At 44.3% G+C, this 143,121-nt stretch overlaps 3 protein-coding genes, 1 non-coding gene and 2 pseudogenes across 7 annotated transcripts; 4 read left to right on the forward strand and 2 right to left on the reverse strand.

The window, feature by feature from the left end:
* Positions 1-12,327: 12,327 nt before the first annotated feature.
* On the forward strand, positions 12,328-90,805 carry Paqr5 (progestin and adipoQ receptor family member 5). 3 transcript variants are annotated; one of them, XM_027925957.3, is made up of 8 exons: positions 12,335-12,412; positions 53,538-53,680; positions 71,818-71,945; positions 74,526-74,731; positions 78,886-79,012; positions 85,306-85,402; positions 87,262-87,403; positions 90,261-90,805. In XM_027925957.3, the coding sequence occupies exons 2-8, from the start codon at positions 53,630-53,632 to the stop codon at positions 90,500-90,502; spliced, it is 993 nt and encodes a 330-aa protein (XP_027781758.1). In that variant the 5' UTR covers positions 12,335-12,412; positions 53,538-53,629; the 3' UTR covers positions 90,503-90,805. The 3 variants fall into 3 exon arrangements, with proteins under 3 accessions (XP_034492986.1, XP_027781758.1, XP_027781757.1); XM_027925956.3 differs by lacking the exon at positions 12,335-12,412 and adding an exon at positions 24,051-24,125; XM_034637095.2 differs by lacking the exon at positions 53,538-53,680 and having other exon boundaries at positions 12,328-12,412.
* An 8,070-nt stretch (positions 90,806-98,875) lies between these two features.
* On the forward strand, positions 98,876-126,919 carry Kif23 (kinesin family member 23). Of its 2 annotated transcripts, XM_027925984.3 has the most exons (23): positions 98,876-99,002; positions 101,649-101,718; positions 103,042-103,170; positions 108,192-108,297; positions 108,517-108,653; positions 108,870-108,979; positions 109,727-109,897; positions 112,174-112,286; positions 112,426-112,547; positions 113,959-114,061; positions 114,896-114,975; positions 115,063-115,182; positions 115,401-115,527; positions 115,952-116,110; positions 117,580-117,737; positions 118,712-118,885; positions 119,098-119,277; positions 119,545-119,856; positions 123,104-123,334; positions 124,185-124,267; positions 124,458-124,539; positions 125,510-125,580; positions 126,297-126,919. In XM_027925984.3, exons 1-23 carry the CDS (start codon positions 98,992-98,994, stop codon positions 126,310-126,312), a joined length of 2,865 nt encoding a protein of 954 aa, XP_027781785.2. In that variant the 5' UTR covers positions 98,876-98,991; the 3' UTR covers positions 126,313-126,919. The 2 variants fall into 2 exon arrangements, with proteins under 2 accessions (XP_027781785.2, XP_071463437.1); XM_071607336.1 differs by lacking the exon at positions 119,545-119,856.
* LOC114085133 (U1 spliceosomal RNA) lies at positions 121,854-121,992 on the forward strand (annotated as a pseudogene).
* A 5,483-nt stretch (positions 126,920-132,402) lies between the features above and the next one.
* Positions 132,403-134,501, forward strand: Rplp1 (ribosomal protein lateral stalk subunit P1). The gene is made up of 3 exons (XM_027925767.3): positions 132,403-132,595; positions 133,273-133,347; positions 134,261-134,501. The coding sequence occupies exons 1-3, from the start codon at positions 132,524-132,526 to the stop codon at positions 134,456-134,458; spliced, it is 345 nt and encodes a 114-aa protein (XP_027781568.1). The 5' UTR covers positions 132,403-132,523; the 3' UTR covers positions 134,459-134,501.
* A 1,542-nt stretch (positions 134,502-136,043) lies between these two features.
* On the reverse strand, positions 136,044-136,845 carry LOC114084998 (N-alpha-acetyltransferase 20-like; annotated as a pseudogene).
* A 1,644-nt stretch (positions 136,846-138,489) lies between these two features.
* On the reverse strand, positions 138,490-138,597 carry LOC114085148 (U6 spliceosomal RNA). Its single transcript, XR_003581431.1, has one exon. It is a non-coding gene; the product is annotated as a U6 spliceosomal RNA (small nuclear RNA).
* Positions 138,598-143,121: the final 4,524 nt, after the last annotated feature.

Genomic DNA, 143,121 nt, shown 5'->3' on the forward strand with positions numbered 1-143,121 from the left:
ATCTAGATATTCAGAAATTAGGGATTAGTTAAATAACTCAGGATGCATTCGTGCAAAAATATATATCCACCCTTCAAAAATTACATTTGATACTTCAGAATAACATGAAAAACACTTATGTAAAACTAAGTAAATAAAATGTATTAAGTAAAAGAAAGAGGATTTAATGATGAAGAGTATTACCCAAAATTTGAAGGGAAATTGCATATATATGTTATACATATGTATTAAATAAACACTGAATTACATTAAAACATAAACAGGGCTCATTTCAGGCAAGGGGGGTAGCTCAGTGGTAGGGTGCTTTTGTAGCATGTGATGCTCTGAGTCTCATCCCTAGGGAAACTCCCCCCACATACACACACAGAAAGTCCATTTTAGGTATGGCAATTACAGAAATTTCAATTTTCTTTACACTTATGAAGCTTTTCCTAAATACTTTCAAACTTACACATACTACTTTTACAAAGTATTTAATTAAGTCAGAAGAGGTAGAAAGTGGCTGTGTGTCTGAGCCTCCTTATCATTCAGTCCTTCACAGAGGAGTTGCCACCAAGAGCTCCCAGCAAGGGGTATTACATGTTTAAGTTGTCCTCCTGAAGCGCTCAGCTCTTGGTCAGCTGACTGTCCTTCCTCTGGAACACCCTCTTTCCCTGGGTGTCCCCTGGCTCTCCATCTCTTCCTTTGTTGACACTCCTGCTGACCCTCTCCTATGGTGGAGGACCTTGAGGACTCCTTTTGCCCCCTTTTCCTTCCTAATCCTCACTGTCCCTGTGAGGTATCATTCATTTCTGTGGTATCAGCTAGGTACCCCCAATGCACCCATCACTGTCTGGCTTCAACCTCCGCACAAGCTCCCCAGCCTTGCTCACACACCCATTCATGCCACAGAAGTTTATTGGGTTTCTGTGGCCAGCCACCGCTCCAGGGCCCAGAGACCCAGCAGGAACTATGACCACAAAGGACCTGCTTTCAGGTCCTTTCTAACAGAGGAGTCCAGCATAAATAGACAGGTTAACTTCAGAACCTACATTTTAACAAAATCCCTGTGACAGCTGAATGCACGTTAATGTTGAGACCTGCTCCACCCCAGTGTCTCCAACCAGAGGCTCAGCACCTCTTAGGAGCTTATTACAAGTGCAACTTCTCAGCCCCAACTCAGACTTATTGAATCAAAAACTCCATGTGTGGGGACCAGCATCTCTGTTTAACAAGCCCTCCAGGGGATTCTGCTATTGTCCTGAAAAGGGCTTCTCAAGGTTAAGGACCACAGCTCATTTAATTTGATATTTGTGTTCATTTCCTATTGTAGCTATCACAAAATACCACAAACTTAGTGACTTATGACAACACATTCTCTTACAGTTCTGAAGGCTGGACATTCGAAATCTGTTTCGCTAGGCTAAATCTGTGGATCTGCTGCACTACGTTCCTTTTGAGGCTCCAGGGAAGGGTGTTCGTTGGCCTTCCCCAACCCCCAGAGGCTGCTCACCTCCCCTGGCTGGTGGCTGCATCCCCCTCATCTCTGTTTCTGTCATCACATTTCTTGCTCTGACTCTGACCCTCCTGCCCTCTTAAGAACAAGGATTCTTATCATTACATGGGACCTATCCTGATAATCCAATACAGTTTGCCCATCTCAAGATCCTTAACTTAATCTCATCTGCAACATCTTCTTTTTTGGGGGGGGGGGAGGTATCTGGGATTGAATGCAGGGGCACTCAACCACTGAGCCACATCCCCAGCTCTATTTTGTATTTTATTTAGAGACAGGGTCTCACTGAGTTGTTTAGTGCCTCTCTTTTGCTGAGGCTAGCTTTGAACTCGTGATCCTCTTGCCTCAGCCTCCCAAACATGCAACATCTTTTTTACTGCATAAGATAATATGTTCATTCACGGGATCTGGGGAACAGGATGTGAACATCCACAGGGGTGTCATTATATATCCTACTCACAGTATTTATGATAGGGCTATGTCCTGATAAACCCATCATAAGTTGAAAATATAAGACAAAGTTACATTTGATACACTTCACCTCTAAGTGTAGTGTGCTTTTGACATGATTAGCCACACAGCACACTGTAGAGCAGCTGTAATTTCTCCTTATGGTGCATGGTAGCATAGCTTTCTGGGAACTGCAGCTCCTTGCCTCCGTCCAGCATTTCCCAAAGGTATGTTCTGTAGATCACTAGCCTGGGAAAAAATCAAAAGTCAAGATGTGAAGCACAGTTTATATTGAATGGACATCACTTCTGCACTATTGTCAAAAAATTGTAAGTTGAACCATCATAAATCCAGGACATCTGTGTTCCCAGCTCTTAGCATGGTGACTTTCACAGAGCAGATGCTCAAGAAGGATCTGCAGAAAGAATGAGTGAGGGAAGAAATGAAGAAGGAGATTAGGGGCCAGATGAAGCTTTGCTTTCCTGGGATCTCTGGGCCACCTGTGACATGTGACCTGGTGTGGAGGTCATGAGACCTCCAAGCTTCCCCAGCCCTCTGCTCCTTGGATTTAACTGCATCAGTGCAGCATGCAGCGGGCAGATGAGGCTCAAAACTGAGGCTCTGCCAGCCAGAATCAGGCTCTCACCAGGCACTGGGGCAGCCAGGCTAGCAATCTCAAGGTCAAGGTCAGTGGCAAAAGGAATGCTGAGCTGCCAGCTGGTGAGCTTGGTATCTCAGGTCACGGAGAGAACATGGATATCGGGCTCAAGTCCAAACAGCCATCTTACAAGTACATGAGCTTGAACAAGCTACTTAAGCACTGAGCCTCCTGCCTCACCAGGTTGCATGGGAATAAGCATGAAGTTCCTGGCCCTGGCCTGGTGAGGAGGGCAGAGAGGCTCCCACTGGTGGAGAGGGCTAAGTGGGGAGCTGGCAGGGGCAGGGAGGGTGCTGACTTAGGCCCTGGGCTCCCTCCCCATCAGCCCCTGCCCTGCCCGCTGACCCCCAACCCTGACAGGCCTGGCTGTGAATTCGGCTTTAGGATTTCAGTGTCCCTTCTCTGTATAATTTGCTGGCTTCCTTACTCCTCCATTGCAGGGGACTGAGCTCTCAGAAGACAGGAGTTATTTGGGACCTTCCTGTAGACCTGGGGGGTGGGGGTAAAAATGCTTAGGATATTGGTGAGGAAACTTGGGCTCTGGCATTTCCAGCCTCTATGGCCCTTTGAGACCGTATTTCCCATCCACAGGCAGGAATATGAAATCTATAACTCTGTGTGATTGGCCTTTGGTGTCCAGGACATGCCAGGGAGGTGAAGGTTTGTGCAGGTGGGGGAGGCGGGGGTAATACAGCATGAGAATGGCAGAGGTTCTGGTTGGAGTCTTCTGATTCAGAGGTTTTGATGTGAACCTGAGATAGCGCTGTTTGTCGTTAGTTAGACTCTGGAATAGTATGATAAAGATATTAATGTTCTGTAATTAAGTATACCAGCTTGGGGCTAAATTAAATATTTACACAGCCCTTGATTATCTTTTCTCTGTCTTTAGCAACTCCCTGCCCATGTTAAAATATTTAGCAGGGATTTCAGAAGTATTCTCAAACCTGGCTGTGGCTGAGAAAGTTACTGAATACCGAGGAAGTTCAGGGCCACTGCTCCTAGCCAGTCCCATCGGCAGCTGCTTTATTTGGAGGCCAGGATAATCCACGCGGCTTGATCGGATCAGCATCTTAGAAGGAAGGTGTAACACTTGGATTTCTCTCTCTCTCCCTCTCTCTTTTATTTTTGGTCCTACTGGGATTTAACCCAGGGCTTTGCACATACTAGATAAGTGCTCCACCTCGTAGCTACATCCCCAGCCCTGAACTTGGCTCTTTAAAAGGGAAACAAACTGTGCAGGGAGGTATGAGACAGGCGGGACTCAAAGGAATTTTCTAGTGTAAGTGTCAGAAACTGTCTCCAAAATAGCTGCACAAAAATTTTTGAGGAGGAAGAAACCCCAGCAGGGCAGGTGGCAGCCGAGGCGAACTTGGCCTTTAATTCATGGAGTGACCACAGGCAAGTCACTTGCCCTTTTAGGATCTTGGCGTTCCTAGAATAGCTAATGCGTTTTTATGGTCCCTCCTGGTTTAATGTATTCTTATATATGAAATGCACTAGAAGGACTCAGCATTTGCCAAAATAAAACTGGGCAAAACGCCTGCTCCTTACACTATTTAAATAATCATCGTTTTTATGTTAAGGCTACCTGTGGAAGCCTCCAGATTGATTGGGTAGGGAGAATAGGAGTCCTGCTGTGAACGTTAGCTATAGGATATATGATGTTGCCATAAACCTCAGAGTAGACATGTTCCAAGAAAAAGTGTACATAAATTTGATTTTTTAAAAAACTCTATATATCTGTTAATGACTGAGAGACTCAGTGCAGCCCCAAATTCGACAGCACAAACTTTAGACCATCCTGATTTGAGGACTTTATACAAGTCATGGGCTCAGCTTCCCAGTCTGTGAAATGGGATCATGGTGGATGTGGGGCTGGGTGAGCGCTCAGTGAGAGCTGAGCCTGTGAAGCTCCCAGCAGCTGCAGTAGGGGCCTGGGAACTCTGGCTGGTCTTACTTCAAAACTCTTGTTACAGTGAAGCCTCCTCTCCACGAACGTGTGCAGCTGGACTTCCGTGGCTGGGCAGACTGAGCTTGTCACAGGGTTCCTGGGCCACCCCCAGCTGCCCCGTGGCTAGGCAGGCCAGGCCTCAGGAAGACAGCGCAGTGGAACACTGCCAGCTTCTGATGGCTCCAGAGAGCATGGGGACAGAATGCAGTAAGGCCCCCAGGGGCCTTTCCTGAGAACACAGCTTTAAAAGGTCCACACCCAGACGGGGAGAGAGCTGCAGGCCTAGTGCCAACTGCCTCCTCTGTGAGTCCAGAACCTGTCCAGTCCTATTTCTAGAAGCATCCATGCCCATCCAGCCTGCTCCTGAGGAGGCTCTGAAAACACTGGGTCCTCTCTCTTCCCCCCCTCAGGGGGAAGATGCAGGAACAGCAGGGAGAAGGCCCCTGCCCCTGCTGAGAGCACCGGGGGCCCTGCGCTGAGCTCAGCCTTATCCTCAGGGCACTGGCTACCTCTGGGAGTGTCCCCATCTGACCCTGCAGACATTCTTACTTTAGAATAAAATCATGTCTGGAGAACATGAGGCTCAGAGCCCAGGTTACCTGCAAGCTCTTCACCAATATCGTCAGAGTCCTCTGTGCCCCACAAGAAGCACACACTTGGCTAAGAGGACCAGTGGTGCACGAGGGGCTGTGTGCAGAGGGGTCATCTACTGTGATGGTTTCAGGGCCCATCCTGCCTGTAAAATTGTTCTGTCCTTTGGGCCTGAAGCTTTGACTTCTTTCAAAAACCACAGAGAGCCAGCCCTGTGAGCACCTGTGCCCACCTGAGAGGTGCCTTAAAGGGCCTTCCCTGGACACTGGACTAATAACACATTATTATTATTATTATTATTATTATTATTATTATTATTATTATTATCCCATATGGAAATTTATTGCACAAATGATATTACAAGAAAACCAGAAATAAAAAAAAATACCTATCTGAAATCTATTAAGTGGGCATTTTGATTTTCTTTTTCCTTTCCCTTATTTTCCCCTGATTTCCTCCTAGCTCACGTACATGCACAGATACAACTTTTTCCCAGCTGGGCTCTGATCCAATGCAATTTTTCAGTCAACACCATATCATCAGCGCTTCTCCATGTGCCAGCAGTCTTCATAATTGGCTTTTAAAATGGGCGTGCTGTTGTTTACCAATGCTGGAGAGAGCAGGACGTTTAAGTTGCTTCAAGTTTCCAGCTATTAGATACACTTCTGGCTTTTCCTTTTTTGAGGATTATTTCCTAAGGCTATGTTCTCAGGTGTAGCACTGCAGGGTGAGAGGTGGTGAATACTCTCCCAGTTCTTGAAAGACAGCTGAGCGTAGAGGTTTGCCTGAGGCTTGGAAACAGCGGGTACCTGAGGGCTGAGAGCGAGCTGGGGGTTCAAGAGAGGAGTCTCTGGGTTTACTTGGGCCACTTGAAGTGCAGCAGTCCTGAAAGGTCTTTAGTCCTAAAGGGAAGGCAGTGGCTTCCCTCTGGGGGAAGGTAGGAGAAGCAGCCCGGAGAGAGCTGCTGCCTCAGTCTTCCCCAGCTGCTCCCAGGATTGACTCAAGCCTCAGCATCTACAGTGACCACAGCTCAGGGACTGGAGAAGACACCCAGAGGAGTGGCAAGCAACCGGCCATTCAGATGTAATTCAGACAGTAAGTGCAATTGCTATTGCTGCTGGGAAAAATCCACCCACCATCACCGTGGTCTGGAGCCAGCAGAGGCGCCACGCGCTCTGCACTGTGTGTGTGTGTGTGTGTGTGTGTGTGTGTGTGTGTGTGCTGGGCCCAACCCAGAGCACCATGGGGGAAAGATGATGAGGTGGCAGCCAGGCTCCTGGCTGTCCAGGTGCCCCAAGAATCAAGCAGGCTGAGGTAGACTACCTAGGGGGGCGGTGTCTCCACCCTGGATGCACACCTGAATTCCCCCCGGAGCTTTAGGGAATTTGGGGAGCTCCAGGGATTTGATACTAGTATCTAGCTGGGGCTGGGAACCACTGGACTGGATGGCATACTTTCTTGTTAGGGAATCCTATGGTTGGACTGTGTGTTGGAAGCTGGGTCCTCACTAGAAGTGTGGGGAGGTGGTGGTGTCTACAGAAGGTGGAGTCTAGTGCAAGATAATTAGGTTGCTGCCCTCTGAAGGGATTAATGTACTTTTCCTGGGAGCCTGGCTAGTTCCAAAAACTGTTGTTATAAAAGACTGTGCTTGAGCCTTGAACTGCTTTCTGGCTTCTTGCCTTGCTGCGTGGTCTCTAGCCTGTGCTCCCGCCATTGTGATGCCATCTACCATGAAGCACACACCAGGGGCTGAACCCACAGAGCTTCCCAGCGTTAGACTTTCAGCCTCCAAAACTGTGAGCTAAGAAAACCTGGGTCCGATCCTCAGCGCCACATAAAAATAAATAAGTGAAATAAAGGTATTGTGTCCAACTACAACTAAAATAAGTAAATAAATATTTTTTAAAAAAGAAAACCTTTTTTTTTTCATAAAGTATCCAGCCTCTAGCAGTTTGTTAGAGGAATGAAAAAAAACCAAAAAGCTATTTCAGGGTGTCTTTGGATACAGGGACAGGGGCCCTCTTAGGCTATTAAGAGAAAACAGAGGTCACTGTGCAGATTGCAGGGGAGAGTAGATTAAACCCCCTTCGTAATCTCTATAAACACTTACCCCCAAGCCACACAAATGAACCTTCCACCTAAATAAAACAGGGTGCTTCTGGGCTTCTGTTACATTAGTAGCTTTCAGCCCAGGACCCTGTGTCTCCCTTGCAGGCAGGAGGCTTCCCAAGAGGAACTAGGGGCCACTGGTTGCTGTAAACACTGCCTGACCTGGGGAGCTGGGCCCCCAGATGGAGGCAGCCCTGAGCATCACAAGGCTACTGGTCCCTCTCATGACACTCGGCCTCTCTGAAGCATCTTTACTCCTTCAGTCAGATGGCCCTGAAAACCCTTCTGGATGCTTGATGGATACTGGCCCAGAGGAGCCCCCATGGCACAGAGGAGGCCTGGGGCTTCCTGAGATGATGGGTGCTTGGTTGTCACCCTGGGAGGTAAGGGCCTGGTCCCTGGCCAAGGGGGTCACCTCTCTCCACTTCAGTTTCCTCCCCGCCACACACACTCCTTAAAGGGCCAGCCTTCCACGCTCCACCTCCCTCAGTAGTTCTGCTCGGGAAGGATCTATGCCCGGAGAGGGGTGCCAGACTGGTGTCCCCACCACAGGGGTTGGCCTTAGAGTATGTGCTCTCTGAATGGAAGTGACGCTCATCTCTCCCTGACAAGGGGCTGGGCATCATAAGAGGGTCAGGGCACACGGATGAGAGAGAATGGTCACTTCCTCTGAGCCCATCCTTCACAGGGACCTGGTGACAGAAAGATGTTAGTGGAAGAGGCACAGAGGGTGCTGTTGAAACAGCTGTGGTCGGACAACAAGGTGGACGAAAGGAAGTCCAAAGAGGGGAGTCCCCAGTTCAGTCCCCAGCAAGGTCCCCAAGTGGCTTTTGTCTTTTTTCTCCTGCATAACACAACCAGAGGGAGAAGATGTCGGCAGAGGCTCCATCCAGGCAGCCCAGGCAACGATGTGAGAAACTGGGTGAATGAAAGGAGTCTGGCCCTGCAGGACCACTAGGTGCCACCAGTAGGACGGAAGACATGGCAGGGATTGAATCAGGTCCCCCAAAGGAAATGTCACGTCCTAACTCCATGACTTGCGACTGTGGCCTAATTGGGAAAAAGCCGTCTTTGCAGATCTCATGCATTTGAGGATCTTGAGAAGCGATTTCCTGAACCCAAAGACTAGTGTCCTTACCTGAAGAGGAGAGGACATGGAATCACACGGAGACAGCCGAGTGAAGACAGGGGCAGGGATTAGAGAGATGCCCCCACAGCCTAGAGATGCCCAGAGGGGAGGAAGGGCTCTCCCTGCAAGCCTCAGAGGGAGCGGGCCCCAAGGACATTTTGACTGGGGACTTCTGGCCTCCAGGACTGTGAGAGAGTAATAGGAGGGAAACTCTCTGAGAAGCTCCCATAAACCATGGCCTCTCCCTTAATGGCTATTTCTTTCTCTGTAAGAAAAGGCTTAAATGAAGGAATGGATAAAGAAAATGTGGTATACATACCAATGGAATATTACTCAGCCTTAAAAAAGAATGGACTATGGCATTTGCTGGTAAATGGATAGAACTGGAGGCTAACATGCTAAGTGAAATAAGCCAATCCTCCAAAGTGAAAGGCCAAATGTTCTCTTTGATTTGTGGATGCTAACTCAAAAGAAGGGAGGCTGGGGAGGGGAATAAGAGAAATCCCTTGGATTAGACAAAGGGAAATGAAGGGAAGGGAATGGAGAGGGGAATAGGAAAGACAGTAGAATTAACTGGCCATAACTTTCCTACCCTTGTATTTGTATACACCACCAGGGTAACTCCACGTCATGAGCGACCATAGAGTGGGAACTGAAATAGAATCCGTTGTACTCTATGTATGTCTATTCTGCCAAAATACATTCTACTTTCGTGTATAACTAAAAAAAAAGAAGAAGAAGAGGCAGGCTGACATCTGCAGCCTAGTGAGGCAATGGGGCAATGGCACTGTCAGCGGGCAGCCTGTGAGTCCAGTTGCCTGGTTGTGTAGGTCTGATGCTGCGGGGCAAGACCCAGCGAGTCCCGGCACCTCTCCTGGCCTCAGTGTTCTTACCTGGAAAGCAGGACCCTGCTCTGATGGCCTCATTGCAGAGGAGGAGAGAGGAGGAAGTAGACTTGGGGTTGGGTGCAAGAGGCTGAGAACACCATGAGGAACCCAGGTGTTGGCATGGAGCCAGGACGGTGGTCTCTTCTGCACTGTCCCTGCTGTCAGATGAGGCCTTTGGAACAAGCACAGAAGGAGAGGCCATCTGGGCCCACCCGAGGAGCTGCTCAACCCATCAAAGAGTAGGTGTGGGTTGGGCCTTGAAGAACATGTACAAAGAACTTCTGAGGTGGTGCCTCCTGAACGCACAGGCAAAGAGGGGATGGGAGACGCCTAGCCACCTGGATGGGAGGGGGCATTGTCCCCCAAAATGGTTTTTCTGAGTTCTGTTGTAAAGATGTCAGGGAGACTGACATGCATGACTGGCGCTCTCCTTCCTTCCCACCCTCCCTGGGCCTCTCTGACCATTGCAGATCCACCCCTCCCCCAGCCCCATGTGATGGCTATTGCCACAGTGAGACACAAGTGCCCAGTCCAGCATGGGTCAGTTCGACAAGCACCCACTGAGGCTACTGGAGAACAGCACAATTCTACATGTTACATTCACTCTGCCCACTGCCGTTGACACAGCACTTCCAAATGTGTTCTGTGGTCATCACGGTGACCCTAAAAGGGAAGAAGTTATGACCCCCCAGGCCATAGATAAAGAAACTAAGGGTCAGAGAAGAGAAATAACTTGGCCAAGGCCATCTACATACAGGTTGTCTGACTCCTGGTGCTCTTCCGCTGTCACCTAACTGCCTTCCTGACAGGTCACCTGCTGTCTCATTAGGTGTTTGGGGACCTGTGTGTCTCTCCAGGGATGTCTTATGCTGGAATCTCCCTAACTGGTGTGGGCTCAATACACTCCTAAGAATACAGCTCTGGCCTGGCTTCCAGGTCTGTGTGGCTCCCTCCTTCCAGATGCTGCACGTCATGTCACTGCAGCAACTTCCTCTGCTGCACAAGGTTCCCAATGCTGCACCTCAGTTCAGTCTCTTCTTCCTGCTAGAAGCTTCCCTACCCACTCATCCCTGTCCCCCTACTTCTTAGGGCTCAGACCTCCTTGGACAGCACAGGAGCCTCAAAGCCAGCACAGTTCTGAGGTCCTCAAATCAAGTTCCAACTCTGCCACAAATGGGCAGGTCACATGTCCACTCTGGGCCTCTGCTTCCTCACTATGACGTGGGGTAAATTAAGCCCAGCACTCTCCAAATTCCTCTCCAAGTGGTCTCAGTCCCTTTCCCTGGTCTCTCACTCCCACTGCTCCTCTCTGATCTTCCTGAGCCATCCGCAGCACCCTGTCCCAGCTCCATGTCACGTTTAATCATTCAGCTAGACTCTAAGCTGAGAGCAGAGATGGCATCTGTGGTACCCACCCATGGAGTACTCAGCCAGCACATGCTGATGAATGGTTAGTCAGCCGCTGGCCACCTCCACTGGAGTTGGGAGTCTCTTTGTCTCCCCTTTTGAGTTTCCCCAAGGTGCACACAAAGGTGCACCAGCAGTGGAAGATCTCCAGGTGAGGCACTGGGCGACGCTTACCGTGGCTACCGGTGGGGTGCATGCCTGCACCTGTGCACCTCACATCTTCTGCAGGAAGGGCGATGAGGTCAGGGAAAGGCTTTGCCTCCCAGAAGACACCTCATGCCTTTGTCCAGGGCATCAAAGATGGTGTCAAAAAGTATACACCCCCTTGCGTTCTCCCTTCAAAGGGCTTCCTATATCATGTCTCACTGAGTTTCCCAACAGCCTTGGGAAGACAAGTCAGGGATTATGCATCTCCATTTTGTAGACGGTCACACCTAATTCAGCATAGTGCTGAACTCCACTCTCCCTGGGCCCAGTCATCCACGTGGAGCAGCTGGTCCCTATAGCCTCAGTCGCTCTTCCTTTAAGAACCCAGAGGACCAACATGCCGCCTAGCACATACGCTTTGTACAGCCACAGCAAACCTAGTAAAGCAAGTTGCCCAATGCCATGATTCAGGATCCATTAACAGGGCCTCAGAGATAATACACTGCAGCCCACTCACTGTGAATGAGGAAACAGAGCCAGAGACTAGCCCAAGGTCACAGAGTTGAATGGAGGCCAGAGACCAGGTATCTGGACTCCCAGTCCTATGCTCTTGCCTCTGGCTGCACACTCTGCAAACAGTGCAGGGCAGAGTGCCCAAGGGCTTCCCTTCCGAAATGGGCAGGACCAAGTGACTGATCCCTCACCTGGAGTCTGGAAATTTTGTCGTGGGGTGGGTTTTCTGAGTTCTTTGGGCAGGGTGGGCCGGCAGAAAGCAGCTGCAACCTGTTCCTTCAGCACCTGCACATAATCAGAGTCTGAGCCCCGGGCCTAATGTTTCTTCTTTGTCCTCTGCGTCCCTTCATTTCTTATCGCTGTGACCACTGGCTGGCAGAGGGCCAGCCCCAGCACCTTCCAGTTTGGGAGCTTGTGACCTGGGACACAGAGCCCCAGGGAGAAAGGCTGAGGACTGGCAAGGACCGCCCGCTCTGGGCACTCCAGAGAGAGCAGGGAAGAACTGACGGCAGGTGTCTAGTCTGGAGCACCCAGGAGCCTCTCCCACCAGGGGAGAGGACTTTGTGGGGTGGGGCTGCGGTTGCTTTCTGACCTTCCCTGTGCTTCGTCCACCCCGTGCATTTTTCTGAGGGGCAGGTTCCGAGGCCCTGCTCTTCCTCTGGACTCCCAGCCCTCAGCCATTGGGACGGGAGTGGGCGTGGAGTATGGCCCACAGGGTTCCAGGGTGCCAGAGGGCCTTTGCGACCCCCGCGTGCCTCTGCAGCAGTTTTGGTAGCACTTGAAACTCGGGCAAGGAGAACTTTAGAAGGTGACCGAGGCCAGGGGTCGGTGGCACGCAGCTAGGCGCAGACCAGGCGTCCGGAGAGTGCCCCGCGCCGCCCTCGGCTCCTCCCCGGGGGCCGCCCTGCCCGCGCCCGAGGAGCTGGGGCGGGGACCGCGCTGGGAGGCGCCCGCCAGGTGCACTTCCCACTAGTCCCGGGGCCGCGGCGGCCCGGGAGGACTGCCCCACCTCCCGCTTGCCTGAGCCGCGTCCCTGCACCCTGTCTACTGGACGCCCGTGACCCTCAGGACTCAGGTAACCCAGGGCTGGATGCCCGGCCAGTGCCGCCCCCGGGTCCCCCGCCGCGCGCGGCCTCCGAGTTCAAGTGCACTCTCTCTCCCTGCTCCGGGAGCGCCCCGGAGCGGGCGGCAACCGTGAGGTCGGCTTGGAAAGTTTGGTCGTGCGAGGGTGGCGCAGCCGCGCAGCCACTTCCACCCGCTCACCCCGAGCGCGTGTGAAGGCGGCGGCCGCTGCCCCTGCGGAAGGCTCGCCGCGGACATTGGTTGGTTTTGGTCTTCTCACTTTTGCTCTCTCGGAGGACTGCCAGGTGGGCGATTCCTTTCAGGGATGTTTGTTTTGGTGCTTCCCAACTCCTCCAGAGGTGAGACCGGGCTGAGTGAGATGGGGTGCGAGGAAGGGGCGGCCCTGTGCGCCCTATTCAAGTGGACGCCCATCACCGGGAAATCCTGCCTTTGGTCCTCTGCCTTCCCCTGGCTGCAGTCAGGACTGGGCATCATTGACCCCCCGCAGCGCTTCCCAAGCCCCTGTAAGGTGAGGCCAGGAGAGGGGATGGGCCTCAGTCGGGCTGACGCAGTGTGTGAGCCCCTGACTCCCGTGGGTATGAGCGAGCGGCTCTGCTTGGGAAGGGGGAAGAATGCCACTTCCACCAGAGCCAGACACGGATGCGAGACCGTCCTTATTTCTATTTACCCCCACAGCAAACTAGTGAGGTGGTAGGTGTTGGCCCATTGGCAGATGAGGGGAAAAGGAGACTCAAAGAGGCCAAGTTATTTGCTCAGGAAAAGAGGTGGACCACAGCCTTCTAGAGCCAGATGGTCGCTTCTGCATTTTTGCGGTTTGTTTCTCCCTCACTCCCTTAAGGTTCTTCCTGTGGACAAAGAGAGGGCACCTCCAAACAGAAACTCCAAGAGCGAGCCTGCTCCTTGTTAAGTTCTGGGAACTGCACGAGGTGGGAGACCCACTTTGTTCCCGTGGAGCCATAGCACCGCACAGCTGAAGGTGCTCTACTAGAATGGCCTGAGTTAACCTGAAAGGGAATTCTTTTCCAAGCTGACATACCTCTCTGCCCTTGGTAAGCGGAAAGGACACTGCAGAGTTGAACCAGGAAGGTGCTCACCAGCACCCTGAGGTCCCTTGACATCCTCCCCCACTTGGAACAACTTCTTTTTTTAACTAGTGAACATATCCATAACACCTTGTGCTTTTCCAGATAGAAAATGGGTTTTTCCTTTCCTCTTGGTCCACTTCTTGTCAGGCTAAGAAGAGTGGGGGGCAGTGTGCAGGGTTAAATGCCCAGCACGAGGGTGCCCTGGGTTGGAGGCAGAGGCACTCTGTCCTGTCTAGTGGAATTCTTATCTATCCCTTCTGGATATTCAATTTGGAAACATTAATCTTTATTGTCTCCTTTCTCTCTTGACTCCCCCATGGGGCAGCCATGGTTTAGGGAAGAATTCGTTTTTCTTGCCTCAATTTCCTCTTGGGCAAAATGGGGACAATAGAATCTGCATGGTTTTATGAAAGAGTGAGTTGTCCAAAAGGCTCTGTATATTGCAAAGCACACCTCCGAGATGACTCTTCTTTTCTCTCTGTGTGTGTGTGTGTGTGGGGGGGTGTGGGTGTGTATGTGTTAGCCTGGCTCCAAATTGGCCTGTATATTTCCTGTAAGCAGTAGCCATGCATCTAGCCGTCCCTCAGAGAGCAAGCCTTACTCTGAGTGCACACTAGGTTTGTAAGAAGTATTTATTGGTCAAAATCTCTATGAGAAAGAAATTGCTAAAAATCCAGAGAAAAGGGTAGTTTGGCTTCTTCCTCTCTCCTTCCCAATGTCAGAGAGAGACACCCTTCCATACAGGGGATGGTCCAAGGGACAGAAGGGAGGGGTTGAAGAACCCCTGCGGGTGGAGGAGGTCCATGTCTTCTTCAACCAAGGAGAGTGGGGAAGGAAGGCAGAGGGAAGGTTGTAGAAGACCCTCGATGGCAGTGCCCAGAAGTTGCCACCCTGCTCTAGAAGAAATCCTCCACTCACACAGGACCTTTGAGTCCCTGCCTGGGATTCTGGGACTCTTGGACTGGGACCTTGGGAGATCTACACTGCTGAGCAGGCCTGTTGTCTGCCTGTGGCCTAAGGAAAGGCCAGAACACCCAGTGCTAGTCAGTTTTGTTCTCTGTAGGAGGCTGTGGAGAAAGGGTCTGGGCTGAAGTCCCTGCTTGGGCTTCCCCCCACCACCTGAGAGAGGTTCCTGCAGTTGATGGGCCCTGCCCAGCTTCCTACTGCTGGCTCTCGGATCTCAACAAGGACCCAGAAGAATGAGAGCTTTAGACCCAGCGTGTCCAGGCCCCGCGGTCACGTCCCTTCATGCCCCTCTGCTTTATTTTCCACAGCATATCTCACATTCTGTGTATCTCACTTTTATCTTGGGTTTCATCTGCTCTGCCTGTTAGAGCACCAGCTCATGCGGGCATGGCTGCTTGTCTGTTTTGTTCCCTGCTCTGTCCCTGGGGTCGGGGCAGCGCCTGGTGTGTGTGGTAGGTGTTCATTTATCACATGTTGAATAAATGGGTACTTCCCATTCTCCTTCCTCAGAGTCCACACAGGGAGAGGGAGGCCCAGGGGTGAGGGTGCCTGATGGAGGCAGGGCTGGAGTTGTTCCTAACTGGACTTGAGTTCATTCAGAGCTGGGTCCCCGTCCCCTGCTCCAGGTTGTTAGGGTTATAAGAGTCTCCTGGGCAGTTGCCTCTAGAGTTACCTGGAAGGGAACCTCTAGACTGAGCAGATGGCCACCGCAGAGGGCCCTTGGAGTTCCAGGGAGAAGTGGTCCCCAAAAGACTTCCGTCCTCACAAGAATTCTACTCTCCAAAGGGAGCCCACCCCTCTGTGAGTGAGCCAGCCCTTGGGGGAAAAGAGTGTCCCAACCAGGAAGCTTGTTCAGATTCCCTAGGGCGCTGAGAACCAGAGGGACCAAAGCCAGACTCTGGTGCCCTGGGGAGGGTGGCGGTTCAGATGGGCTGGGCTAGGGATGACACCAGTGTGAGAAGTGCAGAGGCCAGGGAAAGGCCCTGAGGCCTCACCTAGGAAAGGGGTAAGAGAACCTGGATGCCAGGGAGACACACAAGCAGCTGTCATGCAGTCCCTTATGTTAGAACGTGGCCAGTGTGGGCTTTTTGCTCTAGTCCTGCCATTAACCCAAATATTTTTTCCCATTGCCCTTCATGCTTTGCCAAAATAATAGTTGGAATGTTCTTGCAGAGTCTTGGAGTTGGGAGAGAGACTCCAGAGTTGGACCTTAAAGGATGTATAGGAGCTTTCCAATTTGTCGGGAAAATTAGGGAGGAGGAGGTTGGGGCAGGCAAGGAAGCAGTGATAAGATTAAGAAGAAATGGCTCTGTAGTGGTGCCTTCTTCTCTGGACCACACCTCTCCACCATCCTTGCCCCCAGCCACCTTCCATGGAGTCCCTTCTCCTGGAGGAAGTGAGGCTGGACCTGAGAGCATAGCTTCATGCATTCCTGCACCCTGCCTTCTCCTTATCACCATTGTTACTACTGTTGGATGGCTTTCAGCCTCAGTGAATGGAAAAGTACGCCTGTTGCGACATGATGTGAGTCAGTCATTCATAAATAATGGGGCTGCACGGCCAGCCCTGATGCCTGAGGTCTAGCCCATAGTAGGAGTCACGGTGTTAAGACACGGCAAACTCTAGAAATTATTAGGAAATCATGCAGGATGGCAGTGAGGAGCCATCAGATGCAAGAGAAATACCTTCTGTTTTGTTTTGGTACCAGGGATCAAACTCAGGGACATTTAACCGCAGAGCCACACCCAGCCCTTTCGTATTTTATTTAGAGACAGGGTTTCACTGAGTTCCTTTGGGCCTCACTAAGTTGCTGAGGCTGGCTTTGAACTTGCCATCCTCCTGCCACAGCCTTCCAAGCTGCTGGGATTACAGGCATGTGCCACTGTGTCTGGCCAAGAAATATCACCTTTGACATCTGGGAGAAAAGATAGTGGCCCCCTAAAGCAATGATCCAAGTCTTAATTCCCACCATTCCCTGTTCTCCAAGCTGGGTATTACCTTAGAGAGTTTCCCTCTCTTCTGACCTTAAGCCACAGGACCATCCAGTGAGGTCCCCTCCACCCCAGGTGAGTTTTGCCTATCTCTATCAGGGGCACTTTGCACGGACATACCATGGCTCCTTAAAACACCCCTCCCCTTTGATTAATTGGGAACCTCCTGGCCAAAGTGACCTTGATGGGACAAGGCACAGGGCCTCTGTGGCTTCTAGATCCCAGGGTCCCCAATTCAGCCACACCCCCAGCCGGCCTTGGGCTTGGAGTTGGTCAGTGTACTCCTGGGAGCTGAGGTTGGTGTGGCTGCCAGCAGGTCTGGATCCTAACTCCGACCCTATTCAACTCACAGTGGGACTTTGGTGTTGTCACTTCCTGAGCCTCAGTTTCCTCATCTGTAAGAGCTTAGCCAGGTGTGGTGGCACACATCTGTAATCCTAGTGTCTCAAGAGGCTGAGGCAGGAGATTGCAAATTCAAGGCCAGCCTGGGCAGCTTCATGAGACCTTATTTCAAAAGAGAAAAACAAAAAGAGCTGCTGTGTAGCTCAGTGGTAAAGCACCCCTGGGTTCAGTCCCTGGTACTTCCCCCCAACAAAGCCAGCTCTGGTTCAGTCGGAGTCCTCCACCTCAGCATTATTGTCATGGTGGACAGATAATTCTTAAGGAGGGCAGGGGGAAGTGGGGACCATCCTGTGCCTTTTTGACAGGGCATGTTGAGCAGAGATGTTTAGCAGAGTCCTTGGCCTCTACCCACCAGTGCCAGAGCATCACTGCCCTTTTCCTCCTTGACAGCCAATGTCCTCTGGGGGCAGCATCATATCTGGCTGAGACCCACTGGATTAGATGATCCCTGAGGAGCCTCCCGACATCACCCCCAAGACAGAGGGGACAATTTTCCTTTCCAGTTTTGGGAGTTGGACTGTTCAGTGGGTGGGGGTCTGAGGACTTACAGATGGAAATGAGTGGAGAGGAGGGACATGCTGGGCCTGGGGGACCTCATACTGGGAGCCAAGGCCAAGTTCTCCTTGCCTTCCAGGCTTTGGGTTACATAAGAAGGTGGGGGTGGGGGGGTCAGGCCTGGGGTCTGGGCCCTCCCAATGAGGTCAGGGCAGTGTAGTGACCAATCGTGTATTCACAGCCAGGACTCAGCTGCTCCCCAGCTTGCCCCTCTCTCCTTGCCCTGGGAGGGGACACAGGAAGTGACTCAGCCCACCAGCTGATAAAGGCAGGAGAGGTTGGAGCCTGGCGTTAGAAACAAGGGCACCCAGCCTGCACTGAGCTACCCCTGGTTTTATTTTGTTTATGCCTCCCAAGCTAGCTGTTTATTAACTTGGTCCACAGATTCCCCCTTCTGACCTTGTTGCTTAATGGAAGGGCAGATCTGGCTTGGGAGAAGTTGGGGGGATGGGGTGCTGATGAATCTAAGCAGTCACTGCTCTGGTCTGGGATGGTATCCGCCCAGAAATGATGGGTTTGGGCTGTTCATTCTTACAGCCCCCGTGGAAGAACCTCTGCTCTAGGCTGTGGGCTAGAAGTTGGGAAGGGACCATGAATGAGACCATGTCCCTGGCTGTGCACAGGCCAGGATGTCGGTCTGTGCTCAGAGGAGGGTGGGCAGCCCCATGGTGTGCTTGTGCTTGTAGGGGGTGGGGGTGGGGGTGGGGCACGCACAGATCAGCGGAAGGGGTGAGGAGGGGTACTGGGCAGATTCACAAGATGGAGGGGTGGGGGTTCATGTTTTGCTTTGTTTGCCTTTTTGTTATCACAGTAAAATACATGGGACATACAAATATGTTGTTTCCACCATTGTAACAGGTATAGTTCGTTGCCATTAAGCTCACTTAATCCTTCTCCAGGTATCACACCGACCTTCTCATCATTTCCCACTTGAAACTTTGTACCCAGCAAACACTAATTCCCCTTCTCGGCCCCAGCCCTTGGAAGCCGCTATTCTACTCTCTTTCTCTGACTTTGAGTCCTTGAGGTACTTTGCAGTGATCTGTTTTCTGTTGCTGACACCACAATGCCAGGGACTGGGTACATTTAATGAAAAGAGGTAAGTTGGCCCAGTGTTGGAGGCCCAAGGTGGAGGTGATGGTCCAGGGATGGCCTCTGGCTGCAGAGTCTCAGGCAGTGCAGAGCGTCACATGGGAGCACGAGGGCGTACAGACATTGCTTTCAGTCTCCCGCCCTTCCCTTACACAGCCACCAGGATTCAGCCTTGGGGGCTGCTCCCTAATGACTTCTATGATCTGATTCCAAAGGCTCCACCTCCACGTGCCTTAGTTGTTTCCACCCTCTTAACAGCCCCCAATGGGGATTCCATTTCAAGATATGAAGTCTTGGGGAACATATTCAATCACATCCAAACCAGAGTAGACCTCCCTTAAATTGGATCCTATAGTATTTGCCTTTTTTGTGACTGTCATATGTCACTTAGCATAATGTCCTTGAGGTTCACCCAAGTTACAGCAAGTAACAGAATTTCCTCTCCCACCCTTACCTAGTGCTGGGGATTGAACCCAGGGTCTTGTGCATGCTAGGTAAGTACCCCACCACCGAGCTATACCCCCAGCCCTCCTTGATTTTTTTAAAAAAATTGTTATTTCTTCTGTTTAGTTTTATACATGACAATAGAATGTATTTTGACAAATTATACATACATGGAACACAAGTTCTTCCTTGTTTAAGGCAGAATTACATTCCGTGGTATGTGTGGACCACATTTTGTGTATCTGTTCATCTGCCCGGGGACACCTGGGTTGCTTCCACCCATTGGCTACTGTGAATAATGCTGCGATGCTCTTGGGAGTGAGGATATCTACTTGAGTTTCTGCTTTCGGTCCACTGGGTATATGCCCGGTAGTGGGATTCCTGGATCATGTAAAAGTTCTTTGGTTTTTTTGAGTGCCTTCATAGTTTGGGGTAGAGGTGTCTGGCCTTGGTTTTAAGGACAATTATGAGCTCTGGGCATCTAAGAGGAAAGACAAGAGGAGAGGGAAGGGAAGATCTGCACCATGGCATGAAATGAGTGGGGCAGAGGTTTTGTGCCTGGGCTGCAGAGGCTTGCTGGGGATGAGGCCACAGCAGGTGCCAAGGTTGAAGAACCCACCTACTCGGGCTGGGGGACTTGGGCTCTGCTCCGTGGACAAGAAGAAACATGGACAGAGACTTTGAGCAGGAATCGATACAGGCTGATTGTCTTCTTAGAAGGCTGAGCCAGGAGTGATGTGCCAGGTGGAATGGGAGGGCAGGACGCTGGAGGCAAGAAGGCCGGGGGGGAGAGAATGGACAACTCTGGAGCCCATCACTGGGCAGTGGAGGGAGCGGGTCTGAGAGGCTGGTGAGCTACACGAGGGTACCCGGCATCTGGTTTGACAATGGCTAGATGTGGAGCCTCTGGGAGGCACAGCAGTCTGAGAAGATGGGGAGGGGATCAGCGTGGGCAAGGTGACTTTTAGGGGCACTTGGAGTCTGAGTGGAGATGAACTGAGATAGGATGTATCTGATGTGCAAGGGCTGGTTTGTCCAATGAGCCAGGGTCGAGGCCCGGGAAAGGACTGCCATTGGGTGGCACATGGGGCCCAGCTAAGTTGGAGGCTAGGATGTGGTGGCCTCTGCTGGATGTGACTCAGTCCCTGCCCAGGGCATGTCACGCCCATCCACATAGTTTCATTGTCAGGCTTGAGGCCGTCTGCTTGGGCTGGGCACTGGGGGTACAGGTACTGAGATGAACCTGGGTGGTGACTTTAATTCATGTTTTCATTGCATAAACCTCGGAGAATGGGGCTTTTCCAGTTTCTTTGCACAGTTAAAGATCCGATTGTGATAGGTGGTGTGTGGAGAAATGGAGTATGTTGTGAGTGGGTCATGGGGTGTGACCGTCGGAGGCAAGGTTTCCCAACCTTGGCTCTAGTGACATTTGGGGCAAGATAGTTCTTTGTTGTAGGGGACATTCCTGTGCATTGTAGGGTGTTTGGCAGCATTCACACACACATTCCCTACTCCCCAAAGTGTCTCCAGACATTGTCCCCTAGGGAGCAAAATTGCCCCCAGTTGAGGTCCATCGGTCTAAGGGACCAGGACAGCCTCCCGTGAGGAAGTCATGTTAATCTGAGCGCCAGAAGACAGATAAGGGTTGATCAAAGAAAAGCAGAGTTTTTGAGTCCTTTGCCTCCTCAAAGGATGTCCCAGAGGATCACCCTGTACGGAGCCATTTACAAACGGAGGTGGGTTTATGTGAGATGCAGTCCCAGAGGCAGAGCTGCTGGGTCAGAGGGGATGTGTGTGAGTGTGCTGGAGGCTGACGGCCATTTGATGCAAACAGATTTTGCCAGAAGGCACCAGAAAAACAAGGCCACTGACTCTCCACCCCTCCAACACGGAGTGTGTCAGACTCACTGGCGTCCACCAACCTGGGAGACAAAAAAGAGTTTCTTGATATAATTTTAACTTGCATTTTTTTTTTTACCATAATAAGATGTGTCAGAGCTACAGAACTGTTTGTCTTTGCTTTTCTGTGAAGCAGTCTATTCATGTTTTTCCCATTTTCTGTTGATGACACCTCTCTCTCTCTCTCTCTTGCCCCCTCTCTTTCTCTCTCTCTCTCTCTCTCTCTCTCTCTCTCTCTCTCTCTCACACACACACACACACACACACACACACACACACTCAGTACAGAGAATTAAATTAAACTCAGGGCTTCTGCACGTGCTAGGCCTGTGCTCTACCACCAAACTACATCCACAGCTCTCTGAGGATCTTCCTGATGGGATCCCACGTGGATGCCCCCTGCCCAGCTTGATGTTTTTCTTATTGAATTGAAAGAAATCTTTAGGCATCAGGAAAACTAGTTTTTTGTCTGGAATCTAAATGGCACATCCCCCAAGCCCCATTTGGTCAAGGAGTTCTTTTTGCTATTACTGCTAATTTTTAAGAATTATTAATGCGGATGGGAGGGGAGGGGTCTCTGACACAGAGGTTCCTGGGAGGTAGTGGGGTAAGTCGCAGAACAGGAGCAGGGGTGTTCTGTGGGCAGGAGGGCAGATACCTTGGCAGAAAGGAGGAAGGAGGGTACCCTGGCCAGGAGTTTGGTGGCTGCGGTTGAGGGATCCAATGAGGTAGCTGAGGGAACCCAGGTATGTTAATGAGGTATGGAGTGTCAGGGGCGGGGACTTGACCATGTCAGCAGGAGAGGGCTTGATTGGCGGGCCCTGGAGTTGGAGCTGGAAGAGGGGAAGTGGGGAGGCACTCCTGTCCCTGTGATTGCCAGCCCAGGCTGGGAACCAGCTCATCTTTCCTTCATATTCCATCCAATATTTCCTGGCTCTTCTTCAGCCAGGCCCACAAACCAAGCACCCAGGACAGTCTCTATGCCCAAAGCCCGCTGGCTTTAACTAACCAATCCTGAACCATTTCCCGGCCCTGCCTGGCCTTTCCCATGGAGGCCCTCACCAGGCGCTGGCCCAGGCCTTCCCCTTGCTCCTGCTTCCACCTCTGACCATGGAGGAGCTTGCTCTCATGGTGTTGGGGAGTGAACCCAGGGCCCCACACAAGGAAGACGTTCTTCTTTCAGTGGCCTTGCCACTCTTTGTGGTACCTCAGATTAATTCCTAAGTCACAGTCCTGGGGGTACAACAGTTGAGTCCCTGGAGGACCCTGGGACGGGGAAGCGTGAGGGTCAGTGCTGCGGGTGGTCAGTGCCAGCGGGAATGGGCTCTGAAGAATGGAAACGAGGAGAGGCCTGGCAGGGGTCGGCCAGAGCAGACGGGAGGCCCCGGGAGTGTGTGTGCACTGTGTGCGTGGACGTGCGTGTGTGTTGTGCGTTGGGTGTAGCACAGTGGTCAGAACTGGGAGGACAGAGAAAATATATAGTGAGGACATTAATCTGATGGCCTGTGAGGCCTGCAGGAGTGAGAGGCCAAACTCACAGGGCGCCCCGTGAATACTCTGTGAAGGAATAAGTTGACTTTGTGTTGACTCCCGCTGGGGACGCAGGGTGGGGCCGGGCTGCCACGCTCATGCTACAGGACTGAAGGTTGACAGGTGGGCTAACCTCTGATGGGGCCAACCCATTCCTGTGAGTACAGTCCCCCCCTTGTCTTCTCCCTTGCTGGTACCATCCACAGTGTCCCTTCCTGGATGCTCTCAACCACCGTCGTCACTTCCTCAACCCTGCGTGCTGGCACCCCCCTCCCTCCCTTCCATCTGGCTCAATGGCGCAGGTGTTTCCCCTCCTGTCTGAAGTGTGCCTCTGTCATCTTGGCCTCTACCTCCCCTTGAAGGTCCCTTGTCCCTCCACAGACCTCCCTTTGCCTGAATCAGGGTCCATACCTGTCCACTGGTTCAGATCTTTCAAGGACATTCAACCTGAGAAGAGAATTCTTAAAGACCAAAATGTCTTCAAAACTTGAAGAACTGAGGAATAACGGTGCAGGGATTGGTCGTGGCACTGCTATTGGGGGCTTGGTCCACACTCCTCACATCACACCAGATCTTTGTGTGTGGAGGCTCCTACTGTAATAAGGCTGACCTAGGTCACAGTCCTATGCTCTGCAAGACCCTAAAACCACTGGAGTCTGCAAATGCATGCACCCATTTGACAATTGCTTATGTTACCTGGTGATCACCCAAAGGGTCATTTACCTTCTTGAGAGGGGATGTGTGAGGAGATAGTCTCCATTCCGCAGGCACTTACCTAGGTCTCAGGAAGAGTGACTGGACCCTGTGCTGGGGGTCACAGGGTCCCATCCTCGGGGATGTTTGTTTTATGTCCTTCAGAGACACACATAGCAATTCACTGCTGTGCCACACAATCCCAGCTGTCAGTGCAGAGACTAAAGGGAACCCAGATGGGCTGTGGTTGGTGAGGACTTCTGGAAAGAAGAAGTGGCTCTGGGGAAGGTGGCGAAGCAGGAGGAAGAGAAAAGGAAGTCCAGGGGGAGGCCCCTGTGCCTGGCATTCTGCACCCCAGGTGTGCCCTGGGGAGGTCGAGCATCAGACCTCAGGGGTGGCCATGGCACGGTGATTGGTCACCTCAGGGGCAACAGGGGAGCCTTCTGGGAGGGAGGGAACAGGTGGCACCAGCCTGGGAGCCTGGGTGAGCTGAACTCGGGGATCTACATTTCTGTGAAGGACAGGTTCATTCACAGCTGCTCGTTCCCCAAGTCTCCCTTTATCCCCCAGCCCCCCCCCCAACAGGGACCAACTGTTATTCCCAGCTAGGAGCTCAGTGATGTCTGTCACCTGGTCTCTTTCTTGGTGAAAGGTAGCAACAGGAAAGAGTGGGCTTTGAAGAAGGGTGCCAACAGGAGAAGGCTTCAGTTGCTGACACGGGGGACATCAGTAGTTCATTTCTTAAATGTTTTTGTCCACGTCCTCTCTAGAACCTGGCTAATCTTTTTTGTTTGTTTGTTTTTAATTGTAAATGAGAAAAAAAGTATATGTGTGTGCGTGTATGTGTGTGTGTGTGCGTGTGTGTGTGAGAAGGAGGGTGGAGCATCCATCTGGCTTACCCAGGCCATCTTCACCTTCGTCCCCAGGACGGTTGCTGGAACTCGGTTGCTGGAGTACCACTGAACAGAACTGGGACTTTCTAGATTTATCATATGACCCCCTTGTGTTTGATCCCAGGCCAAGGATCTCACAGCAGACTGGTCACAGGGTAAGTCCAGAGACTCCAGGGTGTTAGGCTACAACCTAGAAGCAGTGTTCCAGCAACTTCTCTTCTGGAAGCACCACCTTTGCCTTTCATGTGTGCAGACCAATCTTCCTCTATGACCCGTCTTGGCTCACATCCCCAGGATTTCCTTGAGGACCCACAAAGAGCAGAGGAGGTGCCCAAGCTGCGGGTCCAGTGGCCAGGCTCCTGTTGCTGGCTGGACAAGGGCTGGGAAGGGGAGGGACACAGTCCCTGGCTGGGCTCCAGCAGCCTGGTGCTGTGAACACCCTCCATTGTCCCAAGGCCTCAGACTTGACTTTCAAAGGGAAAACACCTGATAGGGCGGCTCTGCTCCACTCCTGGGTTTGTGGTCGCAGTGGCCTACTGGGGGGAGGAGGACAGTGCTGACCAGGTCTCCAGGGGTTGAATGATACCTGCCCTAGGTGAACACCTGGAGGGTGCCCATTCCCCTCCAGCATTGCTCAACCAGAGCCTGCCAATGCTGGCGCTCTTTTTTTTTATTTGATATTTTATTTCATTTTTTATTAACATGTGTTAATAGCACACATCAGTGGGGTTCAGGGTGGTATTTCCAACAGGCACAGGGTGTACTCATCAAATCCAGCCTCCCTTTATCCCCCAACTCCGCTGCCCAGCCTCCAGTGATGGCTATTCTATATTCGGATCACTACTCTACGTGTTTAGCTTCCACACTCGGCTCAGCACGCCGTGTTTGTCTTTCTGCATCTGGCTTATTTCACTTAATGTGGTTAAGGTCCATGCATGTCACAAATGACGGGATTTCATTCTTCTTCACAGCTGAATGTGCAGATATGCCATTGTGTATGTACATCCCATTGTCTTTATCCCCTCACCCATTGATGGCACCTCAGTTGGCGCCATAGCCACTGTGAATAGAGGGCCCATTATTGGCAGGTGCTCTTGGGCCACCAAGGAAGAGCAGAGCAGCATCACCGTCTGCATTTGCTCAGGATGAGGAGACGGAGGTGCACGAAGGTCAGCTCGCACAGTGTCCCTTTGGGCTTCCCAAGGATGGCTCCACTCAGACTTGAACCAGGTCTTTGGGCTCCTTGCCCAGTGCTCTTTGCCTGTTGATGATGAGCCTAACACAAATGACTTCTCTGCCCCTCACTCCTCCCTTCCTGCTCTAATTTGTCCCCCTGAAACTCGAGCTGCTGACAGTTATTGGGTAAATGAATTCCCTTTGTCCAGGAATGACGGGTTGGGCCTCTGTAAGAGTTTTAGCCAGGCACAGCGGTGCACGTCTGTAACCCCAGCAACTCCAGAGGCTGAGGACGAAAGATCGCAAGTTCAAGGCCAGCTCAGACAACTTATTAAGACCTGTCTCAAAAGAAAAGAATTAGGGCTGGGGCTGTAGCTCAGAGGTAGAGTGCCTGCCTTTCATGTGTGAGGATCGAAATCCTCAGCACCACATAAAAATAAATAAAGGTACTGTGTCCATCTACAACTAAAAAAAAAATTTTTTTAAAAAGAAAAAATAAATAAATGGGTTAAGAATGTAGCTCAGTGGTAGTATGCCCCTGCACTCAATTCCTAGTGTCAAAAAAGTGAGAGTTTTCTCTAATAATCTCACATCATCATCACAACACCTTCCCTCTTCCCAAGTATTAGCATGTTCCTTGGGCCCTTCCTTAAAGACCCAAAGAAATGAATCTCTAATGGTGAAATCTCTAGTCTTGGTATCTAGAAGGCAGTCCTTGACTCAGGCTACAGGAGGGACAACTTTTCTGCCTCCTTACCCAGATACCTGCCCAGGATGACATTCCAGAGTCAAGAAATGCGAGGTCCTATCACCAAGTTTGTTTCCACCTTGACAGTACCCCCTACTTCACGTACCCACAGCATCTGTGTGGCACCATCTATTTGGAGAAAAAAATCATGGAAGTGATTTTTTTTTTTCTTGTCACTTTTCATCTAGAGGCCCAGCTTCCCCCCATTGAACAAAGTGAATTATTTTCCACAGTAGGTGGTGACAGTTGGGGCTTTGAGGTCAGGAAGGAACAGCTTGGGTTTAGGGACAGTTACAGTGAGAAACCTCTTCACCCACTTGAGTGTCACTACTCACAGCTTCCGCTTCCTGTTGGGCCCTCTTGGGTTTGGGCCAGCCTCTCTCATCACAGCGTGTGTGTGTGTGTGTGTGTGTGTGTGTGTGTGCATGCACGCACACGTATACACACACACACACACACACACACAGCCGGCCTGGAGCCTTGGAGGTGGTCCTGGCTACAGAGGACCAGGGAAGGCAGGAGGAACTGTTTGCATCTTCCTGAGTCTGCGGTACGTTCTTGAGGGCTGATTTAGAGGGATCCGTGATTCCCATTCTCCCTGAGTTTTTGAGTGATTCATTTTGCCTCAGCCTTAAAAAAAAAGAAAAGAAAGAGAAAAAAAAAGTGCTTAATAATGGTCGAATTATGACCTTGTGTCACATTTCTGCCACCGGGGCTCTTCATCCACTGTTGCATTCAAATATTGTGAGATGTTTACTTTACTTATGACATTGGGTTAGCAGGAAAAATACCATCTGTCCTGGTGAGGAGGAAGGAGAATAAATCTTGTGGTCTATCTGGTAGCCAGGGGCAGGGCAGAGAAGGCAGGGGCTCAGTCATAGAACAGTTAGAGCAGCAGTTGCTCCTTTTGAACACCTACTGTGCACCAAGTGCTTATTGAATACCTGCTGTGCACCAAGACTTCCGTGATGTTCTGACCAGTGTGCAGACACATCAAAGAGGCAGTTACTCCTGGGATTATGAAAGTGTCCATCCAGAGGGACGTTGGGGAAATTAAATGGCATGTAAAGTGCCCACAGGGCTTAGGTAGATGAAGTGCTGAATAACTGTGATTTCCAACCAACATCATCATTTCCATTTTATAGAGGAGGAGAGAGGGACACAGGGAGGCTTCAGGACACAAATGCCACATCACCCATGAAAATGATGTATGTCGTGGGCAGAGTAGATGCATCTGCCAGGGCTCCCCAACCTAAGCTCCTCATGGGCTGTGGAGCCACTTGCAATAATGGATCCCTCTAAATCATGCCTTTCCCATCTGGCCAGGTCCTTCTCTGATCCCCTCTAGTCTCAGCTGAGGCCCTGAGCACCTGTCAGTACCCCTCCCCCAGTTTATGTGACTCCTTCCTTCTTGCCAGTCCACACCTCCCTGGCTCCTTGGCTGCCTGACCGTTTCCCCCTCCCCTGTGAGATGTGCTCTTTGGGTAATAATTATGTGGAATGGTTTACCACCAATTTATTGGTTAACAACCCCCCACCCCCGGTGGTGTTAATGATTGTTGAGGAAAGTGTCTCAGGAAGGCAAATCACTGGAGAAGGGAGGTGCAGCCACTTCTTGGGCCTCCCTCAGGAGCCTTTGCTCTGGAGTTGGAATGTCCCTAGGGCGGCTGCTTCCTGGCCTGTCTTTGCACACTTCCCACCCCCATCCCAGTGCGTGCATACACACACCACACACAAGCACGTACACATGCTGTGCTGTACTCCCTTTTCTTGTCTCTGAACCCAGGGCCAGTAGGTCTCCGCTTGATGGTTGCCTGTCAGCTCCTCCTCACTCTGGTCCTTGACTGTCCTCACTCTGGTCCTTGACAGCTCCCTTTTCTGCTAAAGCAAGTCCTCACTGTCTTTTGGGACCCCTGGGTGGCCTCTTGATCACCCCACCTCCTTGCTCTGAGCCTTCCTTCTCTGAAAGCCCTGAGCCCCTGGGCAGGTCTTCTCCTAGCACACCCGAGTGCTGGGCTCTGTACTCGACTTAAAGGACCCAGCAGTGAATGAGACAGAAGCCCTGCCACCCAGGAGGGGACAGACCTGCTCCAGGAGCACCACCCAGCCTGAGATGCAGCAGAGGTCAGAGGAGGGGAGAGGTCTGGAGGCTGATGAAGGGGGAAGGGAGCTTTTCCAGGCGGGGGAGGAGGTGGGCAGCTGGGGCAGTGTGGGCAGGTCAAGGTCTGTGGTCAGATGACCCCTGTGGATTTATATAGAGTGTCACCCGAGGAATGTCCAGCTGGCTGTGCAAAGAGACAGTCACCCCTTGAAGTCTCTCTCTCCTGCTCTGGCTGCTCCCACAGTTTAAAGGTGTGCCTATCTCCTCTGCAAGAAGGGACTCTGCGAGGGCAGCCAGGACTGCTGCACCCTTTCCAACAGGGACCCTGCACGGGGCATGAGCTCACTAAGGGGCCGCAGAGGTGAGTGTGAGGCACACCTCCTTCAGGACCTGCCATCCGCTGGGCCACCTGCTTGCCCCTTGTTCATCTAGTACCATCCTGAGCTCCTTGAATTTCTGCCCTTTTTGTCTCCCAATAGATTCAAGGCCTGGTGAAGTGAGTGAGCCCAGAGGCTCAGGATTCTGTGTCCCCTTGGCCACAAGTAGAATCACCACTGGGGCTTGATAACAGGCTGCTGCAGGAACCCCGATCTAGAAGGCCTGAGACAGAAGATAGACCAGCTAGGGAAGGACCTGGGTCATTAGGCTGCACGGTTGGGGCTGTCGGCCAGGGTGGGTTTCCAGGCCCAGTCTGCACTCTAACTGCAGCCTTCCTTACCCCTCTGCCCCAGGCCAGGATCTGAACCTCAGACTGCACCTGGGGAGCTCAGAGCCCAAGGAGCAGGGATGGTGCTGGAGCTGGAGGCTGTCTCCCAAAGGCTCCTGTCTGGGGTCTCTGTTCCAGCCAGAGGGGCCTCTGTGCTCCCAGCTCACTGCCTCTGGACATGTGAAGGCACCAGCCTGCCCCCAAGTCTCCTTCTCTTCCCCCTCCCTTCCTTCCACTGTGTCCTGGGCTGGCTCCTGCAGGCTGCTGCCTTATCTCTGTCTAAGTTTCTGATCAGATTAGCTGCTTGAGAAGAAATGGAGGGAGCCTGTGTTTTCCCCAGGGGCCTGAGGGGACGTCAGCCACAGTCACCTTCCTTGGCTCTTTCCCAGACTCAGGGGAGGAGTCAGCCTGCTGCACCTGCCCCCAGAGGCCAACTGAGCAGGTAGCTAGAGCCCTAAAGAGGCCACCCAGGCTGGCACTGGGCACCAAGTTCTATCTATAGGGTCAGGCAGTCCAGCTCTGGGGGGCTCCACTTCTCTTACTTTGGACCAACAATCACAGTGGTCCTAACTCTAACTGCTGCGTCATCACCTGGGCCCACCTCCGCTCACCAGATGCTCTGAGATAGTTACCTGAGCTGGGCAGGGCCGGGCATCAGCATTTAAAAACATTCCCTGAGTGCTCCTGATGCACATCCAGAGCTGAGATTCCCGGCACCCACCCTTCCAGCTGGGAGGATGGGTGCAAGTAGTTGTTTCCCACCCACTGCAGTGAAAAAAACCAGAGCTGTTCGCGTGCCTGTCACATAACGCCTTAATAAATATTTGTGTTTTACAAAAAGGTATTTTCGAAATGAAAGACAACAGACCCAAATATTTGATCATTTGAAATACAAAACATTTTAGAACACTAAGTAAATGTAAACTTACAAAAATATACATTATTATTCTAGTCTGTTTGTTAGTGGATAAAACAAACGAAAAGGAAGTCTCCAAAACCCAAATCTACACACTTCACAAACACAAAATTTCGTCATAAAATCTTGAAGGGGAGATATTATTTGATGCTTCTTGAAACAGAAGAATGTTGGCAGTATACTTATGTCACAAGTATGATTTTTTTTTTCCTAGAAAAATTTCCAGAAAAATCTTTTCCTGACTCTACCCTAGTTGGGGCATGGCGAGAAAATATCTGTATGTGATATCTTCCGATATTTCCCACTGATGAGGCCTTGGCTTTTCTTGGGGGACTGCTGTCTTTAATTTACAAGGAGCCATCATCACTCTTATTTCCAAAGGATTTCTGTTTTGTCTTTAAGTTCTTCAGTTTTATCTTGTTCAGATGGAGATTCTGATGCAACGTTTCCTGTGTTAGTTTCAAAACTGTCATGTTGATATTCCGCATGCCAGGAAAGTGTGTGACTAATAACTACGTTTGCTATAGTCTTCGTCTGCTGCCACAGGGCCTCCCAGCAGGCCCCAGGACACCTTTCCCATTTCAGGTTTTATTTTATTTTATTTTTTGCATCATTAGTCTCCCCTTTCCAAAACATATACACACCTTAAGAGATGAGGATAATGAACTTCCAAGCCTGGCTTCACCAATGACCTGCTCTTGGCCCATCTGGTCTCATCTCCAACCCTTACTCAGGCCCCTGGATCACAGTGAGATTCGGCTGCAGCCCATCCACGGCATCCTGTCAACTCATCTGCAGTTACTTCAGTAAGCATCTCTAAATGCAGAGGGTCCTGTCAAACATGTAACCACAATCCTGTGGCTGCATCTTAACAACTGATCCTTCCCATCAGAAAATATCCAGTGTCTGAATTTTCACAATTGTCTCATACATTTTTCCCTCTTTTTTTGTTATTGGTACGTTATAGTTGTACATAATGGTGGGATTTGTTCTCACATTTTTGTACATGCACACAATGTAACAATATAATTTGAGCAATATCATTCCCCAGAATTTCCCCCTTTCCTTTCCCATCTCCCTCCCTTTCCTGTACTCTGCAGATCTACCTTTGATTTTCATGAGCCACCCCCCCCCCTTTCCTTTTTCCTCTCTAGCTTTCACATATGAGAGAAAATATGTGATAAACGGTGCTGGGGAAACTGTGTATAATATTTTTAGAAGAATGAAATTAGACCCTTGTCTCGCCCCCTACACAAAAATCAACTCAAAATGGATGAAAGGCCTAGGGATTAGACCAGAAGCTATGCCACTCCTAGAAGAAAACATAGGGTCAACAGTCCAGCTTTTAGGCACAGGCAGTGACTTTCTCAATAAGACCCCTAGAGCTCAGGAAATAATGCCAAGAGTTAATAAATGGGATGGCACCAAATTAAAAAGCTGCTGCACAGCAAATGAAACCATTAAGAATGTGAAAAGAGGCTTCCAGAATGGGAGAAAATCTTTGCTAGCTACTTTTCTGACAGAGGATTAATATCCAGAATACATTAAAAACTCATACTTTTTAAATACTTGAATTGTTTGAAATTTCAAATTTTTTTAGGGGCTTGAATCTAAAAGTGCTTCATCATGGAGCCACGTCCCTGTCCTTTTATTTCTTATTTTGAGACAGAGTCTTACTGAGTTGCTGAGGTTTTCACCAAGTGGCTGAGACTGGCCTCAAACTTTAGATCCTCCTGCTTCAGCCTTCCTAGTTGCTGAGATTGTATGTATATTGTCACCAGGCCCAGCTGATATTTCAGATGTTTAACAATTCTGAAATGAAAACTTCAGAGCAAAGCGTACAGTTTTGGCACTGAAATGTAGTATTCATGAAGGCAATATGGGAAGCACTGGGTGGAAGGGGCTAGACAGTGTGGTCAGACCTTGTTCTAGGCTTCTGACTACAGTGGGCAGCAGAAGCCATTTGATGGCTCAGCAAACATTCACTGAACAGTAACTGTGCCCAGCCCTGGCCTGGGCACCACAGACAGCAATGAATGACAGACTTGGTCTATTTTGACTGAGGGAAACCAGGAGCCTGACATGGCATATACCCTTCCCATAGAACCCACAGAAGAGAGTGGAAGCTAATTTCACTGTATTTTATCCCATGATCATTGCAGATTTTATGCCGAATGTTTTTGAAAAAAAAAATGGGGTGCAGCCATTATGTGAAGCAGTTTTGTTTTTAAATTATGCCAGTATTACTTAAAAATAATTTATTACTAACCTGTCTTTAGTGCAAAATTAGAATGCATGGAATATTTGTGAGTATGTGTTAAAATTGAATAGTCCAAATCAATGCACTTCATTTCTTCCTGACAGTTTAGCAAACATTTTTCTGGTCTGAAAAATAAAAGTTAAACATTAGTTGTTATTGATTTGTGCATTATAGATTGAAATGTTCACTTGATAAAATTTACTACAGTGTTGTGAAGTAGGGACATACAAATTTAATTTAATCAGGTTAATTGACCCTGAAGAATTAAAGTCATCTTACTCTAGTGATACCTGCATACCCATGTGTAGAGCAGCACAATTCACAATAGCCAAACTATGGAACCAGCCTAGGTGTTCATCAATAGATGAATGGATAAAGAAAATGTGGTATATATACACAATGGAGTTTTATTCAGCCATAAAGAAAAATGAAATTATGGCATTTGCTGGAAAATGGATGGAACTAGAGACCATCATGTTAAGCAAAATAAGTCACATTCAGAAGGTTAAGGGTCCTAGGTTTTCTCTTGAGTAGAAGCTAGAGAGGAAAAAGGAAAACAAAGATGGGGGCAGATCTCCTAAAAATGAAGGGAGATCAGTAGAGAAAAGGGACCAAGGTGGGGGAAGGGGACACAAAGAAGGAAGAGGGAAGTGTTGGGGAGTGATACTGACCAAATAATATTGTTATATTGTGTGCATGTATGAATATGCAACAGCAAATCCCATCAATATGTACAGCCATAATGCACCAATTAAAAAAATATAGAAAAAAATTCAATCTTCTATGTCTGAAGATTCTGCACCACTATCATTGGTTTCATCCTCAGCACCACACATATAAAATGTGTTTGCCATTCACACTGCAGTGCTCTAAACAAACCATGCAAGACGATTTTTGGAAATATGCTGACAATGCGCATGTACTGAGAATTCTAGACTCTGCTCCCTCGCTGTGCATGAAAAGACAAACACGCCTCCTGTTGAATATATTGCTACTGTTAACCTTTGTAGCTGTATGAGGAACAGAATTACACAACAAAAGGTTATAAACTAATTTTTGGACTAAAAAAAACTGTGATGGTTATGCAGTAAAAAAAAAGAGTATTCTACAAAGCATTGTGGAATGGGTAGAATTTCATTCTTGGGAAAAGGTGAAAGAAGAGATTCTCAGCCAAATAGCAGGCACAGAAGCCTGGAGGTGGAAAGCTCCTGCTGTGTCTGGGACAGAGATGAGGGACAGAGTGTAGGTATAATGGCAAGACCAGTAGGAGGTAAGGCTGGGGCTCAGTGCACTTTGGAGGGCCTGAGAATATGCCAAGGAGTGGGGTCCTCCAGGACAACTGGAGGGGACTACATAATTTTCTCAAAAGAGTATGAAGTGTGGACCACGAGAAAGGAGAGAACCTTCAGGAACAATGAGGGCTTGCATTTTCAAGCCCTTCCTGGAGCCCTGCATCCACTAGATCATGGATCCCAGGGGTTGGACCCATGTCTGCCTTGGATCTCCAGGGATGACACAGTGGCTGGAACACAGAAAATTGCTCCATATAGTCCATGGTCCTGTCCAGCATGTGCCTCTCCTGACCTCCTCCACCTCCACTTATGGTGATGACTGAGGGCGACCTTGAGGCTTTCAGCTCTAGGAAATGGGGTGACTTTTCCAAGTGCATGACACTAGGCTTTAGGACTCAGGCCCTATCTGACCAGATGCCCCTGGGCCAGCAGGCACGATGAGCACACATGACCTTCTCAGTGGGGGGGTATGAGGGCATGCCGACCTTTGCTGTCCCTGGGTTGGCTGACATGGTTGAGTCTTCCAAGACTGGCTAAGCATGAAGGACTCATTCATTTATTTCCTTTTAGCAGCATTGTTGCTTTGGAAAATAATCACCACCACCACGAATCCATGGTGGGCCAATTCTGGTGTTGGAGGACAGTGGAAAAAAGGGAGTAGAACAAACCCCTAGATTTGCTGGCTTCACTCTGTCTGGAGAGAACCACAGTGAACGCTTTGGGAAACAGCCTTCCCAACATTGTTTCTGTCCATAAATATGAGCAGTTAAGCGTAGCACAGTTTTGCACGGATGGTACTACAAGATTTATGCTGTTCCCCAACCTGTTCTTTTTTTTTAATTTAATAACTTGTCATGACAAGTTTCCTGTCAGTTACCCAGATCTATAACATTTTTAGTAGCCACACAGTACACGTTTGCATGGATGGACCATACTTACCCAGCCAGCTTTGGATTGTTTCCAGTTTTTCTCTGCAGTGTGCCAAGGAATCATTCAGCGTTTTCGAGATGTGCAATAATCACCTAGCAGTAAATATTTAAAATAGCTGAAATAGCTAGCAAAAAAGAAAGAAAGAAAAAGAAAAGAAAGAGAAAGGAAAGTAGGTTTAGTTCCCTCCCTAAGTCCTAAAGCCCAGCTGGGAGGTCACCATGGCAACCTCCTGGCAGCCTCTTTCATAGAGCGCCACCCTTTGAGTCTCCACACCAGGCAGGGAGGTGGCTGGGAGCCGGGGAAGCAGCCTGTTTTCAGGCAGTTTTATGAACCCAGGGCTAAAGCGCAGCAGAGAGCATTACCGTGGGCTGGGATGGCTTAGGGTGCAATGGTGACGAGAGCCACCTTTCATCAACTGCTTGTTATCTGGCAGATACCATGGTTTTTTATCTCCACAGGAGATATAGATACTTTCATTATCCTCTTTCAAGTAATGAGGAAATCAGGGATTAGGTTGCTGTCTGAGAGCACACAGTAAATGATGGAGTCAGTGTGTCAAGTTGGCTTGCATTCACTCCTCAGAATTCTCCTAAACGCCTGACCTGGGGTCACCAGTGTCTCTCCCACTGCCTGTGGGAAAACTTGTCTGGTCAACCAGGCTCCCTAAGGGCATCTGTTCCCACTGCGATTGTTTGGGACACCTACTGTCTGCCTCTGGCCTCTGGCCTTCAGGCTCCATCTGGCCAGCTGCTGCTGCATACCCTACACTACCTCCACACTGAACTGCAGAGAATTCTCCAAATTGTATACAGTAGTCTCCACTCATCCACGGGGGATGTGTTCCAAGACCCCCAGCAGATGCCTGGAACTGTGGACGGTACCAAACCTATACAAACTTTTTTTCTGGTATATACATACCTATGATAAAGTTTAATTTCTAAATTAGGCACAGTAAGAGATCGACAATGACAACTAATACTAAAACAGAATAATTATAACAATATCCTGTAATAAACGTTATGTGAATGTGGTCTCTTTCTATCAAAAGATCCAAGATGAATATTGATCTTTTCAGACCAATATTGGCTATGGGTTACCCAGACTGCAGATACTCTCCCTTAACCCTGGGGCCTTTTCTCTTGCCGTACCCTCAGATCCCCTCCTGGGGCTGCTGCACCTACTCAAGAGGTCTTTCCTGACTTCCGAGTGTGATGCTCCTCCTCTGTGTTCCCTAGAAGCATCTGGTTCTAGCTTCTACTTGCCATTAGCTATGCCATGTGGCAGTTGTTAGTGCCGATCTGCATTAGCCTGGGAGCTCTTAGGGGATGGAGCTGTGGTATCCCCTTCTTCATCCCGGTATCCTGCCAAAGCCTTGGGCAGATAGTAGACATTCAGTGGCTGAGTGCTGAATGAATAAGTGATTGCACATATTCCCATCAAAGAAAGGGAAGGGCAGGGACTGAGTTAACCTCAGCCCATCAGGAGCCACACCTGTACGTTCCCAGGCATTGCCCACAACACCTGTGCCCAGCCTCCGTCTGCTTTAAGCCAGCCTGCTCCCTCCAACCCCCCACAGTTCCTGCTCATGCCAAGCCAGGGAAATGGAGGTCCTCGGTGAAGCCTGTGTCCTCCCCCCCACCCCAGCTTTGTGATGCCCCACTGGGTCCATGAACTTGACTTTTTCTCAGCCCTTGGGTCCTCCTCTCTGTGTTCCTCTCTCTGGGGGAAATCTGAGTACACCCTGGGTTTTGAAAGTCACTTGTCTCTATCTCCCAAATTTGTCTGAAGTCTCAACTTAAGTGTCATCCCATTTAATTTTTTAATTAATTCATTTATTTATTTATTCATACAAGGATTGAACCCAAGGGCACACAACATGGAGCCACATCCCCAGCCCTTTTTATGTTTTATTTAGGGACAGGGTATTGCTAAATTGCTTAGGGTCTCAGTGAGTTGCTGAAGCTGGCTTTGAACTCTTGATCCTCCTGCCTCAGCCTCCTGAGCTGCTGGGATTTCAGGCATGTGCCACTGAACTGGGTAGTCCCATATTTTAAAACTGCAGATCAGTGCAAATGGAACTCATCTTGTCTGGAAGCTGCCTGGGTCCTTCTCATCTCCTACATTGGTACCCTTTCCCCACCTGTGGGGAATGTAGTCTGGATCCAGTGTGTTCTGGGTGCCTGGCTGGGTTGCCAAATCTCTCTCCTTGTGATCAGACACTTGACTTTTATCACCAGGGTCCCAAGCATGAGCTCCAGGCCAAACCTGGTGGGAGTGGTGAGGGAGTGGGGGGCTCAACAGACCCCGGTGTGAGGAAGCAGAAGCTGTAGATCTTCAGGTTTGTCAAAAGAATTGGGAGTCCAGGTTTCTATGTGAGGCCCCTTGATTTTTAAAGGTAGACCCAGGGTGTTTTGTATGTTTTTCTCTCTTTTCTTTTTTTTTTTTTTTTGTGTGTGTGTGTGGTGCCAGGGATTTTGTTCTATTTTTCCCTAACAGATTTGATTTTTATAGAGCAGTTTTAAGTTTACAGAAAAATTGCATCGTGGCTACAGAATTTCCACATGCTCCTCCTCTCTCCTTCCCCAGCTCCCTCCATGATTAACATTCTGTGTTAGTGTGGTATGTTTGTTAAAATAGATGAATCAATCCTGATACATTATTGACTAATATTCACTGTTCACATTGGGGTTCACTCTGTGTTGTGCCTTCTATGAGCTTTGACAAATGCATAACGTCACGTAGCCACCCTTACAGTACAGTGCTAATAACTTAAAACACGTTAGGAGCCAGGAGTCTCTGCTGTCCACTCTTTCATCTCACCGTGCCCCTCCTTCTCACTATTATCTACCCCACTCTTGGTTCAGCTCCTTTCCTCTCTCTCTAATCCTAACAGTTTCCCACCCCTGCAAATGGCCAGTGTCCTGTCTCACCTCCCTGCCAGCCTCCAGCCTCCCGGAGGCACCCGGAGGTGGGACTGACACATCTGTCTCCCTAGCACCTACATAGGGCTGCTGCTGCTTTTGAGAGTCCCTGCATCTGTTGGGACTGGGGCTCTGGGGAAAATGTTTTGGGTGCAGTTGACAGGGTGCGTGTGGCAAGGGCCAATCTCAAGGGTCAGTGGTGGCAGGGAGGAGGGGGTTCAGTTTTCAAGCTGAGGACAACCCAGCTCTGGATGTAAGGATGTTTGAATTCTTAGGAGGAGTTGGGGGCAGGGTTCTTCAGGGACAAAGGGAGGAGCCGCCCATAGACCACAAGTGCTGGATCTCAGAGTCCCCTGGCCCAGGCCCTTCCCTCCCCCATGAGGACACTTAGGCCTCAGTGCCAGGAGCAGGACCCACTGTGGCAGAACAAGATTCAAAACCCAGGGTTCTCCTGCAACCTGTTCAGGAGACAGCCCTGCCGTCACCCGCCTTCCTGATGAATGGCCTGTAATGGGGAGTGCCTAGTGTGGGACCTGAGCCTAGCACCCTCAGCAGAGCGCAGAGAGGGCCCGGGGTGAGTCTGGCAGCCTATGTGCAGACTGGCCTGGGGCTTGCAGGACAGGATGGGGGTGCTCTTTCTGAAAGGGGAAGCATCTGAGAAGGAAAAATCAACTCGAAACTCCTTCCTGGTGGAGCTGCTCCCCTGCTTCTCCCAACATGAAAGTGCCCCATCAGATGCCTGCACCCGACTCTGTCCCTGCCCACAGAGCATCTGACCGCTGGTTCACTGCCTAGTGTCTCCATTGTTCTACAGGGAGCTTGCTAGGGCCAGAGCTGTCGTTGTACCCTTTGTCCCCAGCTATGAGCACAGTGCCTGGCACAGGGCGGCTCACCCCATGGATGAGTGGGTGAATGGATGGACAAATGAATGAAGAGCCTTGAATAGAACAGTCAATGAGTTTTTATTGAGTCTCTTATATAAAAATAGACCTAGATCCTGTCTTCAAGTAATCTAAATTGTGGCTACAAAAAGGACCAACCTAAAAGACTCGGAGAATCATAAAGGGCCAAGCCAGTAATAATAATCCCCAACTCCGAGTGGCTTGCTGCAGGCCACACTCTAGGCAGAGAACTGTGCGTTCATTGTTTCAGTCAGTCCTCGTGGTGCTGGTGTGGTGGGGATGGAGACCCAGACCGAGAAAGTGAAGCAGCATGCTCAAGGGCTCCAGCTGGTGAGTGAGAAGCTGAGCCTGGAAGCAGAGCTCTGTGCCACCGAAGCCTGCCCCCACCTGCCCCACTGCAGCTGGTGGGCTTCAGGGGAGAAAGGAAAGGCATCCCTCCTGGAGGAGGTCGGCTGGAGCTGGGCCTGGGTGGGTGCCAGAGAAAAGGACATTTGAAGCTTGGGGACAGGTCCAAAGCCTGGCCGAGTGGAAACACTCCCAGAGAGCTGCAGGGAGAGGTTGTGGGTGGCCATTGCCTCAGCCTCGGCTCCCCTTGGGAGGCTCAGAGAGAGCTGGGGACTACAGTGAGAATAAGCCCAGGGCTTCCTGGTGTGGACATTCCTGTAGTAGAGGACAAGGCTGGCACAGCTTGCAGAGCAGGTCTCTCCCTGGAAGAGAGAACCCCACCCAGCTAGCTGGTGGGGCCAGTTTCCAGGGTGGGGCAGGGCAGGAACAGGTTTCTGGTAGGGAACCCTGCCCTCATTTACTGCCTGGTACTGACTGCTGGAACCAGTGACTCCTGCCCTGGTTGGGGATTCTTCTGGGTGCCAAGGTACCTGGGGGTGGCTTAATCCTGTTCACCAGGTACTGCATGGGGTTAGGGGTCCTGAGCTCTCTCCTTGGCTCACAGGTACCACTCAAAATTTGATGAAAGTCTCTTTGACACACACATTCACATGTGTGCAGGCACATAATTTTACCTATAATTGGCTGGACTTCTGAGGCCCATTCATGGATTTTCATGGACCTCAGGTCACACACCTCCATTCTAGGAGCTGCTGCAGCTGATGGCCCCTTTCCCTGAATGTACCCCATTGGTGCCAGCAGCGGCCCGAGCAGTAGTAGTGGTGAATGCGACCGGCACTGCTGAAGCATGTTGTAGGTAACATGTTCACATCTGGCATCTCATTTTAGCTTCCCACAGACCCGACCAAGTAGGTACTCTTGTCCCACCCACCTCACTGATGACAAAGATGAAAGTCAGGTGGAGTTACTCAGCCCAGGAGATGGCAGAGAGAAGCCTGACCTTGACTACCCTGGGTCTCCAGCCACAGGTGCTTCCCTCCTGTCCCACTGCTGTAGAACGTTCTCCAAGCTCAGGTCATCCAGGATGCTTGTTAGAATACACCAAGGAAAGGGCTGGGGTGGTGGCTCAGCAGTAGAGCGCTCGCCACGTGCGGGGCCCTGGGTTCCATCCTCAGCCCACATAAAAATAAATAAATAAAATAAAGGCATTGTGTCCAACTACAACGAAAAAATAAATATTTAAAATAAAAAAGGGATAGACCAAGGAAAGAACAATAGACCAAGGAAAATTAAGAGGAGTTTCTTATGCAGCCATTCATTTGCTGGGATCTGGCAGCCCCTGCCCCCAAAACTTTTAGACATACCGTGGTGAGTGTGACTCTAGATGGAAAAAAAGTCATTGGCTCTCCATAATCAGTATAATAACCTGTGACATGATCACACCTCTTCAAACATTTTGGACTGAGATTTTCCATAAGAAATACCTTTGGTCATAACACATAATACGTATAACATACATCCTGATATCACAGAGGGAAACTTTTCTTGATGTTACATGTGATATTTTCTGTTCTTCTATTTTCCATACTATTCTATTTTTAAATGCCAGCCAAGGCTCAGTAAATTGATTTTGTGATCTATTGACAGAGCCTGACCTGCAGTTTGGAAAGCAATCTGTGAAGAGACAATAATTGTGGTTTTAGTGAATAGTTGTTTGTATGTTTGCTGAGGTGGGCGTTGGACCCTAGCCGCAGCAGGCTGGAGGTCAGGGGTGGACCCTGGCTGCCCCCAGCTCACTGTCCTGTGAGCTGTTTCTTTTCTGTCTTTGGTGGAGTCTGGTATTGGCTTGGGCAGGGTGGGGTTGCTGGTCTTTCAGGCGCTACATCTGTGCATGTTCCTGTTGTTAGTTACAGACTTCTTTAATCTTGACTTTGCCGGCCCCTTACTGAGTGACTCAGACAAGTCATTTCCTATCTGGAATCTTCATCGATAAAATAGGAAGAAGGGAAGATTAAACTAGTCTGTGTTTCCTGACGTGGGAAGGTTTTGGCAACAGCAGAGTGTAGATGGTATATATTTTTTTTTTCTTGGAAGATCTGGAGAAAATAAATTCTTGTATTAAAACAATCATAGCTAAATTTTGGAGCAGACTACAAAATTTACATGCTTTTTTTTTTTAAAAAAAAAGATACTTTTTCTTATTGTGGTAAAATTTTCCATGTAACCATTTGGAAGAGTGCATTCAGCAGTGCTAAATACACTTACTGTTGCTGAGTGCAGTGGCAAATGCCTATAATCCCAGGGGCTCCGGAAGCTGATGCAAGAAGATAGCAAGTTCAAAGCCAGCCTCAATAACTTAGTGAGGCCCTAAGAAACTCAGCAAATCCCTGTCTCTAAATAAAATATACAAAAGGGCTGGGGCTATGGCTCAGTGGTTAAGCACCTCTGGGTTCAATCCCCAGTACCAAAATAAATAAATAAATAAATAAAAACACACTCAGTATTGTGTGGTCATTGTGTTTTCAAGGTTCACCCCAGTTGTAGCATTTGTCAGAATTTTGTTCCTTTTTTAAAAAGCTGAGTGATACTCTATGGATTCTACACCACTTATTTATCCATCTGTCTGCTGATGGACACTTGGGTCCACTTTGGGTTATTGTGACTGGTGCTGCTATGGTATCAGTTGGCAAATATCAGTGTGAACCTCCTCACTTCTTCTGGGTGTACATGTAGAGGTGATGTTGCTAGATTACTTGGTAATTCTAAGTTCAACTTTTTGATAACCTGCCTATTTTCTATGGTCACATCATTTTACATTCCCACCAGCAGCGCATTGACATTTTAATTTCTCTGCATCCTTGCCAAGACATATCCTTCATGTTTCTTGTTTTTTAACAGCCATCCTAATGGGTATGGACTGCTCTCTCCACTTGGTTTTGAATTGCGTTTCCCTGATGTCTAGTAATGTGAGCATCTTATCATGTGCTTATTGGCCCTTTGCATATCTTTGGGGAAATAGCTGTTCATTGTTTTTTGTTCCTTTTATGGTTGTTGTTTTTTGCTGTTGAGATGGGGTTGCCCAGGTTGGTCTCCATCCAGTGGACCTAAGTGATCCTCCTGCTTCAGACTTCCACGTAGGCAGGCCTGCAAGCACAGGCCACTGCATCTGGCTTTTCTGCTTATTTTTGGATTGGGTTGTTTGGGTTTGTTTGATTTTTTAATTTTCTTTTTGGCTGACTTGTAGGAATTCTTTATATATTCTGATATTAATCTCTTATCAGACATACAATTTGCAAATCTCCCGTTGTATGGATTTTCTTCACTCTTCTCTTTTGGTATTGGGGATTGAATCCAGAGGTAATTTACCAATGAGTTACTCCCCAGTCCTTTTTTAAATTCTATTTTGAGACGGGGTTTTGCTAAGTTGCTGAGGCTGGCCTCAAACTTGCAATTCTCCTGCCTCAGCCTCCCAAGTTCCTGGGTGTCTTTTCACTCTCTTGATGGTGACATTTGATATACAAGTTTTAAATGTTGATCGTATGTATTTTTAAGGCAAACAGGAATCTGCAGGCAGCTTGGGACTCTGTTCCTGCATTTTGTCCCTGTAGTCCTGCCCAGGGTACAGTGCAGCCCTGTGGGGTGTTGAGCACCATGTAAGCATTCTTTTGAATGGGATGGGATGGAATCAGCCTCCTCTACTATCTGCACTCTGTGCTGTTTTCTGTCAACATGAAGGAGAACTAGACAGGAAGAGGGAGAGGGCTAGTAAGTGAGCCAGAGCCTGCCTGAATGAGGCCAACTCTTCTCTTCCCACTTACTCTTCTCCTGGAGCCACTATGCTAAGCCTCATCAGCTGAGTCTGAAGAAGCTGGCCTCCTCCTTCCACACCCTGGAGGCTGGGCCCTACTGGGACCAGACAGCCTGCAGCACTTTCTAGTGCCCTCCCAGGCTAAGAGTGGCCTCCGAGTCTGCAGAGAAGAGGTGAGGGCTCCCATCTCCAGACATCCCCAGGACCCTGCCTTCCTTCAGAAACTGAAGTCTCTGTTACATTGCTTCTCTGGATCAAATGTGTCACCTCTGGTCTGAAAGACTCCACAACAAAAAATCAGGTATCTAGCAGCGCTTTGGCCTGGACGGCCTCTCAGGAGCTTTCTGATCTTACATTCCTATTATTCTAAAAGCAGGCACAGTGCAATCCCTGTGAAACAGCAGCCTTTGCCTTTATGATGTTGTACTACGAAAGAATTTTGTTTTCCAACATAATATTTTTCAGAAAAGAGGAAGTGGTGTTACAGTGAAGTCCTCCGGGGTTTGCATGTTCAGGTCACTGTCTTTTTATTTTGAATAGTGGGCTGTTTGGGGAAGATGTTATGACAACCTGATACTTTCCCAGCCAACTGTTCTTGGGCTCCTTTTGGAATCCTTTCAGAAGGCTCCTGACACAATCCCGGGGGGGGGGGGGGGGCAGAATCTCAGATACACACTTATTCCCAGGAATGTGATCCTCTAGTTGCAGGTGTCAGTTTTGCCATGAAGGAGACTTCGATGACCCCTTTAAAGAGCAAGTAGTAAGTGCGGAGAGTCACACTGTGTGCCAACCTAAGCCACTCACTCATCTCAAGCACTACGTCATCTATCAGAACATGCACTTTTTTTTCCCTAACATTTTTAACAACTCTGAAATCAGGACTAATGTGCAATCAGTGGTATCTCATGATTATAATTGGCAGTACTTTTTTCTGTGTTTGTGGTACACAGAAGTGGCAAAGAAGACACTGCTGGTAGTGTCTAAAGTTCATTGAAATACCATCTTGGGCTCAGTCAGTATTTGGAGGTGCATGAATGAGAGGACCCCCAATCTCGGCACCCATGGCACAGCACAATGAGACGCCATGGCTGGGCTTCTGCTGGCCACATCTACACTAGCGAGCAGGCACAACCTGATATAATGGCCAATCCAGCAGCCAGGAAAGCTACCTGCCCTTTCAAAGACTCTCACACGCACCTTGCTTGATAGCTCCCAAGGCTGAGTCAACAGTTGTCAGCTTTGGTTGAGCTTCTAGTTGGATTCAGGCCACTGAATCCTCCCTAGAGGGCTCAGTCGAGCTCATTCACAGGAGCAGCCTCATCCTGTAGCTGTCCCTGCTCACACACAGGGACAGCACCTGGACAGCTGCTCACTAATTCACATTTCTCTAATGCCTCTCGTTTCTCCAGTGAAACTGCATTCTCAGTGCTCAGAAGCACACCCTATGGTGTAGACCAAAAATAGCCCCAACAGATCCAAAGCTGTGCTCTCCACAGTGTGAACGGCATAATGGCTCCTCTTTCAAATACTAACTAACCACCACCCCAGGGCTGCAGGTTGAAGCTAACATCTTCCATCAGACCCTCCATGTGAAGTATATAAAAGCAAATTGCAGCCAATATAATAATAGCAAATGAATAGTTGTGATTTGGAATATATTTTTTAGCAGCAAGCATTCAGTACAGTTTCAAATCATGCGTTTTTCAAACAACTGCAGAGGTGGAAGGTGGGACCCCTTTCTTCACCCATCAAAAGGATCATAGTCAATATATCCTGGAGCAAAATACAGGTTAGCACAAGAAACCATTAACAAATTTGTTTAATCCAAGTTTTGAGTGATATAGGAGCCTTCAGAAACGAAGACCCAAAGACCTCTTGCTATCCTTGCTTGCCCTTGAATCTAAACCCAGGGAAAACTGTGGGGTTTTTTTTGTTTGTTGTTTGTTTTTGGTACTAGAGATAATACCAGGGAAACTTAACCACTGAGCTATATCCCCAGCCCTTTTTTTGTATTTTATTTAGAGACAGGGTCTCACTGAGTTGCTTAGGGCTTCACTAAATTGCTGAGGTTGGCCTTTGAACTCACAATCCTCTTGCCTCAGCCTCCTGAGATGCTGGGATTACAGGCAGCAAAACTGTGTTTTTATGCTTAGATTTGGTGAAGAACAGACAGTTGTGCAGAAATGTTATTGGACATAGGAGTCAATAGTAATATGAGGTGGGGGAGGGGGTACCCAGTAAGGCCAGTCTGTTCAGATTCTTCTAGATGTCTCTGTGAAGCCAGGCTTCCTCTCGGATGTGAGGCAGGATCCTTCTGGAATGGGTCTTAAAAGGAGAAGAGATCATTTTTCTAGGTTATACATCTTTTTTTAGAAGAGAGGGGCTCTAGTTTATACGACCCACCTCCAGGAAGAAGAAGTCTGCTTTCCCCGACTTGCTTTAGTGACAGACAGGAGGGCAGGAGCAGGTCAGAGAGCCCTTGCTTCAGAGGCCTCCCAGCCTCCAGTTCAAAGGACTCAGGGGCAGCGAGGTGCCAGGCTTTCAAGTATTGTTTCCTGAGCCTCAGCACAATGTAGAAGGAAGTGAGAATATTTTGCCCTTGACCTGTAATACAAAAAAATGCCTGTAGTTAAAAAGAAGATATTCTTATTGAAGGTGCATGTGAAGACTTGGAATACACTTATTTCTGTGAAATATGACTAGAAAACCTTTAAATTAGTAAATTGCATTTATAGTTAGAGATTCTTATATTTGTGCCTAACTGAATGAATAAATTAATGTTATAAAGAGACAATTTGATAGTTTATTTGCATTCCTAGAAGTTACACATTTTTTTGGACCCTGTCATTGGGAAAATAGCCCATCAGGTTATATTAGTCCACCTTATATGTCAACATATTTGGTATGTTATAAGGTCTTCCAAGTGTGTCCTTTTGAGTTTGCACCAGGTTAAAGTTTCCTGAGGGAGGGACTGCAAGGAATGAGAGGAATGAGGCAGCCAAGTATGAATTCTACCTCTTACTAACTTTGCTTGCCCTTTAATCTACGAATGCTAACTTGACACTTCCTCCTCGTGGTGATTTTGTTATGATTGCTTTCTTTTTAAATATTTTTCAGATGGACCTTTATTTTATTTATTTATTTTTATGTGGTACTGAGGATGGAACCCAGTGCCTCACACGTGCTAGGCAAGTGCTCTACTATGAAGCCACAATCCCAGCCCTGCTTTTTTTTTTTTTTTTTTTTTAAAAAAAGGTTATTTCACTATTTTCTATTTGCTGATAATATGATTCTATACTGGAAGACCCTAAAAGTTCCACCAGAAAACTTCTAAAACTAGTAAATGAATTCAGCAATGTAGCAGGATATAAAATCTACACCCATAAATCAAAGTCATTTCTGTTTATCAGTGACAAATCCTCAGAAAGGGAAATGAGGAAAACTACCCCATTCTCAACAGCATAAAAAAAATAAAATAAAATACTTGGGAATCAATCAACTTAACAAAAGAGGTGAAAGATCTATATAATGAAAATTACAGAACTCTAAAGAAAGAAATCAAAGAAGACCTTAGAAGATGGAAATATCTACCTTGCTCTTGGATAGGCAGAATTAATATTATCAAAATGACGATACTTCCAAAAGCACTATACAGATTTAATGCAATTCTGATTAAAATTCCAATGGCATTCCTCATAGAAATAGAAAAAGCAATCATGAAATTCATCTGGAAAAATAAGAGACCCAGAATAACTAAAGCAATCCTTAGCAGGAAGAGGAAGCAGGTGGCATCACTATACCAGACCTTAAACTATACTAACAGAGCAATAGTAGCAAAAATAGCATGGTATTGGCAACAAAACAAACTGGCAGACCAATGATACAGAATAGAGGACACAGAGACTAACACAAAAAACAACAATTATCTTATATTAGACAAAGGTGCCAATAACATGCATTGGAGAAAAGATAGCCTCTTCAACAAATGGTACTGGGAAAACTGGAAATCTATATGCAACAAAATGAAATTAAATCCCTATCTCTTACCGTGCACAAAACTCAACTCAAAATGGATCAAGAACTTAGTAATACAACCAGAGAAACTGCGTTTAATAGAAGAAAAAGTAGGCCCTAATCTCCATCATGTGGGATTAGGCCCCAACTTCCTTAATAAGACTCCTGTGGCACAAGAATTAAAATCAAGAATCAATAAATGGGATGGACTCAAACTAAAAAGTTTCTTCTCAGCAAAAGAAACAATCTGTGAGGTAAATAGAGAGCCTATATCTTGGGAGCAAATCTTTACCCCTCACACATCAGATAGAGCACTAATCTCTAGGGTATATAAAGAACTCAAAAAGCTAAATACCAAAAAAAATAAACAACCCAATCAATAAATGGGCCAAGGACCTGAAGAGACACTTCTAAGAAGATGATGTACAATCAGTCAACAAACACATGAAAAAATGTTCATCATCACTAGCAATTACAGAAATGCAAATCAAAACCACTCTAAGATTTCATCTCACTTCAGTTAGAATAGCAGCTATTATGCATACAAACAACAATAAATGTTGGCAAGGATGTGGGGGAAAAGGTACACTCATACACTGCTGGTGGGACTGCAAATTGGTACAGCCAATATGGAAATCATTATGGAGATTTCTTGAAAAATTGGGAATGGAACCACCATTTGACCCAGCTATCCCTCACCTTGGATACCCAGAGGACTTAAAAACAGCATACTACAGGGACACAGCCATATCAATGTTTATAGCAGCGTGATTCACAACAGCTAAACTATGGAACCAACCTAGATGCCCTTCAATGGATGAATGGATTAAAAAAAAGTGGCATATATACACAATGGAATACTTCTCAGCAATAAAAGAGAATAAAATCATGGCATTTGCAGGGAAATGGATGGAATTAGAGAAGATAATTAGAGAAGATAATGCTAAGCGAAGTTAGCCAATCCCAAAAAAACAAAGTTGAATTTGTCTTTGATATAAGGAGGCTAATTCATAGTGGGATAGAGAGGGGAATCATGGGAGGAATAGACGAACTCTAGATAGGGCAGAGGGGTGGGAGGGGAAGGGAGGGGGCATGAGGTAATTAATGATGATTGAATATGATGATCAATTATTATACAAAGTATATGTATGAGGACATGAAGTCCTGTGTGAGTATACTATGTATACAACCAGAGATATGAAAAATTGAGCTCTATATATGAAATAAGAGTTGTATATTTTATATATATATATATATATATATATGAATGAATCAAACAGAAAATAAAATAAAAAGGTTATTTCAGGGGCTGTGGCTGTGGCTCAGTGGTAGCTCACTTGCCTGGTATGTGTGAGACACTGGGTTGGATTCTCAGCACTACGTATAAATAAATAAAATAAAGGTCTATCGACAACTAAAAAACAAAAAGATTATTTCAGGAGAATTCAGCATGTCCTCGTGAGTATCCTACAATACCAACCCCCACTTTGTTTTTAGCAATTTGAAAACATTGCAAAGTTTGGAATCCTCTTTTAAATGAAGTCTTATGTGGAATCCCAACATACTGCTGAAATATTAGCTGATCTTTCCATTGCATTTTGATCTCATCTTAGAAGCCCCTGGTTTTATTCAAGCTTGTTTCTTGGCCTCTGCTGAAGAGACCACAAACCACGCTGGTGTGGTCAATGGTGGAAATTACACTCTGCATTTTATAGTGGGGAGGAATGAAGAGCCTGGCTCCTGATGGAGGAGGCTGAAAAGGCCAGTGAGTGCACTCTGTGTTTCCTGACACCTGAAAGGTTTGCAGTAGGCCCAGCAGGTGAACCAGGGGCCATGGCGCAACTTGCCATGATGAGCCATGGGTGTCACACGATTCTGGCAACATAAAGGTTTACATTGTAGATGCCAAAGAGCAACCTATTAGTAGGAGAGGCCTCATTTATTCAAATGGTAGAAGAACAATACAAAAAATTCCCCCACTTTTGAAAGAGAAAGGTCTAGTCTGATCTTACCTGAGCGTTTGTCTTACTCTAATTGGCACAGAGGCTCATTGCTCAGAGCCTAGATGATAAACAGCACTGTTAACCTTCTGTGTTTTCCATTTTCTCTCAGTAGCAGGGAGAAATCAAGTCTTAGTGTCTAGTGCTACAACTTAATGCCCTTTGATCAAAGCCAATTCTCTTCTTAAAAGGAAATGTATGACTCTTAACATTGTCTTTCTCAACAGGAGGGTTTATGTTACTGATTTCACTACAATCCAGAAAGCAAGTGGATATCTTCTGGTTATAGTAGGGACAGCAGTGACCTTTCTCTTTCTCCTAGCCACCAAAAGTGTCCCCTGGGTGTCTTAGTCTGTTTAGGCTGCTAAAACAAAATACCATAGACTAGGTGGCTTATAAACCGCAGAAATTTACTTCTCACAATTCTGGAGGCTGGGAAGACCAACATCAAGACTCTGGCAGTTTCTGTGTCTGGTGAAGGCCACTCTGGTTCCTAGACTGTGTCTTCTCACAGTATCCTCACATGGCAGTAGGACACACGACCTCTCGGGGACCTTTTTGGAAGGATTCATACATCCCATTCATGGGGGTTCTGCCGTCATGGCCTGGTTGCACCCTGAAGCCCCACTTCCGAATATCATCACATGGGGATTAGGTTTCCACATATGAATCCTGGAGGGAATATAAATGTTCATTCTATAATACAGGGCATAACTAAGGCCTGCAGAAAATTTCAAAGTCTCTCGAATCTCTGCAATTTATCGTGCTCAGTGCAAATGGCACAATTCAAGGAAGCTTCCACATCTCTCCACCCCCAGACTCCCTCCTCAGACCTTCAGGTGAACCAGAGATCAAATCCCAGCTTTACCACCTGTCAGCTCTGTGATCTGGGAAAATCCCCTGAACTTTCAATGCTTCATAATTAATTTTATGAAATTAATTCTCATGTCTGAAAATTAATATGAATGACTGGTGCTTGTTGAACCCTTTCTTTATGGCAGCTCTTTACATGGCTCATCTCTTCCAATCATAACAGCAGCCCCATGAGAAAGCACTGCTGTTATTTCCATTTTGCAGATAAGACTGAGGCACAGAGAGTTAAGTGGCTTATTAAGGGTTGTGCAGGAAATGGCAGAGCAGTCTCTGCACCTGGGTGGATGGCATGCAGTGCCAGGCCCCCTGCTCCTCTACCCGGCCTCCTGGAGGCTGTGGTGAAGGTGGATGAGAGGAGACTTTGCACTCTGGACTGATGGAGAGTGGGTGAGTCCCTTTCTCCTCAGGGTGACCCATGCTAGTTAGTTGGATGTTGTGATGGCTAATTTGAGGGCTCAACTTGACTGGATTAAGGAATAGCTAGGGAATTGGTAAGGCATGATTTCTGGTGTGTCTGGGAGTGTGCTTCCAGAGGACATTGGTGTGTGAGTGGGGGTACTGTGTGGGAAAAATTTGCCCCCAATCTGCTGTGGACCTAGAGAGAATAAAAAGGCAGAGGAAAGACAAATTCATTCATATTTCTCTTTCTCTCTCTCTCTCTCTCTCTCTCTCTCTCTCTCTCTCTCTCTCTCTCTCTCCTGGGTCAGGACACCCATCTTCTGCTGCCCTTGGATGTCAGAAATCCAGGTTCTCTGACTTTGGGCTCCTGCACTTACCCAACCCCCAGGATTCTCAGTCCTTTGGTCTTGGACTGAGAGTCACACTGTTGGCTTCCCTGGCTCTGAGGCTTCTGGACTTGGATTGAGCCATACAACTAGCATCCCAGGGTCTCCAGCCTATAATCAGCCCATCATGGGGCTTCTCAGTATCCATAATTGTGTAAGCCAGTTCTCCTGGTAAGTCCTCTCCTGTGTATCTCTATCTGTATATCCTATCTCTATCTGTTCTTTCTCTCCAGAGAACCCTGACTAAAGCAGGTGTGTGTCTGGTTTTTATTCATTTCTTGGCACAAGGACTGTCTCACGTATCTTTCCTTTCCTTGTGCAATGAGGGAATGGCATGGTGTGGGGGATCCTACTCCCCTCCCCTATTCCGTGCGGCAAAAACCAATACAATTCTTCTATCATCTAAGTCCTCAGCCTTTCCTTAAGGTTGCTGCAGCCTGCAGAGAATAGACACTATCCATTTGCCCCTGCTCTTACTCTGCACATGATTAAAGTGCAGCAGACAATGGCTGATTGAAGAGATGAGTGGATCCTGTGCTTCTTTGGAACATCCTCATTTCTGTGTGGCTGCTGGGTCATCCCACCTAGATAATGGGTGCTTCCAGAGCAAGGACTGGGTCTTTTTCTCACCCATGAAATTGAGTCAAGTCCCAGGAGAAATAAGGGGTGCTGGAGACAGACTGGGGAGCCCTAGCTTTGGTTCCCAGTATCATCTGGGGTTTTTCGGGTGAGCTTGAGCTTCCCCTGGTCTGGCCTGTGTTTCTGCCGCTGGGTGGGTGACGGCTGCTTCTGAGAGGGAGAGGCTTGGTGAAGCCAGGTGTGCCACGCCCCGCTCAGAGGCAGTGTTGTTTGCTGGTATAGTGTCAATTTTTATTTTTTAACATGGGTAAAAAGCACCTGAACTTTAAAAAATTATTATCTTTATAATTCTGTAATTTTGAAATATTGCAGACCTGTTTTCTTGTCATCAAATACACATAACAGAAAATTTACAATTTTAAACATACAGTTCAATGGCATTAAGTGCATTCACGCTGCTTTGTAACTGTCGCCACCATCCATCTCCTGAACCCTCTCATCACCTCAGAGAGAAACTCCAAACCTTTTGAACGCCAGCACCCCACCTCCCCTCCTCCATCCCAGGGGCCTCTGCTCCGCCTCCTGCTCCTGTGGATGGGACTCCTTTAGGTACCTGTGTGAGTGGATGCATATCAGATTGATGCTTGTCACCAGCTCTCTTCACTTAGCATAAGGTCTTCAGGGTCCATCCATGTGGCGGTGTGTATCAGAATCTCCTCCTTTTTTAAGGTTAAAAGCCATTTCATGGTCTATCTACACTTCTGCTGTTTATCCATTTATGGGTTGGGGGCCACATCATTGCTTCCACCAGTTGCCTATTGTGGATGATGCCTACATCAGTATTTTTGAGAAAGAAGCGAATTTATGACCGTGAAAGAGAAACGGATTGTATTTTGCTACAGAGCTCCAGATAATAAAGACAACCTAAAGAAAAATAAGAAGCAAAAGGAAACAAACCACAAAACTTAAAAGCACTTTAGGTTCAAAGAATGAGCTGCATTGCTTCATTAAATAATCATTTGCTGATTATTTGCTGAAGGATCAGGGTTTCCAATCAGCCATGGGAGGGTCCTTCCCCCCGGGGGACCTGAGCCCTAGGGAGCTCGCTTTGACTGAAGGTCAAATGTGGCTGGTGCCCCAAGAGAGTTTTGGGCTGGGTCTCCAGGCCTCCAGAGTCAGGGAAAGAAACCCTCTCATTGGATGGGAACAAGAGGACGACCCTAGGAAGCAGGAGACTTTGGACCTGTGATGATGGGGTAGAGGAGATATTGACTATGGCAAATTCCACCTCTGTTCTTTTTCTGTTTCCTGGGCATGTGTTGAGAGCATTGGATTTCTCTAGTTTACATTACTTATTGCTGCTTAATCCTGCACTTAAGCAACCTTATTACTTACTCCCGATTGCACTGTCTCCTTGGGTTTTCTGACTGGCCTGGTTCTTTTGTGTGTCTAGGGCAACCAAGACAAGCTCTGGCCAGCCTTCTGGAAGAGGGCACAGTTCCTCATCCTCTCCTGGGCACAGAGCTGATGAGGCTAGAGAACCCACTGTCTGCCCAGGGGCACCCTATAGTGGAGTGGAGAGTGTGTGGCTCCAGCTCTCCACAGCTGTGCAGCTCTGGGGAAGTTACTCCACCCGTCTGATCCTCACATATAACATGAGGGGATTGGATGACCTCTCCAGCCCTTTCCAGCTCCCCAATTTTCTGACCACTGTCTCACTCTATCTAGGCTATGATAACAAAATACCTTAAACTGGGTAATTTAATAAACAACAGAAATGTATTGCTCACAGTTCTGGATTCTGGGAAATCCAAGATCAAAATGTCAGCAGGGGGTTGGGGCTGGGGCTGGGAATGGGGCTCAGCAGTAGCACACTCGCCTGGCATGAGTGAGGCTCTGGGTTCAATTCTTAGCACCTCATGTAAATAAATAAAATAAAGATCTATCAACAACTAAATATATATATATATATATATATATATATATATATGTGTGTGTGTGTGTGTGTGTGTGTGTGTGTGTGTGTGTGTGTGTCAGAAGGTTTGCTGTCTGGCAAGGGACCTGTTCTCAGATGGCACCTTCTCTCTGTGTCCTCACCTGATGGAAGTGGCAAGCAAGCTCCCTTGTGCCTCTTTATGTTTAATGGCATAATAATATGCTTCCTGTATAGTGTTAAATTTTTAAAAATCAGATTACAAAAATTATGTATTTTTATATTTTTTAAAGATTTATTATTTTTAGATATACATGGGATGTAGAGTATATTTTGACATATCATACATACACGGAGTATAACTTCCCAGTCTTGTGGTTTTACATGATGTGGAGTTATACTGGTGGTGTATTCGGATATGAGTATAGGAAAGTTATGTCCGGTTCATTCTACTGTCTTTCCTATTCTCATTCCCCCTCCCTTCCTTTCATTCCCCTTTGTTGAATGCAACAAACTTCTATTCTTCCCTCCCCGTTGTTATTGTGTGTTACCATCGGCATATCAGAGAAAACATTCAGCCTTGGGTTTTTTGGGATCGGTTTATTTCACTTAGCAAGATAGTCTACAGTTCCATCCATTTTGTGTCAAATGCCATAATTTCATTATTTTTTATGGCCTAGTATATTCCAATGTGTGTATATACCACATTTTCTTTACCCATTCATCTGTTAAAGGGCATCTAGGTTGGTTCCATAACTTAGCTATTGTGAATTGAGCTGCTATAAACATTGATGTGGCTGGGTCACTGTAGTATGCTGATTTTAAGTCCTTTGGATATAAGGAGTGGGATAGCTGGGTCAAATGGTGGTTCCATTCCAGGTTTCCTGAGGAATCTCCTATGGCTTTCCAGAGTGGTTGCACCAATTTCCTGTGCCTCTTTTATAAGGGATTGATCTCGTTCATGGGGGTGGAGGCCTCATGACTTAAGTACATCCTGAAGGCCCTACTTCTTCACACCCGCTGGGGATTGTTTAGATGTCAGCACATGCATTTTGGAGGAGGAGACATTGAGAGCACAGCTCTCTCCCCTATTAGGATCAATGGCCTCCCTCCAGCACTCTTGGAAGGAAGGACTTGGCAGTCTGAAAGCATTGCTATTGTTGCTTTTGAGAAAGTTCAACTTGTTGCCACCACTAGCAAGTGCTCATTTAGTAGCTGCACAATCCAGCTGGAGTTAGGTGGATACTGACTCGATTTCTCCATGCTATCCTCTTTCAGGAAGCAACTGGGGACCCCATGCATGTCAGGGCTTTGAGTCCTGGAGAGAGGCAGGGGCTGACCCCCACCAGCCTGGCCAAGCTGACATCAAGATGCTAAGCCTGAAGATCCCCAGGCTGTTCAGCATAGACCAGGTGCCCCAGGTATGTGCTCTGCTCCTTCCATAGAAGAATTCCAGGATGTGACCAGGGCTTGGCCTCCTCCGCAGGGGGACTACATGTCTTCAACCAGTCTGCTCTGCACAGCCTCTTCTCCTTAAGCCTCCCCTCTGGGGGAAATTAGAGCTTCCTGCTTCCCCTATATGCACTAAACCTGGAAATGGAAGCAGTCCCCAAACTATTAAAGTCGTAGCCCTTCCATGAGATATCTGTGTGTCATCCAGAAGCAAAATGGTCAAGGTTAGAGAGTCAGGTAACAAGAGGAAGCCACCAGCAGATGGGTGGGCAGGAGAAGTTTTTTTAAGGATCCTCCTATGGGTGCTTGAGAACAGGCCAGGTGAGCAGTCACTGCAGGGTAGCTTTGCTATCATTCCATCTTTTGCAGGAGGCAAGAGGCCAGGCCCTGGGCTGAGGCAATGGGTAGAGCTGCTGAGTAGGCCTTAGCACCACCTTTCCATGGGTTCTTGGGCCTGGGAGGCCATCCTGATGATCTGCTTTAATAAGACAGGGGACAGCCTTCTGGTCGTGTGCCATGACAAACTGGCCTACTGGGTTTCTTCCCTTGCAAAGAAAATATGACAGCACCCCTGTTTCAGTGTCAATTTTCCTTCCTCTTGGACTGGAGAAGAGGCAATGTTATTTCACAGTGGGAAGGTTCATCTGGAGGATGTCACGGAGGACACAGGCCCCTTTCACTCAGCTGATCATTCAGCACTTCAGCCATCCCCTGAAAAGTAATTCTCAAACAAACTCAGCATCAGGAGTGGAAGATGAAGAAGAAGCGCGTGCCAGGCCCTGGGAGCCTGGGAAGCCAGGTGACTCCAGGAAGATAGCACTGGGTGTAATCAGAGCCATTTGGTGAAAGGAGGTCAGAATGGTGGCAGGAAACAGGCGAACTCAAAAGGAGCCGGTTTCCATGACACTGCTGAGCAGAGCACTGCCTCTGTCCTCAAGGGGCATCTCCTCTTCCAATGGGATCTATGCACAGAGCATTAATGACTGGGAAGCATTAACGACTGGAAGGAAGTCTGGCTCTTTGTTCATTTGTGACATTTTTATGGACTCTTTACCATGTACAAGATGTGCTCCACAGGATTCAGAGAACAATCTGAGGAACCGCAGAAGGCTTTATCAAGAGAGTGATCTCTGAGATGAGTTTGAGGATTGAATAGGATTTGCGAGGTGGAGAGAGATCCAGGCCTTGAGATGGAAATCATGGGGCAGGGCTGGGACTCGGGTGGAGATGGTGAGTATCTGCTGGCTGTCTCCCCGGGTGTTTTGGTCAGGATTGGATTTGGGTATGTGCCACAGAAGTGAAGACAGGAGAGTGGTATCAGTGGGTTCTCAGGTAGCCTGCTGGGATCCTGACTGTATGGAGATTCTGAAGGTCGGGACTGCAGAGAGAGGGCTGAAGACAAGCATGTCCTCCACCCAGTTCATAAATGATGGGGTGATGTTCTCCCTTTTAGTGAAATGACACAAGTTACGGGCAGAGAAGCCATGTCACACCTTGCTTCAAAACTTTCTTGGGCTCCAGCATCCACTATTGGGCTTTCCAGCATCATGCCTGAGGTTCATGAAGCCACAGAGAAAACAGTGCCTCTGCCTACCTGGGAATTTCACTTGAGAATTTAGAGAAAAGGCTTTTTTTTTAAAATTAAAATAGATACCAAAGCATTGAGGATAAAATGAGAAATTTGCATGAACAATTAACACAGGAGACTTTATACAAATGTCAACCTTATTTTTGGTGGGCTCGGTGGTTCAACACTTGGTTTGCGGAGTGTCCTCAGGAAAAATACTCAATCTCTATTCCTCAGTCTCTGTGTCTGTAAAATGGGAGTGACGGCAGGATCTGCCTCCTAGGATTGTGGTTGGGATTAAGTAAGATAACCCATTTCAAGTGCCTGGCATATAGCCTGAGAAAGTGCATTTCAGGCCACCACACGTCCATTGTCATTATTGTGGTCAACTCTCCTATGCCTTCCAGGGCACTTTGAGAGGTAGAACTTATTGCCAAGGGACTTTGAAAAGCCCTGCCCCAAATTCAGTTCTTCTCTTCCCCACCCTCCATTCTCCTCTGGCTTCCTTCTTCAGTGCCCACTCCCTTTCCTGAGCTCCTCGGTGGTTGGCTGGGTCTATGCAGGCTGCCCTGTGTGGCCGCCTCTCCTTTTGTATAGGAATGGCGGTGTGGTCTTGGCCACTGCCCCACCCTCCCTAGACCTCATCTCAGCAGGGAGGTGCCCACCTCAGCACCAGCACCTCCCGGCACACACCTAGCCAGTACATTGTTCTCAGCAAGGTGCAGTTTCTCTCTTCTCTTAGAAGGTTGTCTTCAATTTTTAGTCTTCCTTGCACTTAAAAAAATAGGCCTGAGTATATTAGGGGATTATGAAAGATTTGAACAAACATCTTAAGGAATGGAATGAGTATCTACACAGACTTAATTTAGAGACAAAGCCTTGAGGTCTAGATTACAAGTTACATGGTGCTCTGCTAGGAAATAAAGACATTTTGTGTCAAATTGAGAATCTCTTATTAACTATAGCCTAGACCCATCAGCAGATATCCCATAGTCTCCAGGCGCCTTCTTAACAGGCACCTGGAATTTCTCCAAGTGGATCACCGATGTCAGAATCATCTGGGAGGGCATGATGGGCGTCAGGAAGGCAGGCATCTGTGTATTGTTCTTGATTTCAATCAAAAAGAATGCTTTCCACATTCTATCATGTAATATAATATTTGTGTATGTGTAAATAATCTTTATCAGATTATGGAAAGTCTTAATATTCCTAGTATGTCAGGATTTTTCCCTTTAATTGTGAATTTTACAAAACCCTCTTTTCTATTAGTGTATCTTCTGCGACAGTCATGTAGGACTCACTTGAGTTGTTGATGTTATGAACGACATCGATGGATTTACCAAGGTTAAACCAACCTTTTGTTCATGGTCTAAATGTAACTGGGTTATGTTGTAGTGTCTTTTAATCTATTGCTGGAATCGACTACTATTTTGTTTAGGATTCTTACATCTATTTATAAGTTGGAGTGCAGTTTTTTTCCTTGTTAGAGTTGGCCTATAATTTTTTCTTCTTTTTTGATCCTTGCCTGGATTTGGGATTCAAGGTATACCAACAAAAAGAAAGGTGGAGATTGCTGCCTATTCATTCCATGGAGAAAAATCATATGATATTAGAATTATATATTCCTGAGTGGTTGGTAAAATTTTCTGGGTGGGGCCACCATTTTGCCAACTCCAAGGAAGCACTGTTTACCTTTTTTTTTCCCTCTATTATTCCTTGAAGTGCTGGTTATGGAATCTGGGGCTTCATGCATGTTCGGCAAGTGCTGTGTCACTGAGCTGTACCCCTAGCCCTACCACTTACCTTTTGGCCTATGTGAAAGGTAGTGTCTGGAGTTGGGCAGGGAACAACTTGGCCCTATAGCTGAATTTTCTCTGTGAAAGTTCTGTTTTGTTTTCAAATAATAACTATGTTGAGATATAATTCAGCTATCATAAAATTTGCCCTTTAAAAGTATATAATGCAATGTATTATAGAAACGGACACACAAAGGGTACATCGCACAAAACCATCACCAAGATCAGTTTTGGAACATTTTCGTCCCCACAAAAAGAAACCACCCATTAGCAGCTATTTCCCACTCCCCTCCCTCCTCAGCCATGACAACCACTAATTTGCTTTCTATCTGTGTGGATTTTCCTACTCAGGGTACTTGATGCAAAGGGAATCACACAGACTGTGCCCTTTTCTGCCTGCTTCTTTCTTTTAGTATAAGGTTTTCAAGGTTCATCAATACTTGAGCATATGTCAGTTTTCTTCCTTTGCTCTATGGCTGAATAATATTCTGTTGGCTATTACCAGTTCATCCATTCGTCAGTCGATGGACAGTTGAGTTATTTCTATTTTGGGCTACTATAAATAATGCTGTTAAGAACATCCAGGTACACGTTTTGGGGTGAATATGCTTTCCTTTCTCTTGTGTATGTACCTAAGAGTGGAAATGCGGTATCATACATTAATTCCTGCTTCCAAGTGCGTGGAATGGTCTTGTTTTGTTTTTGGTGCTGGGGAATGAACCCATGGCATCACACATGCCAGGCAAGTGCCCTACCACTGAGCTATGTCCTCACCCTGCACAGTTTTTATGTTATTGTTTTAATCTAATTGATTATGGTCTGAGATTGTCCACCTATCTTAGTTTAATCCTTAAAATTTGTCCAGGCTAGCTTTATGGCTGGCTCAGTAGTACCTGATCAATTTTCATAAATCTTCTAACTGTGCCCTAATATAATAGCTTCTAATTATTGGGGGAAGTAGTCTCTATATGTCCTTAAGTTTGTAGGGGTTTTTTGTTTTGTTATATTTTTGCCAGACCAAGGATTGAACCTAGGCCCTTTCTCACTGAACTACACCCCCAGCCCTTTTTAAATTTTTTATTTTGAGAAAGGGTGTTCAGAAATGTCCAGGCTGACCTTCACCGTGTGATCTTCCTGCCTCAGTTACCCAAGTAGCTGGGCCTACAGATATGCACTACCATGCCTAGATCAAGAGCAAATTTTTTGTTTTGCATTTTTTATAATTTTACTTTGATCTATTCCTAAGTTAAAGTTTTCCTCCATTGAGAGACTGGTGAACTGTTCATCATAGGTAAGTTAATTTTTGCTTTATCTATGTTGAGCCTTACTGTGTCTTCCTGGTGAAGTAAACTTACTCTTATGTTGCAGTGACTGTCTTTATATCCAGCACTGTTGTGAGTCTTAGAATCCATCTGATATTAATTTAATAATTCCAGCTTTGTTATTAAAATATCTTTCATTTGATTTATCTCTTTTCTTTCTTTGACTTTTAATCCTTCCCTGTCATTATATTTTAACTGTGTCTTATTGGACTTTTAGTTTGGTAATATGAGTCTTTTAACTAAAGTTTAGTCTGTTTGTATTATTTCTATATTTGCATTTATTTCAGTTGTCTTGTGTGAATTTATTTGTCCTGTTTCTCTGTTTGTACATTCTTCCTTGTTTGCTATAGATTGAGTTTTACATTATTCGCCCCTCATCCTGCTTTTTTTAATACCTGGAATTGACCCCAGAGCACTTAACCACTGAGCCAATTCCCCAGTCCCTTTAAAAAATCTTTTTTATTTTGAGACAGGGCCTTGCTAAGTTGTTTAAAGCCTACTAAATTGCTGAAGCTGGCCTCAAACTTCTGATCTCCTGCCTCAGCCTCCTAGTCACTCAGTTTTTTCTTTTTTCCTTTTCACATTCTATTTTTCCGATTTTATAATTAATATGTCAGAAACAGGCTTTATGTCTGTTAGAGGATATTCAACTATTTTAACATGAATTGTTAGAGTAGGCAGGAACGGGTAGGGCACGCTGAGGTTAAAATGTACACCAGATGCCACAGTGATAACATAGCAAAGGTTTATTTCAGTTCACATTGCTACAGTGATGTAACTGAGACCAAAGGGCCCATGTGGATGGAGATTCCAGCATCTCCTAGCTGCACCATCTGGCACATGTGGCCTCCCATGTCCCCACAGAAGGGGAAGAGAGAGCTCTCTTAGTTTGATTTCCCCAGAAATAGACTCCCAGATAAAGATTCGTGTGCAGAAGTTTCACTGGGGACTATTTTCAGGAACACACCTGTAAAGAAGTGAGGGAAGCAGGGTGGGGTAGAAGGAGAAGGTACCTCGGAGGCCTCCACCTGTCACACAGAGGCACCTGAGTGGGTTGGCCTTCCAGAGTTGTTGCTCTACCACTAAGCTACACCCTCAACCCTTTTCTTAAAAAAATTGGAACAGATTATTGCTAAGTTTTCCAGGCTGGCCTTGAACTTGCAATCCTTCTGTTACCGACTAGGGGTGCTGGGTTCATTGTCTCCATTCAGCAAAGAATTGAAGAACAGGATACAGAGAAAGCAAGCAAGGAGAAGGTTTATTGAAGAGAGAGAGATAAAGAGGCTGACTTCTCTGAAGAGAAGGGGCCCCAGAGATCAAAGTCTAGTGGGGGAGTTTGGGCCTATTCTTTTCATGGTCTCTGCAATTTCCTCCTTCCCCTATCTCCTTCCCTGTCCATGACTGGTGCCCCTCTGTCCATGCATCTATTTTGTTTTTTCTCTTGGATCCCCACTTGGGAACTCGAGTACAAAAGTGTCTGTCTGATTGTGTCCCTGCTTGTGTCCACCAGCACTTTTATCAAGCAGGAAATTGACCTCATCAAAAGACACTCTCCGGGCTGGGGTTGTGGCTCAGTGGTGGAGTGTTCGCCTAGCACGTGTGAGGCCCTGGGTTCAATCCTCAGCACCACATAAAAATAAATAAATAAAATAAATATGTTGTGTTTTACTACAACTAAAAAATACAACATAAACAAACAAAGACCCTCTCCATGCTCCTTTGTTCTGGTCTTGCCCCTGACTGTGGGAGGCCATCCTCGCATGTGATTTGAGTTACCTCCCTGGCTGGGTGAGAGGCGCTTAGACACAGCTGTGTTAGAGCCTTCTCCATCCTTTTCCAGGTAATTCATTAGAAAGGCAAATTTTATGTAATTTCCTTTCTAATTTGTCCCATGTATGTAAATTTGATGAATCTTGGTCACAAAACCAAGCGCAAAATTCACCTACAACTTTTAAGAATTGTAGCAACTGAGTCTTTTTAACTTGCTTTCCCTTCTGATTAATTATTGTCTCAAATAGTCAAATACATGTCTTTATCAGTAGAAGTTGAATTCCCCATTATTAAAATTTTTAATGTCCCTTCGGTCCAAAAACTGCCTGGTACTTCCATGACCCTAAAATTGTCACAAATTCCGTATTTCTATAGCGCGCTCCCTAACTCAACCTAGTCAATTTACTCAAGAGCCCCACGTTGGGCACCACTTCTGCCACGCGACCAGTGCTGGCTTCATGAAAGAAGGTTAGGTTCATAAGTAATTGCTAGGGAGTTTTAAATTAAAGAGACAAGACTCTCATTACCTTTAATACCAGCTCAAGAGGGCTTCTCCTAGCTCCCGCCTCCAGCCACCTAATGCGGTGGCGAGGTTTATAGAAGAGACTAGCGAGAGAGAGAGAGAGAGAGAGAGAGAGAGAGAGAGAGAGAGAGAACACGCCAAGGAGTGGGCTTTTATTGGGGAACAAAAACTTCTGGGGAAAATACCATCCAATGAAGGTTAAGGGGGGCAGCATCCCAAGGTCAGGGGTGATGACTGGGTCTTCAGGTCAGTGGCCAGGCACGCCTCTGCACAGACAAGCCCTCGGACCTAGAAAAGGGTGGGGAAGGCTCTAACACAGCTGTGTCTAAGCGCCTCTCACCCAGCCAGGGAGGTAACTCAAATCACGTGTGAGCATGGCCTCCCACAGCTGATCACTTCATTTGCCATCTTGCCCTGGCTGGCTAATTCCTTCTGTATCTCCCTCAATCCTGCTTCAGCTTCCCAAGTAGATGGAATTGTAGGTATGCACTATAATTGCCCAGCTCAATTTTTTTTAATTTCATTGTTTTTTTTAGCAATTAGAGAAATGCCAATTTATTTATTTTTATCTTTTCACCCTTTTTAAAATGGTGTATTATAGTTACATATTTGTACATACACCCAATATAACAATATAATTTGGCCAATATCACTCCCCAGCACTTCCCTCCTCCCTTCTTCCTTCCTATTCCTTGGTCCTTTTCCTCTATTGATCTCCCTTCATTTTTAGGAGATTCCTCCCACACTTTTTCCTTTTCCCCTCTAATTTCCAACATGAGAGAAAACATAGACCCTTAACCTTCTGAGTTTGACTTATTTTGCATAATATGATGGTCTCTAGTTCCATCCATTTCCTGCAAATGCCATTTTTCTTTAGTCTGAATAAATCTGCATTGTGTATATACACCACATTTTCTTTATCCATTCATCTGCTGATGGACACCTAGGCTGGTGCCATAGTTTGGCTATTGTGAATTGTGCTGCTTATAAACATGGGTATACATTGTCACTATAGTATGACTTTAATTCTTTAGGATAAATACTGAGAAGTAGTGTAGCTAGGTCATATGGTGATTCCATGCCTAGTCTTTTGAGGAAACTCCATACTGATTTCCATAGTGGTTGTACTAATTTATAATCCCACCAACAGTGTAAAAGTGTTCCTTTTCCTCCACATCCTCTCCAGCATTTATTATTATTGGTGTTCTTGATGGTTGGCATTCTGACTGGTGTGAGATGAAATCTCAGTATAGTTTTGATTTGCATTTCCCTAATTGCTAATGATGTTAAACATGTTTTTCATGTATTTTTGGCCATTTGTATTTCTTCTTTTTGAAAAGTGTCTATTTAATTCATTTGCCCATTTTTTAATTGGATTTTTTGATTTTTTTAGTGTCAAGTTAAATATTCTAGATATTAATTTTCTATCAGAAGACTAGCTAACAAAGGTTTTCTTTCGTTCTATAGGTTCTCTGTTTACATTCTTAATTGTTTCATTTGCTGTGCAGAAGCTTTGTAATTTGGTGATTTGCCATTTATTAACTCTTGGCATTATTTCCTGAGCTTTATTGGGTCCTATTGAGAACATCACTGCCTGTGCCTAAAAGCTGGAGTGTTGACACTACGTTTTCTTCTAGGGGTTCCTTAGTTTCTGGTCTAATTCTAAAGTGTTTGATCCATTTTGAGTTGATTTTTGTGCAGAGTGAGAGATAAAGGTCTAGTTTCATTCTTCTACATATGGATAACCAGTTGTCCCAGCACCATTGTTAGAAATGCTGTCTTTATTCCTATGTATGTTTTTGGTACCTTTGTCAAGGATCAAAATTGACTGTTGATGTATGGGTTTGCCTCTGTGTCTTCTGTTCTGTACTGTTGGTCTGTGTGTCTGTTTGTATGCCAGTACTTGTTACTGGTTACTTGTTAGCTCTGTAATATAATTTGAAGTCAGGTATTGTGATGCCTCCAACATTACTTTTGTGGCTTAAAATTGCTTTGGCTATTCTGGGTCTTTATTCTTCCAAATGAATTTTAGGACTGTTTATTTTTTTTTTCTAGTTCTGTGAAGAATGTCATGGTATTTTGATGGAGACTGCATTGTATCTGTATTTGCTTTTGGTAGTAAGGCCATTTTAACGATATTAATTCTGCCTATCCATGAACATGGGAGGTCTTTCCATCTTATGATGTCTTCTTCAATTTCTTTCTTCAGTGTTCTATAGTTTTCAAAGTACAGGACTTTTACCTCTTTGGTTAAATTTATTCTTAGGTTATTTTGTTTTGTTTGGGGTTTTTTGTTCATTTTCTTGAGGCTATTGTGAATAGAATTGTTTTCCTAATTTCTTTCTCAATAGATTCATCATTGGCATATAGGAAAACTATTGAATTTTGTGCGTTGATTTTTCAACTTGCTACTTTTCCAAATTTGTTTCTTAGCTCTAACAGTCTTTTGGTGGAGTTGTTTTTTTTTTTTTTGGATCTTCTAGGTATAGGATCATATCATCTGCATACAGTGGTATTTGACTTCTTCCTTTCCTAATTTTTATCCCTTTTATTTCCTTCTCTTGCCTAATTGCTGTGGCTAGAATTTCTAGCACTGTTAAATAGGAGTGTGGAGAGTGGACATCCTCATTTTGTCCCAAATTTTAAAGGAAACTTTTTCCATTTTTCCCCATTTACTCTGAGGTTGTCTTGGATTTCTCATATTTAGCCCTTTTGATGTTGAGATAGGTTCCTTATATCCCGAGTTTCTTCAGTGTTTTTATCATGAATGGGTGCTGAATTTTGTTAAGGCCTTCTCTGAATCTATTGAGATTACTAATGATTTTTCTTAATTTTTTTAAAAATTTCTAAAAATTATATTAGGTTCTTTTTGAATCTGTTTATTTCCTGTTTATTTATATATATATATATATATATATATATATATATATATATATATATATATATATATACTTACATACATACATACATACAGGGAATTAAACTCAGGGGTGTTCAACCACTGAGCCACATCCCTATCCCTATGTTGTATTTTATTTAGAGTCAGGGTCTCACTTTTGCTGAGGCTGGCTTTGAACTTGCTTTCCATCTCCTGTCTCAGCCTCCTGAGTCACCAGCGCCCAGCCTTCCTGATCATATTTTTAAGCTGTTTCTTTAAATATATTGGACAAAGATATATATTTCAAGGTCTTGTTCTTTGAGCTCCATTTCTGCCATCCACTGTTTCTACTGCTTTTTGTTCCTGGTGTTCTCTTTCCATGTGTGCATGCTTGTATTAAAATAGCAATCCTTCACAGAGGCTTTGTACTTGCTTTTGTAACTTACCCAAGGGAACTGCATAACTTTGACCTCTTCCTATTTACAACTACTTTACATTTTTCCATTTGAGATTTCTTGGACCACAGACCCATGTGAAGACTAGTTGATAGTTCAGAATTCTTAGTATTTTTCCCTTTAATTTTATTTGGTTTTCTAATAACTTTCCTTGTTGTTCCATTATGCCTGCTTGGGTTTATTTCATTTATTTTTCTTTAGAATCCTGGCTTTATCAGCAAGGTGTCCTACCTTAGACTCCTTGCCTTTGGTGGTCCTTGGGTTTCACCTCTTGTTTACAAAGTCTGGCAGCAAAAACTCTGGTGGTGAAAGTGTCTTATCTCCCGGGGTTCCTGGTTTTCCTTTGTTTGGGGGTTTTGTGACCTTTCTTTTGTGCCCTCTGGCTGACACATTTATCTGGAGCACAATGGAAATCTGGAGCACAACATTTCCATTGTGCTAATATGATCAGTCTAGCATATTAATTGTTTCAGTCAGAAGGATCCTTCCTCATGTTTTCATCATCATTCTGCAGAACCAGCGTCTCCCAGCCATCCGTCTAGGACCTTCCTTCATCACCCTGGGTCCAGTGATCTCTTCCTTTTGAAAACTTCTATGACACTTGGCATTTCCATGAGATGTTCTGAGTCATCCCTGGCTATACTGGATGGACGCAATAAAACATTCATGGGCTTTCAGTCCAGTAGTTTGCATCTTGGTTTTGCTATTTATTATGGACTTGGAGACTTCTATTCATTGAGCTTCAATTTTCTCATCTGTAAAATGGGTTGTCAGTCCCTTCCTTTCCATGACCTCATGGCATTCAAATGAAACTAGACTTACCCCTGACATGTGTTGAGTCAAATCATGAGAACAGGTACAGGCCACAGACTATGGGTCTATGAAGCTAGCAAACACTTATGTGAGATGGGTCTGTCTGCCTTGACAAATATCCCCTCATAATAACAAGAAAAAATATAAAGCTCTGATTTTTTGCAGCAAAATATCAAAGACAACTGAATTTAATTATTATTGTACATATCTGGATGCTATGTTGATGAATTGTGATATTTGAAAAAGCAATAAAATAAAAACGTACATAATTCCTAAATTATTATGTTTAGTTCATAAAACTTATTTTTCTTGGCTTTCAAAATTATGAGTTATAGTGTTATAATCAACATTATCAGATGATTTGCATTCTGTTGACAATGTTGCCAAATTAGAGCATTGTTCTCAGTCATTGTAGTTCTTTGATAAGAAATGGAGAAATTAATTCAATTGGGAGAAACTGCTGCTGTTTCTGCTTAGTTCTGCGAGGTAGAACAATTGGAATGGCCAAAAGAAATCCTAAATCCACATTTAGAATAAAAAATGAGCCATAAATTTTACTTATCAAGTTTACATTGCATTGAGGCTGCATATTTTTTTTTATTTTTTAGTTTTCAGTGGACAAAAATCTTTATTTTATTTGTATGTGGTGCTGAGGATGGAACCCAGTGCCTCGCGAATGTCGGGCGAGTGCGCTACCGCTTAAGCCACATCCCTAGCCGGCTTGAGCCACATCCCCAGCCCGAGGCTGCATATGATAGTTCATATTAAGCAAAAAATGATTAACTATTTTAATTTCACATGTCACATCTCATATTGCTATTTTTATTCTCTCAAAGAAATGTCTAGATTAATATAGTCCTCATTTGACTATTTTGATAAGAAAAAAGACATAAAGACAATAGAAGATAGGATTTTGCTCTGCAAAGTCTACTATTTCCAGAAAAGTAATCTGGATAGAAATTAATCCTGGGATTATTTGTATGTGACTCTTCTCTTTCTTAGTTCACAGATATTTTTGTTTCTTTTTTTGAATTTTATTTTATTGTAATATCGCTGTTATTGTATATTTCATACATGACTCTTTGGTTTTGAAAAATCCAATACATATTTAAAATAATAGGTATTTTTAATCCTTTTAAAAGTAAAATAACCAAACCTAGCTTTTTTTGTAGGCTTTTGATAACAGCATTTCATGACATGTATCAAATAAGGCTGGGGATTCAGTGTGCAAGAAGCCCTGGGTTTGATCTCCAGCACACACACACACACAAAGATAATTTATTGTCTTCCAGTTCTGTAGATCACAGGTCTGACCTGGGTCTCATTGGGCTAAAATCATGGTGTTGATGGAGGTTGCAGGGGACACTGGCCTTTTCCAGCTTCTAGAGGCTGCCCCCCCCTTGGCTTACAGCCCCCTTCCTCCATGTTCGAAGCCAACAGCGTTGCATCTCTCTGTCCTTTGCCTGCAAACAGCTCACCAGCTTCCCCACTGGTCTCTAGCTATTCCTTGTGTTGGCTTTTCATGCCTTTCGTCTTGTGTTCATCTCGTACCTCCAACTTTGGGGGAACCTCCCCTCCTGTGAAGAACTGGGTGCTGGGAAGCAAAGTGACAGCACAATGCCAAGCTGGCTTGGAACCAGAGGCAGCTGAAGAGAAACGCTGGCTTAGGAAATGTGTCGCCCAACCTCAACACTTGTGAAATCTTCTAGGGCTGCCATGACAAAATCCCACAGACTCGGTGGCTTAAACTTCAGAGAGTTATTTTATCACAGTCCTGGGGGCTGGAAGGCCAAGATCAAGGTCTCAGCAGGGTTGTTTCTTCTAAGACCTCAGATGTTTGCCCTCTTGCTGCCTCTTCACAGGTCTCCTTCTGCAAGCACGCTCTTGTGCTTCTCTGTGCATTCAAATTGCCTCTTATGAGAGACACCAGCCAGAGTGGATCAGGACTCACTCTAATGCACTTGCTTTCCTAAGTCACCTCATAAAAGACCTTATCGACAAACACAGTTACATCCTGAGGTACTTCAGGTTTAGGACTTCAACAAATGAATTTGAGGAGGACACAGACCAGCCCAGAACAGCACTTTAAAGAAGAAACTGGCTAACTGCAGTGGCACACTCCTGTAATCCCAGCAACCTGGGAGACTGAGACAGAAGGATCAAAAGTTTGAGATCAGCTTGGGCAATTTAGCCAGATCTTGTCTGTCTCAAAGTTTTAAAATGGGCTGAAGATGTGACTCAGTGGTAGAGCATTTACCTAGCGTGCTTGAGGCCCTGGGTTCATTCTCTGGTGCCACCCCCAAAAGAAGAAGGAGGAGAAGGTGGAAGGGGGATAGGGGGAGGGGAGGAGGAGGAGGAGGAGAAGGAGAAGGAGAAGAAGAAACTGAGGCTCAGAGAAATACATTACGTCCAAAGTCATGCCACAGGTCAAGGGATGAGATTCCCATGTCTCAACAGAGCCCTTCTTAGCAGCAGCAGAGACTGATAATGCACAAGAGACCAGAGAAGGGGAGTCTGATAGTTGCATTTTGAGCTTTAATTTCACTGCTTCCGGGAAGTTGGATAAATGCCCTAAGCTTCCCAGGCCTCAGTTTCCTTTTCTGAAAAAATGGGCAATAAAGGGCTTCTCCTTGGCCCGGAGGGGTGGCGGATGCCTGTAATCCCAGTGGCTTGGGAGGTTGGGCAATTTAGAAAGATCCTGTTTTGCCTGGTGCAGTGGTGCATGCCTTTAATCCCAACAGCTCAGGAGGCTGAGACTGGAGAACCGCAAGTTTAAAGCCAGCCTTGGCAACTTAGCAAGGCTCTAAGCAACTCAGTGAGATCCTGTCGCTAAATAAAATACCAAATAGGGCTGGGGATGTGGCTCAGCGGTTGAGTGCCCCTGTGTTCAATCCCCTTTTACGCCCCCCTCCAGAAAAAAAAAAAAAAAAAGGCTTTTCCTTAAAAGAATTTGATGAGATTTGGACAGGAAATGCAGAGTACATACTAAAAGTGCGGGCCTGCTTCCTCATTCCACTCTGCTCTTTCTTTTTTCCTGCTATCAAAATCTGCTCTTATGCCACTTGCCAGAAATGCTCAGTTATTTTCCCCAGGTTATTTTCAGTTCAATAGCTAAAAAAATCAAATGGCTTAAAAGCTTAAAACTGTCGTGGTGGGATTTCAGGCATAAGCTAGCAGGTAGCGGGTGAGGCGCTTGGCATGCTGGGAGCCTTCCCCAATGCTGCGCCTGTGGCAGGCTCTAAAAGGGAACACTTACTGATGTGCCCTTCCACCCCCAGTGCCTGGGGGTTCTCACTTCTAAATAATAGGCTGCACATGATTTGATTTCATTTCACTCTAAATTTGCCCAGCCTGCAACCAGGGATGCAAAGTGGAGTCCTACAAATCAATTCCAGTGTGCAAATAAGCAGGTGCCTATTAACTTGGGGGTGCTTAGAAATGAAGCCAGGCTTCAGAGTGTTGAGGCAATGATTATACTTTGCCTTTGGGGTCAAACCGGGTTTGGAATATGTCACTGTTTTCAAATGTTTCATTTGCTGTCTTGATATACATGGCACGTGTTCTGTGAAGATCTACTCTGTGCAGAGCACTTTGCTAAGGCTACAGGGGCAAGAAGGAGAGAACTGGTCTCCTTTCCTGGGCTTAAAGTTGCTCAGAGCAGGAATGGGTCTAAGCCTGAGCAATTTGGTCCAGTAAAGAGAGGCTCAGGTTGGGGACCAGCAGGGACAGGCTGAGCTTCTCGTTCTGAGTTGGAACTTCTCTGCCCAGAGAAGCTCCCTTTCTTCATTCAGCTGCTATTGTTTTGCAGATGCTGCTCTATACCTGCCCCTATTGCATGGTTGGTGTTGACCTGGCTCATCCATGTTTGGGGTCAGGATGGCAAGTTAGATGGAGGCAGGTTCTTTTAATCTGTGCCTAGCCCTGACTTTGGTTGCGAAATATCCTCCCCATGTCAGGCACCAGATTCCCAAGTGTGGCCAAGTTGTCCAGCCCTGTTGTTCCTCTCTGACTTTTGAGTAGGCCAACACCTGCTTTTGGCAGCCAGAATGCCAGGAGCCATAGAGAGGTCAGGAGTCACCCTGAGCAGAATGAGGGTAGTCTCTTCCTCCAGCTCCCGCTAAGCTGCTGCCCACAGTGGCTGTCACCCTGGTAGCTCCTCTGCAACTCCGCCCTGCCCCCTTGTGGGCCACCCACCCTCACAGGCCAGGGCTCTGCAGAGTTTTCACTCACTGGCTCTTGGTCACAAGGTCTCTTGCCATACAGGACAATGATTCTTGGCTTGGCCAAAATTTAGTCAGACTTCTGAGCCTTCTCTCAGGCCCATATGTGTATTCTTTGTGAAATTCAGCTTTGGGAAAAGAATGCTGATAAGTCAGCGCAACCAGAAGGCCCCATCTTTGATGGCTGGTTACCATCCACACCTGACCAGGTTCTTCATCCTCCACCAGGGCCCAGGCGAGGTTTGATCACACGGGTCGTCTTCAGTAAGAATCCTGTCAGGTCAGTTTAGCCAGGTTCCCTGCAACTCCTGCTTAGCTGTTTTCATTTACTGACCCTACCCTGCTCCTTGGCTGTCAATTCCCACTTGACCATGCTGTGTTCCACGTTAAGCCCTTTCTCTCTCCCCCTCTGCTAGCCCATTGCAGAGGTCTTACATCTAATGCAATGGTCCTGAATGGTCTTTCTTACTGTGCTTTAGTATTAATTTTTTTAATGAGGCTCTCCTTAATTACTTCATGTGAAGGAGCGAATAATTAATAGTAATTGCTCCTTTTGTAGAGTCTTTGCATTTTAATAAGCAGCTAATGCTTTAATTTACTTAAAAAATTTTTTTAAGGAAGAAAGAGAAAAACTTGAAAAGTGGAATTAGAGGACCAGTGGGAAGCTCCTGGGAGCCCTGTTTTCTGCCAGGGGCCTTCCGAATGCCACCATGCAGGCTCTGTCCTCCTCCATGTGCATCAAAGGCTGAGGCTGGTGGCCCATTTGCCCCCTTGTTGTTAGCCCTGGAGCAGTGGGAGACTGCCAATCAAGATTCCTGCTGCCAGGGCTGGGGCTGTAGCTCAGTGGTAAAGTGCTTGCCTTGCGTATGTGAGGCACTGGGTTCGATCCTCAGCACCACATAAAAATAAAAATAAAGAAACTGTGTGTTTATCTACAACTAAATAAATATTTTTTTAAAAAAGATTCCTGCTGCCCGCTAGAAGAGTCTTCACTGTAATCCAGGGACATCAGAATTGAATGGTGAACCAAAAACCAGAACATATCACTTTACTTAGTCATGACCCAAACTAACTCATTACTTCATGAGGCCATGAGCCAACTTAATTATCTTCCCTCCCCTGATTGACTAGTTTTACCCAGAGTCAAACTAAGAGGTCCCCGAAGCTCAGAGCTGCTGCTGGGAGGGAACCTGTTCACCTTCCTGCCAGTGCCTTCCCACTTTACAGATGAGGACTTTGAGATCCCAGCCCAAAGGCACATGGCACCTTGGGGACTGAAATCTGACTCTGCTCTGGTAGCCCCTTACTTTCTTTATTGTCCTGTGGGAACCTCAAGAGCCAGCACCCACTAGACCTCACATGTACTGGGGTGGAACCTGGGCCTCATGGGTGCTACGTGTGTGTTCTACATTGAGTTTGGCCCCAGCCTGACCTATTTTTAAATGGAGGCCTCTCTTAATGAAGAGGTTGGTGACCCAAGTGAGAGATGGGGCGGGGTTGGAGTTTCTCCAGCCTTTACCTCCTCATGAAGTTGAAAAAGCAAAGGAAACTTTTAAATGCGTCCTGACCTGACTTACATCACGATGATTAATATTATCATTGTTATCGATTGCTTCAATCAAGCCACTAGTTTATCATTTACCTTTCAAAGGTTATGTCAATATTCATATAAATTAGTGGCTCTGAACTGGAGGAGATGTTGCCCATGGGGGACATTTGGCCATATCTTGAGACATTTTTTGGTTTTCACCACTTGGTCGGGGTGGTAGTGGGCACAGTAAGAGCCACTGGCGTCCAGTAGATAGAGGCCATGTGTGTCTCTAGATGATGCACAAGCCAGCCCCCCCCCCCCCAGGAACTATTTGGCCCCAAATGTCAGTGAAAACCTTGCTCAACACAAAGGAGTGCAGGGTTGTCTTAGTGCTAATACCTTGACAATCAAACTCTTCATTTTTCCATGTTCGGCCCAGCCTCTGCTCCACCATGAATACTTACATTTCCTCAGCCCTTATGATCCTGGCAGGGGTTCAACTCATATTCCACTTGTCATCATTCTCTGCATCCAGAGCTGTTGTCCCTCTTGCATTGTCCTCTCTGTTACCGGTTTTTTGATGGATGTAATAGGATACCTGAGGTGGGCTGACCCGTTCATGTTTCTGATTGGGGTGTTTGCAGGGACTTGCCAAGTGAGCTGCCTAGGCTGGGGTGGCGCTGTGGGACCTGCTGCGATCAGCCTCCTCTTCCACAGGCCAGGCGTCGGCATCATAGTCCTCATCATCAGTAGCCTTTATGAAGTGCTTTGTGACTGTCTCCTGGCACGGGGTTATCTTTTGCAGAGATCTCCACCAGCTCCTGACATCTGGGGCATGTTGGCTCAGACAGGCAGCATATATGTTAGCCAACCACAAAGACTGGGCCCCAGGCAGAAGGTGCAAAAACGGATTCCTAGGCAACATTCATGCCAAGAGTAAGTGCGACTGGGAAGGCAGATAGGCTGCATTCCCAAAGAGATCCTGGCTCCTGGCTTCTCTCCTCTAGCTGGCTGGAGGCTTTTGGAGAACTTGGGATTCTAGAAGCTCACAGGAGGGAGAAAGGGAGAGAGGGAGAGAGGATAGCAGTTTGACAGGTCAGGGAATTGTTCAAGGGTCCCAGGTAACAGTGCACAGACTAGGAGAAAACATGATGCCCACCAGAGATACTCCTCTGAGACCTTCAGGCGGCCCTCTTTTCTCACCTCCGTGCCCTTTGTTGTCCCTCTGCAGGTGTTCCATGAGCGGGGCATCCTCTTTGGCTACCGGCATCCACAGAGCTCCGCCACAGCCTGTGTCCTCAGCCTTTTCCAAATGACCAATGAGACCCTCAACATCTGGACTCACTTGCTGCCCTTCTGGTATCTTCCAGTGCCCTTGACCAGCCCATCTCATCTAGGGTCCCTGAGGATTAGGGTTTCTTTGAGACACAGTTGGGATTGGGAGGGCTGGGATTGGGGGATTCCTCTATGGGGGCAGGTGACCTTGTGGCAGAAGGAGAAGCTGGGTGCTCCATGGAACGAGCTATAGCGCGTGGATTGTGGCTGGATTCCAGGGGCTTCTGGAGCTCCCAGGCCCTTCCTTGATTCAATAGTATTTATCTTCATCCCCTTTAGTCCTGGCAGCTTTGCAGGTCTTCGGGAAGCCAGTAACCAGTATCTCTGGTTAAAATGTCACTAGCTTGAGCAGATCACTTAATCTCTCATTTTCCCCTCAAAGTAGTCGCGATGGTCTGTACCTTTCTTAAGGTTGCATGGAGGACAGGGAGAAAATGGTTAAAGGCATCGGGCACGGAGCAGCAGGTTCATAATTGTTCTGGAACCACAGCAATGGGCAGGCCCTTGGTCAGGCAGTGTTCTAATACAGTCAGCTAAGAGCAAGGCTCTGGGAAGCATGAATCCAGGAGTGGGAGTTTCAGGAAGGCCAAAAGGGCCTTGCTGAGAAAGGTGGGCCCCGGACCAACTTCACACACTTCATGGGGATGAGTTCGCCCTGAGGCGGGGCCACAGCACAGACATAGTGCAGTCAGCAGTCCCCAGTGTCTGTAGTAGATTGCTTCAGGACCCCTGCAGATACCACGATCTGTGAATGGATGCTTCCTTATATAAAATGGCATAGCATTTTCCTATCCCCTATGCACATCCTCCCATACACTTTGAATCTTCTCCAGATTACTTATAATATTTAATACATTGTGTATGCTCTGTACATGATATGGTATGCCATTTAGAGAATAATGACACAAAAAAAATCTACATGCTCAATGCAGTCACATATTTCCTCTCCCTGGATATTTTTGATTCATGGTTAGTTGAATCCCAAGATGCAGAACTACAAATAGTGAGGCTTGTCTGTATGTTAGGGCAGGGAGGACCTCATAGGTCATTTGGGCCACTGTCCCACTCAGACCACTGTCAGCTGACAGATGCAGCCAGAGAAGGGTGTCTTCTTTACATTGCATAGCAGAGTTGAGGCACAGGTGGGTCCTGAACCCCCCAGACTCTATGAAAGAGTCAGAGGGACCCCAGAGCATGCTGAGTGGAGACAGGCCTGAGGGAGCCCGCTATGCTCTGGCATGCAGGTAGTCAGCCTGATGGAAGGCAAAAGACAGACAGACCCAGGGCCAACATGCAGGGGAAGGCTGGTCCCAGCAGCCACCCTGGTGGAGAGGAGAGAAAACTCAGTCTTGGGGTAGAGTAGGGAGAAGAAGCCTGACAGCCCTGGGGCCTGAGGACTGGGAAGGATGGCAAGTTCCTAGTCAAGGAGGCCATTTGTCATTTAAACTTTTTGCTTCTATAAAAGCCTGCATGCCAATAAATGGTAGCATTGCAGAAGGGAATCAAGTTAGGGTCTCTCCGGCCCTCATTCTCCCTGCAGCTGCCTGTTTCCTGTGCATCCTCCTGAGCTGCTCTAGGGAGCCTGAGCAATGGTGGCTTGTGCACACCTAACTTCAGCATATTTTCTCCCCTTGCTCTCCTGCTGTCTCACGGGGAGGTCTCACTGGACCCAAGTCTCTCTGGTTTCAGAATGAGAGTTCTGTTTTGTGGATGAACCATGATTGATGTCAGTTGTTTTGAGATTTGATACCATTACAAAGTGGGTCTTGAGGCCTGTGAACAGATCCCTATGGGAGGACTTTTTAGCTATTTTACAGCTGAGCCAACCTGGCTGAGCTACCCCACTGCATACCGCTGCCCTACACAAGCCAGGCTCTCAGAGACGATCCCACAGACCAGCCGGAAGGGCCTGGGAAAGCCTGTGTCCAAATGCCTTAAGGAAATGGAATGATGAAATGATCCCGAGGTGATGAAAGGATATGTTTTGGGGAAGAGCAAATAGCTTAAGCTTTACTTCTGCTGAGGCAGGATGAAAACATGTAGCCAGAAGGGTTTAGGGAACCTCCTTCAGGTCCTTGTGAACATGCTCTGTAGAGTCTCCATCTCTGGAGGAGTTAATAGGAAAGGGAGCCTGTTCTTCATGAGTGGTTTGTAGAAGTGAGGTGCTGTACAGGTGGGACCCCATATGTGGGTTGCAGGTTAGGCAGTTCTAACATAGGACTGTGCCATATCTCTAAACTTGCTAGCACTAGGAATTGCCATGGGAGGTGGTGAGCCCACCATCCTTGGAGGCGTGCAAGCCAAGGCTGGAGAATCACTTGGACAAGATGCCATGAAAGAAATTCCATCACCCTGTGGCAGGGAGAGGATTGGATTAGATAGACCTAAAAAGGCTCTCTTCTTACCCACCCCACCTGCCCATTTCTAATTTACTGCTTCTTAAGTCCAAAAGGCCCCTTCCACCCTCTCCAGCACATGGCACTTCACCAAAGTGAGAACTCATAGGAATTGGTCATCCTAGGAGAATGGAAAGCAGGGGAGGGTCGGGTGGAGAGTTTAGAGGTTCCCAGCCACAGAGCTTCAGGGGCCCATGCTGTGTTCCAGGTTCTTTGTGTGGAGGTTTGTGACAGCACTATATGTGACAGACATCCAGAATGATACCTATTCATGGCCTCTGCTTGTGTACATGTGCACCAGCTGCGTGTACCCTCTCGCATCCAGCTGTGCGCACACCTTCAGCTGTATGTCCAAGAATGCCCGGCACATCTGCTACTTCCTGGACTATGGTGCTGTCAACCTCTTCAGCCTGGGTATGTGAGTCTTCTCCCCTGAGACCCAGCCATTCGCCCCTTCCCCTGTGGGCAGGGCCACCATGAGGCTTTGATGGGTGTGCAGGAGTCACAGGAATTCCAGGATCTCTGTCCAGGCTCCTGATGAGGGTTTTGTAAGAAGCTCTCTCGTCTGTCCGTGTGCTTCTGTGGTATAAATGCTGTGTGGCTACTTCAGGCTCTCAGTATGATGCCCCCAACATCTCTCTGTTTTTCTTTGACATTGGGGAGGAGATGCACGCAGGCACACACCATTACATAGTATTTCCACAGATATTAATAGATGTATGCATTGAGAACTTGAGACTTCTGTTAATACAATTTACTTAATTGTAAGCTTATGTAGCTTGATTTTGATGGTAGCTGGGCTAACAGTCGGCTTGCAATGCTCTGAAACTTTCATAATCAGCTCCTACCGGCCAGGACAGGCAGACTCCAGCACATCAGGACTGGTCGCTGTCATGCCTGGTAGAGAACAAGGGTGGGGGATCACGCACTGAACCTCCTTTGTCCTGAGTCTTAGAGGTGTTAGAGGCCCATTCAAAGTGCCACAGGAAAGAGCTGCAAACCTGTTGGCGACGTGGGCGTTGGCGTCTCCGACTCCATCTTTTTCTTTGACTCCTGCCTGTTCCTCTCTCCTCTACTTATGGCATCCTTCATCCCCCAGGACCCTGGTTCTAGCCGCTTCATCCCTCCTGCTCCTGCTCTGGGTTGAAAGCCAGTCGCTGTCTTCCCTTTTACGCGAGTTGTCCAGGAGGATCCTGGAGGTGATTAAGTGACCCTCTTCCTGCCACTCCTAGGGCTCTTCTGTCGGGTCCCCACCACTCACCAACACAGGTTGCCAAGGCCCCAACCTTGTGCTAGCCGTCTCTCCTGGGCTCTCGCCAGCCTTTGACACAGGGGCCTCTCCTGCAGCACCCTCCCCCTTGTTCTTCCTTTTTTGCTAGCCCCTTCCTCTGTTCTCCTCCATAGATGAGCTTGCTCAGAATTTACCCTCTCACCCCTTCTCTACATGGCCCAGCTCCTGGCTGCTGCCCACACCATCCCTTATCTCCTCTGAACAAGGTGCTCCCAAACTCCATCTTTGAACTGTGGACCTGAAGTTCCTGACACCTCCGAGCCTGAAACCAGGACTGTCTGCATCCTCTCCCCACCTGCCCCCTCATCTGTCCCCTCTCCCATACCTCCCAGCCAGTGCCCTCCGCTCCTGCTCATTCGTGTCAGAACTCTGTAGTAACCCTGCTCTTCTGCCCTGTCTCCTCTTGCACCGTCCACCTAATTGGTGATCAGGTCAGTTGAGGGTCTTTCCTACGCACCCTTCAAGGGGCTCTGCCCCATACTCTTGGCTAGGACCCACGCCTGGGCCTCCCCGCTGAATGGTGGCCACAGGCTCTCCAGTTCCACCCAGATGCCCTGGAGCCTTTTGCAACACCTTCTCCCACGTCTCCCCTCCCACTGTGAACTTTCAGGCCCTTCATTACCTGGGATGAAGTCCAAACTCCTGAGCCTGGCGGCTTCCTTTAGGCTCATTTCTGATGAGAGCATTTTGAGTAATTGCTGAGAGGCCAGTTCTCTGCTGAGCACCTGACACATGTCATAACATGGTGCTTAATTGTCCAGATTCTGGAGCCTGCTGCCACCACTCCTTGGTAGTTATGTGCTCTTGGGCAAGTTTCTTAATCTCTCCAGCCTCAGTGTTCGCATCCAGAACATCGGCGTAATGTCTTCTCGTAGGAGTATTATGGTGATTAAATGATTCTAAGTGGAGCCTCTGAGACAGTGTCTGGCGCTTGGTCCACCACACAGGGTGGCCAGCACCATGACTGTCTCACTAACCCAGGCAGCACCCCCTGGTGGCTGCTATAGGCATGCCCATGCTGGAGGTGAGTGTAGAGGAGAGAGAAGGTAAATTGCCAGGGTCACTCCACTGGGAAGTGGCAGAGCCAGGCTTAGACCAGAAGCCTGCACTGTCAGCCAGTGCCCCACACTGCCTCCCTCCTCCACTGGACCACAGTGTGTGTGTGAGTGCCCCTGTCACCATGTCTCCCTCCTCAGAGCCTCATGTGCCATCCCCAGGTCTCCCTCTTCCCTTCCCTGCAGGGTCTTCAAACCTCTGCCCTGGATGCTTTGGGGGCCCTGCTCTGGGGCCCTCTTCCTATCCTCCTCCATAGCTCTGACCCCCAGCTTGGAGATGCCTTAATGCCTGCCCCTTCATGGGATCAACTGTCTGAGGACAGATGTGTCATTGCTGTTCCATGTTCTAGTTCGCAGCCCCATTGTTTGACATGGAAAAAAAAAAAAAGCCCAGCAAATGTGAAACGAAGGGACAGGCCTTTGAGAGAAACCACTGATTTCACCTCAGACCCACAGCTCCGCCCTCCACTGTCACCTCTCCTCCCCACTGTCCCCCTCCCACCCTGGAGAGCCCTCAACTCCTCAAGGTTGGCAATTACTTTAACTTCCTTGGCCTCCAGCTTTTCCTCCCTTGGGCTTCCTGTGTACTTCCGCTGGGTTTTGGCCCTCTTCGTTTTCTGTTTAGCAACCTTCTGTGACTCCCTATTGCCCTCAAGAGGAGGTTCATTTTTTTAGACTGGCATCCACAGCTGCTCCCTGGACAGCCCACCTGCCTTCAGGTGCTTATCAGAGACACCTCAGCCTCAACTCTGGATGGGGGCCATGGTCAGCTTCTTGGCCTATTGCTTTGTCCATCCTGAATGCCCACCCCACATGGGAAACCACCTTGCTTGCTGTTGTAGTTCTGGGCAGGGACTGAAGCCCCCTGGCTCCTGTATTGCCCACACAGCTGGGCTCCAGTTGGCATCCACTGAGTTCATGGCATCCAGGTCTAGGTGGGCGTCTTCTCCTAGTGTCAGGCCTGGAAAAGCCCTTGTGTGCTCCCCTGGAGTGGTTCCCAGCTAACACCTCACAAGCAGCTGCTGCCCTGGAGAGCGTGGTACATGGTACCAGGAGGGCAACTCTCAGCCCTTTCCACCTGTGTGACCAATTTCACTAGATCCAGCAGCCAAATGTGGTAAAAGGCAGAGGTTGGACCCGAGAGGCTGGGGCCTGTTCCCGGCCCAAGCTGGAATTTCAAGGTTCTCAATGTCTAGGAAGAACAGGGTCCTTGAACCTGATCCCTCAGTGTCTGGCCTGACAGGCCTGTGGTCACCCATTCCAGAGGGATAGGCTCAAGTGAGTGCATGCAGGTGCTGGCCCCTTTGTGAAGGACAGTTGTCTCCCCTGTGGTTGCAAATAAAAGTCTCAGCCAATTGGTCTCTGGAAGGTCCTAGGGTCACACCTCTCACAGATTCCAACACCTAAAAAAAAAACAAAAACAAAAACAAAACCACCTTATCTAGCCTCTCAGCTGGACAGTCTCTAGCTTCTTCTCAGGGAGGGTCTGCCCCCTCACTGACCTTCCGGAGCACCATAGGCAGGTGAAGTATGCATGTTCCTGAAAGAAAAGCTGAGCACTCTGGGCTGTCTTCACCAGCAATAGCACAGAGTTAAGAGCAGGGACAGCTGGGTGCATTGGCACATGCCTGTGATCCCAGCAACTTGGGAGGCCAAGGCAGGAGGACCGCAAGTTAAAGACCAGCCTCAGTAGCTATGCAAGGCCTTTTTTAAATTAAAAAATGAAAAGGGCTGGAGATGTAGGTCTGTGGTAGAGCACTTGCCCAGCAAGTATGAGGCCCTGGGTTCAATCCCCAACACTGCAAACAAACAAATCAAAAACTCGGGAACTTTCTCACCCAGCTGCCTAGGTTTGAAGCTTGGCTTTGCTACTTTCTGGCTGTGTGATCCTGAATGAATTGCTAAACGTTTCTGTGCCTCTATTTTCTCATCTGTAAACTGAGGATAAGTGTAAGCTTTATGTGGGAGGATGGGGATAGAGATTAAATGAGTTAATGTATGCAAAAATGGAGGAATACTAAATTACAGGCAAGTCTCAGGATAAGACTTAAGTAAGAAGAGGAGCAAGGGGTGAGCATTCTGGGAGGGTACAGGGGGAGGCCTGCTCACGGGTCTGTGGGATGACGAGGGCTAAGACGGGGGTGGGCGTGGGGAATAGTCTTTCTAGGGATCCACCCAGTGCCAAGGCCTGGCTTTGTTCCCATGTTGGTTTTTCTTCCCAGGCTCAGCCATCGCCTACTCTGCGTATACGTTTCCTGAAGCGCTGGTGCAAACCCCCTTCCATGACTACTACATAGTGCTGGCCGTGCTGAACACCATCCTTAGCACCGGCCTTTCCTGCTACTCCAGGTACCAGGCTCTCTGAATTCAGATGGCCTCTGAATTCAGATAGGGAGGGGGGCTTAGCATGCAACTCCATGGCATTTGAGAGGTCCATGGAGGAGATTGGCTGGGCGGAAAGGGCACCAGGAGCCTGTCTCCATTCCAGGTGGATCCCCTGTCGCTGAGTACTATAGGTGTGCACAGGTGCTGCCCCACAAGGCCCCTTGCTCGGAAGAGCCCATGCTTGGTTTAATGCTGTGAAATTCTTAGTGATTTTGGAACAAGAGTGTCCCCACTTCGATACTGTACTGGTTCCTATAAATGATGTAGCTGACTTTACTAGGCAAGTCACTTAGCCCCCTTGAACTTCGGTTGCTCATTTATAAAGCCGGGCCAATTCATCTGCCTTCTGAGATGGACGTGAGGATGACAGGTAATGTTCCCAGGATGCCTCTCACAAGCCCAGACGGTGGAGGTGCCTTGAAAACAGGCAATCTACCTCTAATAGCAATGGAGGGGGCCTGCCTCTCCGCTGTGTGGTGGATGACGCATGATAGTCAAATGCTCAGCTCATCCCCATGGCTGTGGGTCACACCCAGCTCACTGCCTCTAATTCCCGCTGTTCTTTTCCCTTTCGCTCAAGAAAACTCCTTGGGGTGTGAATGTGAGAGGCATTGTTATGGGGACCAGTACACTAATTTCTATACCTCTTGGCAGAAGTTTGTTGTCCAAAAGCTCAGGTTCCCTGTAATAATGTGGAAGGTCAGGGGACCTTCCACAGGGCTGTATCAGGGTGACAGCCCTGTCCAGATAGTGCTGAGGTCCCAGGGAGCAGCAGGTCAGGAAAGGCATCAAGGTAGGCTGCAGATTGCCCCTTGGTTCTTGTCTCCCAACTACAATCCCAGGAAGCCATTGCGCTCCATTTGGAACACCTGAAGCCCTCCACTGTCTCTCCCCAGGAAGAATAGGTATGTGAGGTGTGCCCTTGTAACTTCTCTGGGTTCCCATTTCCTTGGGTTTTGTAGGATCAAGGGAGAGTAGGTGTTTCACAAACCCGACAAACAGGTTTTTTGAATATGTGGAAGGATAGATTCTTCAGCAGCAGCAGGAACATCCGCCCCAACTTGACTTAATTTGCCTGCACTGAGATGAGGCAGAGGTGTGGAGTTGCTTTTAATGGGAGCGGGTGCTTCTTGCTGGCACGGGCTCAACACTGGATTGTGCGTGGCTTCCTCCCCAGGGAGTTGCTGGGAGCAGGAGTGTGTGCTGGAGTAAGCTTCCTTCCCTTCCTGGAAACCCAGAGCTCTCCTAAAGTTGTGAGGAGCCAGTGTCCACCCACAGAGGCAGAGAATAAAGTAATACCCCCTCAGGGACACACCTGGGGCCTGGTCCTTGGACACATACATCACTGTTCCTGTCAGGTTGATTCCTGAAGACCTGAGGTGTTTGGACTTCTGCATTAGAGGAGGGTGAGCACAGGGATGAGGGGACAGAGGTGGCTTCATGGGCATGGAAGAAACATCCCCAGAGTTAATGGGTCAAAACTGCTTTCCAAGAACTCAGAAAGCAAATTCTTGGATCATTTGTCACTTTTTTTTTTTTTTTTTTAAATCTCTCTTAATCACCTGCAACCACCAGGAGAGTTTGTTTCCTTCCGGCCCAGTCTCCCTGACTGTTCACTGTGGTGGATGGCCTTTGGATTTGGTATGCCTGGTGTGTTTGGATGAGCTTGTTTGCCTGGCAGCTGGGCCAAGAATCTCCTGAATGCCCATGTTTGGGGCCTTCCCTCCTTGACAAGGGAATAGTTTATTCTGTCTATGAATGGAGCACATCTGCGGCTGTTCCAGCCATCCTCCCCTCCACCCATCCACTCACCCACCCCACCTTCCTTAAAGCCTGCCAGGCTGGGAATACCGGGAGGAGTAAATGGCTGCCCTGGCTTCAGAGGGTACCAAGGACAGGCAGATTACAGGCCTCCCCAAAAGCCCTTTAGGGCAGCAGGACAGGGTAGGGGAAACAGCAATGAGATGCAAAATGACCTGTACAGGGCCCTAGGGAGTGACCTCAGGACTGAGCCTGGGAGGAAGCTCGTTTAGCTGGAGAGGACGAAAGGAGGATCAGCCTGGATGAGGGTGGTGGTCATGGAAAAGACAGGACAGGTTGGAAGAGGTGAGGAGTTTTCGAAGGGGAGGGGAGAGCACTAGGAGGGCCTGGAGGGCAGGCTGCGGAGAGGACACAAGCTGTGTCCTCTGAGGACATTTCCTTTGCTCAAGACAGACATTGATCTCCTGAGAAGAGACTTTCCTCTGCTTGGCTTCTGGCTTCTGCAGCTGCTGCAGAGCAGCTTTGGGGCTGTGCAGGAAGAGGAAAGGAGAATGGGCGTCCCAGCAGGGCTCTTTGGGTTCTATCACACCTTGTCCTCTTCCCATGTTCCCATATCCATGGTGGTTTCCCTGCACTCACCAGGCCTAACCTCCTCAGTCCCCATTGGCTCACTCTGCATAAGAGTCTGGAGAGTGAGAAAGATGACTGGTATTGGGGAGTGAGAGACACGCTGGCCCTGAGTGACTTCCTGTTAAGGAGGTGGAGAGGAGGGCCTGGATCCCTCCTGCTCCCCTTTCACCAGGGCAGGTTCCATCTGGCTGGGTGTCCTGCAGTGCCTGTGCCACAGTGTCTTCCTCCCCAGACCCAGCCCTGCCTCTCCCTCCAGCTCTAGCAGTTAGAGCTCTGCTGAGCCCCTTCCCCTCCCACAGCACTAACAGGACCAGGAACCTGGGCGTTCACAGGCCCAGCAGGGGTCATGGGTTCATGGCACTTGCTCCAGTGCTGTTCAAACCATTAGGGTCCATCTGGACATGGGGGACTGTAGTGCCCTGAGTGGTGTTTTGGTTCTTAATACCAAGGAACTTAGTTCAAGGAAGCATGTTCCAGAAGAACATTCTTTCCCATTCTATAGCATTTGAAGGGGTGGAGGGGGAATGTGCACCCTCTCTGCATTGGGGAGATCAGGATGCTGGCCTGCCAACTGCCCAGCAGCCCAACAGCGCAGCCTCACTCCCTGTAGGAATGCTACTTATGCAGTGTTTGCCACGCAGCACAAGTCACTGTGAATCATCTGTCCAGCACGTCCAGCCATTGATTTTTATTTATTTATTTATTTATTTGACAAAGTTGCTGTGTGAAATGGCCTGTGGTCAGTGCTATGAGGGAAGAGATTAATCTTCATGCCAGGTACACAGTGAGCTACACCACGAGAGTGATGCTAGGAGGAGGAGGCTGTGGTGGTGCAGGGGCATGAACTGGCCTGGGAGTGGCTTGGAGGCCAGAGCCCAGGGTAGAGACTCAGCAGACATGGTTCTAGACACTTCTGGAGGCCGAGGAGCCTTGGTCAGAAGGCAAAGAGGGACCTGACCCCCCCCACACACACACACAGTCACAAAATATACACACACACACACCCTTCTGCAATAGAGGGATTTTTATAAATCCCCATTAGTTCCAGGCCCTAGTTCCAGAATTCCTTACAGCTTTGTTACCACATTTATTGACCTAACCCTTTAAGCCAGGCTTCTCTCCAAATCCAGTATTTCCTGCTGGTCTCACGTGGGAAGAGTATTCCTGAATTCTTACTAACTATCTATTTGACCCTTGGGTGCAGGAAGTTACACAGGGTGGGCTTTGGACACTTGTGGGGCTTGGAGGCTTTGGAGGGTTCTGTGGCTGCTCACAGGATGCCTGGCACTCACTCCTGGAATCTCTGGCTGTGGCGGCACCTTGTGGTTTGATGTGGAATTGCATCTTGATAGTGGGAGGCACCTCTGTGGCTACTGGCTTTTCTGCTTTTTCCTCTGTTGCCTTCTCTCTCCTGTTCTGCTTTTTTCTCCTTTTTTTTTTTCCTCCTATAGACTCGGATTTGCGGCTGGAGAGGCTGGTCCGATGCCCCTGGCCCCTGGGGAGGCGAAATGTTGTCTCAAGTCACAGGAAATCCATGCTTTGGGGGATGGCCCTCACCAGCCAGAGCCAGATTTCTTCGTAAGTGGCTGCAAGGAATGCACTTTAGGGCAAGCCTCTTCCCCAGAGCTGGCAAGTGGTGGCAGTGCACAGCCAGGGTAGACTGAAAAGGCAGCAGGGGCAGGTGCCCGGGCCATTAGGGCAGTGTGAGTGTGCTCCTTTAGGCCTCGGGGGCAGAGGCTGTTGGGAAGAGCAAAGGCTGGGCCTTCTGGGGCAGGCAGGGGGCAGTGTGAAACCAGAGAGGTCCACAGTCCTAGTTTAAACCTAGCTTTGTCTCTTATTAGCTCATCTGACTTTACGCAGATCACCCAGCCTGACTTTCCTCCAATTCCTGTTTGCTGGTCCAACATGGCTCTGAGATGGGGGTGGGGGTAGAGCCACACACATTTACTGCATTTTAGTAACTGTGCTTTGCTGTTCTAAACATCTTTCAAGCCTCATTTTTAGCAAATACTTAACACTGTGAGGGAGGAAGTCATTGACCCTAGACTACGCCCAAGGCCTTGGAGGCACACAAAGATCAGGAAACCTGTCATAGTCACAGGGTCCTGAGGGGCGAGATCACAGCTCTGTGCAGCCTCCCTTCCCCAGATGCCTGCAGCGCTGTCCAAGGATGTGGTTCTTGGATAAGGTGATGATGAATCAAGGGCACTTCTCCTCCAGCTCCTTCTCTTCTTTCTCCCTAAGTATCCCTTTTCTGTACCTGGAACCCACCACATGCTTCCTGTTTTATGGGCACAGACAGGAAAGAAGATACTTGCCTGTGGTCTTGAGTGAAGCTGTCTCTGGAGCTATGGGCTCCACAGGGCCCATGGTGTCCTCCTCCTACCCTCAAGCAGGGGGTCCTCATGAAGACTAATTTGCCCGGCTTCCCTGAGGACTGGGAAGAATACACTGGCCTAGAAATTGATCCTCAGGCACAGTTCTGGGCTGGGTTTGGGGAATCCCGACCTGACCAGATCCAGTGTCTGCCCTTGAAGAAGGTTCCCCAGTCAGATGTGAGTCTATCAGATGGTATGGACAGCAGTGGGATATGCACACAGGTGTACATGCTGGCTCTTAAGTAACATGAACAGCCTGTCCAGGGGAGGTGGGCCTAGCTCAGTAGGAGCAGTAGGTAGTGAGGGAGAAAGGGCTGGTCCAACATGGCTCTGAGATGGGGGTGGGGGTAGAGCCACACACATTTACTGCATTTTAGTAACTGTGCTTTGCTGTTCTAAACACCTTTCAAGCCTAATTTTTAGCAAATCCTGGGTTGGGACAGAGGGTTGGGGAGCAGAAATGGGCATAATGGTAGGACACAGGCCCCATCCCAGCAGATCCCATGATGATCCAAGGCTGGGAGGGCCCCAGTGCTTCCACTGTTTCTTCAGACTGCAGCCGAACTGCCTCCTGAGGGCCTTGATGCCAAATCTCTGCACACCACCCTGCTGGGCCTTCAGCCCCACTGCAGGGCATGGGTCCCTGAGGAGAAATCCAGCCTTGTGCAGTACACTGCAGTATTTAAATGGGTACTGGCCCCTGACACCTGGCCTTGGTGGTCCAGCAGGGACACATGAGCACTTCCTTACCAGGGCGTCAGTTCCAAGCTATGGTTTTGTGTGAAATCTCCTTGGCCATCGATGTCTTCCTGGTGTCCAGCCTGCCAGCTGTGCTGCCGGTTCCCACACCTTTAGTTGCTGTCCCTCCCTGGGCCCACTGAGGCCCTATCATGGTCTGCTCAGGGGGGCCTGCCTCTCTGCAACAACCAGTGTCACTAGTGTTCATGTTGGGTTGAAGAGACTGGAGATGAAGGAGAGAAGGAGCAAACTGGCCAGCGCGGCTGGGTGTGGTATCAATAGTCTGGAAACCCTGCAGCTTACCTACCTGAAGCCAGGTTTTCCTCATGGTCCTCACCTGGGAGGCTCCCAGGAGTCAGGTACCTCTCACCTCCATAGAGCATGCTTCACAGGGTCCATGGCAGTGCCTTCCCTTCCTGGTCCTGGAGGTGACTGGACTTTTGGAAATCTCCTTGCAGTTGAGTAACTTGGCACTTGTAGGGTTTCTGCCAGGAGTCTCCTCCCTGGCTTGGTCTGGACACACTGATTCTCATGGTGTCAGGACAAGTTTCTGCAGACATCCTTTTCAATTTGAGGGTCTGTCATTTCCACCAGGGAAGAGGCTGGTGAGAAAGCGGCTGGTCACAGGAGGAGATGCAAACTGCTCGTCTTCTGTTGCTTACCAGCCTTTCTGTTATGTTCGGTGTGCACACATGTGATTGCCTGAAACTTTTCATTTCCATTTCTTCCCCCTTTCCTTCCCCAATTTAGGTTTCTTGAAATCCAGAAGCCCCGTCTCTGCAAGGTGCTTCGCGTCCTCGCCTTTGCTTACCCTTACACCTGGGACTCCCTGCCCATCTTCTACAGGGTAAGGGCCTAGCTGCATCCCATTCTGTGGGCACACCTAGGAGGCAGTCATTTCCTGAGCTTCTGGGGGTCGAAACTCCATACTGGACACCATATGACACACAGGAGGCAAGATCTCGCTGCCTTGATGGCATATGCAGAGATTAGAGATGGCATGAGCATGGAGGCCCTGAGAGACAATGTGCCTGGGGGCTCAGGAGCAATGGCCCAGAGCTGGGCAGGACAGGCAGCTTGGGGTTTGGTACAGTGAACAAGGGTGGGCTCTGGAGGCCAATCGCTAATCCTTGTTGCCAGTCCTTGGGCAAGTTCTCCGCACCTTGATGTCCCTTATCTATAAAAAGGGCATGATATTAACACCACTGTGGGTTTTGAGGAGGATTATGTGAATTGACATGTGTAGTGCTGATTGATGGCAGGAGTCCAATAAATGCATTATTGTGTCTTATCACTGATTAATGTATGCTCGTTTAGAATTGAAGGAAAAGGTATGAATGAAGGTCTTCAAGGAAGATGGGAATTAATCAGAGAACACAGAGGAGAGGAGGGTTTAGGTAGGATAAGAAGGGGAAAGTCCATGTACTCTCAAATTAGGTAGGCCTGAGTTCAATTTCTGGTTCCACTGCTCCCTGGCTGTGTGATCTTGGGCAGTGAACAGAACCCTCTGAACCTGAGGCTCTTCATCTGGAAGTGAGACTAACATTTCTCCTTCATAGGAGGTAATGAGGATCAATCCACACGGTGGATCCGGTGGGCCCAGCAATGCCTGGCACACAGCCCATACCGGAGGGGGCCTCTCCCAGAGCCAGCATCTGGGTGCCATGATAAGGCCCAGCAGGCGAAGCCTGGCAGGGAAGGGGAGTGGAAAGCTCCACCTGCTAGCTCGGGCATCGAGTGTTTGTTCTGTGCTCCCCCTATACAGTCGGGGGGAGACCTAGAGATGGGGTACAGCCCCTTCCTTTTGTTCCTTCTTTAAGGAAGTGTGCAGACCCACTAAGTCAGTATAGTGTCAGTATAGTGTGCCACAGGCTCGGCACTGTCACCAGTGCTGTGCGCTTCTAGCTCTTGGTGCATCAGACAGTGGGGCAGTGGGAGAGGGGTGGTGTCTAATTCTAAATGGTGCCATTGGTCCTGGAACCAGCCTGCTGGGATTCTGATCCTGACTTTGCTACTTATTAGAGGTTTGTGAATCCCTCCCTGGCCCACATTTCTTTTCTGCAAAATGGAGTCTGCTTTATGGTAATTGTTGAGACTTATATTAAATGATGCATGTAAAAGGCATAATAAGTGGTAGCTACTGTTATTATTTACATAATAACACAAAAACTACACTCAAACCATGAAATGGTGTACTTAATACTCTTTAATGATTCAGAGGCCTTCAAGCCTTAAAGTCTTAATCAGGACCATCAGTTCCAAGGCTGTGTGGGCTGAAGAGAGTTCATATGTCCACAGACCACTTTTATACTTACATTTCACCCCAAGAAAGAGTAGCAAAATATCTAATAGGATTTTTCTTTTCTCTTACTTTCCTTGTTCCTAATTTCCTTTCCTAATTATATGTGTGTGTGTGTGTGTGTGTGTGTGTGTGTGTGTAATAACCCAATCGTCTCTCATGAGCGTTTGATGGGGGTTAAAATACAGTTGTCTTGGGTCTGACTTGATCCTACTCAGTAAAAGCTCTGCCCTCACAGCCCCTGAGAGTCCCTCCTCCAGGCCATGGACCTGTGGGAGGCCTGGTGGGTGGAGTTCCTGCATGGTGCTGAGGTATCTGGGCCTCCACCCCAGGTGCTGAGAAGGACCAGGGCCTGTTGGAGGCCTGTCCTCCTCTAAAGACCTGCTGTTTCCTTAAAACACCTGCAGCTCTTCCTGTTCCCAGATGAGGACATTGAAAATGAAGCCACCTTGTACCACCAGAAGCACGTTGTCATGACCCTCCTGGCCTCAGTCTTGTACTCTGCACACCTGCCAGAGTGCCTGGCCCCTGGATGCTTTGACTACATTGGTGAGTGGGCACTGTGGCCCTGTTATTATTTATTCTTGTTGATCTCCTGGCCAGGGAGGGGACCTATCTGACACCAGTGTAGTGGCTGCAAAGGCCCATGGGGGCAGGGTGGACAGGCAAGGGCAGGGAGAGAAGCAAATCTTGAGGAAGCTCAGGCCAAAGTGAATGCCACTGCAAGGTGACAGAGGCCAGCATATGTGACACCGTGCTTTGCTGGGTAGGAGCGGGGAGGATGGAGAGCAGGCGGGTCTAGACCTGAAGCCTTAGGAGGAGGAACCTTAGGTTCCCATCACTAAATGAACATTGGGAGCAGCTGTAGAGAGGAATAAGAAAGATGGCCTTGAGAAGGCAAGATGGGGATCTGTAGTTCATGTCTCATCCTGGCTTTGAGGCTGGATGAGTGGACGTCACCCTTGGGTCACTTCTGGTGAAGGTGACAAGCCTTTGGGATGAAAGTTCCTTAAATAAGGTCCATGGAAACCACAGGGCCAGTCTTTTTCTCCAACATGGCAAACACCCTTAGTTTTCTCCAAGCCCGTTTGGTCTCTGGTTGAATTTCTACCTCCTCCCACCTAAGAGATGTGACCAGGTATGCTTTGATTGATCTGACAAAACTCCATCCTCTTCTTCTGTTCTGCCAGAAGGGGTAGGAACTAGCAAAATGCTTAGAGGTCAGATTTCCAAAAGAGAGGAGGATCAGAAGCCAGGAAACAGGTGGCAACTGGCCCCTGCATACCATGGCTACTTCCAGACCCACTTTAAGGAAGTAGAGGTGGTATGGATGAAGTCTTGGGGACTGCAGGAAAAATAGTGAGGGGCATTATTTTGCTTCTCAGAATTCTATTAATTCACCTCTATCCTGTTCCCCTGGCCTAAGAGAACAGAGCAGAAAATCTCCCCTGAGGGAGGAACTCGCCAGCACACCACTTTATGATGGGTATGTTCAGTCCTTAAGTAACTGACTCTGCTGGGGCGGAAATCCCTCTCTTTTAGTACCCTGAGCCCAACTTGTATGGGACTTGCTGGCCTGGCCTGATTAGCCATGACTGCAGGAAGCCCCCCAATTCCTGGTAGGCAGGACTGTTGAAGTTGAAGTCACTTTTCCTTGCTGCTGTCAAATTTGGGGTATACCTGATGCTGGTGGCTCTGTCTTTTCTCTTGGGGCCTCATGGAGACATGTGTGAGCCTTAGCTGGTGAACATAGTGAGTCACTGCTCTCTGCTTGGCCATGTCCTTGGGGAGCATCACCCCCAAGCTGCTTTTCTGTGTCACACACTGATTGGAATCATACAGAGCAATGTGTTCAGCTCGAGTGAGGCCAGAGTGGCACCTCTCGACACCTTCTTTTTTGGGAATGAGACTGGGGCTTTAAAGAATTCAGTAGACATCTGCTTGCAAATCTTCAACCCTCCTGAGCTTATAATTCTAACTTGTTTATTGAATACTTTTTCTGGGATAGGTACTGAGGGTACAATATGGGACTTTTTTCTTTTTAATTGGAGGATCATTTTTGAACTCTCATGTTGTATAAGGTTGCTAGGGCTGCTATACAAGTACCCTTGACTGGATGGCCTAAACAACGCAAAGTTATTTTCTCACATTCTGGAGGCTGGAAGTCTGAGATCCAGGTGTGGGTAGGATTGGTTTCTTCAGAGACCTGGCTTTCTCTCTTTAGTTTGGGGTGGACCATTTTTTCCACCTGTTTTCATGTGATCTTCTTCTATGTGTAGGTGCATGTCTATGTTCTAATCTCCATTTTTATAAGGACATTGGTCACTGAATTAGGGGCCACCCTAGTGACCTGTCACTTAATTCTCTAAAGACCCTTTCTCCCTAATATGGTCACATTCTGAGGATATCAGTATATGGATTTCTCAGGGCACAACATATTCAAACCATAACATGTATGGTCTTCTTCTCCCACTCCTGGTGTCTGAGGCCCATACCCAAAGTAGTCTCTGACCCTGGGCATTGGATTCCTTTTCTCACCACTCACCACATGGCCCAGCTTACTCCCAGCACCTCTGCTGGGCTCCACCCTTTGTTGATGAGATATGTGAGCTGGGTGCAGCCTGCCTTCAAGGAACAGGAGCTCCTGGTTATGTTTCTGATTAACCAGCAGGAGGGAGAAGAGCACTTGGTAAGCAGTCCAAGAAAAACATGCAGCCTAACTTTTTCCTTTTTCATCTGGAAAATGAGTGTGGTAAATAAGTTGTTCTGAAAAAGAATTTTGCTCTGATGGTCTTCATATTTTTCTCATATTGCTGGCAATTGAACCCAGGGCCCATGTGTGAATTAAGCACAAACTCTACCACTGAGCTATGCATTCAGCCCCCTCACATTGTTCTTTAAAATACTTTTATTAAGGTGTACTTTATATATTAAAGAGTCTCCCAGGGGCTGGGGATGTGGCTCAAGCGGTAGCGCGCTCGTTTGGCATGCGTGCGGCCCGGGTTTGATCCTCAGCACCACATACCAACAAAGATGTTGTGTCCGCAAAAAACTAAAAAATAAACATTAAAATTCTCTCTCTAAAAAAAAAAAAGAGTCTCCCAAAGTCAACTGTACAATTCAATGTTATATTGTGTAAATTTTCCAAGTTGTCTGAACATCACCATAAATCCATTTTAGAACATGCACTGTGAATACCAATTCCCACCCTTTGCTCGAGGCAACCATGAATCTCCTCTGTCTCTGTGGATTTGCCTACTCTGAATACTTCATGCAAATGGGATCCTATATGTGCCCTTGCTGGCTTCTTTCACTTAGCATCTTTTTAGCAAACATGTCATAGTTTGTGTCAATACTCCTTCCTTTTGTTCAGTGATCTCAATGGCCTTTTGTGTGTTTGCTGTAGGTCACAGCCACCAGCTGTTTCACGTGTGCGTGATCCTGGCCACACACCTGCAGATGGAAGCCATACTTCTGGACAAGACTCTAAGGAAGGAGTGGCTCATGACCGCCTTCAGGCCCTTCTCTTTCTCTCAGATAGCTGTAGCCGTAATGCTGTGCCTCATCTTCAGCCTCAGCAACATAATTTATTTCTCTGCTGCTCTGTATCGGATTCCTGAGCCAGAATTACATAAAAAAGAAACATGATTCAGACTGTAAGCTTTTTGTGCCAGATGTCAACATTAAGCTGTAACACCCCAACTACCATAAGCCAGTGGCATGGTGCTGGCTTATGATGGCCAAAAACAGTTATAATGATTGGTGTCTTGGCATTTTTGAGTAGGTTTATGTCAAAAAGGCACTTAAATGGAGACATTACTCCAAATGTGCACTGATTCTGTAATGTATGATTTTTAAAAGGGGAACATGAACTCAATCAAGCAAGTTCATATCTCATTAAGTTTTAAGTGTGTTTAAAACAAAGTTTTCAATTCAACTTAAATGACTGAATTAAGCATACTGGCCTTGTAGTTTTTTAAAAATTGAACCTTTATAAATGGCTTCATTTGATGAAATTCATGTAGCAAAGCTTCTTCCAAGAGCCTAGTAGTAGCTTGTCAACTGCGAAAGAATGAGCAGGAAAGATTTTAGGAGGATCTGAGAAACAGGAAGTTGGATCTTTGGGACCCCTGGGGACAGGGTAAACATTCCAGAATGAGAAGGGAATGAACTGTAAAGTCCTTTTCCCACAAGTCCATTCTGTTTTCAAGGTGCAAGTTTGTGGGGGGGTTTTAGCCCCTATCTCCTCCTGACCAGTGGGAGAAGCAGGGGAAAGCACGCAGGCCCCACAGGCCCCGAAAGGTCGACTGGCACCCAGCCCGCCCTCCCTCGCTGGAGGACAATAGACGTGCCAGGGAGACTAGTCAAAGCAGGATCTCTCGTTTATTGAGGAAGTACACACAGCTTATATACTGCACAGGAGCCAATCAGGATAAAGGTCAGAGGGGTGGAGCGAGTTCACAAGTACACCCATCCCATAGTCCCTAAGGGAAGGCACAAGCTGTCCAGGAGGGCAGAAGAGTCCTGGACCTATCCTGGAGGTGGTCCGCCTTTTCCGTCACCACCCACAGCACCACCTCCTGGCTGATCGCCAGGAGCCATCCCAGCCACATGTGTGGCCCCAACACCGGGAAGCGGGCAGCAAGTCATGCCCTACACAAGTTCCCATGATTTGGAGTATATAGGGTTTTTTTTTTTCTTCTTCTTTTGTTTGCTTTTTTTTTTTTTTTTTTTAACTCCACAGCCTATAGTGGGATGGCAGGTGTTCTGTTATGTTCTGCCCTCTTGTTGCCATTTTGAGCTGCAAAGTATTATGCAGTACAGGTAAGAAGTATTAAACTATGGAACTGGGTGAGCTAATTCCAATTGGTTGTATTCATCGGTTAACTTTGAAAGCAACAGAAGTGCTATGTTTAGAGATATCATACATTTGATATTTTTTTACATTTCAAATATGCTGCCAAATATATTATTCATATGCAGAGGACGTTAAAAGACCTTGCCAACAAGATGGTCAAATGTCATATCCTCAAGCTTCCGTGAGTCTGAAACCCCAAGGAAGTGTGTGACAAATACAGACTCCTGATGTGAACAACAGGATTCTGCTTTACTAAGTAAATGTAGGTTTTGTAGAGGAAATCTATAGGGCACCACAAGTCCCCAGGTGGTTCTTGTGCAGGAAGGCCAGGGGACAAGCTTGAAGCAAGCTGGCATCACCTCTCCAGAAGGCACTGATTGGCCCTAACAGTTTTGTTTTGGTTAATCTAAGTTTTAGCAACTCACTGCCTGACATCATATCCCCCATTTTCCAGAGTTTTCTACTCTGAATACTATGAAAGTTGTCAGAGTCTTGTGGGTCAATCCTTAGATAAAAATAACAACAACGATTAATAAAGCTGGGAGGTGATGAAGAAGGGGATCTCATGCATGAATCCTGACAACAAAAACTATCACTAAAAACTCTGCCAAAACCACAGCTTTGCACAAACACTACAGCCTTACACAGAAAACACTTCTGCAAGGACCTCTGACTAATACCCGTTCAGCCTTGGACTAATGGCTACTCTTATTATTGATCCTTGTACTCAAGGATTATTATTGCAAAAACAACTTATATAATCCTCATTTTGCCTTTAAAAATGTACCTTTGCCTCAACCTCCTTGAATACACATGTAATCAATGACATGAGTATTCCCATTATAGTGCCCATTCCTGAATAAATTTATTATCTTTGGAGCATTTCTGTTATTTAGGTTGACAGTACTGAAATCAAGCATTTTCTCTTTTGTTGAATTACTAATTAAAGTTCAGTATTTTATGGTGTTTTCAGGGAGTACAGAAATGCTGATGCAAAACAATTCTAACAGAGGCTCATCAACCCCTGATCTGCTCTTGGTAATGACTTAAGGGGCCTCCATCACAATGCAGGATCATCTTTGCTGACTCAGGAATACCCCCACATCTTATAATACTGCCTTTACCATTAGCTAGTCCAGACACTTCAATGGCCTTGTAAATAGTCTAATCCTCTAAGGACAAGTAACAACTTATAGTGGATGCAAGTGGTCAAGAAATATGATTTCATTAGTTTTATTATCAGTTTACTTCCTCTAGGGAAGGCAGATAAAATTATACAGGCTGGTAAATTTTTGTTACATTAATTGCAAACTGCACAAAAAATTTTGCTTTTTGGCAAGAATCTGATATTATTAGTGGAATTCACGTCAGCAGTGTCTGTGGGCTTCCATTTCATCTTACTGCAGCTTCAATTTTATAGTGAAAAAAAGTTTAAATATACTTTTTTTAGTAATGTCAGACAAAAATATTTTAAATTCTCTTATTTATAAGTAATAAATAATGTTCTCTGGTTAGGCTTAGAAATAGTTGGAAGATTGTGGGTGATCAGCATGAAGGATTTTTAGATTCTTAATCTTTGCTGGTGTTGCTTTCTCATCATGTGTGATGATGGAAATGAAATATTAAATCAACAGAGCAAGATCGAGTTTGGTTAGTCGTTCTATTGTATACTTTTGAACAGTGCTATCAATTACAATTTCATAACAGTTTCTCAGTACCACACTGATTTTAGAAGATTCTAAAGTGAAATGAAAATGTGTTCACATAGGTTGTCATTATAAAGTAATAGACATTAGATGTCTAACATGGGCAAAGTTTTACCCAAGCCATCCCAGAGTGAAAAATATTGACAGGGAGTCAATTGAAGACTTCACTGACAAGATGTCTTTTAATGCAGCAGTTCTCAATTTTAAAAAATGTCTCAATACACTTGCAATATGTCACATACTCCCATTGGTAACAGCTGTTCACTACATAATGACTCAGGTGACTGTCGGGGGAGGCACACTCCTAATGGGATGCACCTCTTTCTCCTCCCCTTGCATGTTCTAGGATTTTCCAGACATTGCCTTTGTGATGGAGCCTGGATGTTATTGAAATAAGTCACGTAGTCCACTTTACCTTCATTTTCCGTTACTCAGTTTTTAGACAATAACTCTCCATCTTCTTTTGAAGAATTAGTTTGTGATGGTTGGTAGAATATGTAGGAGAATCAGCTTTACTACAGAACTCTGCTCACCTGCAAGGCTCTGAGGAACGTGGGGTGGAGCAGAACGGTACTGTCGGGTACACTCAGGAACCCCTTTGTGTGAATTCCTTGTAAATGAAACACCTATTACCACCCTCTATAATAATACTTTATCGCATTTTAGTTGAATGCCAGCCCCTGATTTTCTAGCCCACAGTCCATCACAGCAAACACCCATTTCCTGACTTGGACATGTTCCCCCCAACTTATGCTGTCTGGTTTTCTTGAACTGTGTGAGAGAAAAATTAAAAGAATATATTTAATATCATAAAGTTGCCTGTTTTCCATTTGATTTGGTTATGTTTCACCTGCTGCACTGAAAATACATTCATCACAAGAAATAGATTCCTATACATGTGTACATTGGTAAATCATCCAACTAAATAGGGCTTGGTACGTATAGTGCAGACACTGTCCTAGGAACTGAGGAGACAGACGTGAATAAAACCCAAAATTATTTGGGGTAGTTATTTCCCCTTTTCTGTGTATAATTTATATTATATAGCCACTCTTCCCCCAACACACATAATTTCAGACTTAGAAAAGTGTTGCAAGATAATAGAAGATTTCCCAGGTACCTTTCACTCTTCCACCTTTTGATATTAACTCTTTCAACAGTTGAGAAACCCAAACCCATTAGTTGCAAATATATTATTTCCTTGATCCTAGAATGTACTGAATGTTGTTTCAGAATTACTAACCATGTCTATGCCAGAATGCTAGTTCCCTTGGAACTAGCATTCTGGTGAGGCAGTCAGATAAATGGTTAAATTCTGTAAAGAGAATTAGCCTGAGTTGAGGGGACTGGAATAGCAGCTACTTGGGAGGCTGTGGCAGGAGGATTGCAAGTTCAAGGCCAGTCTCAGCAACTTAGAACTTGTCTCTTTAAAAGAGGTCTCAAAATAAAAAAGGTCTCAAAATTTAAAAGGGGCGGGGAATGTAGCTCAATGTTACAACACCTCTGGGTTCAATCCCCATCTTACTACAAAAACCAAAAAAAAAGGAAATAAGCCTGGAGCGGTGGCAGGTGAATTGGATGGCCACTTTGATAAATTGATATCTGAGGAGAGCTCCAGGGGTAGAAGGAGCCAGGCTGGTTAGTGTGGTAGTGGGGGCCTCTTCAAGCAGAAACAGCAGTTAAGTAACAAGGCCCGGAGGCCAACAGGTGATTTTCTTACTGGAAGGATAGAAATTGGGCCAGTTGTTTCTGAAATGTTTAACTCCGGAAGACATTTGGATGACCTGAGTCTTGAAGAATTCTGAAATTTCTCTGAATTTTCTTCCTGAGAGGTTGCCGAAGGGGCTTCCTATGGCTCTTTGTACTGTATGGAATGCTTCAACTCAGTAATAAATGTATCTAGGGCAAGACAATTGTCACTTCTGTTGTCTTCATGTCAAGCAACTGGTTTCTACTACTGGCTCAACTTTTGCTTTCTGTAGAACATAAAAGAAACTCAAAGATCATTCAGTTCAGCCTGTCTAAAATTTTCTGTGTTGTAAAATGCATAGCAAGGCCTGAACATACTGACACATAATATCCAAGGAAGGGTTCCTGGAGTTTGGAATGTTTCAGTAAAAGCACCAGGTGATTTTTAAGATAAGGCAGTTAAGAAGCACTGATATAGCCACTCTTCCTCCAACACACATAATTTCAGACTTAGAAAAGTGTTGCAAGATAACAGAAGATTTTCCAGAGGTCTCTTCCACTTTTTGATATTGTTAATTCAACAGTTGAGAAACCCAAACCCATTAGTTGCAATATATTATTTCCTCGATCCTAGAATGTACTGAATGTTGTTTCAGAATTACTAACCCATGTCTATGCCCTAAGAAGCCTAATAATTAAAATTCAATATATATTTCAAATTCCTTTTGTCTTGAGCCTGAGGGCATATAGTCTAAATAGTCTAAATTATTTGGGGGTAGTTATTTCCCCTTTTCTGTGTATATGATTAATTTGAAATATGGTTCAGAACATTTGTTTATTTTTGTTTGAATTTTACATTCCCTCCCAACCTAATGATTTTATTAAGTGGTTACTTTTGAGTATGTAAACCATAAACATCTAATCACTGGTTGTGCAGATGGCTTAGGGAGAAAAATTCCATAGCCTGGAACAGGAGACAATGTTTCCAAGGCTGTTGGGCAAACAAAGCACAAGTTTGTTGAATGTGTCCCAGTCCCCAGGACAGTGCTGTCTCCATTTTACCAGTTTCCCTCAAACACTCTCTGCTCCAGCAATTTCTCCTCATTGGTGTTTATTAGGTTCTATTTGCTTATCCCACCTTTGGATTAATATAGGTTTCATTCTAGGATCAAGATGGTGTCAGCTCTTTTTCAGTGATTTGTCTAAGACCCTTCAACAAGTTTGGCAGTTTTTTATATAGTTAAACTTATCACAAGCCCCACAATCTTACTCAAAAGAAATAAAATCATGTCTACATAATACCTTTATATAGGTAATTATATATTGGTTTCATTCATAATGATAAAAAATGTGGAACAATCTGAATGCACATCAACTAGTGAGCGGATGAATTGTCAAATCATTCCTACAATGGAATACTACTCAAAACAAAAAGGGGAATAAATTACTGAGACATGCAACACAGGAATGAATCTCAAAAACCTTATGCTGAGTGAAAGAAGAGACACTTTGGAAAAAACAAACTATAGTGAAGGGAATCAATAAAGCAGTTGCCAAGATCTGGGAGTAAGAGAAGATTACAAAGGAGCAGTGCAAGTGAATTTTTTGGTGGGATAGAAATATACAATTGAAGACAGGGGCAGTGGTGCATGCCTGTAATCCCCAGCAGCTGGGGAGGCTAAGACAGGAGAACTGCAAGTGCAAAACCAGCCTCAGCAAAAGCAAGGCACTAAACAACTCAGTGAGAACTCTGTCTCTAAATAAAAATACAAAATAGGGCTGGGGATGTGGCTCAGTGGTCGAGTGCCCCTGAGTTCAATCCCACCCCCCAAAAAGAAAGAAATATACAATTGATTGTGGTGGTATATGGTTATAGGATGGTATATATTTGTCAAATACATAGAACAATACAACTAAAAGGGGTGAATTTTACTTTAAAAAGAAGCCTCCCAATTCTTCTACTTCCACTCTTGTGCCCTCATCCCTGGTCTAGATCTCTAATTTGAGAGTGAAATGCAAATCTTTTGCTGGCTCTGGGGAGCCTTTGGCCATTTTGGAATATAGAAATGATATAATGAATTGGTATTTTAAAGAAAATTAATAAACCAAGAGCTTTAATAAGGATAGGAGCTAGGGAGGGAGACCTGTCTGGAAGAAAAGCCCTGGAGGTGGTAAAATGTGACTGTGTCCTCCACTGGAATGTTCTATGAAATTCATCCCTTCAAAACCTGAGTGCAGTACCTACCACTGCTAGGCACTAGGCATACAATGATGCCATCTAGTGAGGTTGTGGGGGTACTTTTGGTAGAAGTCAGAATAAAATTAGGATGTGAACTGCGGAAACAACAGGTGCAGTGAGTAGGGTAGTTGGAAGATCTACAGGAAACTGCTGAAGATGTGGTGTTGTCAGAGGAAAGGAGGGAGGAGAGTGACAGCAGAGAGAATGGAGTGTGAGGACACTGCAGTTCCACGTGGCTGGAGGATACATGGGGTAGGGATGAGTGATGTTCCTGGAAAGGAGGAGCCTCAGGGCCCCTGAGGGTCTGGGGCAATGGGGAATCACTGTGGATGTTACGCAGGGGAACAACATGATCACATCTGCAATTTACAGAGGTGAGTGGGATGAAATGGAAACTGATTTGGAAGATGGCAACAGCAAGGCCTAGTAGGGACCAGTCTCCTAACATCATTCAGCAATTCTGTGTCTAGGAATTTATTGTACGTATTTACTTGTATTGTATAAAAGGATGTGTTTCCAAGTTATTCTCTGAAGCTATGTTTGTAATAGCAAATATTGGAACCAGCCTAATGTCCAATAATATAAGCCAAGGATATTAAATCATGACTGTACTTACCAGTGCTGGTTCTGTAGGAATCTGAGAAGGGGCTAGAATTCCTAAGAGCACAGATGTAGATGGATGTTTGATAGTCATCAGCTTAGGGGTAAAGGTTGAAGTGAGATAGAATCAGTCATGTTAAGACAAGAGTAAGTTCTGGTGGTTGCTCCTCAAGGGCCAAATTTTATTCAGTTTTGTATGCCCAGAATCAAGCACAAATCAACTATTTGATAACCTGGGCCTGGGGATGTGGTTCAGTGGTGGAGTGCTTGCATGAAGCCCTGGGTTCCATCCCTAGCACCACAAAACAAAACAAACACAAAAACATTTGATTCTGGGCTGGCTCTGCCTAGTTCACTGAAGGGCACATTCCTCAGTCCACCACCCCAACTTCCAACTTGTTCCTGCTCTGGACTTGGGTGGGCATTCTAAAAAGGGAAAGAAAGCGGGGTTAAAAGGAATTTGATAAACTGATTTATATATAGGAAAGGGCTGGAGGAACCAGGGAGGGAAACCTAGGAAAGGTGGCTAAGAGAAAAGCCAAGACAATGTACTGGCATGGAAGCCTGAGAGACAGCCCGAGTCTTCGAGCAGGGCACAGTCCAATAACAGAATACTCCTGGATCGGGACGACAGTGCTTCCACAGAGCTTCTTGTGATGTCCGAAAGGAAACCTCAGTTTTCTCATAGGAAAACGGAAGGGCTTGGGTTTCAGGACTCACATCTCCTTCCAGCTCGACCACTCACACCCGGCTAGCCCTTTCCGCGTCGTCGTCTAGGAGACGAGCATCACTTCCGGCAGAACTTTCACTTCCTGTGAGGCTCCGCCCCTTTCTCGTGAGCGGGCGCTGATTGGTCCGTTTGAAATGCGCCGGGCGGGAGCTCACCTGGGCTTGCAGCGGCGCCGCCGGGCTTTCCAGAGCGCAGCGCCTGAGAGGTGCAGTACAGCTCCCCGCGGCGTGGCCCTGCGCCCTACAGTCTTCGTCCCCCTGTCAGATAGAGCCTGGTGTCCCGCGCACGCGTTTGGGCAGCACGAAACCTGCTGCCATGAAGCCAGCGTGAGTACGGGACCCGAGAGAGCTCTCGGCGGAGGGGGCCTCGGCCGCGGGGTGGGGACTCCCTTGGCTTCTTTCCTGCATCCAGCCCGGCGTCCTGCCACGGCCTCTACGAGGGAGTCTCCGCGTTGGGCCGCTCTGGCGGGCCCGGGCTCTGAGACCCGACTTCCGTCGGCACCCGGTGTCCACCTCCACCCCTGGCAACCCGCTGCTGGGGAAGGTGGGCCCGAAGTTTGGGATTTCTGTCGTCACCCTGTCTCCTGCTGACAGGGTTGTCATCCTCTGGGCCCCGGCACCGTCCCCCCCGCCATCCCTTCTTAGGGTTCCCTTCTTCCTCCCTGGCTATCCCCGCTCCCACAGTACACTTTGTGGAGTTAGTGCTGTCTGGGGTCGTCGAGCGTGTGCAGCGGAGTGTGGTGTGCTAGCGCTTGTGGGTCAGGTGGTTTCAGTCCCCGGACTGCTCTGGTATCCTTGAGCATTGCTTGCTTTCCTTAGCCCTGTGAGGTGGCCCTAAGGTCAAGCCCTTCACCTCTCACAGAACAGTTACTTCTCCTTATCTTTGTCCGCAGGCAACCCCGCCCCCATCCACAAACGCCCACGCCCACATTCCTTACAAGTCCGTGACCTATTTTAAGCTTAGCATCATTCCTGGTTAAGGAAGTACTTTTTGTAAAGAAGAGCGCTGACTTTTCAAGCGCTTACCATTTCGCTAGTTGTTTGCAAAAGGCAGCTTGTTTTAAAAAGAAGCCTAAGTCAAAATCTTTTTTTTTTTAATTTATATATGACAGCAGATTGCATTACAATTCTTAATACACATATAGAGCAGGATTTTTCATATCTCTGTTTGTGTACACAGTATATTCACACCAATTTGTGTCTTCATACCTGTACTTTGGATAATAATGATTATCACATTCCACCATCATTAATAACCCCAGGTCCCCTCCCCTCCAACCCCTCTGCCCTATCTAGAGTTCCTCTATTACTCCCATGCTCCTGCTCTCTATTCCACTATGAGTCAGCCTCCTTATTCCAAAGAAAACATTTGACATTTGTTTTTTTGGGATCCGCTAACTTAGCATTATCTTCTCTAACTTCGTCCATTTACCTGCAGCCATGATTTTATTCTCTTTTATTGCTGAGTAATATTCCATTATGTATATATGCCACATTTTTTTTTTTTATCCATTCATCTACTGAAGGGCATCCAGGTTGGTTCCACAGTTTAGCTATTGAGATTTGTGCTGCTATAAACATTGATGTGTCCCTGTAGTATGCTGTTTTTAAGTCCTTTGGGTATAGACCAAGGAGAGGGATAGCTGGGTCAAATGGTGGTTCCATTCCCAATTTTCTAAGAAATCTCCATACTGCTTTCCATATTGGCTGCACCAATTTGCAGTCCCACCAGCAATGTATGAGTGTACCTTTTCCCCCACATCCTCGCCAAAACTTATTGTTTTTGTCTTCATAATAGCTGCCATTCTGACTGGAGTAGACAAAATCTTAGAGTGGTTTTGATTTGCATTTCTGTAATTGCTAGTGATGATGAACATTTTTTTATGATTTGTTGACTGATTGTACATCATCTTCTGAGAAGTGTCTTTTCAGGTCCTTGGCCCATTTATTGATTGGGTTATTTATTTTTTTGTGCTTAGCTTTTTGAGTTCTTTATATACCCTAGTGATTAGTGCTCTATCTGATGTGTGAGGGGTAAAGATTTGCTCCCAAGATGTAGGCTCTCTATTCACCTCACAGATTGTTTCTTTTGCTGAGAAGAAATTTTTTAGTTTGAGTCCATCCATTTATTGATTCTTGATTTTAACCAAGTCAAAATCTTTATATTAAAAAAAAGACATATTAGTACATAAACCTGACACAGTATTATGCATTTAGAACTCTAATGTGTTTCTTTTTCATCTGAGAATGTTTTGAGAAAAATATTTACTAGTGTACAGTCAAGGCCAATATTTCACTGTTAAACATTTTTCTAGTCTCTAGATAAACGTGAAGGTAAAAATGTGATACAATAGGGAAATAAATCACATTATCTTTTTCTATTGAGAAAGACATTGAGAGCAAAACATTGTCAGTTTGGGACCACATTTTGTTTTCAGATTAAGGATAATAATTTTTAGCATTTTGTTCCTTGAAAGCAGTATTGATAAAAATATTGATGAAAGAATGGATTTTTATGCCTGTATTTTTATTATTTATCAACTTGTTTTAGTAGATTGTCAATCTGCCTTGATAATGACTGTTGACACTGTGTGTTTGTGCACACATATAAATATCCTTAAAGATAAATGTGGTCGGTAATTTGTAGATGTTTCAAATTTGTAGTGCCTTTGTAAAATTGTTGGTCAAGAAAATCTACAAGTTATTTAAAATATAGAATGAAAAATAGGTACATTTAGTACCAAAAACGTGTTCTGAACCAAATTTTAATTGCTTTTAGGTTATGTATGCTACAAATACTCTTCTACTAGAGCAATTTATGATGATTATTAATGTTATTTGGGTTGTAGTATTTTGGCACTGTAAGGAATAAATAAGCTGAAGGAAGTTTGTCTCTGTATGAATTATATGTGAAGTTTTTGTTTGTTTATTATTTTTTTATGTTGAACCGAAATGTTTTTTATTTATGACCAGGAGAGCTAAAACACCTAGGAAACCTCTGGTGAAAAAAGGATCCCAAACAAACTTTAAAGACCCAGTTGGGGTAAGGTCTTTCTGTAGATTTGTTTGTGTATTCTTTCTTCAGTTCTTTTCTGTCTTATATATATGTTTGGAAAACAAGCAAGAAGAGATATGGCAGTGAAGTCAAAGAACAGATAGTCTTTAGCATGCTACTTTCTGCTCAGAAACATATCCTCCCCACCTGCCTGCAGTAATTGATGCCACACTTTCCAAGGAGAGCCCCAGATTCCAAGTTTCATAAAGACTTTCGTAAAAAATAGCTTAATGCCTCCTCATAATTGCAAATACTTCACTAATTTCAGGTTTAGGAACTTGCTTTTAAAATGCAACAGCAAATAAAAGAGGGTTGGTTTGCTCTGAGGCATTTTAAAATCCCCCCTCCCTGCCACTGGAGTGGGTCTCTAGGTCTGAGCCGAAGGCACCAGGTGCTTTACACACAGATTTTCTTCAAATACCTTCTCTCCCTCCCCACCCTGCTCCTTTTTTCTTTTTTTTAACTGTTTGTTAAGTGTTAGATTAATTTGGCAGAGTTTTAATTGACACCCTATTCTGAAGAATTCTAACAGCTTTTACTTGTCTACTTGCCATTTAGTTATTTGTTGTTGTTTGTGATACCAGGGAATTAAGCTAAGGTTTCAAGCTTGCTGGGCAAGTGCTAGCATGCACTTCAGTAGCATGTTCCCCTGAGCTACATTCCTAGTTTGCTTTTTTTTTGTAAGAATCTCACTAAATTGTCTAGCCTGTTCTTGAATTTAAATCCTTCTTTCCTCAATCTCTCAATTAGCTATGATTACAGGTGTCCACCACTGCTCCTGTGAGAGACATTTTTATATTATTAGTAGTTTAGCTTTATCATTTGTACATGATATAATGGTGAAGAGAAGCTGCATATTTAGTATTTTTGTTATCGAAGTTTATTTACTTGGTACTGAAGATTGAACTCAGAGGCACACTCAACCACTGAGCCTCATCCCCAGCCCCACACTTTTTTTTTTTTTTTTGAGACAGGGTCTTGCTAAGTTGCTTAGGGCCTCAGTAAGTTGCTGAGGCTGCCTTTTTTCTTTTTTATTTTTTTGCCTCAGCCTCCTGAGCCACCGGAATTACAGGCATGCACCGCTGCACCAAGCTCCAAGTTTATTTTGATTTCATGTGTATCTTAAATCTTTTCTCATATTTATTATATATGTTTGCATTTGATAAATTTTGGCTTGATTTTGCTTTTCGTGGCTCTTAAATTTATATAGATCTCTTAAATTGAGAGACCAAATGTTGATGAATGAATGTATGGGAAGCTTAAATGGAAAAAAAGTAAAACTTCTTTTAAGTGCTTTCTTTCTTTTTGCAGGTATACTGTAGGGTGCGCCCACTGAGCTTTCCTGATCAAGAGTGCTGCATAGAAGTGATCAACAATACAACTGTGCAGCTTCACACTCCTGAGGGTTACAGACTTACCAGAAATGGAGACTATAAGGAGGTGAAAGAACCAAATTGTTTTTACTTGAAATGTTATTTCCTGAATGACTTTTCCATTTTAAAATTTAATGAAGTTCGTATGTGATCCCACTTTTTGTGGTGTTTTTTTTTTTTTTTTTTTTTTTTTTTTGTGTGTGTGTGTGTGTGTGCGTGCGTGCGTGCTGGGGATGAAACCTAGGGTCTCATGCATGCTAGGCAAGCACTCTACTACTGAACTACACTCCCAATTCCCTACAGTATTTTTGATTTCTAGAAAGTATAGACACAGTTTTGGTATGCTGAAGTTAGAGGATTACTTTCAGAGGATTTGTTATACTAGATATATTGGGGTAGTTTAATGTGGAATGATTATTAGGCAGTTTTACATATACTATTTCATGGGTAGAGATTAAAGTAATGTTTAATAATTAGCATTGTGTATTTGTATCAATCTCTTATGCAGTATTTTTATATTTAGTAAAATATTGAGTAAACTCAAAAATATTGAACTAGTTCAGTTTCACAAATGTTGCATTAAGCTAGTGGCTTGAGGGTAGAAGGAGATTTTTAAAAAATGGGTTGTTAAGGCAATCCTTGCTTTTTTGGACTTTACAGCTTAATTAGGACAAGTGGTAGACAAGTAACCCTCATATGGCAAGGTAGCAAGGCCAGCTGAGCTAAAGCTGGGGGCATGGGAGTTCAGCAGGAGGAGGCTTAAACCAGATGGTCTCCTATTTTCTATCAGCTATACATTTTTTTGTGTATGTATGCATATTGCTGCAGTGACATTGCTCTTTAGATGACTACACATGACCTCTTTGCTATTAAAATTGATGCTCACCTCTTTGTCCTCCCTCATTTCAGTCTCTCAGTGATACCCTTCTCCAATTCTCCTTGTGCACTTGACCACCCTTTTTGGCTTCTCCTCCTTTTCCTACTCTAAATTCTGAATTGGGCTATGTCCAGGGCTGTATTTTACATATAAGTTCCCCATGACTTTAAATGTTGATTTTATGGTAAGAGCTCTGGAATTTTTATCTTTAGCCTAAAGCTTTCTCTAGCTCTAAACTTGGGCATTCATCCACTTACTTTCTGTCTCTGCTGGATGTCATTTAAGCATCTTAAGTTTTTACCTGTCTAAAGGGCACTCTTGATTCACCTCAGTCACTTTCTCTTATTCTCTCAAGTGATGACACCATCATTGTCTAGTTACTAAGGCCAGAAACCTGCAGCCTACTTTACATTGGCTCTTCTCATATTAAGGTCATTAGTAGATCCTATCAGTTCTACTCCAAAGTATATCTTGAAACTGCCATATCTGTCTCTATTTCTACTACCTTATTCTCAGCCTGGTTATTAATTGTTAATACCATTGTTTCCCAAATTGTAGTAAAGGAGTAGTGATTTTTTTTTCTACTTTTGATACACAGCAGTGGATGCTTTAGTGCCAGATAGAACTAACCATGTGAGTGAGATGACAGAGAACTTCTCTATGGTTATTCAGTGAAATTAGCCCATTGAACACAGGCAGCTATATGGCTGAAAAGTTTCTAATGTTTAAGTAGACTGGTGACAGAAAGTTCTTAGGCAGGCACTGGTTTGTTTGCTGACCATGCTTTGAGTAGCATCTATAAGTCTGCTGAAGCCTAACTGGACTCTCTGATTCTGTTCGAATTCTTCTTTAATCCATTTCCATAGAGCAGTCAGAATTATCTTTTAAGGCATAAATGAAATCTTATAATTCCCTTATTCATAACTTTCAAGGAATATAGTCTTTAAATGGACAAAATCCTGCTTAGTTTGCCTTCTCTTTGTCTCTCCACCCTCATCTTTTAGTATTAATCTAATCTTTTTAGTTTCTTGGATAAACTAGAATCTGCCTGATATAGAAATACAGAAAAGTTCTTGTTCTTATCGTGGACCTCTTTGCCTTGGATCTCAGCATGGACGACTCCTCATCCTAGGTTTCAGCTTAAATATCATCTCCTTTGTGTGTTCATACTGTCCCTTCAGAAATAGCACTTACCACATCTGCTTATTTAGTCATGTGTTGTTTAAAAATGAGGATACATTCTGAGAAATGCATTATTAGGCTACTTCATTGTTATGTGAACATCATAGAGTGTACTTACACAAATCTAGCTGGGATAGCCTACTAAATATTCCTAGGCTGCCTGGTGCAGCCTGTTGCTCTTGGGTTACAAACCTGTACAGCCTGTTTCTGTACTGAATGCTGTAGGCAATTGTAACAATGGTCAGTATTTGTGTATCTACACAGATCTGAACAGGTTTATTTACACTGGCATCATCACAGACCATGTGAATAATGCACTGCACTTCATTATATCTCACTGGGCAACAGGAATTTTTCAGCTCCATTCTAATCTTAGAGGGACACTGTCTTAACTGACCTGCCATTGAGATATTATTATGAAGTGTACAACTGTACTTTTTCATTGTCTCTTTCTTCTACTATATCATGTAAACATCAGGGGGTGTGCATTTTATGTGTCCTGTCTGTCAGACATTCAATAAATTTGGATTAAGCATGAATGAATGATCTGGGAAGGCTTTTGGAACAGTAGGTCTTTGAGGATGTAATAGAGTTGAACACTGGCTTTCTGTATTTCAAGAAAGTATAAATAAAGATTTCAAATATGTATAAAAAAAGTGTGGTGAGGATTAAAAATTGTTACTGCCTCATGACAGATGGCAGCATTTTGTAATTAAAAGAGCATTGTGGGGCTGGGGTTGCGGCTCAGTGGTAGAGTTCTTGCCTGGCACATGTGAGGCACTGGGTTTGATCCTCACAACCACATATAAATAAATTAAGGTCTATCAACAACTTAAAAAAATTATTATTATTTTTTTAAAGCATTATAGTGGAAATGGGTTTGTCTCCAGTGGTCTAGGGGCTTGTGCATGTTCCTTCTTTGGGCCTCAGTTTGCTTTACTTTGAAGGGAGGGTATTGTTCCTGAGAATTGGAAGACATCTATCTGACCCCCCCCAGCACTGTCCTGTGTGTATCCTTCCCATTCCAAGATTTGTTGTTCTTTTTGTGAATAGAATGAAAATTTCCCCAAGAGTTAGCCTAGCTAAGTTAGGTGTGTGGTCTTTGACAAGTTACTTGATCTGATTTTTCATTTATAAGATTTAGCAGTTGGCCCTGGATCTGTGGTCCTATATCAATGAATTTAACTAGCCATGGATTGAAAATGTTTAGGAAAATAAAATACATCTCTATTGAAATGGGCAGACTTTCTTTCTTGTCATCCGTCCTTAATCAATATAGTGTCACTCTTGACATAGCATTATCATAGTATTATGTATTACCATAACCCAGAGATGAGCTAAAGTGTATGGGAGGATGTGTGTTTGTTTTATGCAACTGCTATGCCATTTTATATAAATGGACCTCAGAGTTTGGTATCTGGGGGGTCTGGAACCAGTCTTCCACTGATATTGAGGGATGGCTATACCTACATCTGAGGTTTAAGAACCAAATGATTTACTACTTTAACTGTGCCTGGAATGTCATCAGTGCCTGGTATTTTCAGTTACTATTATTGTTCTTATATATTTGAATAGTAATTTGTCCACGTTTCCTTTTGGCGAACAAAACTTCTAATTTAAAAAGTGCAAAGGCGGGGCTGCGGTTGTGGCTCAGTGGTAGAGTGCTTGCTTAGCACGTGTGAGGCCCAGGGATCGATCCTCAGCACCATTTAGAAGGTATTGTGTCCAGCTACAACTAAAAAATAAGTATTTTAAAAAATAAAAAGTGCAAAGGAGCATAATATTGATAACTAAGCAGGTTGAATTTAAGGTCAAAACTGTAAAACAGGGAAAGACATTTGGCAAAGTCTGTAATCCATAATAAGTTCTAGTGAATATTCACCAACTACTAAGTTATTTACAGCAAATAAATAGCTTTCTGAAATTCATGAAGGAAAAATTATAATAAATTCAGGAAACCTGCAAGAGCAATTATGATGTCTTTTAAAACTTATTTTGCATAAGAACTCAGAGGTGAGATTATATTTATAGTTTTATTTCTGGTTTTAAAATGCTGTATGTAAAAAAACAATTGGTATTCATTTCCCTAAGGACATCTTTATAAAGAAAAAATGGGAAAAATGACTTGAAGATTTTCACACATCAATGACTATGAATCATGACAACACCTTTTGTTCTTCTTTGTCACTTAATTAAAACAAAGTAGGTCTTAGACTATGAAACATTGGTGGACTTAAGACTTTTCTGCATTCTCTTCAGTAGTTGGGGCTGAAAATATTTGCTAGTTTTTTTTCTAAATTGTAGTTACTAACCCATAGAAATTGTACAGATAATAGGTTTCGCTGTGACGTTCCTGTACATGCTATGTTGTGCTTTGATAATATCTGCCCTCCCTCTATCTTCTTTCCTCCAGTTCCCTTTCTGTATCCTTATAGTCTCTCTGCTACTGTCAGGTCATGTTTTGTTTGTTTGTTTCCATATATGAGAGAAAACATGTGTTGCTTGCTTTTGTGAATCTGACTTACTTTACTTAACATGATTTCTTCTAGTTCCATTCATTTTCTTACATATGATGCAATTTCATTCTTTAGGGCTGAATACTCCACTGTCTATATATACCATGTTTCTTTATCCATTCTTCTGTCTACAAACTCAGTATAATTCGTTGTAATCCCTTTTGTCAGTTCTTGTTCTCATTGCCTGTGCTTTTGGAGTTCTATACCAATTGGTAATTGCTGTAATTTAAGCATGTACTGACTTTTTAGTGGGTTACTAAGAGTTCCAAGTTTAGGGGCTGGGGATATAGTTCAGTTGGTAGAGTGCTTGCCTCACATGCACAAGGCTCTGGGTTCAATCCCCAGCACCACACACACAAAAAAAAGTCCCAAGTTTAAAGGCCATTCATATTTCTTTCTTTGTGTGCCTACAACTGAAATATTCATAAAGAAACATTGTAAGTATAAATAGGTATTTCTAGCCTAGATGTAGGGATTCCATTTAAGTACATTTTATTTGTTCTGTCTCCACAGACTCAGTATTCATTTAAGCAAGTATTTGGTACTCACACAACCCAAAAGGAGCTTTTCGATGTTGTGGCTAATCCCTTAGTAGATGACCTCATTCATGGCAAAAATGGTATGTTTCTTGGAGTTAAGTTAGATTTTCCTCTCTCTCCTGATAAAGCTTTTGATATTTATATATTTGTTTTATGCTTTGCATTAAACTCAGATTTAATTTGTTAGAGTGATAGTGGACCTGTTTTTCTTGAGCTGGTTAATTTTAGTGTCTTTAATATAAAATGTTACAAGTGGAGAACTTCAAGATATAACTCATTGTGACTTTACTGTACTCTAGGTCTTCTTTTTACATACGGTGTGACAGGGAGTGGAAAAACTCACACAATGACTGGTTCTACAGGGGAAGGAGGGCTCCTTCCTCGGTGTTTGGACATGATCTTCAATAGTATAGGGTCGTTTCAAGCTAAACGATATGTAAGTATGATTCTTTTGTGTTGTAAGTATTTCACTGCAGACTCAAGACTAAGACACCTAAGGACATAATAGTATTAAGGAAAAAAACAAAGTGTTGGAGCCATTTTTAAACCTTAAATATGTTTAAATATTAAATACTTCTTATTTCTTAAATGTGTTTCTTACTATTTAAGTCAAATTCTAAAAAACATGGTCTAATTTTCACCCTTACTTCAGGTTTTTAAATCTAATGATAGAAATAGTATGGATATACAGTGTGAGGTTGATGCCTTATTAGAACGTCAGAAAAGAGAAGCCATGCCCAATCCAAAGACCCCCTCTAGCAAGTAAGTAATTATATTTGTATGTAGCACTGGCCCAGTGGACACAGGGTTCTTTCCTGTGGTTTCTGCAGGCCTGGGGAATGGTGAACATGTAGATAAGTTGGTCTGACAGTTGACCTTTTTTCGGTGGTGGGGCCATTACTGGGGTTTGAACCTAGGATCCTCTATCAGTGAGCTCCACCCCCAACCCTTTTTATTTTCTATTTTGAAACAGTCTTGCTAAGGTGTCCAGATTGGCCTTGAATTTGTAGTCCTTGCCTCCTGATACACTGGGTTTGCTGGCATGTGGCAGTGTGCCTGGCCTGACAGTTGACCTCTGTGAGGTCAAAATTAAGAAGTGTTCTTAAGTTAGATTTGTGTTTTAAGAATAACATGAGAGTCACTGTTTTGAAATGTGCCTCTCTGGAGAGGGTTAAAGCTTATGGATAATCTGGGAGGATACAGGGGTAGTGTTTTTGGCAGTCTTTGAGTATGAATAAAATTGCTTTGTGCATATCTGCTTTGATGACAAATCATTTGTGTTCTTTTTTTTAGATGTTGATGGGCCTTTATTTTATTCATTTATTTATATGCGGTGCTGAGACTCAAATCCAGTGCCTCATATATGCTAGACAAGTGCTCTGCCACTGAGCCACAACCCCAGCCCCTGTATTAAATCTTTTAGTTTCCCCTTGGGATTGTTTACTTTTGATAATTACACTGGATAAAATCACTCTTTTTGGTTTTTTTGTTTTGTTTTTTATATTTTAGGCGACAAATAGATCCAGAGTTTGCAGATATGATAAACGTCCAAGAGTTCTGCAAAGCAGGAGAAGTTGATGAAGATAGCGTCTATGGTGTATTTGTCTCCTATATTGAAATATATAATAATTACATATATGATCTGTTGGAAGAGGTACCATTTGATCCTATCAAACCCAAGTAAGTAGTAAAAAGAGCCCCCTGTTTTAGCTATTAACCTTGGGGAAGTGACTGTACCCCAAAGAGCTTTTGATTCTTCAGCTATTAATGAGGATATTTGCACTTATTTTCAGGATGAAGTGAAATAACTTATTTATTAAGTAGTTAGTATTCAATGAGTGTTTTTATCATTAACTAAATAGTAGTGGGTTAAGGCATCAGGAGAGTGTGTCCTGAACATTCATTGAGAAAGTATTCCTGTTGGTGCGCTCTGGGGCTAGCCTCTTCAGACATCTCTTGTGTTCTCTACATGTTCTCTACAGATCGGATCCTGGAGCTGTTGTCTGCACAAGTAGTTCTCAGACCATCCTTCATTAATATGAAGTGACGTTGCATTGTATTGCTGCCAGTCAAAAGGCTACACCTTAGATTTCCTTGGGTCTTGCCTTCTGGCATCACAAGTTTGCATTTGTGCCGGGGTTGACTAAGGAATCTGTGTCTAATATCAGTGTATTGTTCCTGAATTGATGGTTTTGTTCTTGAGCTAAAGGTTGATCTTCAAAGCTGTATTCATTAGGGCCTTCCAGGACATAAATAATATGAAGGCCTGTATTTTACACATAATTTTCATATGTCTAATGGAACATTGGAGAAATAGCTGGATTTAGAAAACTATTAGACTGAGCACAGGTGTCATTATATCCATTTATATGAAAGTGTATAAACTCTGTTGAAGGGGGTATACTTGATGAAAATATTTCTGTGGTTCTTCCTGAACCATATTTTGATGGAGGAGCCTCATTCTGAATCTTTGAGTTTCACAAGGATTGTAAAAACAATTACAAAGTTGCTAAGCAAACTGAATATCACAGTGTTAATTCTGTAAGTTTTCTGTGAAGGAAGACTGCCCAGTTTTCTTTTGCTCTACTTTTCCCTTCCTCAGTTGAGAATTATACAAAAGGATTGATTTCTGGAGTCACCTGTCTTTATGTTCCCTTGAAATGTTGGTATTAAAAAATACTTGGGTTTGGTTAGAGAGAGAAAAATGAAAGGGTAAAGACCTTACAGGACAATTGCTTTTTATATCTAATAACTTTTCCGTTTTGTTAGTTACTTCCTCATTTGCTTCAAACTATGAGTTGTCTTGACTCTGGTTTTGAGTGTGCCTATTTTCCCGAGTTTCTGTCATGTCTTTCATTGCCTCCGATAACTTTCATATATGGGCATGTGCCAAGTTTTTATTGGTCTGTTTTAATTGAGATTGCTTTTAAATGATTTTATCTTGTGCTATGTACCTTGTTGCCTTCCTTGTACCTCCTTGAATGAACTTATAAAGGTGCTTAATTGGCACTAAATTCTGATATGTTATTGTGGCGTTAGGACTGCTTTTTTTTGAGCCCTTCACTTTTAGTGGTCTTTAATGCAAAGAAAAAAATATAAAATTATAAGTGGAGGGTTTTAAATATATGACTCTTGTGACTGTCATGTAGTCTGGACTGACCATGTTGCTGAGAGGTGGCTGCAGTAGAAACAGTAACTTCTTACTCCTTTGCTAGGTGGAACACTTGCAGCACACCCATGAGGAACACAGAATTTATGTATGTGATGGGATTGGCTCTTTTCTTAAGGAGAAGGGTATAGTTATATTAGTGGTTGGCATCTGTAGCATGTTTGCATGTAGGTTGCTTTTCATTGGCTCTGGGCTGACTGCTACCTCAAGCCGTCCTTGCTTCTAGAAAAGTCTGCTACTGACTATCAGTGATGTTAGCTGTTATGTCTCTACTCTTACCATTCACAAGACTGCATCTAAATGGTACTCTTACTCAGCCCTCATACCATACAGACTAAAACTTGACAAGCCACTTTGAAAAAATTGTCATTCCTGATATATACCGAACTCTTTATGAATTTGTTTTCTGCTGTTGCTGCAAAGGTCAATTCTATCTGCTGATCTTTTTAGATTAGGAAAATACTAAATTGTGATGCTTAACCTATGCATGTGATATTGCTTTAATACTACTATGGTTTTTTAATTGTTGGTTTAAGTGTTGTTTCATGTGCTTTGTTAGGGTAAACTAGAACAAAGCTTTTAAAACAAAATTGGTTCCTATTTGGTTATGTAACTAATCTTGACTGTATATCTTTGTAATTTATTTGCATTAATTATTTGTCTGGGGTCTTAAGTAGGCTTATCTCATTAAAAATGTGTGTTGTATCTTGGCATTTTAGTTCTGGTCTTAAGTGAATACCTTAGATTCTCATAATTTAGGAAGCTAACCTTTTTTTCTTTGCCATAGACTTCCACAATCTAAAATGCTTCGAGAAGATAAGAACCATAACATGTATGTTGCAGGATGTACAGAAGTAGAAGTGAAATCTACTGAGGAGGCCTTTGAAGTTTTCTGGAGAGGTTAGAGTTAGAAAAATATAAAATGATGGATTAGCTCTAAGAATGATTACTATAATTTGACCAAGTCTTTTTTATTAGAAAGCATGTATAATGAAATGTTTGAATTCTAGTATAATCAATGATTTCTCTGCCATCATAGGTCAGAAAAAGAGACGTATTGCTAATACCCATCTAAATCGGGAATCCAGCCGTTCCCACAGTGTGTTCAACATTAAATTAGTTCAGGCTCCCTTGGATGCAGATGGAGACAATGTCTTACAGGTAAAGTTATAATGTCAAGAGTTTGTCTTGTACTAACTCAGTCCTTAGTTTTTTGGAATTACAATTAAATTAGGGAGGTATAATTGCAATGAACGTTGCTCCAAAATTAATATATAGGTAGCTAACGATATCAAAAATGTTGTTGTTTGTTTTTTCCTATTAGTATAGTTTTGGGAAACTGCCTGTTGAACCTGAAATTTTGCTGTGGAAGGGGTTTACAAATCTTAAAATATATATTTTAAAATAAGAAGAGAGCACCATTGATTGTTTTATCTCTGATTTTACTTTGTATGCGTAAATTCAGTTAATGGTTTTTAAATGTCAGCAGTTCACTTTTTAGGGCAGGCACACTTCAATAGGTGGCCAGGATTCTGAATTGCTCACCTCTTGGTAGATAGGCCACCAGTTGATCTCTAGACCTGTGGTGCTGTCAGACTTATGTTGGTTCTAAACATTGTTTGAGCCCTAGTGCACATAATTTAATAACTTAAAGCTATTAAAATGTAATCATATTCAGACTCTAATTTTGAAGGTTTGTGGATGGCAGCAGAAGGTGCTGCTGAGGAGCACCAGGATTTGAATTCTAAGTTTTATTTATTTGCTATCTCTGACCTATCATAGAAGTTACTCATAGGGTTGTGAGACTTAAGGGAGGTAATGATGTAAAGGTCTCAGTCCAGTGTTTGGCTTATGGTCACCACTTTATAAATGCCAGCTAGAAATTGGTTATAAATAAACCGTTTGTGTATACTTGATTTCCTTTGAATTATTATTATTTTTTGGTATAAGGAATTTAAATTCTAATATCATAATATCAATTAGGTACCTCTTGACTTTAATTCTTTCATTTCTTTTTATAAAAATTATTTAGAGTACTGTGAAATTATTAGATTATTAAATACTTGGTACTACTTTTTTTGGTTTTTTTCCCCTTTTGATGGTGGTGCTGGGAATGGAACTCAGTGCCTCATACATGTTAGGCAAGCATTCTATCATTGAGCTACATCCCCAGCCCTCGGTTATTAAAACCTGACTATAGAAAATTTTAAGATAGTTCTGCTCTAGACTAAAATTTTAAGATAGTTCAGCAGGTATTTATTGAGTTCCTCCTGAGAGCTCAGCATTGTACAGGGTACTGGAGACAAAGTGGTAAAAAAGGCAGAGAATCCCTGTTCTTTGCAAGCTTATGGCTTGATGCACAAGGAAGAACAGACAACATTAAGATCACTTAATGTCATGAATATATTCATATTTAGTAACTTTCTAAAACACATATCTTCTGTCCCTCCTGTGCATTTTGTATTATACAAATATTCATTAAGACATAATAACTTGTTGGCTTGATTCTATTTAAAGAATTATAAACCAGTTTTAACTTATTTTAGGTCATTGACTTTGTGATCTCTTTCAGGAAAAGGAACAAATCATTATAAGCCAGTTGTCCTTGGTAGATCTTGCTGGAAGTGAAAGAACTAACCGAACTAAAGCAGAAGGGAACAGGTTGCGTGAAGCTGGTAAGTAAAAACATAGTACTTATGTATTGCTACAGCTTTTGAAAATTTGCAATGTCAGCTTATTATTTGTTTAGGAGTGAATGATTCAAGCATGATTATCTTTAGTTTAGAGAATATAGATTGATACTAAACCAGTATAACTAAAGAAATAGCATTGACCATTAAACTGAGCCTCTAAATTAATCTAAATCATCTGTCTGATGAAAACATGATTGAATTAGGTGACCTTAATCAGGGTTCCAAAATGTACACATTCTGATGCACTTTGAGGGAAGATCTGCATTTTTGGAGGCTTAATCAAGCCTTTGGGCTGTCTTGACTGATCCAATTAAGATTGGTCATAAAGTCTGCTGCTTAAGAAATCCTTGTAGAGATGTAGAAGGGACAGAGTTAGCTCCTAAGACACTAGCCTGACTGTAAGAAACATGCTCTCTGGGTACAGGAAGGGTCAGACCCTGGGATGGAGCAAGTTGAGGCCTGAAATGGTCATGCTTTGGAGAAAATATTTTAATATGAGTTTTGCAATGTCTGCATCTGACATGCTCTTTCACAGGATTTGGAAGAAACTATGGGCATAAAGTGTAATGTTATATTTGCTGGAAATTCTTTTAATAGAATCCCTGAAGTTCCCCTTTTTAACCTATGTAGAAATAGTACTACTGAAAGACAGCCTGAGCCATGATGGGCAGCTCTTTAGATGAAGCCATGAAAATTTGCAATTTCCATCTAATAGTTACGTGAAGTTGAGATTATATAGGCAAACAGAACATACTTTAGCTACTATATTGTGTGTCCTCCCCATCCCAATATCTTCTGTGTTTATTTTTCTATCAGGTAACATTAATCAGTCACTAATGACACTAAGAACATGTATGGAAGTTCTGAGAGAGAACCAAATGTATGGAACTAACAAGGTGAGCAGCAGCCTTTATTTGTTACTTGTATAGATTTATTTGTGTGGGATTTTTGTCTTATGAATTTACATTTGCATGTATTTATAGATGGTTCCATATCGAGATTCAAAGTTAACCCATCTGTTCAAGAACTATTTTGACGGGGAAGGAAAAGTACGAATGATTGTGTGTGTGAATCCAAAGGCGGAAGACTATGAAGAAAGCTTGGTAATTTTAACTTATTTATCATATAAAGTCAAATTTCCCTAGGAAAAGCAGTTATTTGGATGTGAAGAATGAGATTTTGAACATTTTATAAATTAATACAGAAACAATGGGTACAGAAGTTTACTAATAACCAACCTATTATTGCTTCATTTAGTCATTTATGAAGAATGACTTGGATATGCTTATTTTTCACAAACTCCATTTGTTTTATATTTTAGCAAGTCATGAGATTTGCAGAAGTGACCCAAGAAGTTGAAGTAGCTAGACCTGTAGACAAGGTGATATGTGGTTTAACCCCTGGGAGACGATATAGAAACCAGGCTCGAGGAGGCCCAGTTGGAGATGGTATGATTTGGTACATTTACCCAATGATCTGTTCTAATTTTAAAAAAATCTATTTCACATAAGAAAACTTTTTATATCCCTTCTTCTCAAGAACCAAATGCAAAAAACTTTGAACCAAAATATAAATGATATTTCTTTTGTTGCATTCTCTCTCATTTTTAAGAAAGTAAGATGAGGCTGGGGTACCTGTAGCTCAGTGGTAGACTGCCTCACACCTGCCTCGCATGTGTGAGGTAATGGGTTCGAGCCTCAGCGCCACATAAAAATAAATAAACAAAGATATTGTGTCCGTACAATTAAAAAAATATATGACAACTCAAGAAATTCCGTGGTTAATTGTTCTGGGGCTCTAGTCATAGTATTAAACTCGCTTAATATCTTTTTCTATTGTGTAACTTTTAAATTTTTTTGTAATTCAATACAGAACCATTGGTTGCTGAAGTGGTTTTACAGAGTTTCCCACCTTTGCCGTCATGTGAAATTTTGGATATCAATGATGAGCAGACCCTTCCAAGGCTGATAGAAGCCTTGGAGAAGCGGCATCACCTGCGACAAATGATGATTGATGAGTTTAACAAGCAATGTAAGGGCAGATCTGTGTGCAGTCATTTTAACTTCAGAAATTGAAAGAGTTTGTAATGGGCCTAAGTTTTGTAGAAGAATGCAATTGTTAAAAATTTTTTTAATTTTTAAAATTTGATATATATGATAACAGAATGTATTACAATTCATATTACACATATAGAGCACAATTTTTCATATGACACTAAGAACATGTATGATTGTACACATAGTAGAGTCAAAACCTTCATGTCTTCTTACATGTACTTAGGGTAATGATGACCATTGCATTCCACCGTCTTTCCTACCTCTATACCCCTCCCTTCCCTTTTCCCCTTGGCCCTATCTGGAGTTCATTTACCGCCGCGCCTGGGCCACGCCCCGGCCACGCCCCCCCCAATATTATGGGTCAGCATCCTTAAATCAGATAAATCATTTGGCATTTGGTTTTTTGGGACTGGCTAATTTCACTTAACATTATATTCTCCAGCTTCATCTATTTACCTGCAAATACCATGATTTTATTCTCTTTTAATGCTGAGTAATATTCCATTGCATTATACACCATATTTTCTTTATCCATTCATCTACTGAAGGGCATCTAGGTTGTTTCCACAGTTTAGCTATTGTGAATTGTGCTGCTATAAACATTGATGTGGCTGTGTCCCTGTAATATGCTGTTTTTAAGTCCTTTGGGTATAGACGGAGGAGAGGGATTGCTGGGTCAAATGGTGGTTCCATTCCCAGTTTTCCAAGGATCCTCCATACTGCTTTCCATGTTGGCTACACCAATTTGCAATCCCAACAGCAATGTATGAATGTGCCTTTTTCCCCTCAAGTAGGATGCATTTTTAAGGAAGAATTTATCTCTATATTTTGTAGTACTCAAGTCATTGTATAATTAGAGTGACAGGAATTTTTTCCAAACCAAAGAAAAAGTTGGTCTGCCCCCTCCTTTTACTGTCAGTGATGGCCAGAAAGGAATATTTCTTAATTTCTCTGCCTACAAAATGGGGATTGTAGTTGTTTCTACCTCAGGAAGTTGTGAGGTAAAAGAGATAATGTGTGAAAGTCTTGAAGAACAGTGAATTGCCTTGCACACAGTAAATGAATGTATCTGAGTAACCAGCCCGGGTCCTAACTGGCAAGTGGTGTACCACGGATTTCAGTTCAAGTCCAGCTCTCTCAAATCTGGTATTATTTCCATCTTTGCCTACAAAGGCAAATACATATGTATTTACCTGGAAGTGTTAAGAGGGGGATACTACAGTGCAAAATGAAAGACTTTTTTCTGTATTAAACAGTTCTATGAACATCTCTTACAGATTTGAGTAACAGGCTCCTTATTTCTTTCCAAACTTGTTTTCTCCTTGTAGATGATTCTCACAGATTTGCTGAATAGCTCTGTTTTATCTAGTATCTGCTAAGAGAAGTAGATTTCCTTGGTTATTTTGCAATTGGAGTAAAACAGCCTGCATGCTTTTGTTTCAGCTAATACTTTTAAAACTTTGTTACAAGAATTTGACAATGCTGTTTTAAATAAAGAAAATTACGCTCAAGGAAAACTAAATGAAAAAGAAAAGGTGATCTCAGGACAGAAATTGGAAATAGAACGACTGGAAAAGAAAAATAAAACTTTGGAATATAAGGTTTGTGTTATTATAATGTTATAAGTGTTGGTCATTCAGCTCTGGTCTGATTGACTGTTTCTGCTCCATGTACCTGTCGTTGCTTATTAAGTTATCATTTGATTATTTGCTATTATTCATCTATCATTTGGTTATTACTATCTTTATCCCACCCCAAAGAGGAGGAAATGTGAATGAAAAGCATAGAAAGGAGAAAAGAAATAGTGTACTCTTATGTTAGAGGTAGCCATTGAAGAGAATGTTCTGTGACCCAAACAAGTATAAGTGAACTTACAGAGTTCAGCTATGGGATAGAGCTTTTCAATTTATTATAAATATTTCCTCCATATGCTTTAAAAAAAAAGTTGAAATAAATGATTAAATGAGATAATATAAAGGTGCCAGAATGGTGCCTTGGATATAATGCATACTCAGTGAATGTTTTTTGTTTTTTTTTTTTTTTTGGTTGTTCAAAACATTACAAAGCTCTTGACATATCATATTTTATACATTTGATTCAAGTGGGTTATGAACTCCCCTCAGTGAATGTTAATTGGATCTGAATTTGGTTTACAAGTCATATTGTAAAAAAGAGTACAAACTTCCTGTGGGGTAGAAGGAAAAACAGTCCTATTGGGGTGCATTGCCATGCTGTGTAATGTTTAGTTCACTCATTTACAGAGATTACTTAAAGGTTTGGGGGAGTTTACGTGCATACTAGAGATAAATGAGTCTTAACCAATAGTGTTCACTACACAACAGTTTTCTCTGAAAACAGCCTAAGAAATTAGAGTTTTAGGCCTTAGTTTTAGAGGAAAAGAATTTTCACCTGAAGTTAGCTATAGTTTTGTCTTTTGGTAAGGAATTTGTATAATAAGTTCTTACTTCCAGAAATGGAGCTGGGAATTCAGATGTACTTTCTTGAGAAAGATTATTTTATGGCTACATAAAATGTCTGTATACCAAATATAAAATGTGTTGGTCTACCTTCCCAGATTGAGATTTTAGAGAAAACAACTACTATCTATGAAGAAGATAAACGCAATCTACAACAGGAACTTGAAGCCCAGAATCAGAAACTTCAAAGACAGTTTTCTGACAAACGCAGATTAGAAGCCAGGTTGCAAGGCATGGTGACAGAAACAACAATGAAGTGGCAGAAAGAATGTGTGAGTGTCATTCTTATAGTGTTTATCTTAGAATTGGATGATTTTTTTCAAATTGTAGTTAGCCAAGTAAATTACTGCACTTATGGTGGACTTGGTGGTATTTGCTCATCTTGGAAGTATTGAAGAACTGTCATGTTTTAGGAAATTAAGTAATTTGGTGCATTTTCTGGTGTGACTGAACTAGAATATAAATCGCCATTGGTAATCTGTAGGAACGTCGAGTGGCGGCCACCCAGCTGGAGATGCAGAATAAACTCTGGGTTAAAGATGAAAAACTGAAACAGCTGAAGGCTATTGTTACTGAACCCAAAACTGAAAAACCTGAGAGACCCTCTCGGGAGCGGGATCGAGAGAAAGTTACTCAAAGATCTGTTTCTCCATCATCAGTGCCTGTAAGTTTCCTATAGTGGTATCGTAGCTTAGTGCTAGAAAAATTCTATGAGAATTTACTTTTTTGTTTTATATTATTTATTATATTTCTTAAACTTAATCTTAAAACTTTTTAAATCTAGTATAAACATTAATGTAGTACAAAAAATTCAATAACAGTGCAAGTACTTATAATGTTAAATCTTCATATGCTAAAATTATAGAAAAGTATTGAATTGTTTCTCTCCAGTTTTCAGTCTTACTCATTAATTTCTCTTCAATTTTTCTAGCTTTCTAGTAACTATATTGCTCAGATTTCCAACGGCCAGCAACTCATGAGCCAGCCACAGCTACATAGGCGCTCTAACTCTTGCAGCAGCATTTCTGTAGCTTCCTGTATTTCGGAATGGGAGCAGAAAATTCCTCCGTACAACACACCTGTCAATGTTACATCTATTGCAAGGCGTAGGCAGCAGGAGCCAGGACAAAGTAAAACTTGTATCGTGTCAGACAGAAGGCGAGGGATGTACTGGACTGAAGGCAGGGAGGTGGTTCCTACATTCAGAAATGAGATAGAAGTAGAAGAGGATCATTGCTGCAGGGTTAGTTCCAGTATTATTTTAAAGCATTACAATAATAGATTTTATTTCTTTTGGTTTTTTATAACTGTTCCAGAAGTTCCATGGAAAGATGAATGGGCTCCAACATGAACAAGGTCTAAATTTTCTGTCACTTAATTTGAAAGATTGAATCACCCTGAAATTGAACATGAGCTCTTTATTGGAAAAAGCCTAAACACATCTGACAACAGAAGTAATGCCCTATGAGTTCATGAATGCAGGCCAGTATGGCTCATCCCAGGGTAGTCTGTGCTTTGTTGCACAGAATTGGAGAGCACCTGCTCTACCATGAGCTGCACCCCAGCCCAAATATGGATGTCTTAGTATATACTTTTCATTTTTTTCTTTTAGTTCCTTTCCTCAGATTTAACTACACTTTTTCATACAAACAAAAAAAGTTCAAAAAATGGTATAGTAACTTCTTTTCCCCCTTACCTAGACCTAACACTTGTTATTTTATGTAAACATGTTTTTCCCATGAATCTTTTTTCAAAGTAATAGGCTTTTTTCCCCTAAAAAATAAGGATAATGTCCTGTGTAACCACAATCTTTATCATACCTATGGAAGTGAATGAACATTAATTGACTAAATATCCTCTAATTTCCCCAGTTGTCTCAATGATAGCTATTCTTTTTAATCTGTAATAATATTATCAAGGTGAATATATTGCATGTGGCAATTATATTTTAAATCTCTTTTAATATAAAATGATTCCCCCTTTGATTTTTTTATGACATTGGCTGTTTTGAAGAGTCTAGTTCAGTTGTTTTGAAACTACTCAGTTTTCCTGTCCAATAAATAGCTTTTAATATCCAAGCCTTTGTCACAAGTTACAAGGACTTTGTTTCACTAAAGGGTATTTAAAATTAATTCACTTTCATATTTTTCTTTTAAAGATGAGTGCCTTTGAATCTGAATAAATGGCCAAATTAATATTGTGAATTAAATTTAGTAAAATCTTCACATAACTCTTTTAGTATTTTTCTTCTGAGGAAATTTTAACTTATAGTAAGTATGCTTTAGATTTTCAATGCATAGTTTGGGGTATAGCTGAGTGCAGTGGTACATGCCTATCATACCAGGGACTTAGAGGATTGCAAGTTTGAGTCCAGCCTCACCAATTGAGCAAGACCCTGTCTCAAAACAAAAAAAGAAAAAAAGAAAGAAAGAAAAGAAAAACAATCCGGGGCTGGGGTTATGGCTGAGTGGTAGAGCGCTTGCCTACATATGTGAGGCACTGGGTTTGATCCTCAGCACCACATAAAAATAAATGAATAAAATAAAGGTATTGTGCCCATCTATAACAAAAAAAGTGTTTTTTAAAAAATGAAGAAAAGCAAAACAACCAAAAAAATGACTGGGGATATAGCTCAATGGTAAAGTACCCATGGGTTCAATCCCCAGCACACACACCCTAAAAAAAAAAAAAAAAGTAATAATTTAGGGTATAGATGAAAATTCATTTAGGTGGCCTGCATTCCTGATTACTAATGGATGGTGACATAGCCCAAGATATTGATCAAGGCTACAGATAATTCTAGTCTCTTTAGTTCTTACTCTGCAGATTTTGCCTTGTCTTTATGGGAGCAAATCATGGTGAATGGTCTTTCTGATCAACTCTAGTCAATCCCCTTATTTCATGAATGTTTATAAACCAAAAACCATTCAAAGCTTGTTTACACCTGGTCAGCAGTAATGAATTATCTAATTTGAGAATGAAATACTTAAGAGGATTTACTAGAGATACTTTGACTTCTCACTTGAAATCAAAATCTCTTTAGAAGTGCAGCAGAAAAGTTACTCTTAGGTTGGTATCGGTGTGTCCAGGTTTATTGGTCAGGTGGACTGAACTTTACTTTAGTGAGGAAAAAAATTTAAAATGTCTGTCTTGAACACTAATAGATTATATGGACCATCATCTTTGCAAGCCTTTTTCAGGATGTATTATTGATAAATATGTTCAAGAAGACCCACTTCTATACTTACCTGGCAGGGGAGATACCATGATCACGAAGGTGGTTTTCCCAGGGCGAGGCTTATCCATTGCACTCCGGATGTGCTGACCCCAATTTAAAAAAAAAGAAGAAGACTCACTTTTGCTAAATGGTAGATCCTAAGAGCCAGTCTTTCTTGTTCAATATTAATCAGAGCATTTCAAGAATGGAAAGTTTCTTGCCTGAGTTAACTCAGCAGCATCTTTAGCAGCAAATTATATTGACCATTCTATATATAAAATATATGGTATTTATACCATGTTTATCATATGTATAGTATATAACTAGAATTGTCACTACCTACTTCATTTGTTTCTTGTAATTACATAGGGAAAATGATTTAGTTCTTCAGATGTGCATTTTGAAATTGATCTTCATACTTGACCAGCTTTGAAGAATTTGGCCTATGGTAGACTTTTTTCCATTGCTTTCAATTTTATAAATGGGAGATTTCACAAAATTACTTAACTGTAATAACTGTCATGTATGTAACTTTACTACTAGGTTTATATGGCATTTGAATGGAAGCAACTAGTTTTTGTTGTATGGTAGAAACTGATTTTGACACTGTATTTTTTATTTGATTCTTGGAACCTTTAGAAATGTTTTGGGAAAAAGTTAAGTTTTAGCCATTATTGTATTTGAACTTTCAAGAAGTTGTTTTGAGATATTTTAACTCAGTAGTTTACATTGTTTTAACATGTTTTGCATGAGGTTCTTATTATACCTTGCTTTCTTTAGTATTTAGCTATTTAAAGCTTTATCAGCTGTAATTTTTTTGCCTCTGTATAAGGAGTGTTTTCTTTAGATGCCTAGGAGATGTTTAGGGATTTTATTGATGATATCAATGCTTTCAGCAAAGTTGCTGATCTGATAGATTGCCTCTCAAAAGCAGACATAAATACTGATTTTTGATCAAGAATGTAATATGAATTGTTTTTCTTGAACAGGGAGAATTAGCAGCATTGCCAGATTTTTTTCTTTTCATCCTCTGTTGAAAGGGAAGCTCCCAGGTAGAATATGTAATACACAAGCTGCTATTAAAAGATGTTTGTAGGTTTTGTGTTTTAAGTACAAAGAGAATGTTTAAATTACTTAGATAACCTTTAGCTTTTGAAAAGATTTGACTTGATACTGTCATAAAATAACAGACAAACCTGCTGCACTTCTAGCAGTGCCCTTAAATTAATTCTGGGTTATGCTTGTTTCTCAATTCCTCTTTCAACCTGATCAGAACGCACCACCAATCCGTCTCAGACACAGACGATCACGCTCTGCAGGGGACAGATGGGTAGATCATAAGCCCGCCTCTAACGTGCAAACTGAAACAGTCATGCAGCCACATGTCCCTCATGCCATCACAGTATCTGTTGCAAATGAAAAGGCACTAGCTAAGTGTGAGAAGTACATGCTGACTCACCAGGAACTAGCCTCCGATGGGGAGATTGAAACTAAACTAATTAAGGTAAAAATGAATTTACACAGGAGAAAAAAATATTTTAAAAAATCATCTTAACAAGAACTATTTGCTCTTTTACTCCCTTGATGTCACAGTCTGTGTCAATTGAAACATTAGTGGGCATCTGATGTAACTTTTTTATTAGCAGAAAATTAACTGCTTAGGTTACAAATCTGCTAAACTGGGACTAAATCTGATTAAACAGGCATAGATTCTTGGGTTTCTTAGAATTCCAGATCCATAATATACTTTATATTTAGCTTTTAACTTATACAAAAAAGTAAACCTAAATGACAAACTCTTACCTTTGCTGTCAGTTCAAGATTAAAAAAAAAAACCTACAATAAAATTTGACTTGTGAAAATTACTCAATATTGAGCTACTTAAAGCCCTTTCCCAGAAAGAGACTTGCCCACTTGTAAGAGAATTTTTCTTTGATCATGGAGTCAGTGAATAATTAGGGAAGGAAAAGACAAGACTGTGAGGGAAAAGCTTTTCATCTCAAATTCAGTTTAGAGGGTAGTTACAAATAAGATTGTACTTTGTGTGGATAGAGGGCACACCAGAGGAGAAAATTCACTGTCTAAGAACATGTAAAAATTCCTGACAGATTTCTTGATCTTTGGTAAAGTTTAGGTTTTAAAATATAAGTAAAAAATAACTTTTTCCCCCACAACTATGAATGTTATTGATCATATTGTACTTCTTAAAATGAGAGATATATTCAAATTTCTAATGTTTTGATTAGTATAGATTCAGCATTCCATCTGTTTGTGGGTGGGAGTTTCCATTATACATGTGTGTTTATGGTTTGGATGTATCAAAGTATAATAGTGACCTTTTCTCTTGGCTTTAGGGAGATGTTTATAAAACAAGGGGTGGTGGACAATCTGTTCAGTTTACTGAGATTGAGACCTTGAAACAAGAATCACCAAGTGGGTGAGTGATCACCAATGATGTCTCTTTAAAGGGCTGTTGTTTGCTTAGCTGCTCATTCTTGATGGACAGAATATCCTGTGAAGTTTATCATTAATTCTCAAAAGGGGTATAGATGGTTTTCCCTATTTCTAATATTTTTCTTGTTCTTAGATGCAAAAATAATTGTTGCATCATGTTTCCCCTTTTTTAGTAGTCGAAAACGAAGATCGTCCACAGTAGCACCTGCCCAACCAGATGGTACAGAGTCTGAATGGACCGATGTAGAAACAAGGGTAGGGGTAAAAATTAAATATTTGCTTGCTAAAAATTAGGCATGTCATGTTTTAAACTCTGCAACTATAGCTCTATGCTCTGAGAAGATGCTGAGGCACCATATCCTGTTGCCAGTATAGCCTAGAGGCCTGTTCCTAACACATTTGCAGGGCATTTGCATTTCTTTAGTTCTGGTCTTACTAGAGCTTTCAGTTCAGAACCCCAGTTTTCAGTATAGGGGGATAAGAGTTAAAGATCAGGCCAAGGCAGGCGTGATGTTGCACACCTATAATCTCTGCTACTTGGGAAGCTGAAGCAAGATCACCACAAATCCAAGGCCAGTCTTGGCAGCTTAGTGAGACTCTGTCTTAAAATAAAAGGTTTGGGATTATAGCTCAGTGGTAGAGCACCCTGGGTTCAATTCCCAGTACCAGCAAAAAAATAAAAAAGAAAAAGAAAGGAAAGAATCAAGCCAAAGGAGCCAAGCATGGTGGTGCGTGCTTATAATCCAAGCTACCCAGAAGGCTGAGACAGGAGGATTGCAGCCTGGGCAACATAGCAAGACTCCACCTCAAAACAAAACAACAAAAAACATTGAGCCGAAGAGTATCACTTGGGAATAACGGCAGATGGATGGGAGTTTCCTTAGAAGCAGCTTGTCAGGTGTTCCTTCTTGACTGTTATCCCTCAGGAGAGGGAAGGAAGGAGGAGGCCATGCTGTCACTCTGGCCACTGACTTCTCAAGAACTCCTCTTATCTAAAATGAGAGGAAGTTACCTGGAGAACCTTTGAAGACTTTCCAGCTCCCAGTATTTGTGGCCTATGCCAGAAGTAATCTCAAGTGTGTGTCTGTGTCTCTGTCTAATCCAAATGTCTTTGCTGAACTAGAGAGTAATGTTGGCTTTCACCTTGGAGAGCCCATCTAAACAGGTATGTTTATAGACTGTTAAGAGGAGCTAACCTTTTCCTCTTTTGTCACTTTCCTTTCAGTGTTCCGTGGCTGTGGAGATGAGAGCAGGATCTCAGCTGGGACCTGGATATCAGCATCACGCGCAGCCTAAGTGAGCACTGTGGCTGGCCCTGCTCTGTGTCCTCCTCTGCTAGAATTTCCACCTCAGCACCCTCCTAACAGTCCCCTTGGTTTCAAGAGCAGATGTGGATTTGAGTTTCTCTTGGGATTGTGTGGGTCTTCTTGGCAGCCTGCAGTAGGCATCAGCATGCTGAGCACCTGAGAGGGCTATTGACACCATTAGAGCGGCAAGGGCAGGAGGTGATAGGAGACCGGTGACTCTTGTTCGTATTCTACCACTGCTCCTAAAGCTTTCTGAGGCTGAACTGAGCACCTGGGAGGAGGAAGGACTGAAGACTTTAGTTGGGGATAATGGCTTTGTGTGGTTTTCTTTCCTGGCTGGCTTCTTGCTCTTCATAATAGGAGTGAGTGTTCACGAATAAATAAATTAAATGAAAGGCCCAAATTCATGGTAGAAAACAATCACTCTTTCCTCTTCTATCAAATATTTCCTAGGGAATCTGACCTATTCTTTTCTCCTATTTTAGTAAAACCCCTTCTTTACAAATATCTATCTTTATAACATTTATAACCCTTGGGTTCCTAAGGCAATTTGAAAAATTGTTTCAACAGGGTAAGGATGGGAAATCCTGTTTTCTATAATAACTGCTTTCTCAGAAGGACTTGAATTTTTTTTTAAGATTTGTTTGTCATACATGTGTAACTAATTGCAAAATTCAACACTAAATGCTGGTTTTTATGTTTTAGGCGCAAGAAGCCATGAACTGACGGTCCCAGTAGTAAAAGAACATTGTCATTTGTGTTGGTAATTTCAAAGCCATGCCAGAAGCAGTCTTGAGACATCTTGTAGAATTCCAGCTTTGTGGAACGTCACAGACCTCAGCTATATCATACACTGGCCTAGAACAAAGTTTCCCCTTTGGATCCAAAGACCTCTGATTCAGCAAACTTTGTATATTAAATACCTTGCCATATTTAATATTAATAGAAGACCCCCCCTCCATTTTCTCATGGCTGTATGAACTCTTTTTATAATACTATTTTTTTTGTACATTTCTTGTATACTTATGAACTCTAATTCAAGCAAGTGTTTGTCTTGGGTAATTAAGGAAGAATATATCTAGACCATACTTTATTTTTTATTCTGATCTTTTTCAGCTGTGGTCTGAGTATTTCTTAAAGGTTTTATAAGCAAAACAAATGCTGCTATTTATTAGCTGCAAGAATGCACTTTAGACATACTGGACAATTCAGACTTTCAGAATAAAGATGTCAGTGACTGGCTATCAATAAAACCATTTTAAAAAGTTGTCTACAATTTTGTATGTATATATATTCACTTTCTGACAGATAAGTCAAAAGAACTGAAATAAAAGGCACTGAGAAATACAAGGTTGTATGGTGGTTATTCATTCAACACATTCCTAACACCTAGCACAGTGACTTGTATTTACCTGACACTCATCATTTATGACATGAGTGGAAATAAAGTACTGGAAAGCAGAAAATAATTTGAAATTAAGTGGTCAATACCATTTGTGATAACTAATATGTTCATATTAAGTATGTTCTAGACATTTAAGCAAGAAACATGGTTTGAGAACTACTTAGGCAATCAATATTTTGCTTACATAGAACTCTTACATAGTTTTGAGGATTAGCTATGATTAGTTGGGTGATCATTGTCTGATACCCTGAAAAAGTGTTTTAATTTATAGATGAAGTTATTTGCTCAGTAGCCTGACTCCATTTCGGTAAGCCCAAGTCTGATATTAAAGCTCTCAACATAACTATGCTAATTGTCTTGATACAGTAGCACAAATAAAAATTTCTTAGCTTTAGATGGTTAATTTTAGTTGAAAATTTAGTGTTTTCCATTTCCAAACATTTAAATAATTATTTGTACAACCCAAGAGCAGTTAAGGGAATAGGTCCACACCAGCAGAATGCTCCAAGAAAAGTCACATAGGGATTGAGGTAGGCATAATTGGACTCCTTGTTCAACTTGCTTTATCACTGATTTTACATTGACACATCTTAAATTCACTGTTTAATGTTATTCCACACTTTATTCCTTCTGGGAATGTTTCCAATTTTCCTTATATATGTTGTGCTGCAGTGAATAGCCTTGCACACAATGTGTACCCTTGTGCATATTATTCAGAGTGTTTCTAATATAGAAACCACAACTGGAACAGCTGGGTTTAGGCCATGCATATATTCAGCCTTAACCAAAATTTGAAAATTTGCTCCTTAAAGTGATTTGGCAATTTGAATGTCCATTAACACAACATAAATTCCCTTATACTTGTACATTAGATGTCATCAGTAATTTCTGCAGATTTGATATTTGTGAAAAGAAAAGACCGTAGAAGATGGACATTTTCCCATGTTCTTGGATAAGCAGCATTAATATTGACAAAATGGCTAACTTCCAAAATTTAATGTGTATCTCCTGATTGGCTTGACCTTGTCTGTGTCAAAGTGACTGGCTTGGTTTTGGTGAATTGTTTCCTGGTGTCTGCATTGTAACTAGTTAAGTTCTTTTTTCTTATGGTGTAGAGTACTTTATTTTTTTAACATTTTAAGCTTGACATCTCCCAATCTATAACTTTTTTTTTTTTTTTTTCATTTTGGTTGTGGCTAATTTTTTTGTGGTGCTGGGAATCTAACCCAGGGCCTTGCATGTGCCAGCCAAGTGCTCTACCACTGAGCTACATAATTGTTAACAATTTTTTGAAAAGCCTTAGATTTGTAAAGCTATACTTCTGATATTACCAAGTCATATCTGAGAGCGTATTTGTTGGTTCTCTGCTCTATTCTTTTAAAAATGTATCCAGTATGTATGTACATGTGTGCCTTCTATGTGCCAGGCATCTGGGCACAAGGAATGCAGGGGCAAGTTGAAATTTGTGCCCCGAATGGACTTAATTTAAGTAAACCTTCCTTTATTACTTAAAAAAAGTCTCTTGGATATTATTGGCTTTTGACCCTTCCATTAAAATTTAAGGCTGGAAAATAGCAGGATATAAAATTAACACCCATAAATCAATTGCATTCCTATACCCCATGATGAATCAACTGAAAGAAAGAGCAAAACTATTCCATTCACAACAGCCTAAAAAAATAATGAAATACTTGGGAATCAATCTAATGAAAGAGGTGAAAGACCTCTACAATTAAAACTAGAGAAGAAAGAAATTGAAGGGCTGGGTTTGTGGCTCAGTGGTAGAGCACTTGCCTACCATGTGTGAGGTACTGGGTTTGATCCTCAGCACCACATAAAAATAAAGGAAATGAAGGTATTGTGTTCATCTATGACTAAAAAAATAAATAAATTGAAGACCTTAGAAGATAGAAATATCTCCCATGCTCTTGGATAGGCAGCATCAATATTGACAAAATGGCCATACTACCAAAAGTGCTACACAGAATTTAAGCAATTCCCATCAAAATTCCAATGACATTCTTCATAGAAATAGAAAATCAGTCATGAAATCCCTCTGAAAAAATAAGAGGCCCAGAATAGCCAAAGCAATCCTTAGTGAGAAAAGTGAAGCAGGAGGCATCACAATATCAGACCTTAAGTTATACTTCAGAGATATAGTAACAAAAAAGGCATGGCATTGGCACTAAAACAGACATGAAGACCAATGGAACAGAATAGAAGACATACAGACAAACCCACTTAACTACAATTATCTCATACTAGACAAAGATGCCATAAACATATTGGAGGAAAGATAGCCTCTTCAACAAATGGTGCTGGGAACACTGGAAATCCATATGTAGCAGAATGAGATTGAACCCCTCTCTCTCCCTGCACAAAACTCAAAGTAGATCAAGGACCTAGGTATTAGACCAGAGATCCTGCACCTACTAGAAGAAAATATAGGCCCAACTGCCCATTGTGTTGGCTTAGGAACTGACTTCATTAACAAGACTCCTAAAGCATAAGAAGTAAAATCAAGAATCAATAAACCAGATGGAATCAAACTAAAAAGCTTCTTCACAGCAAAGGAAACAGGAATTCAGAGAGGAATCTTTGCCACCTGCATCTCAGAGCATTAATCTCCAGGATATACAAAAAAAAAAAAAAAAAAAAAAAAAAAAAAAAAACTCAAAAGAACACCAAAAACAACAACAAATAACCCAATAAATAAATGGGCAAAGAAATTGAACAGGCATTTCACAGAAGAAGAAATATGAGTGGTCAACAAATACATGAAAAAAAAATGTTCAACATCTCTAGTAATTAGAGATATGCAAATTAAACTGAGATTCCATCTCACAATTACCAAGAATACAAGTAATAATAATAATAAAAAAGGAAGACAAGTTACAATAATTGTTGGAGAGGATGTGCAGGAAAAGGTACACTCATACATTGCTGATGGGACTGAAAATTCTGGAAAGCAGTATGAAGATTCCTCAAAAAATTTGGAATGGAACCACCATTTGACCCAGTTTATCCCACTCCTCAGTATATACCCAAAACACTTAAAATCAGCGTAGTACAGTGATGCAATCGCATCAATGTCACATCATTCACAATAGCTAAGTTATGGAGCCAATCTAGGGGTCCTTCAACAGATGAATGCATAAAGAAAATGTTATATATATATATATATATATATATATATATATATATATATATATATATTCCCCATCCATAAAGAAAAATGAAATTTGGCATTTGCTGGTAAATAGACAGAACTGGAGACCATTATGCTAAGATGCTAAGTGAAATAAGCCAATCCCCAAACACAAGGGCTGAATGTTCTCTCTGATATGCAGATGCTAACAGACAACAAGGAGTGGAGGACAGAAGAACAGAAGTTCATTGTATTAGACAAAGGGGAATGAAGGGAAGGCAGGGAGAATGGGAATAAGAAAGAAATTAGAATGAATTAGACCTAACTTTCTGACCATCATATACAAATACACAACCAGTGAAACTCTATATTATGTACAACCAGAAGAATGGGATCCTAATTAGAATAAGTTATGTATAATATGTCAAAATACACTCTACTGTCATGTATATCTAAAAGGAACAAATTAAACAAATAAAATTAAAAAGATTTAAGGCTGGGCATGGTAGAGTACACCTATAATTCCAGTGCTCAGGAGGCTCAGGCAGGAGGATTGCAAATTCAAGCCCAGCATCAGCAACTTGGCAAGACCCTGTCTTAAACAACAACAACAAAAAAGGATTTTTCTTTCTTATATGCAATACTGGGGATTAAACCCAGGGCCTCACTCATGCTAGGTAAGCTCTCTATACCACTGAGCTATATCCCCAGTCTTTTTGAGAGGGGGTTTTCTAAATTACCCATGGTAGCCTTCAACTTGGCTGTCCCCCTGCCTCAGCCTTCCCAGTTGCTGGGATTACAGTGTGTGCTGCCATGTCTGACCATCCCGTTAAATTCTATTGAAACCCCTAATAAAATTTTGATTGCAATTTAATTTTGATTTAATTGGCAAGAATTATTCACTTTAGGGTCTTATATGTGAACATTGCATATTGCTCTAAGTTGCCTTTGATATTGCAGAAAGTTTTATGAGTTTAAAAATACTGGTCACAGCTGTGGGGTACAGCTCTGTGGTAAAATGCTTACTTAGCATGCAAAAAAGAAAAAAAGTCACTCACATCTTGTTAAGACTTATTTCTAGAATTCACTTTGTTTTTATTGTTATTATGTAAGGTTTTTTTTTTTTTTTTTTTTTTCCATGCTGGGGATGAAACTCAGGGCCTTCCACATGTTGGGCAAGCACTCTACCAGTAAGCTCCACTATAAGCAGAGGCATATTTTTTAATATTGCATCTTACAATTGACTGAGTACAGGAATTATGGGTTTGGTATATCAATCTTGAATCTAGCAACTTTGTTCATTTACTTAAAAGTTTGAACTGTATGTCCATGGGCTCTTGGAATTTCAGGGTAAACATATTATCAATGAATAATGACAGTCCATACCTTTCAAAATTTCATACTTTTTTCTTGTCTTACAGAGATGTCTAAACTTTAAACAGAAACTGAAATAGAAACAAGGCATGTTTGTTCCTGATTTTGAAAAGAACATTTGAGTATTTTTCTTTTTCTTTTTTTTGGTGGTACAGGGGATTGAACCCAAGGCCTTGTGCATGCCAGGCAATCACTCTACTGAGCTATATCCACAGCCCAAGAATATTTCACTATTAAGTATGGTGTTCGCTTAAGGATTTTGGAAGATACCCTTTATCAAGATATGGAAGTTAACTTGTATTCCAGTTTTCTAAGTGTCTATGTGAATAGTTATTTATCAAGTGGTTTCTTAAATCTGTAAGAATTCTCTATATAGATTTTCCTCTGTGATTTATTTTTAGGTTTTCTTACGATGAACTACTCTGTTTAGTCGTGATATCCTACATTTTTATATTCAGTTCTGGATTCGGTCTAATATTTTTTTTTTTTTTTTGATCCTTTCTTCCTATATTTATCTAGTTTATCAGAAAGATGGGTTAAGTCCCTGGACCTCCCGAAAGTCAGATAGCTCTTGCCCTGTAGATCACTACTGGCTGGAGTAGGCTGGAGACATAATTAAGTGATTGTCCAAATAGCGTCATAGAAATATTGTAGAGCTCTGCCAAGCCAAGGAGCCTAGGCTCTATAGTACCAGGGCGGGTTTCCCTAAGTGAACTTTTCCTAACGTCCGCGAGCTCTACGCTCCCCACAAATCAAGGAAGCCTGCCCAAACAGGCACTGGGAAACAGACCACGCAGACTCCTCCAAGAATCCCTGTCCCCGCCTCTTCCGCCCAGCGCGGGTGCGGATTGGTTCGCGCGGCTGTATAAGAGACTTCGCGCAAGCGCGCTACCTTCTTTCCTCAGGTGCCGCCAAGGTGCTCGGTCCTTCCGAGAAGCTAAGGCCGCGTTGGGGTGAGGCCCTCACTTCATCCGGCGACTAGCACCGCGCCCGACAGTCAGCACCATGGCCTCTGTTTCCGAGCTGGCCTGCATCTACTCTGCCCTCATCCTGCACGATGACGAGGTGACCGTCACGGTGAGTACAGCCCCGTGTTTCGCCCTCCTGGCGGTCAGGCCTAGCTCTTCCGGTCGGGTCGCGGCCACCCTCGCCGTCCCCCGGTATTAGGCAGAACGACCGGTTCCCAGTTCTCCACGTGGACAGGCCTGGTGCTTAAGGCCTGCCCAGGCCGCCGACATCTTGCTGCAGCATGGCCGGCGCAGTGCCGGCCGATCTGTGGTCTCGGCCACGTGCGGGCCCGGAGTGTGCCTGCGTTTGGGCGCATCGGCTTTCAGTCCATAGAATCCCTTTGTCTGCGGCGCTTGGGCATTCTGCGCCGCACTTGTCTTCCAACGCGCACACAAAAATTTTTGCTTTAGATGTGATCCGTTTGCCTTGAAACCCTTCGGTCGTAATAGGCCTGTGAGGCGGGGCAGGACCGCTCCCTGGTCTCCTGACACAAAATGTCTGTGACTCGGGCAAGGCCCAGCATGCGAACTGTGGCCATGGGCTCGCCGAGTGCGCTTTTCTTTGGCTGGTAGTAACCGTAATGTAAGGAAAAAACTTTTAAGAAAAAGCATTCACGAAATACAGACAGAACATCCGAACTGGTTGTGAAGATGAGTTTTTAAGTGACTTCAGTTTAACTGGGCAGTATTTTCGAGACATTTACCTACACTTTGCTGTCTGATGGATTGGCATTTTGTTTGTTTCAGGAGGATAAAATCAATGCCCTCATTAAAGCAGCTGGTGTAAATGTTGAACCTTTTTGGCCTGGTTTGTTTGCAAAGGTAAGGTGCTGATAACAAATGTTTGGGGCGGCCTACTAATTTGTTAGGTCAGGTATACATGTCAGTGTACCGCCTTTAAGTGTCTTGACATGTTTCTATCTTTAGGAGCTAATGAGCACGCCTTTTGTGTTTTTAACTGTGTTCTCATTCCTTTTGTTCTGAAATAGTAAAAAAATTCTTAACCAGTTAATCCTCTCAATGAGATAAATAATATTCATGTTATTCCATGGAAATTCTTACAGTGTAGTGGTAAGGTTTTTTTTTTTTTTGGTAGTTTAGTTGCTTTTAATTGACTACACATATTGTGTTGGGATAGAAATGACTAAGGTTCTTGCCCAAGGAACTTAACTGGCTGACTTACATGTACACGTTACTTAATATCTGGCAAGTGAAACTAATAATAGCATCTTTTAGGGCTGTGTCCTCCACAGAGTTTGGAAAGATTGGAAATGTTATAGCTATGCCAGTAAATAAAAATCCTAAATTACCTTAGCAGCCTGCACTGTTAAGGGGAGTCATTTGGACTGGAAAGAATCTTCATTTGAGTGTTTCATGAACCTTTAATTTTCTCCCAACAAATTATTTTGGGTCAGTTATCTCATTCATAAAGGAAGATGTTCAGTTAGCTGTATCTTTCTACCTATACAGCAGTGTAAATATTGTATGAGATTTAAAGTTGAACAGTATTGTCATTTATATAGTAGTATGCATTTTTCTGAGAAAAGTCAGTCTTGTGTTGAAAAGTTAGATGTTACTGGCAGACAATGAAAGGAAATCTCCAGTATAGCAGGAAGAAAAGTATATTGGGGATTGGTCACTGTTATATTGAAATGGGGAGTACTTTTATTTTTATTTTTTGGCTGTATGAGTGCTATACAAAAAAGAGGACTAAGCCTTTACCCATGTGTTGCAGGCCCTGGCCAATGTCAACATTGGGAGCCTCATTTGCAACGTAGGGGCTGGTGGGCCTGCTCCAGCAGCTGGTGCAGCACCGGCAGGAGGTCCTGCACCCTCCACAGCAGCTGCCCCAGCTGAGGAGAAGAAAGTGGAAGCAAAGAAAGAAGAATCCGAGGAGTCTGATGATGACATGGGTTTTGGTCTTTTTGACTAAATTCTTTTAACATGTTAAATAATAAAAAAAAAACCTAAACTTTGCTGATAGTTTGGAAATTTCTACAAATTTAATCTTATGTAATGCTATGTTGGCTTTTGCCCTTTGCTTTTCAGTCACAACATGAGCTAGGTTTTTTTCCTCTGTCACCATTACCAAGTGGGAAATCTTATACAAGCCTGACACTAGGAAGGCACCTAATATTGAACACTGGGGGTGAGAAAAGGATCAGAGTAGATGCCTTGTCCAGATTTTTTATGTAATTTCATGATTACAGGATTTGTCCTTAGTAAATACCAAGTGGGTAGATAAGTCCTCAGTTACTCAAAGCGGGCAAAACCAGAATTCAGACCTCTTTGAAAAGCTGACAAATATAGCCCCCACCCATTAAACAGTAATATAAATAGAAATTCCTTTTTTTGGAACCAGGGATTGAACTTGGTCACTTGGCCACTGAGTTACATCCCATCCCTATTTTATGTTTTATTTATTTAGACACAGGGTCTTGCTAAGTGCTGAGGCTGTCTTAACTCGCAGTCCTCCTGCCTCAGCCTCCCGAGCTGCTGGGATTTCAGGTATACACTTCCATGCTCAGCTAGAAAATTATTTATTTTTAAATTTTTTTTTTGTAGTTGTAGGTGGAGAGCATACCTTTATTTCATTTATTTATATGTGGTGCTGGGGATTGAACCCAGTGCCTCACGCATGCTAGGCAAGTGCTCTGCCATCGAGCTAGAACTCCAGCCCCTGGAAATTCATTTTTCAAGGTGCTAGGGCACTCAGTAACAGATTTATAAACATGAGTATTGTTCAAAGTGCCAGGCATATAAAAATGAATAATCCTAGACCCACATCGTGTCAATTTAATAAAGGAGGACATGAGGTCACTAGTAATAAGCAGGATGCCCAGTGCTAATGAATGGCCCTTGTGTATAGTGCTACAACCATTTGAGAAAATAATTATTTCCAAAATATGAGGTTATTACCCAAAAGAAACTACATAGACTATCAGAAATGTTAGAAGCAGAGATTTTTTTTTTTTAAGAAGGGTTACTAGTGATAGGCCACCAATGATTAGGCTATGGTTTGGTTAGATTTTATTTTTTTCATAGAATCAACAATGTTTTTTTTTTTAAGAGAGAGAGGTAGAGAATTTTATTATTTTTTTTTTATTTTTTAGTTATCGGCGGGCACAACATCTTTGTATGTGGTGCTGAGGATCGAACCCGGGCCGCACGCATGCCAGGCGAGCGCGCTACCGCTTGAGCCACAGCCCCAGCAATGTATTTTATTATACATCTTAGATTTATACATTTCATATATGCTTTTAAAGCTTTAATTAACAGTTCAATACCATATATATAGAGAGAGAGCAGTGGTTCTCAGGCACAGAATTTAAGAGGCTGGAGTAAGTCTCTTCCCGGCATATAGTAGACATTATGAATCATGATAGTGGAAAGCTTCCTTCTGACCTAGCTGCCTTCTTCATTGAATTTTATTAGAGCAAACAGCTTTTAAGACATGTGATATTGCTAAATGGAAATAAGATTGAAAATATGTTTATATCCTGTGTTTTCTTAGTCTTTAAGACCTAAATGATTACTTTTCTCCTAATAGTGCTCTAAGATCATCCAGTGAAAATAATATTGTCCATAAACTATTTGGAACAACTGCCTAAGAACCACTGCCTATGGTTATTCAATGTCTTCAGGCCTCACAGGATGAGGTAATGGTATGATGGATTTCTTTCTTCTTTTTTTTTTTTAATTAATGTTTTTTTTTCCCGACCTATGCACGGCATGTGTTCACTGCAGTCACCAAATGTGCCCCTTACTGAAGTTTGGCTCTGCATATTTATTTTTTTTATGTGGTGCTGTGCTAGGCAAGTGCTCTACCACTGAGCCACAATCCCAGCCCTGGTATGATGGATTTCTTTGTGTGCTTGGAAAGTGCCTTCCTCATATCATAAGCATCCTCATCGGGCTCCCCGTTGCTGGCTGAATAGTACTCTGACTGTCCTATATGACCATCCTATACACACTGTAGCCCAATTGCTTGTACATGTTGACTGCAATTTGGTTAGATACTCTTAGAAAAGATCAACAAAAAAATCCATCTTTTTCTGAAATCTCCTCTAATAACTCCATAAGTTTAGCAGCCAAACCAAGGCGTTGAAATTCAGGGGCAACAGAGCTGTGATGTGCCCATGCCATTCTTCCCTGGCTACTGAGCCTTCTGCTTTACCCAAAATATAACCCATTAATTCTCCACCAGGTGCTTCTGCAACAATGAAATACTGTGGCCAGCGGGCGAGGTACTGTAAGTGGGTCCAAGTTAATGTTGAAGCGAAACAGGTTGTCGCACGTGAAGGCTCGGAGGGTGGTCATCTCACCACCACCGCCAGCCTAGAAAGCCAGCACCTCGCGTTGGTTATATTTTAAACCTGCAGTAATTTGTGTGACCACATTATACTTTCCACAAAACAAAATAGCCATGCATATCTGATAAATGACATGGGATGATAAGCCATTTAGAACTTTGAAATGGGATAATGGGAGGGAGGAATATAAAGGTATACAATGTTATACTAAAAAGGCCAATGAAGACTGTGTTATAAAGACAACTATTCCCAGTATCCTGTTATCTCAAGGTGGTAAGAGCTCACTTCAGATGGGGAAGTAGAAATTAAAAATTACTGAGTGAACAGATAAAAACCTAGCTCTGACTCTTAAACTTATTCTGGACAGCATGGCCCCAGGTTCCTCTATGAAGTGTCCTTTGTAATGCTGATACTACTCACAGAGCTGAAGAGGAGACAACATTAGGAATTCCTTGTACTCAGCAAATGTCAGGAAGGAGGAAGTGGTAAACTATGGATGTAACTACCAAACAGTACAATCAAAATGTACTCTAGCAAGACTCAAAGTGTGTGTGGCTTCACTGGGTGGTTTGGCTTTTAAAGACCTTTTATAGTGAAGAATCTGAAGTCAAATTAGGAAAGCCACATAAAAAATAACCCTTATTCACTTGATATAAAAGCAAGTTTAACCTGTTTTAGTTTTGAGCCTCAAAATTACTCTGAAAAATGGTAATACCTACTTCATATTGAGAATGAACTAGAGGTAAGTCAACATGTCCATCAGTGCTTGTTGGCACTGATGTTATGTCCTTTGTGAATGTCATAGAAGAAACAGATGTATCCAGAGTCTTGAGGTCCTGTAGGCCCAAATCTTGTGGTTCTCAACCTTCCCCCATCCCATCCTATCTTTCCAATCAAGCAAGTTTGGTTTCTCATTGTTTCATACTCCTGATTGTTCACCAAGCATACACCTTGCCCATCCCTCACCCCCACCATAGTACTGAGGATTGACCCCTGGGGATGCTTTACCACTGAGCTATATCCCCTTATTTTATAATGAGATAAGATCTTTCTGAGTTGCCAAGGCTCATGCTAGGCATCCTGGTTACAGGTATATGCTACTGTACCAAACATTTTTCCTTTCTGTAGTGCTGGAATCAAATACAGGACCTTGTACATACAAGGCAAGAACTCCCCACCACTGAACTATATGTATCCTGAACCATTTTTAAGTAGATCCATCATTCTCAATTATGTTCACATTTCTCCTGTCCATACTAGAAAAATACCTAGGTCCACAGCTGGTCCCTCAACACTTTAATGATTCTATGTATCAGCAGGCATCCAGGCTCAGACAAAAGGCTCATGTTCTATAGGATTGTCCTCACTAATGAGCTACCTAAGAACCACGACAAAAATATATTTTCACTGAATGTGTTGTACAGTGGAGTGAGTAGCCATCCAAAGTGCCTATGAACTTTAATCTCTCTCTTTTTTCACCCCTGAAAATGGCTTAGAGAAACATTTTAAATTTCAAAACTACATTTTGGAAATGAACATTCATTAAAAGAATTAAAATAATGCAGCAAAACAAATCTGTATTGCTACATATTCGAATAATATGTCATTCTTCCCCATAATTTTTTAGTGAATGCATATAGTAGAAAAGTTTTTAAATGTGGAGTGCTTCATGAATTTGCATGTCATCCTTGCAAAGAAAGGGGCCATGCTAATTTCTTAATTGTTCCAGTTTTGGTATATGTGCTGCCATAATGAGCATGCATAAAATTCTGATCCAGTTGATTGACTTGGTGTAACACTTTATAGTTTAGAAATAATTTTTATTATGTGTTCTCCCATTCTGAGCTTTACCATATTGGGGGAACTTTATTAGCTCTGTTTTATGTTAAAAAAAAAAAAAAAAAAAAAACTTGCTCAGAGTGGTTGGGAACCTGCTGGGTTCACAGAGCTAGCTAGTGTAGAATAAAGTTGGGCCTGACACCTCATTGCCTTAATCCAGAATTTCTTCTACCCTGACAAGGTGTCCCCACTACACATGATTTTGTAAGATTCATTGACCAGCCTTGATTTTTCTATTACTTTACAAGTCATTTCTCTCATCTCCTTGTCTTTGCAACTAAGCCTGGATAATTCAGTTTTGAGATCATGAGCAGCTTTAAAGAGAACATTGATATTTTTAGTTCTTTTGAAACAGGGCAAGGAGATATCCCTCAAGGTCAGAACATGGACAGGATACAGCATGCATGTTCAAGTCTTGGACTGTTCAACTCAGATCACTAGTCTTCTGGAATACTTAAGTCAGAATGCAGGGCCAGGGGCCTTCACGTATTTTCATAGAACTGCTTCAGATAATTGTGGGCCTCCAAGCCCAGCCCTACTCAATTTCACCTGACGCTTCTACACTTCAGGATTATAATATCCAATTAAAGTAAGAAATGTGTGTCTTTTCACCCTTCAGATCTTTGTACTTGCTATCCTCTCTCTGTGATACTGTCTACATACTCCAGTTAATACCACTACCTCAGGCCTGAGAAAGCCCACACCAGGACAGATTAAATTTCCTGCTTTAAGTTCCCTTTATTAGGACTTCTTAAAACAGAGTGTAATTACAGTTAGGTGATGGTTGAGTATCTTTCTCTTGCTACCACATGCTCTGGGGATCTGGCTGTCTGCTTTGCTCACCTGAATCTCCAATCCTTATCCCAGTGCCTGGCTCATTGTTGACCTTCAATATATATTTATTACAGAGTTAAGCTCTTATTTAACGTGAGAAGATAAGGACCCTGATAGGAGGAACTTGTTCAGCACCAATGGATTAACAGCTAGAACTGGAATTCAAATCTCCAGACTAGCAAATGATCTTTCCACTGTGTCAGACCTGACACCCATCCCCCACAGCCTTATTCATTTAAATTCACAGTAAGCACCTAACAGGGTGCCAGGTCCAGGTATGGGTAATTAGGCCCTGATGAGGTTGGAAGGCTGTCTGGACTGACACATTCCTTTATCCCCAAACCGGCAAGTCAACTCAGCGACTATACTGGAACATCTTAGAAGCCTAGAGCCCTCTGGGCCTCAGGGAAGATTTCTCCTGGTGATGCCGGAGTCAGGCTGTTGGGGTCAACAAGGAATTCTATCAGGTTCAAAGGTGTGGTGGCATCAGGGAGCCAGCAAACTTCAGGAAATGGGGTCCCATGCTCATGTGGTGACCTATTGTCTCTCCCTCATGTTCACATTGACCCAGATGAGAGAAAAGATGGAGAAAGGCTTAGACACCCAGGGCTAGGCGACTGGATGAGGCATTCTCACCTCTCTAAAGAGCCACAAGCTTGCCTACTCCCGGCCTAGGTACAAAGGACCTGTGCATGTGTTCATGTTTTTATAGCCCCGCCGCTGGCCAATCAACGTCCGCGCTGGAAGGAAAGGGCGGGGGTAGGAGGCGGGGCTAGAAGCCGAATGTGTCCAAAGGAAGCGGAAGTTTTAATTGAGCTGCGCCTGGGAACCACAAGGGGCTTCTTCCTATTGTTGGGCGTTTGCGTATGCTCGTTGCCAGTTCTGGGAGTATCAGTTTCCAAGTCTAGCTTTGTATGGTGGTGCAGTTTCTGATGCTGATCTTCCAATATTGAAAGAGGATTTAACAGTTGTATACCAGGCCACGTTGAAAAAACTGGGGAAATGGACTGTTGGTTTAAGTATAAATTACTTTTTAAGGAGGATAATTTGGACGTGTGTGTGTGTGTGTGTGTGTGTGTGTGTGTACCGGGGATTGAACTCAGGGGAACTCTACCACTGAGCCACATCCCCAGCCCTATTTTGTATTTTATTTAGAGAGAGGATCTCACTGAGCTGCTTAGCTCCTGCCATTGCTGAGGCTGGCTTTGAACTCATGATCCTCCTGCTTCAGTCTCTCCAGCCGCTGGGATTACAGGAGTGTGCCACTGCGCCGGACAATTTGGTCTTCTTTCAACTTTAACTTCCACTCAGGATTTTAACTGTATGAATTCATCCTATAAGTATATGTACAATTTCACCGAAGCATTATTGTAGCAGAAAAAAAAGTACCTGATAGGTTGAGTAAATGTTGATGCCTTCATGTATTTACATGAACACTACTGTGGAAAGATAACCAGGAGGGCCAGTGAGATGATAAAGGCAAGTTACTACCAGAATGCTTAATATGGTCCTATTTAGTAAGAAAACAAAACAAAAGGAAACAACAACAAGAAGAAAAGATTCAAATGCATAAGTTCGTAGTAGAAAGATTTCTGGGAGGATTCAGAAATAAGTAGCAGCGATTACCTCTGAGGATAGGGATTAAATAGGATGAGAGGAATATTTTTACCTTTCAATTTATCTTTTCCATATTGCTTAAATTTTCAAAAACAGTAACCCTGCATTGCTTATAAGTTAAGAATAATTTTAATATTTAAAAAAGTTGGACAGGATTTCATATGGAAGAGAGACAACTTCCAGGCCATTCTAGAAGGAAGACTGTGATTGATTTTGAGACAGTTTTAACTCAAGAAAGAAATTTGCCTGATGTTAGGCTGAGACTGGGATAGGGAAGACAATGCTTTGAGATGCAGTGTAGACTACATGCCTGTGTCAGTCTGTTTTTCTGTTGCTACGACAAAATAACTGATGCTGGATAGCATTGAAAAAAGAGGTTTCCTTAGCTCACTGTTTTGGAGCCTGGAAGTCCAAGATTGGGTGCTCCATCTGTTCTGCTCTGGTGAGGACCTTCTGGCTACATCATAATACGGTAGCTTGTATGATGACATGTGAGCAGTGCAAGTAGAAGAGAGATTCAGGGAAGTACCAGGTCACGTTGTTAGAATCCATTCTCTTGGGAATGGACTCTACTAAGTTCTGCAAGGGTGGTGTCCAATGATCCAATCACCTTCCACTAGTGTAACCTCTTTAGAGAAAAGGAGGACAGTAAAGCTTCATGTCCCTGAATGCCCCCTTCTGTTTCTAAAAGCCCAGCCAAATTAAACTAATAAAGAGAGCCCTGGGCTGGAAAGCCCAGATACACACGATCTTGAAGGACACTGTCTTCTCTTATGCATGCCAGCAGCTAGGGCAAGTTAGTGTTATATGTAGGCAGCTCTGTTCTTGCACACACACCAGGACGGTTGCTCCTTGGGATGCTGGTCACATAAGCAAACTAAGCAAGCAATGCTGATGGCATCACTGTTTCTATAGCCTAACATGTAAAACCCCTCTTTGAGACTGGTGTGGAACTGGGGACACTGTGGAAAAGATACTTGTTACTTGTCCTGCTGGCTGCCACTGGACAAAGTGCCAAGAGGGATGAAGGCACTGCTTGGGGAAATGCCGTGAGGGACAGAGGTGCTAGCTGTTTCTCCTGTCACCACTGAACTTTACTTGGAGCAACCACTGATCTCTTGTAAACTTTCTCCAATAAATCATGTTTTGCATGTTATCACTGGACACTTTCTTTGGCCTTTCAGCAATTTGCCCCCTTCCCTGGCACACTGGGCTGTGGACATGACAATTCACCTACTTCTTAGATATTCCACCTACTTACCATGGCTACGCTGAAGACCCAACCTAAGAACTTGAATCTCTGGGGGATAAACTATATTCAAACCATAGCAATATCTCTTCTGGCTATGAGATCCTATAGATCTTTTGGAATGTGGAGTTAAATGCTCTAATGTCAGACTGCGTGGGTTGACTCAAATCCCACTGTCACTAAATAGGACTTTGTGGATTTTCCTCTCTCTGCCTCAGGTTTGTCCTGTATACAGTGAGATAATAACAGCATCTGTATAACAGCTTTGGTAGGATTAAATGGGATGCTACATGTAAAATTCTTGTTTTTTTTTTGTTTTTATTTTTTATTTTTGGAAGCATTGGGGATTGAACCAGGAATGAGCTACCACTGAACTACCTCCCACAAAGCCCTTTGTAATTTTTAAGTTTTGAGGTTGGGTCTCACTGTGTTGCTGAGACTGGGCTCACACTTGCCATCCTCTTGCCTCAGCCTCCTCAGTATCTGGGGTTACAGGCATGTGCCACCATGCCCAGCACTTACACAATTCTTGTTCAAAAAGTGTTATAGCCAGGTAGCATCCGCCTGTAGTCTCAGCTGCTCAGGATGCTGAAGCACAAGAATCACTTAAATGCACAAATTCAAGATTGACTTATGCACTGACTCTTGAATTTTTTTGAGTTTCTTTTTTTGTTTGCTTGTTTGTTTGTTTTGAGACAGGGTCTCTCTGTGTTGCTCAGGCTGGTCTTGAGTTCCTGGGTTCAG

Source organism: Marmota flaviventris, chromosome 2, assembly GCF_047511675.1.
Source record: "Marmota flaviventris isolate mMarFla1 chromosome 2, mMarFla1.hap1, whole genome shotgun sequence".
NCBI lineage: Eukaryota > Metazoa > Chordata > Mammalia > Rodentia > Sciuridae > Marmota > Marmota flaviventris.

Bases quoted from the DNA above. Each gene is read 5' to 3' on its own strand.
- Paqr5 (XM_027925957.3), top strand. From the start codon at position 53,630: ATGCTAAGCCTGAAGATCCCCAGGCTGTTCAGCATAGACCAGGTGCCC. The intron at 74,732-78,885 runs GTATGTGAGTCT...TTTTCTTCCCAG, and splicing joins TGTCAACCTCTTCAGCCTGG to GCTCAGCCATCGCCTACTCT. The intron at 85,403-87,261 runs GTAAGGGCCTAG...AAACACCTGCAG, and splicing joins CCCTGCCCATCTTCTACAGG to CTCTTCCTGTTCCCAGATGA.
- Kif23 (XM_027925984.3), top strand. The intron at 117,738-118,711 runs GTTTGTGTTATT...CTACCTTCCCAG, and splicing joins ATAAAACTTTGGAATATAAG to ATTGAGATTTTAGAGAAAAC. The intron at 123,335-124,184 runs GTAAAAATGAAT...TCTTGGCTTTAG, and splicing joins TTGAAACTAAACTAATTAAG to GGAGATGTTTATAAAACAAG.
- Rplp1 (XM_027925767.3), top strand. From the start codon at position 132,524: ATGGCCTCTGTTTCCGAGCTGGCCTGCATCTACTCTGCCCTCATCCTG. The intron at 132,596-133,272 runs GTGAGTACAGCC...TGTTTGTTTCAG, and splicing joins ATGACGAGGTGACCGTCACG to GAGGATAAAATCAATGCCCT. The intron at 133,348-134,260 runs GTAAGGTGCTGA...CATGTGTTGCAG, and splicing joins GGCCTGGTTTGTTTGCAAAG to GCCCTGGCCAATGTCAACAT.